This window comes from Trichomycterus rosablanca, chromosome 13 (genome assembly GCF_030014385.1).
Source record: "Trichomycterus rosablanca isolate fTriRos1 chromosome 13, fTriRos1.hap1, whole genome shotgun sequence".
NCBI classification, from domain to species: Eukaryota; Metazoa; Chordata; class Actinopteri; order Siluriformes; family Trichomycteridae; genus Trichomycterus; species Trichomycterus rosablanca.
The window spans coordinates 28771276-28915454 of NC_086000.1; the positions used below are offsets into that span (position 1 = coordinate 28771276).

The window sequence follows — 144179 nt, forward strand, 5'->3', positions numbered from 1 at the left end:
TATACTGGGATTATAAACCCTCAACACACACCAGCATCACACAGTTTATACTGGGATTATAAACACTCAACACACACCAGCATCACACAGTTTATACTGGGATTATAAACGCTCAACCCACACCAGCATCACTCAGTTTATACTGGGATTATAAACACTCAACACACACCAGCATCACACAGTTTATACTGGGATTATAAACGCTCAACCCACACCAGCATCACACAGTTTATACTGGGATTATAAACCCTCAACACAAACCAGCATCACACAGTTTATACTGGGATTATAAACCCTCAACACAAACCAGCATCACACAGTTTATACTGGGATTATAAACACTCAACACACACCAGCATCACACAGTTTATACTGGGATTATAAACACTCAACACACACCAGCATCACACAGTTTATACTGGGATTATAAACACTCAACCCACACCAGCATCACACAGTTTATACTGGGATTATAAACACTCAACACATACCAGCATCACACAGTTTATACTGGGATTATAAACGCTCAACCCACACCAGCATCACACAGTTTATACTGGGATTATAAACACTCAACACAAACCAGCATCACACAGTTTATACTGGGATTATAAACACTCAACACACACCAGCATCACACAGTTTATACTGGGATTATAAACACTCAACACACACCAGCATCACACAGTTTATACTGGGATTATAAACACTCAACCCACACCAGCATCACACACTTTATACTGGGATTATAAACCCTCAACACACACCAGCATCACACAGTTTATACTGGGATTATAAACACTCAACACACACCAGCATCACACAGTTTATACTGGGATTATATACACTCAACACACACACCATCATCTTTACCTCCACATATACACTAGCATAATTCAGTTTTTTTCTGGATTATAAACCCCCAACACACACCAGCATCACACACTTTCTACTGGGATTATAAACACTCAACCCACACCAGCATCACACACTTTATACTGGGATTATAAACACTCAACACACACCAGCATCACACTGTTTATACTGGGATTATAAACGCTCAACCCACACCAGCATCACTCAGTTTATACTGGGATTATATACACTCAACACACACCAGCATCACACAGTTTATACTGGGATTATAAACACTCAACACACACCAGCATCACACAGTTTATACTGGGATTATAAACACTCAACACACACCAGCATCACACAGTTTATACTGGGATTATAAACACTCAACCCACACCAGCATCACACAGTTTATACTGGGATTATAAACACTCAACACATACCAGCATCACTCAGTTTATACTGGAATTATAAACACTCAACACAAACCAGCATCACTCAGTTTATACTGGGATTATAAACACTCAACACACACCAGCATCACACAGTTTATACCGGGATTATAAACACTCAACACACACCAGCATCACACAGTTTATACTGGGATTATAAACACTCAACACATACCAGCATCACACAGTTTATACTGGGATTATAAACGCTCAACCCACACCAGCATCACTCAGTTTATACTGGGATTATAAACACTCAACACACACCAGCATCACACAGTTTATACTGGGATTATAAACACTCAACACACACCAGCATCACACAGTTTATACTGGGATTATAAACACTCAACCCACACCAGCATCACACAGTTTATACTGGGATTATAAACACTCAACACATACCAGCATCACACAGTTTATACTGGGATTATAAACGCTCAACCCACACCAGCATCACACAGTTTATACTGGGATTATAAACACTCAACACAAACCAGCATCACACAGTTTATACTGGGATTATAAACACTCAACACACACCAGCATCACACAGTTTATACTGGGATCATGAACACTCAACACATACCAGCATCACACAGTTTATACTGGGATTATAAACCCTCAACACACACCAGCATCATTTACATTTACATTTACATTTTCAGCATTTAGCAGACGCTTTTATCCAAAGCGACTTACACAATGAGCAATTGAGGGTTAACGGCCTTGCTCATGGACCCAACAGTGGCGACCTGGTGGTGGCGGGGCTTGAACCGGCAACCTTCTGTTTACTAGTCCAGTACCTTAACCACTGAGCATCACACAGTTTATACTGGGATTATAAACCCTTAACACACACTAGCATCACACTGTTTATACTGGGATTATAAACGCTCAACCCACACCAGCATCACACAGTTTATACTGGGATTATAAACACTCAACACACACCAGCATCACACAGTTTATACTGGGATTATAAACCCTCAACCCACACCAGCATCACACAGTTTATACTGGGATTATAAACACTCAACACAAACCAGCATCACACAGTTTATACTGGGATTATAAACACTCAACACACACCAGCATCACACAGTTTATACTGGGATTATAAACACTCAACACACACCAGCATCACACAGTTTATACTAGGATTATAAACACTCAACACACACCAGCATCACACAGTTTATACTGGGATTATATACACTCAACACACACACCATCATCTTTACCTCCACATATACACTAGCATAATTCAGTTTTTTTCTGGATTATAAACCCCCAACACACACCAGCATCACACACTTTCTACTGGGATTATAAACACTCACTCAGCACACACCAGCATCACACAGTTTATACTAGGATTATAAACACTCAACACACACCAGCATCACACAGTTTATACTAGGATTATAAACACTCAACACACACCAGCATTACACAGTTTATACTGGGATTATAAACACTCAACACACACCAGCATCACACAGTTTATACTAGGATTATAAACACTCAACACACACCAGCATCACACAGTTTATACTGGGATTATAAACGCTCAACACACACCAGCATCACACAGTTTATACTAGGATTATAAACACTCAACACACACCAGCATCACACAGTTTATACTAGGATTATAAACACTCAACACACACCAGCATCACACAGTTTATACTGGGATTATAAACACTCAACACACACCAGCATCACACAGTTTATACTGGGATTATATACACTCAACACACACACCATCATCTTTACCTCCACATATACACTAGCATAATTCAGTTTTTTTCTGGATTATAAACCCCCAACACACACCAGCATCACACACTTTCTACTGGGATTATAAACACTCACTCAGCGCACACCAGCATCACACAGTTTATACTAGGATTATAAACACTCAACACACACCAGCATCACACAGTTTATACTGGGATTATAAACACTCAACACACACCAGCATCACACAGTTTATACTAGGATTATAAACACTCAACACACACCAGCATCACACAGTTTATACTGGGATTATAAACGCTCAACTCACACCAGCATCACACAGTTTATACTAGGATAATAAACACTCAACACACACCAGCATCACACAGTTTATACTGGGATTATAAACACTCAGCACACACCAGCATCACACAGTTTATACTGGGATTATAAACCCTCAACACACACTAGCATCACACAGTTTATACTGGGAGTAACTGTAATCTATTCTTTTTAGAACCAACAACCATGTCACATGACTGCCTGTTTACATGAATAAGCAGGTCTACAGGTGTTTTTTAATAAAGCAACTATTTCTGCTGTTTTTTCCTTGTAAATTGACTATAGCAAGTGATTTCTCTGTGCCCAAATAGATAAGACTAGTTAGCAGCACTTGTACCAAATTCCATGTAACAGTAAAACCCAAACTGTCACCTAAAGCTGGGAAGTTATTTGCCTGGATAGTCATAATAAGAACTTGGATCCTTATACCATGTATTATTTCTCTGAACAGTTCTTATTACACTATAAGATTTCATGAACTAAATCAGTGTTAGCTTTGATCACTTTACTAAAGATCAAATGGATTTACGGGCAAGCTGGTTTAATAATAATTATTTGCAGAGAAGCTGGAGATTTATAGATGTTCTTCCTCAGAGATTGACAGTAATCTGCATGCTTTCATGCTGATAGCTTGATTAGCTGTGATTGCAGCCATTCTGACCATTTGAAACGGCTGGAGCATTATGGTCGTTCAGCTGCAGTCTGGAAACACTTCAGGGGGCAACAACACCGACTTCTGCAGGTGGGGGTCACAGAAAATAGAGGGCAGCTGTGAGAAGTGACGTGAGCTTTACCGAAAAACCTCTTCTGGAGTTTAGACCAAAGGCTAAATACATTGCCATATGCAGGTTAAACCAACCTTAAGTTAATCAGACAGATGTTCAGATCAGTAGATAAAGCTAAAAATTCTGTGAGGGGCTAAACTATAAAATATTTTTATTTCTTTTAAATACAACATAAAGTTATATGTACTTAAATTCTTCCAAGAAGAGGCATTTTGACTAATAGTGATTTGGAAATACAACATGTAGCAACAATTAAATGCACAAACCTTCCATCAAAAGATAGCTTTAAATGTCTGTTTTCATAAATATATTTCATATATTTCAACATATATTTAATATATTTCAGCCCTATTTGCTAACAGGTAAATCAAATAAAAAAGTCAGGTCCTCAAGAAGCATGTTGCAGAAACCACTTTACCTCTGTGCTGCCCCCAAAAATATTATTTATATTATTATTAATATTATTAATGTTATTATTATTATTGTTGTTGTTTTATTGTTATTATTATTATTATTTTTGTATTATTATTATTAATATTATTATTATTATTGTATTATTATTATTATTATCATTATTATTATTATTGTTGTGGTGCCAGTGGTGCCAATAACTGTGAAAGAGACTGTTACAAAAAAATACAAAATAAAAAACTAATAATAATAATTAAAACCTCTGCACTATAATTTATAAATCTAGAGCTGCCTCTTCTAAAAGTGCTAACTTTATAGTATTATAGACTTGTTTTTGGTACATACGTACTTCTTATTACCAGTAAATTACCAACTTCAACATAGTATAGTACTAACATAGTAAACTGTTTTAGCTAACTGTAGGATTCAAACTCTACAGAGCAAAAGTTTAACTAGATTTAACTAGATTCAAGGATAAAATTGATTTAAATGCCGACTACAAGCCAGGACTTACCCAACAGCAACCCCACCTTACAAATAAAAGTTGTTGTGGCTAAATAAAATCAAATCCCTGCAGTTGTGTTCTGAAATCCAGTGAAGGTTTTAAAAAATTACTTAAGAATGTGTACAGCAGTAATTTAAACCAGACACAAGATTTGAAGGTTACATTCAAAATGTGTATTTTAATTGACAGTCACTTAAATGAAAGTGGACGTTCAAACAAATGTATACTGAAAGAAAACCTTTTTACTAACACAATGTATCTAAAAGAGCTTTTAAATGATGTCAATATTGTCTTTATAACCACTGATGCAGAATGATGATGGGAAAAAAGCACACACGATACATATTTACAACTTGATGGTTTCATTTTTTTCCTTTCATGAGCCAAAACAATGACATTCAAGGACATGTTCAAAATCAGACAATTACACAAACATGAAAACCAGTGAGACACACAAACAAACACAGACAACAACAAATCCCATCTTTCTTTCATTGCAAAGATCATCACATGTTGGGAGACTGAGTTCTGGGCTATTTCTTTCTTTAGACTTTCGGTCAGATATGAAGGTGACCTGTATTCCCACTTCATAACACATGCATAACCACTGAATGTCATTTTAGAATAATGCATTTGTATAAATGAAAAGCTGATGCTACTATTTTATACTAAGTTAAAAGAACTTTGTGACAATGACATGGTGGTGGTGTGTTTGTGTGTGTTGTGCTGGTATGAGTGGATCAGACACAGCAGCGCTGCTGGAGTTTTTAAAGACCGTGTCTTCTTACTGTCCACTCTATTAGACACTCCTACCTAGTTGGTCCACCTTGTAGATGTAAAGTCAGAGATGATTGCTCATCTATTGCTGCTGTTTGAGTTGGTCATCTTTGAGACCTTCATCAGGGGCGCTGGTGGCTGATATATTTTTGGTTGGTGGACTATTCTCATTCCAGCAAGGACAGTAAGGTGTTTAAAAACTCCATTATCCGCTCATACCAGCGCAACACACACTTACACACCCCCATGTCAGTGTCACAACCCAAATAATACCTACTCTGTAGTGGTCCTGGGAGAGTCCTGACCACTAAAGAACAGCATAAAACGGGGCTAACAAAGCATGCAGAGAAACAGGTGGACTACAGTCAGTAATTGTAGAACTACAAAGTGCTCCTATATGGTAAGTGAAGCAGGTAAAATGGACAATGTGTGTAGAAACAAGGAGGTGGTTTTAATGTTTTGGCTGTGGTAGCTAAGTGGTTAAGGTACTGGACTAGTAATCCAAAAGGTTGCCGGTTTAAGCCCCAGCACTGCCAAACTGCCACTTCTGGGCCTTTGAGCAAGACACTTAAACCTTAATTGCTTAGATTGTATTCAGTCATAGTTGTAAATCGCTTTGGTAAAGCATTGCTAAATGCTGTAAATGTAATGTAAAATGTAATAATACAGTTTCAGAGCTTTACAGTATCTATATCAGATGCATTATTCAGAAATCCTCAGAGCACACTTTATTTCATAATTGTACGTCAATTGATATACGGCTGATTTGAGACATCTGATGTGTTTCACAATGACTGTGCTGTAACAAACCATCTCTTTATTTTACCTTTATTTATTCTTTCTTTGTTTTCAACAATAACTATACAACGTTATCCTATAACAGACGGGTAATGTGCGACTATGAGTAGAATTGTGTAGGAAACCAAGCAGCGGGTGATAATTTCGGCAGACAACATAGAACGTTCAGAGTTAACGTTCTCAGACTCCATAGGCAAACCCAAACCTAGTTCGCTCACTGTATTTGCTAAACATTTCATAGTAGCTTCTGAATATTAAACTTTAGAATGAATAACTGAATAAGCCAGCTGTTGAAGAGGCTAAATAATAAAAAAAATACTGTCAGAACTGTGCGGTGAGTTCGATTTTCTATAACACACATGACATATTGCATGGTTTGAAGCAGGTAGTCAGCCACAAGTACGAGTGCCATTTCCTAAAAACATTTTTCTCATAAATCCTTTACATCGAAACCAAAGACAGAGCAAATGTCTACCGATGGGAGGAGAAAGTGCAAATATTTTGGCTCCATGTAGTCATTTCAATTTTTTTTTTAGGAACCTCTTGTGTTCTTCTGCTCTGATTTTTTTCTTCCAGTACAAGTCGCCAGCCTGTCTTCTCTCTTGGCTCATCTTGTGGAAGCTTCTGTCCTCACGCTAGACGTCCTACTGGAAACACAAAGCATAGGAACAGGGTGTAAACCGAGTGTTTATATTAGCATACAAGCTGACCAACAGTGTACTACATGACAGCCGCATACTGTAGTGCAAAGATGCCAGGAAAACAGTGAGACTGATGTAGTAAGACATAAATGCTGTATATCAGTGGTTCTTTTACTCTGCAGTTCAAGTACCACCCCTGATCAAACCAAAACCACTAAGTAGTGCAAGTTCTTTTACAAATTCATGCAGCCACTGGCCTGGCTGGGTACCCAACAGACACAATTAGCTGTCATTAAGAAAGGAACGGCCAAATGAGGTATGTGCTAAGACTCTTTGTATTTGTGTAAAATATGCCTGAAGGTTTTAAACATCGTCTTTTCTCCTAAGCCGGTGTAGGTGTTGCACAGTCAGTACAGGTCACCAGAGTGCACTTAGGAATCGGGTGTACCCAAAATGGGACTATGCAAAACAATCCTCCAAACCCTTTATCCAAAAACGTTCAGTCTTCACTGTGTTAATTGTAGAAGTAAAGGTCAAGGTAGAAGTAAATCCCAACTTAAGATACAGTGTTACCTCACTCACTCACTCACTTTCTTAACCGCTTATTCAATCAGGGTCGCCGCGGGGGGTGGGGGGTGGGGGGGATGGGGGAATGGGTTGGTTGTGGTTTGCGGGGGTGCTGGAGCCTATCTTAGCTTTTTTCAATGGGCGCAATTTACACAGTAACAACCATGGACGGGGTACCAGTCCATCACAGGGCGGACACACATACAAACACGTACACACCCATTCATTTATAGGGCAATTCAGTGTCTCCAATTAACCTGACTGCATGTTTTTGGACTGTCGGAGGAAACCCACGGAGACACGGGGAGAACATGCAAACTCTGCACAGAAAGGACTCCACCTGAGGTCGAACCCAGGACCTTCTTGCTGCCCGCGATACAGTGATATATCTAATCATATCTTAATGCAGACACCAGACAGGCCGATACCACTGCTGGAGATTTGAACCCTGGATATCAGTGTGGGCTAGTATAATTTACCGCTGCCCTATCTGAGCACAGAGCTCGCTCACTCTTACTCACTGTCTTAACCGCTGATTCAATCAGGGTCGTGGGGGGGTGCTGGAGCCTATCTTAGCTTTTTTCAGTGGGCGCAAGGCGCACAGTAACACCCTAGACAGGGCACCAGTTCATCGCAGGGCAGACACACATACATACACACACACATTCACCTATATGTGTCTCCAATTAACCTGACTGCATGTTTTTGGACTGTGGGAGGAAACCCACGCAGACACGAGGAGAACATGCAAACTCCACACAGAAAAGAACCCAGACCGCCCCACCTGGGAATCGAACCCAGGACCTTCTTGAAATCTGTTCCCGTCAGCCATTTAAAAGACTGTTAGGTTTCTTCCTGCTTATATTACCAGTGCTTTTATAAACATCACATTTGCAACCTTAATGTCATAATGCCATAATGTGTAGGCTGGCAAAGCTGTGTAGGTTTTTGCCTGGCATAGCATAGCTCCTGACTTAAATCCCATTAAGATTTATAAAGGTTTTAAGCCTTGGGGGACTAAAGGCAATATTCCAAGAGCAATGTGTTAAAATCTGTGTATTATTTGCCATAGACTATAAGCTGTATCTAGCACAGTCAAAGTGATGCTATGTTATTAATTTGTGGTTGGGTATTTCTCCTTTACTGTACTAAAGGCAGATCAGGACAGTTCACTATTTTTAATACAACAGCCAATCTGGGTTGCACTACATTGTACAGGTAGTTCAGAGTAAATTTCTGTCTCACATCATGCATACTCTGCACAGACAATGTAAGACAAATTATGGCAGCTTCCAGATGCACTGGATTCAGATGGGATGTACAAGATGCATGAACTTGAACTCTGTTTGACAGGAGATGAGATATTGTTTTCTCTATTTCAGATGTCAAGGGGGAACATATTGTTCCTCTGAGATCAGGGCGTAATTCTTTCTCGTCTTCTACCTTCCTGTAGTAATTCCTATCTCTATGTATCACTCGCTCTTCCTTTGTCATGTCCACATACCCTAGACAGTAGAGTTTCCACTAATATTTTACAAACTGTAAACGTTTATTAACAGTACAGTAAGGTCCAAGGATCTCAACACAGTATCAAATCATTTTTTTATTATTATCAAAGTATAAATTTATTTGGTTAATAATAATAAGTTTGCTCTTTTTTGCTCTTGGAAAGGAGGGGTAAACTAATGCCCCAGTAACCAAAACATCTCTGATCACATGTTCTGTAAATACTTTGCATTGTTGCACAGTATACACGATCAGCCATAACATTAAAACCACCTCCTTGTTTCTACACTCACTGTCCATTTCATCAGCTCCACTTATCAGCACTTTGTAGTTCTACAATTACTGGCTGTAGTCCATCTGGTTTTCTACATACTTTTTAACCTCCTTTTACTCTGTTCTTCAATGATCAGGACCCCAACAGGACCACTACAGAGCAGGTATTATTTGGGTGGTGGATCATTCTCAGCACTGCAGTGACACTGACATGATGGTGGTGTGTTAGTGTGTGTTTTGTTGGTATGAGTGGATAAGACACAGCAGCGCTGCTGGAGTTTTTAAACACCTCACTGTCATTGCTGGACTGAGAATAGTCCACCAACCAAAAACATCCAGCCAATAGCGCCCCATGGGCAGCGTCCTGTGACCACAGGTGAAGATCTAGAAGATGACCAACTGAAACAGCAGCTACAGGGTGGACCAACTAGGTAGGAGTGTCTAATAGAGTGGACAATGAGTGGACACAGTATTTAAAAACTCCAGCAGCGCTGCTGTGTCTTATCCACTCATACCAGCACAACACACACTAACACACCACCACCATGTCATTGTCACTGCAGTGCTGAGAATGATCCACCACCCAACTAATACCTGCTCTGTGGTGGTCCTCTGGGGGTCCTGATATATTTACTTTTACATTTTCAGCATTTAGCAGACGCTTTTATCCAAAGCGACTTACACAGTGAGCTGAACACGATGAGCAATTGAGGGTTAAGGGCCTTGCTCAGGGACCCAACAGTGGCAACTTGGTGGTGGCGGGGCTTGAACCGGCAACCTTCTGTTTACTAGTCCAGCACCTTAACCACTGAGCTATTACTGGCATATATATATATATATATATATATATATATATATATATGCATACATATTGCACAAATTTTATTGATTTTATATCAAGTATATGGAAAAATTATTATAATCTTGTTACAAAAACATGTGTAGCTTTGTACAGGATTTTGACGTGTACATGTGGGATGCAACTGAAATTTTTATTCATCCCAAAGATGTTGAGTGTGGTTAAGGTCAGGGCTCTGTGTAGGCTGCTGGAGTTCCTGAAGACTCCAGAACTCCATGGTTTTCTGGACCTTGCTTTGTGCAAAAGGGCATCACCGTTCTGGAATAGATAAAGGGTCTTCCCTAAGCTTGCCATAAACTTGAAAGTCATTTGGTATTGATAATTTTATACACCTGTTACTAATAATTGTGACCCACACATTTAAACTCTATAAACAGAAGAGGTGTCCACATAGTTTTAGCCATTCTGGGTGTTTGTGTTAACTTCTGTCAAGTGGACTTAAACTTTTGGATTTTCTATATGTTTAATATCCACCGTGAACCTCATGTGTGGTTAGAAGCTCTATTAAACTTGCAATTATCATATTCATATCCATTATCTCTTACAAAATCCAGCATGACAAACTTGATCCAACATTAGCCGGGGGATGTCAGAGTCGACAGCATGGGGCATGGGACTCCTTTTGGGCCCATTAATCACAAAAAAAGCTGTAGAAAGAGTTTGAGGAGAAAGGGGGCTAAACTGGGGTAAAGAGTCCAGATTGCTTACAGATGGCCTATGAAAACGGGAGTGGGAGAGTTCCAGTCAAACACCCCCCCCCCCCCCCCCCCCCCCCCTTTACAGCCCTGGGAGGATAGGGGGGAGGACGCTGGGTAGAGGGGTTCTCGGCCCTGGAGAGCCCATCAGATGGCTGCCAGAGTGTGTGTGTGTAAGTATGTAGAAGAATGAAAGGTTAACAGCAGGTTTTTAAGGGGGAGCAGGGTGGTGCAGGTGTGTTCCAAGTTAAATACCCATACGTTTGGGTTTTATTACACCCTCAAATTTACTGCTTACACTACCTTAGCTGAAATGTAGATGCTTTGTAGGTGTATCAGTACCGACAGCATTATCAAACACATTTATATACCTGAGGGCCCACACGATAAACCTGACATTTATGCCCGTTATTTAGTGAAACGGCCTTTAACATGTTTTCTGGAGAGAATCTGAGATCTCTTATTTGTTCACTGGTACTGAGGTCTTTACGTGAGTGTCTGCGCACTTCGTCTCCTCTTCAGCTCGAGTCCCCGCCGGCAATTAAAAGGCTCCAGTGAAGCTGTCCAATTTGGACTGAACTCATTCAGCGGAGGAAAGTGCTGAAGTGGCTGTGCCATTATGCACACAAAGCTGCTCCCCGGACACGATCGTCTGATACAGCAGTGAAACCGGATCCTTTCGGCATCATAACAGCCTCACCTAAGTGCTGATGTCTGATTAGAGCTGTGTAGAACAACCATAGAGGCAAAAAAGGGGACATACAGCTATACCAAAGAAAAAAATTTGACTTAAGTGTTATACATGCAACACGTCTGTTTGTATACTGCAGGTTTAGATAGATAGTGACAAATTAAAGGAAAAAAACCTCCGTAAATTAATAAAAGGAACAAAACAAGCAGACTGCAGATTCTTCCAGACTTCTTTACCCCACAATACAATAAAGTAATACATCAATAAATACATTATGTTAAGAGTTTAATAATACAGCATGGGCGGCAGAAACTTTAGTGACTAATGCCTAGTTCACACTACATGGTTTTTGCCCTGATCTTCGGTCGGCGACTGGTCGGCACTAGATTTGCCGGCTTGGGAGCAACTCGGCGTTCGCTCGGTGATTGAAACTTGGCTCTCAATCGCTGTGTGTGAACTACTCAACAACTCGATCCGAAGCGAGATTTCTAGCATGTCAAATATCTGAATCTGAGTTGCCCGACTGGCAATGAGTGCTATGTCGAACAGCCAATGAGAACGCAAGATACAGGGTGAGGGAAACGCAGGGGAGGCGTTGTAAAAAGGTGGGGCAGGGGCATAATATAGTTTATATCAGAATACATCGGCACACACAAGTTACAGTATTTCTGACTTTATCGTTCTCTACAAAACATAACACCAACACTGCATTGCAAAAAATATTTATTAACCTCCAACTCACTATAAAACAAACAATCCCTGCTGTTCGCGTAGCACAATCCACTCTGATTTATTTATTTTTTCTCCTTGATTTTACGCTGCACATCAGCGCACAAACTTTGATCGCTTGCTACTTGTTGACGTGCATTTTTGGACTTGGTATCGTTAAACCTTTCATCACTTCTCGCGTTTGTGTTCGTGACAGAACGTAGTTTGGGAGACCAGAGAAGCTCGCCTGCGATTTCAGTTGGTGATAGATCGTGCAGTGTGTGTATGTGTGTGTGTTTTACTATTGCATGTCATGCCTTAAGTACAGCAAGAGAACAGTGCAGACCTAAATGCTTGACCCTTACAGTAAATGGTTCCAGTTGTTCTGTTAGTGTAGAAGGCAAGTGATGTCATGGTTGGGTTTAATTGTATTTATTTATTTGATGTAATTGATTTTTTATTTTCTTTTGCATTATCAATGATTTAACTTGATGGAATTAGTGCCGGACGATTTTAACGATGAATTCGGTTAATTCGAATGAACGTTTCACAAGATGTTAGAAATGTGACAGTTTACATTTACATTTTCAGCATTTAGCAGACGCTTTTATCCAAAGCGACTTACACAATGAGCTGAACACGATGAGCAATTGAGGGTTAAGGGCCTTGCTCAGGGACCCAACAGTGGTAACTTGGTGGTGGCGGGGCTTGAACCGGCAACCTTCTGCTTACTAGTCCAGTACCTTAACCACTGAGCTATCACTGGCTAGTTGAGATTAAAATACCGACAAAAGCTATTATCACAGGCCACCTCTCACAGGTCTGTGCGCTAACCTCAGTCATGCGCGAAAGAAAAAAAAAAACACACAGGGGGTGTGTTCGAAAACCTTAAATTCTAGACTCTTTACATTTACATTTTCAGCATTTAGCAGACGCTCTTATCCAGAGCGACTTACAGAAGTGCTTCTATAGTGAACATTTCATTTCTCAAGTTTAGGTAAACAACAGTCAAAGAACACAAATCTGCTAAAACCCGTTAGAACCAAAGTGGCCTTTTTTTTTTTTTTTTTTTTAAATGGAAAAGATTGGAATAAAGTGTTAGTAAATAAGTACAAGTCATCCTAAGTGTTTAGTAAAAAGGTGGGTTTTTAATCGTTTTTTAAAGACAGCAAGAGACTCAGATGTTCGGACAGACAGAGGAAGTTCGTTCCACCATTTGGGCGCTAGAACAGAGAAGAGCCTTGATGCTTGTCTTCCTTTAGTCCTGGATGGAGGCTCAAGTCGAGCGAGACTAGAGGCTCAGAGGTTGCGTGGTACAGAGCGGGGTTTGATTAGACCCCGAAGGTAGCTTGGGGCTGGTCCTTTTTTGGCTTTGTAGGCGAGCGTCAGTGTTTTAAACTGAATGCGTGCAGCTACAGGAAGCCAGTGAAGAGAACGCAGCAGTGGGGTGATGTGGCAGTGTTTGGGTTGGTTAAAAACCAGACGGGCAGCTGCATTTTGAATGAGCTGTAAGGGTTTAATCGTGGACATGGGAGCTCCAGCCAGAAGGGAGTTGCAGTAGTCCAACCGTGAGATTACAAGTGATTGCACCAGAATCTGAGTAGCTTTCTTGGAGAGAAAGTTTAAAATGTTCACTAGTTAGATACACTATATTGCCAAAAGTATTGGCACCCAATCACTTCCATGGCCACAGGTGTATAAAACCAAGCACCTAGGCATGCAGACTGCTTCTACAAACATTTGGAAAAGCTCTCAGGAGCTCAGTGAATTCCAGTGTGGTACTGTGATAGGATGCCACCTGTGCAACAAGTCCAGTCATGAAATCTCCTCGTTACTAAATATTCCACAGTCAACTGTCAGTGGTATTACAACAAAGTGGAAGCGAATGGGAATGACAGCAACTCAGCCACGAAGTGGTAGGCCACATAAAATGACAGAGCGGGTCAGTGGATGCTGAGGCGCATAGTGCGCACAGGTCACCAACTTTCTGCAGAGTCAATCGCTACAGACCTCCAAACTTCACGTGGCCTTCAGATTAGCTCAAGAACAGTGCATAGAGAGCTTCATGGAATGGGTTTCCTTGGCAGAGCAGCTGCATCCAAGCCTTACATCACCAGCGCTATGCAAAGCGTTGGATGCAGTGGTGTAAAGCACGCCGCCACTGGACTCTGGAGCAGTGGAGAAGTGTTCTCTAGAGTGACAAATCACACTTCTCTGTCTGGCAATCCGATGGACGGGTCTGGGTTTGGTGGTTGCCAGGAGAACGGTACTTGTCTGACTGAATTGTGCCAAGTGTAAAGTTTGGTGGAGGGGGGATTATGGTGTGGGGTTGTTTTCCAGGAGTTGGGCTCGGCCCCTTAGTTCCAGTGAAAGGAACTCTTAATGCTTCAGCATACCAAGACATTTTGGACAACTTCATTCTCCCAACTTTGTGGGAACAGTTTGGGGATGGCCCCTTCCTGTTCCAACATGACTGCGGACCAGTGCACAAAGCAAGGTCCATAAAGACATGGATGAGCGAGTTTGGTGTGGAAGAACTTGACTGGCCTGCACAGAGTCATGACCTCAACTCGATAGAACACCTTTGGGATGAATTAGAGCGGAGACTGTGAGCCAGGCCTTCTCGTCCAACATCAGTGTCTGACCTCACAAATGCGCTTCTGGAAGAATGGTCAAAAATTCCCATAAACACACTCCTACACCTTGTGGAAAGCCTTCCCAGAAGAGTTAAAGCTGTTATAGCTGCAAAGGGTGGGCCGACATCATATTAAACCCTATGGATTAAGAATGGGAGTCACTCAAGTTCATGTGCGTGTGAAGGCAGACGAGCGAATACTTTTGGCAATATAATAATCTTAAATGTAAACAGTATTTTTAGTGAAAAACGAGAGAGCATCCGATGCTTCCTTAGCAATGAAGGCAATCCCAGCATTCAGTGCGGCACAACTTTTCTCACAAAAAATTTAACAAATATGGCGGGCGATGCGGGGCAAAGAACGGAGTTATTTTAAAATGTAAATAAATTGTTACTGAATTTCAATTTGTTTAAACGTGTACAAGTGTTTTTATTTGCATGTTCAGGTTTGTCAGTGACAATTTAACAATTTTCGGTACACAGAGGAAGATGTTAGTTGACATGCTAGCGCGTTGTGCCACCTCATCCTATTGGTTTGAATGGCATGATGCTAAATGTGTTAGGCCAGGCCATAAGGAGACCCATTCATGAACACTCAGTTTTTCTCTTAAAGCATAAATACAACTAAAAGTTATGCAGTGCAGATAATAAAAACTAAACTGTTAATTTCAAGGAACATAGAATATTGATCTAGAGCTCCTAAGTACACCGATCAGGCATAACATTATGACCACTGACAGTTAAAGTGAATAACACTGATTATCTCTTCATCCCGGCACCTGTTAGTGGGTGGGATTTATTACATTTTATCCTCAAAGTTGATGTGTTAGAAGCAGAAAAAATTGACAAGCGTAAGGATTTGAGCGAGTTTGACAAGGGCCAAATTGTGATGGCTAGACGACTGGGTCAGAGCATCTCCAAAACTGCAGCTCTTGTGGGGTGTTCACGGTGTGCAGTGGTCAGTATCTATCAAAAGTGGTCCAAGGAAGGAATAGTGGTAAACCGGCGACAGGGTCATGGGCGGCCAAGGCTCATTGATGCACGTGGGGAGCGAAGGCTGGCCCGTGTGGTCCGATGCAACAGTTCTAATAGAAAGGTGTCAGAATACACAGTGCATCACAGTTTGTTGTGTATGAGGCAGAGAAAGGGGGACCAACACAATACTAGGAAGGTGGTCAAAATGTTATGCCTGATTGGTGTATTCCAGCTTAATGAACTAACCTATCAAGTGATGAATTTCCCCTCTGGCTTTTGGTATCGCTCACTATGATGATGTCAGAGCAGCTGAAAGTAACTAACACCTTTACGTGAGAGCACTGTTTAACAATGTGTCAGGAAATACGACTTATTTTCCATAAACCATTGGCAGGCAAACACTTGTAGAAGAACTAACGGCATGTATATTAAAATGTGCAGGACAGGTGGGTCTATAACAACTCCTAAAATGAACTGTAGGAAGGAATCCACCCTAAATTAACAGCCTTCCTAATTTACACAAAGGACATAAAAATTAAACTGTCCCACTACAGGGTAATAATTAGTGCATTAGGTACTCTGGTGTTCCTTTGCAAATTACAATGTTTTGTTTTATTGACAATCAAATGGAACACTAAGTGTGCTTACAGGCATAGAAAACCATCCTCTGCATATTGGTAATACTACACTGATCAGCCATAACATTAAAACCACCTCCTTGCTTCTACACTCACTGTCCATTTTATCAGCTCCACTTACCATATACAATTACTGATCTGTTACTCTACATGATTTTTAAGCCTGCTTTCACCCTGTTCTTCAATGGTCAGGACCCCCACACGACTACCACAGAGCAGGTATTATTTGGGTGGTGGATCGTTCTCAGCACTGCAGTGTGTGTGTTGTGCTGGTATGAGTGGATCAGACACAGCAGCGCTGCTGGAGTTTTTAAATACCGTGTCCACTCACTGTCCACTCTATTAGAAACTCCTACCTAGTTGGTCCACCTTGTAGATGTAAAGTCAGAGACGATCGCTCATCTATTGCTGCTGTTTAAGTTGGTCATCTTCTAGATCTTCATCAGTGGTCACAGGATGCTGCCCACAGGGCGCTGTTGGCTGGATGTTGTTGGTTGGTGGACTATTCTCAGTCCAGAAGTGACAGTGAGGTGTTTAAAAACTCCAGCAGCATTGCTGTGTCTTATACCACTCACACCAGCACAACACACACTAACACACCACCACCATGTGCTGAGAATGATCTACCACCCAAATAATACCTGCTCTGTAGTGGTCCTGTGGGGGTCCTGACCATTAAAGAAAGCCATGAAAGGGGGCCAACAAAGCATGCAGAGAAACAGATGGACTACAGTCAGTAATTGTAGAACTACAAAGTGCTTCTATATGGTAAGTGGAGCTGATAAAATGGACAATATACACCAATGGCTGATTGGTGTATATTATGAGAAAACTATCATGACATGATCAAACAGACTGTTTACATCTTAAAAAAAGTAGCTAGACAAGGCTGCATTCTTTCACCATTCTTGTTTAACCTTTAAGCTTAATTAAAGAATGAGATAAGCATGACTGGAGGAAGATGACCACTGATTTTAAATAAGTGAAAGAAACAATAAGCTTTGATATGGACCTCTAGCTTTATCATTGATTAAAAGTTTCAGACAGTTTTTGTCTACTTAAATCACTTATTAACACTAAACGATCCAGCAGTCTGGAAATATGACAGTGGGTGTGTTCAAAAACCTAGTGAGCTGCCTCGCTGTCTTACTGCCTACATAGGCAGCTTCCTAAGTAGAGAGGATTCTAATAAGTCATTGACTTATAAGGCAGGTTATTTGAACGCACTACTTAGACAGCGATAACATCGATCTTCACTTACTAAGCTAACACAGTTAGCATCATGCCATTCAAACCAATTGGATGAGGTGGCACAAGACGCTAGCATATCAACTAACATCTTCCACCAAGTATCAAAAACGATTAAATTGTCATTGACAAGCCCGAACTTGCAAAAAAATGACACTTGTACACCTTTATATAAATTAAAAATCAATGGTAATTTATTTACGTTAAAAAATAACTCCGTTTGATGCCCCGCATCGTCCTCCATATTTGTTATTTTTTTGTGAGAAAAGTCAAATTTTTTTTACAAATATTTTTTCCCCTCTTTTTTCCCCAATTTTTATCCCCCAGTCTAGTTGTGTCCAATTACCCTGATTGCATCCTCTATACTGATTCGACCCTTCACCGCTGACTGAGGACGCCTCTCAACTGACACACGCTCCCTCCGGTACGCAGTCAGTACAGATTTTTTACCCGCACAAGTCGAGTTCATATACTTCACAGGCACTGTGCACGGAGGGTCACACCCCCAACAGCATTATTCCTCAGCCCTGTGCAGGCACCATCAGTCAGCCAGCAGGGGCCCCAGTCGCACCAGTTATGAGGACATATGATCCGACTTTTTACACCTAACCCTGAACAACAGCCAATCGTTGTTCATGCAGCCGCCCAGCCTAGTCGGAGAGGCAGAGCTGAGGTTCGATACGATGTATTTGAAACCCCAACTCTGGTGAGCTAGCGTACTTTACCGCTGCGCCACCTGAGCGGCATGTTCCCTCATTCTTGAGTCAAAATACAGTTTAAAATTTAAGATGCCTAACTAGTGAGGATTTTAAGGCACCTAGGATTTCGAACAGCCTACTTTTCAGGAGCGCGCACAGGATGACGTGAAATGCTGTCTATGTAGAGAGCTCACTAGGTTTTCGAACACACCCAGAGACTGGCACTTGGCATAATGAGAATGAAGAAACTGATAAAAGATCTCCAGATGTAAAACTTTCCAAACAAACATCAGAATTGTCAATGCTATGATCATCCCTATTGCTGGACAAAAAGAATATCAATGTCATTGATACAGACGAAGACTTTTGAGAGTACCTTGGACGGCAAAGAACACAAACCAATGGACCCTTGACCAAATCAAACCTTATTTCTCACTCCAAGACCAGATAACCAAACTGAACTCTCTCATTTTGGACACATTGTGAGAAGAACCAGTTTGTTGGAAAGACAGTTATTCTTAAAAGAGTTAAAGTTAAAAGAGGAAGAGAATGGTCAGCAATAATATACTGTAGATTGATACAATTAGATGAATAATGAATGAGCCTTTAAGAAGCCTGAAGATCCAAACAAAAGACTGGATGCTCTAGAGAAACACTATTCATATGGTCGCACTTCATAATGATAATAATATTGTAGCTATTTAAATTGTGCTACGTAATCATGGGATGTGCCTTTAAGTTAGGGTGGCCAGCCATTCGGCTTTAGGTCGGACAGTCCGGTTTTTTAGCTGCCAGTCCTCCGCCCATGCAAGGACGGACACTTAAAAATCCTCCTTTTGGAGTGAACTGGTTACATTTTTGATCAATATTATCTGTCATTGGATCAGGTACATGTCAAAACAAATGCTTTGTATTTCATGAGTTTAACAGCCTCATATGACTGCTTATAGTGCTACCTATCGTGGGCGGACCTTCTGCGATTGGCCAGTGGTGGGCGAGCCATGATTTGCAGAAGGTCCACACTCTAAATGCTAGTCTGTTCTGCATACACCTCTACCTGAGTCAATTAGTCAGCTCTCATGCTCAGGAACACTGTGAAAATGCCAAATATATCAAAACTAGACACAACATGGTGAGTAAAACAGTAATTTGTTATAGAATTCTTGCTTAAATTGGTCAAAAACTCTGTTATATGGGTTATGGTTTCATTCTGTGTGTTGCAGTATCATGTCCCCCTGTTACTGGTATGACGTCCTCCTTTTGGGGGTGTAATGTCCTCCTTTTTGTGACTATGAATGTGGCCACCCTACTGTAAGTACAGAGTAATTCTTTTAAACAATGAATTTATGTGCCTAGGGAAAAAAAAAGAATCAAAAAAGCATTTATATTGGATAGCATTGGATTATGTTCTCTAACATAATATATTCAGATTTATTTTGTTTATTTACTCTTGTAATGTAGGTATTTTGGCAGTGATTCATCCTAAACCCAATAATATAGAATTAAGCATGCTTTAAAAACATGACCTAACTCTGTCTTCTTAACTTCTGGACCAATTTATCAATCCTTGAGGAAAGGGGTGCACATATATTAGCTCTTAACAAAGCCGTGAACTGTGGTTAGAAACCCTGTCAACTCTTGACTCTCCAAACCTGAAGATATTTATCCTGGCAGGTCTAGCCATGTGCCAGCGGACCTGACATTATGCCCATGTGGAGTCACTGTTGTTGAGCACGAATTGGGCAATGCCAGGGTAAACACATGAGCTCAGGCCTCGTCGGGGCCCAATACAGCCTGCGGGCCAGGGTAAACAGACGGGATGTGGCTAATAACAAGAGGATTCCACCATAGCGAGGGGAAGTGAGAGCAATGTGCTGATGACCTGTCATCACCCAGTAAGCGCCAAAATATAATAGATAGCTTCAGGCTGGGAAAAACAGAATTAAACTTGTGAAAGGAACACAGTAGCTCATAACATAATTCATTCCAGGCAGTTTAAAATATGATATGTTTATCTTCAGGGCTTAGAAATAAAAATCTATTTTTTTTAATTACAGATGTCATGAGACAAAGCCACACCGCAACTCTCCCAGTGTGAAGAAATAAACTATAAAATCAACTAAAATCCTGTTCTCTATAAAAGTCAGACAGAAACTTATGAATATTGAGTGTAAACTTGCTACAGTCTAACTTCTGTTCATAACTTCTAACCAAGCATGTCTAAAATTGTTATAATAACAATAATTTACTTTGCAAAAAAAAAAAAAAAAAAATATATATATATATATATATTTATATACATACAGTACATATATATATATATATATATATATATACTGTATATTTATATTATATATATATACAGTGCCTTGCAAAAGTATTTAGCCCCCTTGAACTTTTCAACCTTTTGCCACATTTCAGGCTTCAAACATAACGATATGAAATTTTAATTTTTTGTGAAGAATCAACAACAAGTGGGACACAATCGTGAAGTGGAACGAAATTTATTGGATATTTTAAACTTTTTTTAGAAATAAAAAACTGAAAAGTGGGGCGTGCAATATTATTCAGCCCCCTTGCGTTAATACTTTGTAGCGCCACCTTTTGCTGCGATTACAGCTGCAAGTCGCTTGGGGTATGTCTCTATCAGTTTTGCACATCGAGAGACAGAAATTTTTGCCCATTCTTCCTTGCAAAACAGCTCGAGCTCAGTGAGGTTGGATGGAGAGCGTTTGTGAACAGCAGTTTTCAGCTCTTTCCACAGATTCTCGATGGGATTCAGGTCTGGACTTTGACTTGGCCATTCTAACACCTGGATACGTTTATTTGAGAACCATTCCATTGTAGATTTTGCTTTATGTTTTGGATCATTGTCTTGTTGGAAGATAAATCTCCGTCCCAGTCTCAGGTCTTTTGCAGACTGCAACAGGTTTTCTTCCAGAATGGTCCTGTATTTGGCTCCATCCATCTTCCCATCAATTTTAACCATCTTCCCTGTCCCTGCTGAAGAAAAGCAGGCCCAAACCATGATGCTGCCACCACCATGTTTGACAGTGGGGATGGTGTGTTCAGGGTGATGAGCTGTGTTGCTTTTACGCCAAACATAACGTTTTGCATTGTGGCCAAAAAGTTCGATTTTGGTTTCATCTGACCAGAGCACCTTCTTCCACATGTTTGGTGTGTCTCCCAGGTGACTTTTTATAGATATCTTTGAGAAATGGCTTTCTTCTTGCCACTCTTCCATAAAGGCCAGATTTGTGCAGTGTACGACTGATTGTGTCCTATGGACAGAGTCTCCCACCTCAGCTGTAGATCTCTGCAGTTCATTCAGAGTGATCATGGGCCTCTTGGCTGCATCTCTGATCAGTCTTATCCTTGTTTGAGCTGAAAGTTTAGAGGGACGGCCGGGTCTTGGTAGATTTGCAGTGGTCTGATACTCCTTCCATTTCAATATGATCGCTTGCACAGTGCTCCTTGAGATGTTTAAAGCTTGGGAAATCTTTTTGTATCCAAATCCGGCTTTAAACTTCTCCACAACAGTATCTCGGACCTGCCTGGTGTGTTCCTTGGTCTTCATGATGCTCTCTGCGCTTTAAACAGAACTCTGAGACTGTCACAGAGCAGGTGCATTTATACGGAGACTTGATTACACACAGGTGGATTCTATTTATCACCATCAGTCATTTAGGTCAACATTGGATCATTCAGAGATCCTCACTGAACTTCTGGAGTGAGTTTGCTGCACTGAAAGTAAAGGGGCTGAATAATATTGCACGCCCCACTTTTTAGTTTTTTATTTCTAAAAAAAGTTTAAAATATCCAATAAATTTCGTTCTACTTCACGATTGTGTCCCACTTGTTGTTGATTCTTCACAAAAAATTACAATTTCATATCGTTATGTTTGAAGCCTGAAATGTGGCAAAAGGTTGAAAAGTTCAAGGGGGCTGAATACTTTTGCAAGGCACTGTATATATATATATGTATATATATATACATATTTTGACTGAACCCTGTACATTCTTGCTGTGAGGCGACAGTGCTACACATCGAGCCACCCTGCACACACACACACACACACACACAAACCCATATGTAATATGGGTTATAATGCAATATAAATATATATACAGGGTGAGTCAAAAGTTGCTGGACACTCAGAAACAGAAGGGAAAATGACATATCTGAATACCCCCATTTTGAAAGTCGCCATATTGGATCAAGGGCAAGTTTTTCCAATGGGAAGGTGGTCATGTAGCATATCAAAGAAGACCAGAATTTTCTCGATTTTATCGATTGCCACAATAAGATGGAAAAGTTCATTGAAAAGTTCAAGGGGGCTGAATACTTTTGCAAGGCACTGTATATATATATATGTATATATATACATATTTTGACTCATCCTGTATATATATACAGTATATATATCTATATATATATATATATATATATATATATACATATATATATATATATATATATATATATATATATATATATATATATATATATACAGTATATATACAGGGTGAGTCAAAAGTCGCACTCTTTTATTTCAGAAACAAAAGGGAAAATGACATATCTGAATACCCCAGCAAGTAATGGGTGAGGGGGCCTATCTTTTAGGCTATGTCCGGAACATGGCCGCCATCTTGCATGCCGCCATATTGGATCAAGGGCAAGTTTATCCAATGGGAAGGTGGTCATGTAGCATATCAATGAAGACCAGAATTTTCTCAGAAATCGACTGCCGCAATCAGATTTGCAATATCTCTTGTGGTTCAAAAGTTCAACACAGAAAGTTCAAAACTCTGTTCAGTGACGAGGCCAATTTATATGTCAGTGGTGAGGTCAACCGCCAGAACGTGAGGTACTAGAGTGACGAAAACCCTCACTGGACGGCAGACACCAAAGTCGTAGGTGACGTGAAGGTTATGGTGTGGTGTGGAATATGGGGCACCTGTGTAATCATACCCATTTTCATCAACCAGACCCTAAATGCTCAGTGCTACTTGACAATGCTACAGGAAACAGCGTTCCCATCCATTCTGACCAAAGATGGCAGTTTCCCCTGTTATTTCCAACGATGGGGCTCCACCACACTACGGAGCAGGTGTTCGTCAGTCGCTGGATATTCAATTCCCTGGTCATTGGATTGCCCGTCGTGGTCCTGTGGAATGGCCGCCCAGATCACCCGACCTCACACCACTCGACTTTTATCTCTGGGGTCATCTCAAATAAATTGTGTATGCTGAGAAAATCTGCAACAAACACCACCTTCAGCACCGCATCATGGAGGTTTCTCCAGAGATTCTCATGCGGGTTCATAACGATTGAATCCAGCTCCTTCAGCCTTCAGCTCTGTGTTCAGCACCAGGGACAACACACTGAACACGTCAAATAGCTGTGCATCACAGGGAACGTTCCCGGTTGTTGTTGCAACCTTGTGTTGATAACTTTTTGAACCACAAGAGATATTGCAAATCTTATTGTGGCAATCGATAAAATCGAGAAAATTCTGGTCTTCTTTGATATGCTACATGACCACCTTCCCATTGGAAAAACTTGCCCTTGATCCAATATGGCGACTTTCAAAATGGGGGTATTCAGATATGTCATTTTCCCTTCTGTTTCTGAGTGTCCAGCAACTTTTGACTCACCCTGTATATATATTTATATTGCATTATAACCCATATTACATATGGGTTTGTGTGTGTGTGTGTGCAGGGTGGCTCGATGTGTAGCACTGTCGCCTCACAGCAAGAATGTACAGGGTTCAGTTCCCAGGTGGAGCAGTCTGGGTCCTTTTTTGGGTGTGGTTTGCATGTTCCCCCCGTGGGTTTCCTCTGGGTGATCCAGTTTCCTCCCACAGTCCAATGACAGGAAGTAAAGTAATTATATATATACTGTATATATACACAGCCATAATATTAAAACCACCTCATTGTTTCTACATTGTTTATTTTATCAGCTCCACTTACCATATAGGAGCACTTTGTAGTTCTACAATTACTAACTGTAGTCCATCTGTTTCTCTGCATGCTTTGTCAGCCCCCTTTCATGCTGTTCTTCAATGGTCATCTCCCAGGACCACTACAGAGCAGGTATTATTTGGGTGGTGGATCATTCTCAGAACTGCAGTGACACTGACACTGGTGTGTTAGTGTGTGTTGTGCTGGTATGAGTGGATAAGACACAGCAGTGCTGATGGAGTTTTTAAACACCTCACTGTCACTGCTGGACTGAGAATAGTCCACCAACCAAAAATATCCAGCCAACAGCGCCCCGTGGGCAGCGTCCTGTGACCACTGATGAAGGTCTAGAAGATGACCAACTGAAACAGCAGCAATAGATGAGCGATCGTCTCTGACTTTACATCTACAAGGTGGACCAACTAAATGGTAGTGTCTAATAGAGTGGACAGTGAGTGGACACAGTGTTTAAAAACTCCAGCAGCGCTGCTGTGTCCGATCCACTTATACCAGCACAACACACACTAACACACCACCACCATGTCAGTGTCACTGCAGTGCTGAGAATGACCTACCACCTAAATAATACCTGCTCTGGGGTGGTCCTGTGGGGGTCCTGACCATTGAAGAACAGGGTGAAAGCAGGTTAAAAAAAGTATGTAGAGAAACAGATGGACTACAGTCAGTAATTGCAGAACTACAAAGTCCTTCTATATGGTAAATGGAGCTGATAAAATGGACAGTGAGTGCAGAAACTTATAGCTGATCGGTATATATATATGAGTGTGCGTGTGTGTGAATATGAAGTTCTATGCTGTTATAGGTTTTCGCTTTTGTATTAACATATTAAAAAACTTAAAGGCATTATTTATTTGGCTGTTTTTTGTTTGTTTGTTTATTTGATTTTTCACAATAACTCGAAGTAAATTCTCTACTCTAAATCACAACACGCCAGCTAGCCACACATGCAATCTATTAAATTATATATGCAAATCAACCTTCTTTATTTGCGTTTGTAGTAATTCAGGTCCAGAGTGTGCTAAAGGAGGATGACATGCCGGGAACGATTTCAGAACCAAATGTTCCGGTAATGTTCTGCTATTTCACAACTGCATTAAATTGCTACAATAAATTCTTACTAAGAAATAAAAATGAAACAGACAGCATAAAAAGCAAATGTTATGCTTGTAAAGGCTGGTCACTACTTTAGAAATCACGTTTTGAATATACAATTGTAGAAACATTTTATAGGCAATAAGGTCTAACGGACTGTCAATTCTCATCTATAAGATGGGAGAAAAATGTAAGTGGTTCCAAAAGGAGCAGGTTTCAATCCAATTCAAATAATGACACATTTTTATACCATGGCCAAACGTATTAGAAATGTTGTGGAACATCAAGAAGTGAGATTAAGCCTGATTTGATCTGACAGCAGAGAAGCAGGTGTATCCTCCTCTAACATGCCAACATTGCTAGGTCAACTAAGGGCAGGGTATAATTATTCCCAGACCAACATGATGATCCTGTCTTCTTTAATTCCACTGCCTCAATTCTGAACATGGGGTGGTTGTGGTTAAGTGAACTGTTCATTGTTGTCTGCATACACTTCTGTAAAATGTAAATTATACTATATGATAGTTAAAAGTATGTAGACACCACTTCCAACTAGTGAATTCTACATTTTAACAAATTTAAAGAATGGTAACAGGTTAGAACTGCTGTAGTCAACTTTGGCTACTGCGTAATTGTAAAAAACATCTTTAAGTGTAGTCTAGGACAGTTGTAGCCTAGTGGTTAAGGTACTGGACTAGTAATGGAAAGGTCACTGATTTAAGCCCCACCACTGCCTGGTTGCCACTGTTGGGCCCTTGAGCAAAGCCCTTAACCCTCAATTGCTTAGACAACATACTGTCACAGTACACACTTCCAATCAAAAGTTTACCTTTTTGGACAGCCCATTCTAAAACCGACTTTCCTGCCTTTCCACAAGAATTTGTATGTGGTAGCCGCTCAGGTGGCGCAGCGGTAATGTACGCTAGCTCACCAGAGTTGGGGTTTCGAATACATCGTATCGAATCTCAGCTCTGCCTTTCTGACTAGGCTGGGTGGCTGCATGAACAACGATTGGCTGTTGTTCAGGGTTAGAGGGTAAGAAAGTCAGATCATAGGTCCTCATAACTGCTGGCTGACTGATGGCGCCTGCACAGGGCTGAGGAATAATGCTGATGGAGGTGTGGCCCTCCGTACACAGTGCCCGTCAAGTGTATGAACTCGACTCTTGCAGGTGAAAAATTCACTATCTGTACTGACTGTGCATACCGGAGGGGGCGCATGTCAGTTGAGAGGCGTCCTCAGTCAGCGGTGAAGGGTCGATTCAGTATAGAGGATGCATTCAGGGTAATTGGACACGACTAGATCAGGGGATAAAAATTGGGGGAAAAAAAGAAGGGGAAAATGTAAAAAAAAAAAAAGAATTTGTATGTGGGAATTTGTGCCTGTCAGTCAAAAGAGCATTTGTAAGGACAAGCATTACCACAGGACAAAAAAGGTCTGGCTTGCAATTAAAGCATGAAAAAAGTTACACATTGTTGGCTAAGAAGTGTCAGAAAAAACTGGTAAACCAGCCTAATGCTTGGTAGGTTCCCTACGGGAGTGTAGGACTGCAGAAATATGACAGGGCATAGATTAAATATTCTGTAGGCAATGGACACCATACATCCTTCAGAACAGTCCACAATTCTGTTATATTGAGGTGTAAGATTTCTGTGTTCCACAGCGTCTTGCATGGCATCCCATGTGTGTTTGATAACATTGAGATCTGGTGATTGGGTGGAAGGGACAAAACCCCAAAGGTGTTCATCTAACCATTATTTGGCGCCTCTAGACATGTGTGGCGGCGCATTGTCCGGTCGGAAGAGACCAAACCCATTGGAATAAATGCAGGACATAAATGGATGTAACTCGTCAGAGACGTTTGTAGACGTACCAGGGATCCCATGGAATGCCAGCTGAACAAACCCCATACCATTATCTTGCCACCACCAGCCCCTACAGTCCCCTGTTGTACCAGCTTCAATGTATTCTGACCCATGGAGGAATTGACTCTATGGCTTAGCAGCCACAACCAAGCCTAAAGTCATTATGCAGAATGCCAGACTGGTGTAAAATACACTAAATCACCCTGGATCCTGATGTTATAAAAAGTATATTATCTACATTTTATCATCTGACAGTCTGACGGATAAATCTGGACTGAACCGACAAAAATACTACAGCTGGTTACCATAAAGCAAACTGAAGAATCATGATGAAGTAGTAATGTACTGAGCCTTAACCTCAAAAATCTAAAACCTTAAGTATGAACTGGAATGCCCACTAAGATCCAAACTATTTTTTCCTGGTGGAAAGCCTTTGCAGAAGAGTGTTAGCTGTTAAAGCAGCAGAGGGAGACAGAATAATCCGAGCATGCAACGTCTTCATTATGATACTTTCGAATATGGAAGTAATCGAAACCTTTCTCAGTGCCAGTACCCACACATGCACAACACCAGCCAGACAGAGCTTTTTGGACACGTCATTGATCAGCCACAACACCACATCCTCTACATTTGCAAAAATTCTGTAGCACATTAGTGATGTAGAATGTTAATGCATTATAATCAGAGCCATCTGCAGCCATTCAGTCAAATGTTAGTGAAAGCGATTATTGGAGCCTTACTGAATAAATGAGTTCCTTGCCTTGTCCCCGGACTGCTGCTGGTCACTGTAGAACCTGCAAAAAGTACAGAATGACACATTCATTTACTATTTATGTATCATTTCAAAACACACACAAAACCAGACATATGCAGATACATATGCTTTATTACAATGGTGCTTGAGAATGGATTTTTCTTAGCCATAGCTATTTTCTTATTCATGAGTATATACTCATGGCCAGTGATAGCTCAGTGGTTAAGGTACTAGACTAGTAAACAGAAGGTTGCCGGTTCAAGCCCTGCTACCACCAAGTTGCCACTGTTGGGTCCCTGAGCAAGGCCCTTAACCCTCAATTGCTCATCGTGTTCCGCTCCTTGTGTAAGTCGCTTTGGATAAAAGCGACGGTTCAAGCCGGTAGCAGACCGGTTCAAGCCCTGCTACCACCAAGTTGCCACTGTTGGGTCCCTGAGCAAGGCCCTTAACCCTCAATTGCTCATCGTGTTCCGCTCCTTGTGTAAGTCGCTTTGGATAAAAGCGTCTGCTAAATGCTGAAAATGTAAATGTAAATATACTGTATATTGCCAAAAGTATTCGCTCGTCTGCCTTCATACACATATGAAACTTGAGTGACATCCCATTCTTAATCCATAGGGTTTAATATGATGTCGGCTCACCCTTTGCAGCTATAACAGCTTCAACTCTTCTGTGAAGGCTTTCCACAAGGTTTAGGAGTGTGTTTATGGGAATTGTCCATTATTTGACCATTCTTCCAGAAGTGCATTTGTGAGGTCAGACACTGATGTTGGAAGAGAAGGCCTGGCTTGCAGTCTCCGTTCTAATTTATCCCAAAGGTGTTCTATCGGGTTGAGGTCAGGACTCTGTGCAGGCCAGTCAAGTTCTTCCACACCAAACTCGCTCATCCATGTCTTTATGGACCTTGCTTTGTGCACTGGTGCGCAGTCATGTTGGAACAGGAAGGGACCATCCCCAAACTGTTCCCACAAAGTTAGGAGCATGAAGTTGTCCAAAATCTCTTGGTATGCTGAAGCATTAAGAGTTCCTTTCACTGGAACTAAGGGGCCGAGCCCAACTCCTGGAAAACAACCCCACACCATAATCCCCCCTCCACCAAACTTTACACTTGGCACAATGCAGTCAGACAAGTACCGTTCTCCTGGCAACCGCCAAACCCAGACTCGTCTATCAGATTGCCAGATAGAGAAGCGTGATTCGTCACTCCATAGAACACGTCTCCACTGTTCTAGAGTCCAGTGGCGATGTGCTTTACACCACTGCATCCGATGCTTTGCATTGCGCTTGGTGATGTAAGGTTTGGATGCAGCTACTTGGCCATGGAAACCCATTCCATGAAGCTCTCTATGCACTGTTCTTGAGCTAATCTGAAGGCCACATTTAGTTTGGAGGTCTGTAGCGATTGACTCTGCAGAAAGTTGGCGACCGCTCTGTCATTTTACGTGGTCTACCACTTCGTGGCTGAGTTACTGTCGTTCCCAATCGCTTTCACTTTGTTATAATACCACTGACAGTCGACTGTGGAATATTTAGTAGTGAGGAAATTTCACGACTGGAATAGTTGCACAGGTGGCATCCTATCACAGTACCACGCTGTAATTCACTGAGCTCTTGAGAGCGACCCATTCTTTCACAAATGTTTGTAGAAGCAGTCTGCATGCCTAGGTGCTTGGTTTTATACACCTGTGGCCATGGAAGTGATTGGAACACCTGAATTCAATGATTTGGATGGGTGAGTGAATACTTTTGGCAATATAGTGTATATCAGGGCAAAAGTCATATAGTGTGAACTAGGCATTACAGAAAGTGACTAGAGGCAAGGATTAAACCCAGGCCAAGGATTCAGACCCTGGGTGCCAACACTACCTGCTATGTCACCTCATCACCCAGTAATAAATTAAATTCTGTACAGTTTATGTGCTACAGTCAATGCATTCCTTACATGATCTATCAATTCATCAATCATTACACTCACCTTCTTTATTGACTCCGAGGCATCCTTTCAGCTCCTGCAGAGAGATGGACTTGTCCTTGTTCAGGTCGCAGTAATCAGTGAATTTGCGGGCACATCTCTTGGGTTTAGCTTTCTTTTTTACGTAACGCTTGAATGGCTTTATCTCCTTTTTGCTGATATCAAGGCTGCCGTTGTTGTCAAGCTGAGCAAAATACCAGTGCACCACGCGCTCCTCCAGAGTGTGGTTCGGGTCAGGCTCTAAAAATCTGACCAAAAATGGTGTTGGGTGTTGACAGGTCAAGCAGAACACATGCATTACAAATCACTTACGTCAGTCAGCTGTGCTGCAGAAAATGTATAATACTGCATCTGTGTACAATTTTTAAAAATCTGATCTCATCTTAAAGATCGAATGTATTAAGAATCAAAACTTATACAAACTACATAAGAGTATTGCCTATTTGTCCCTATGAATTATTTCACATTATAAAACAAAACATACACAAAGGTAATACACATAATTTAAGGGACAATATGTTCCTTACATTTACTTTGACTTTTATTTGATTGCAGACAGTTTGAACCCAAGATATTACATGTTTTATCTGCGCAACTTCATTTCATTTATTAATAAACCTTCATTCCTGCAATTTAGGTCTGCAACACATTCCAAAGAAAAGTTGGGACAGGAGCAATTTAGGGCGAGTAATGAGGTGAAAAAAACTAAATAATGATTTTAAACAGGTGATGTCAACAGGTGATTGTAATCAGGGTTTGGTACAAAAGCTGCATCCAGGAAAGGCTGAGTCTTTGATGAGCAAAGATGATCAGTGGATCTCCAGTTTGTCTACAAGTGTGTGAGAAAAATATTAAAATGTTGAAAAACAATGAACCTCAAAGAAAGATTGGAAGGGATTTCCATATTGCTCCCTCTACGGTGCATAATATCATTAAACAATCCGAGGAATTTCAGTGCGTAAAGGCCAAGGGTGAAAGCTTAAGCTGAACGCCTGTGATCCTCCATCCCTCAGACGGCACTGCATCAAGAACCGCCACTCAACAATAGCTGATATAACCACATGGGTGAGGGATTACTTTGGCAAACCTTTGTCAAGTGCTACAATACAGAGTTACATGCACAAATGACACTTAAAACTTTACTGTGCAAAAAAGAAACAATTATGTTAACCATGTCCAGAAGTGGCATCGACTTCTTGGGGCTCTGAGGCATCTAGGATGGACCATCACACAGTGGAAACATGTATTGTGGTCAGATGAATCAGCATTCCAGGTCTTTTTTGGAAAAAATGGATGACGTGTGCTCCAGACCAAAGCAAAAAAGACGATCCAGACTGTTATCAGCAACAAGTCCAAAAGCCAGGCTCTGTCAAGGTATGGGGCTGTGTCAGTGCCCTTAGCAAAGGTCATTTACACATCTGCTATGGTAGCATTAATGCAGAAAAGTACACTGAGATCTTAGAGCAACATATGCTGCCTTCAAGACGTCATTTTTTCCAGAACCGTCCATGCATTTTTCAACAAGACAATGCAAAACCACATGCTGCACACATTACAAAGGCATGGCTGAGGAAGAAGAGGGAACGGGTACTGGACTGGCCTGTTTGCAGTCCTGACCTGTCCCCAATAGAAAATTTTTAAAGGAAAAATATTACAACAACGACCCCGTACTGTTACACGTCTTAAGACGTGTTTGCAGGAAGAATGAGACAAAATAAAAGCTGAAACACTAAATCACTTGGTCTCCTCGGTGCCAAAATGTCTTTTAAGTGTGGTGAAAAGGAATGGCAACACTACAAAGTGGTAAATGCTTTACTGTCCCAGCTTTTTCTGGAATGTGTTGCAGGCCTGAAATGCAGGAATGGATGTTTATTAATAAATGAAATTAAGTTGAGCAGATAAAACATGAAATATCTCAAGTTCATTCTGTCTGCAATCAAATAAAAGTCAAAGTAAATGTAAGAAACTGTGTTTTTTATTATTTGCTTTTTCCATGCTGTCCCAACTTTTTCTGATTTGGGGTTGTATTACTGACACAACTCTATTAATTAACACCACTCTATTTACAGACTTATATGCTTATATAAAGTTGATGACTTACATATGCATTTAAGATGCAAACCCCACAATTTTCAAGATTTTAGATACAAACTAGTAGTGTCAATGCTCTTCTTACCTCCCGCCACTACTAGCCTGTACCATGTCTGTTGTTAGTGCGTCCATTAAGCTGGTTATGAAGTCTAGTTTCTTGCCGTCTGGACAACCTGTAACATTTCATAATAAGAAATTGGTGCTAAGCTAAAATGCAAAATGCTCCAGAATATAAAAAATTTTTCTCCGTTCTGCTACTTTATTATGTAATAAGGTAATGTGTGCTGGAAAACCAGCAAGATAGAAGTTGGAAGAACAGGACTATACACAAGACTAACCTGACACTAATCTAAACAGGCTGTATTCCTGAAATGACCCAAATCAGTGAAACAATTCTGTACCCAAGATTCCTAAGAGATAATTCATCACTGCTGCAAATACACTGATCAGCCATAATATTAAAATCACCTCCTTGTTTCTACACTCACTGTCAATTTTATCAGCTCCACTTACCATATAGAAGCACTTTGTAGTCCTACAATTACTGACTGTAGTCCATCTGTTTCTCTACATATCTTTTTAGCCTGCTTTCACCCTGTTCTTCAATGGTCAGGACCACCACAGAGCAGGTATTATTTAGGTGGTGGATCATTCTCAGCACTGCAGTGACACTGACATGGTGGTGGTGTGTTAGTGTGTGTTGTGCTGGTATGAGTGGATCATCTATTGCTGCTGTTTGAGTTGGTCATCTTCTAGACCTTCATCAGTGGTCACAGGACGCTGCCCACAGTGCGCTGTTGGCTGGATATTTTTGGTTTGTGGACTATTCTCAGTCCAGCAGTGACAGTGAGGTGTTTATCCACTCATACCAGCACAACATACCAGCACAACACACACTAACACACCACCACCATGTCAGTGTCACTACAGTGCTGAGAATGATCCACCACCCAAATAATACCTGCTCTGTAGTGGTCCTGGGAGAGTCTTGACCATTGAAGAACAGCATGAAAAGGGGCTAACAAAGCATGCAGAGAAACAAATGGACTACAGTCAGTAATTGTAGAACTACAAAGTGCTTCTATATGGTAAGTGGAGCCGATAAAATGGACAGTGAGTGTAGAAACAAGGAGGTGGTTTTAATGTTATGGCTGATCGGTGTATGTATTGGCTTTTACTAGCAGATAGATTAGAATTCAAAATATTAAATTACATATAATTTTTGTTTACACTGTCACAGAAAGTCCAGACCATAAGGTACTGGTCACTTTTATACTCTATAAATAAATGAATACAGTTATAATAACTCTGATGTGACGTGACTTGAGTGGTTGTCCAGCATCTAATAAAGTTTTAGGGTATTACCCAGCACCTTGCTTTTTAATTGCCCCAGATGCAGGGCCCAAGTGTCTTAACCTTTAATCGTGTCTCTTAAAGAGCAACTTCAAACAGGGGGATGTAATAAACGAATCTTCTAGGTTTATGTTTTCACTTTCTCGTACACTCACAGTGACCTTCTCACTTTCCGTTCTTTATTCCTCTCTGTTGTTGACCTCTGGCAGGCCGGGGCAGCGCGTGGGAGTTTAGGGTCCAGCGGAGGGCCAGGTGAATCCAATTAGCATGAAGGCAGCAAGGACAAGGTATAACACGCAACGCCTCAGTGCCTTTCAACCCATGAGTTAAATCAAAGCATAGAGAATCTGGAATTCAATTCAAGTCTTATACGAAGTGTACGTACATGAGATGAACACAGCTCATAAATATTTCAGTACAAGAATAGCTGTGTTTAATATAGGTAAAGTGGTTAAGTAGCTGTTGCTATCCCAAAACGTAATCATTTTTAATAATGAAACCAATGCAGCTGTTAAGTTCTACTATTATTATAATTATTATTATTATTATTATTACTAATGTCAAAGCAAAACATCCAGCAAGAGTCCATAAAAATAATTTCACTCAGCCACCCCCCGTTAAGCCCTCTACATTACACCAACCAGCCATAAACCACAGCACACATCTGCTGCACAGTCAGGAGCCATGTTTGACTTTGTAAATCTACCAGATGGGGAAATTAAAGAACAGTTCTAATTAAACTTTAAACCAAAATTAAGGAAAAGAAACAATTAAAAGGCCTCAAGAGCCTTGTAAAAGGCTGAACTTGAAAGAAAGACCACTCTGAGGTGGCAAAACACATGAAATATACACCAATCAGCCATAACATTAAAACCACCTCCTTGTTTCTACACTCACTGTCCATTTTATCAGCTCCACTTACCATATAGAAGCACGTTGTAGACCTACAATTACTGACTGTAGTCCATTTGTTTCTCTGCATGCTGTTGTTCAATGGTCAGGACTCTTTCAGGACCACTACAGAGTAGGTATTATTTCGGTGGTGGATCATTCTCAGCACTGCAGTATGTGTTGTGCTGGTATGAGTGGATCAGACACAGCAAGGCCGATGGAGTTTTTAAACACCTTACTTTCCCTGCTGGACTGAGAATAGTCCACCAACCAAACATATATCCAGCCAACAGCGCCCAGTGGGCAGTGTCCTGTGACCACTGATGATGGTCTAGAAGATGACCAACTCAAACAGCAGCAATAGATGAGCGATCGTCTCTGACTTTACATCTACAAGGTGAACCAAGTACGTAGGAGTGTCTAATAGAGTGGACAGTGAGTGGACACGGTATTTAAAAACTCCAGCAGCGCTGCTGTGTTTGATCCACTCACACCAGCACAAAACACACTAACACACCACCACCATGTCAGTGTCACTGCAGTGCTGGGAATGATCCACCACCTAGATAATACCTGCTCTGTAGTGGTCATATGGGGGTCCTGACCATTGGGGGCTAACAAAGCATGCAGAGAAACAGATATACTACAGTCAGTGGAGCTGATAAAATGGACAGTGCGTGTAGAAACAAGGAGGTGGTTTTAATGTTATGGCTGATCGGTGTATAATCTCATAACTGATTCACAAGTGCTTTTACAGAGCACAATGGCAAGCTAAAAAATCCCAAATGTAGTGCCCAGAATATCATACAGAAATAAACATATCAAATTGATATTCGAATTTGAATTTTTACTTGGATCTAGCTCTGTTTTGACGTTACTGGAACGGGTGCATTACAAAAAGTGGATTAAATACTAGAGAAAGAAAATCACCTCAAAATTCTTGAATCTCGAATGCAACTGGGTGTCGAACCACACATCAATAATGGTTTTGAAATGTCTGAAATTTAAGCTCTTAAAATGGCCTTCCACAAGTCCCAACCTCAATGCTACAGATTAAATGTGGACAGTACTGAAAAAGACAATCTGTGCTCAAAAACCATAATATTTAGTTAAACTTTGTTATAACTTTGGTTAAAAGTGTTCAAAGATCCAAACAGAGAGTGAAAAGAACTTCTGAATGTTATTATTAGGTTTGCTGAGTGTAGAATTCTTTATTTTTTAGTGAATCTTAGTGAGTTGCTCTTTATAACTTTTTAAGGAACCAACCGGGCAGCACGGTGGCTAAGTGGGTATCAGCAAGAAGGCCCTGGGTTCGATCCCCAAGTGGGGCGGTCCGGGTCCTTTCTGTGTGGAGTTTGCATGTTCTCCCCGTGTCTGCATGGGTTTCCTCTGGGTGGTCCGTTTTTTTCCCACAGTCTGAAGACATGCAAGTGAGGTGAATTGGAGATACAAAATTGTCCATGACTGTGTTTGATATAACCTTGTGTGACCTGATGAATCTTGTGTATCGAGTAGCAATCGTTCCTGTCATTAATGTAACCAAAGTGTAAAACATGATGTTAAAATGCTAATAAACAAACAAACAAACAAGGAACCAACCAACAAACCCATCAATCAATCAATCAATCAATCAATCAATCAGTTTTTCCTCACCAGTCAGATCTCTGTCTTTGAAAGGATCTTCTATCTCTAATACTCTAGAATGGGCTCTACCATCACACTCTGGCTTCTTATACCTGAAACATAGAAACATGAAAAGCAAACCAATTGTGACACAACATTCATTACGAAATCTGGGAAAGCAATAAAGGAAAAAGCCACACAAGCCAATACATCAATACAAACCTGTAAAAAATACCCTTCTGTCTTATCAACCAAACTGGCCTTTTCTGGGAAGTTGAATAATATAGCTTTGCTTTGGTTTTGTAATCTTGTTGCTTTAATTTAATAATGTCATTGTTACTGACAAAGGAGTGAAAGAAACAGCTGAGTCATTTCCAAAGACCTCTTTAAAAATGTGATGTGTAAATGAATGTGTTTGCTAGAAACCTCAATGGCAGTCATCCCTGTTGCTGCAGCATGTGTATTTCATTTCACTGATCTTTCCGATGAGATTTCTGGTTTTACTTCCAAAAAATGTGCAGGGCTCCAAAAATGAGTGTTTGTGGCATGAGAGTGCCCTTGGTTTAACAATTGTGGTAACAAGAGCTATAAGATCCAAAAGATCCATCCGGCAGTTCAAACACTAAACAAAGAATCAAGCAAGTGTAGACTTGGTGCATGAACTGGAATGAAAACTCTAGACTGAAACAGCAACCTTTTAAAAAGTTTAACATATATATCTAAGCACTTTGTAGTTCTACAATTACTGACTGTAGTCAATCTGTTCCTCTGCAAGCTTTGATAGCTTCTTTCACCCTGTTCTTCAATGGTCAGAACTCTCCCAGGACCACTACAGAGCAGGTATTATTTGGGTGGTGGGTCATTCTCAGCACTGCATTGACATTAACATGGTGGTGGTGTGTTAGTGTGTGTTGTGCTGGTATGAGTGGATCAGACACAGCAGCGCTGCTGGAGTTTTTAAACTCCTCACTGTCACTGATGGACTGAGAAAAGTCCACCAACCAAAAATATCCAGCCAACAGCGCCCCGTGGGCAGCGTCCTGTGACCACTGATGAAGGTGGTCTCTGACTTTACATCTACAAGGTGGACCAACTAGGTAGGAGTGTCAAATAGAGTGGACAGTGAGTGGACAAGGTATTTTAAAACTCCAGCAGTGGGGCTGTGTCTGATCCACTAATACCAGCACAACACACACTAACACACCACCACCATGTCAGTGTCACTTCAGTGCTGAGATTGACCCACCACATAAATAATACCTGCTCTGTGGTGGTTCTGTGGGGCTCCTGACCATTGAAGAACAGGGTAAAAGCAGGCTAAAAAAGTATGTAGAGAAACAGATGGACTACAGTCAGTAATTGTAGAACTTTAAAGTGCTTCTATTTGGTAAGTGGAGCTGATAAAATTGACAGTGAGTGTAGAAACAAGGTTGTATCCTTCTGACCATTACTTACCTGGTCGAGGTTCCAGGAATAGGCCGCCCTGTGTCAACCAGCACACACCAGCAGTAGCCAGTGGACTGGTGGCACTGGACAGGCTTGTACAGTCCCAGCTGCCCACAGTCAGGGATGAAGATGCCTTCTCGCAAATTCAGTCGAGCCTCATCCAGTGCACTCTCTCTCTCCTGGTCACAAGAGGGAACTTTCTCTACAATCCCAAGAAACACAGTCAATATAGTCTGATCATAGTACCTGTATTAGGAATGCATGCATCCTTCAAGTTCTATAGATACACTTATTCAGTTTACCTTGGCTGCTTTTTATATTCTGCACTGACACTGGTCTATTGTTCAACAGAAAAAAAAAATCGACCACCTTGCACCTGCAACACTTACTTTTCCTGTCTGGTTAAAGCCCTGGCATGAGTGGTGGAAAAATATAGATGGATTAGTGTGTTCCTCTGTGCATATAAAATCACTCTATAAAAATCCACTGCTTCCACCTGTTTTAAACACCTCACTGTCACTGCTGGACTGAGAATAGTCCACCAACCTAAAATATCCAGCCAACAGCGCCCCGTGGGCAGCGTCCTGTGACCACTGATGAAGGTCTAGAAGATGACCAACTCAAACGGCAGCAGAAGATGAGCGATTAACTCTGACTTTACATCTACAAGCTGGACCAACTAGGTAGGAGTGTCTAATAGAGTGGACAGTGAGTGGACACGGTATTTTAAAACTCCAGCAGCGCTGCTGTGTCTGATCTACTCATACCAGCACAACACACACCAACACACCACCACCATGTCATTGTCACTGCAGTGCTGAGAATGATCCACCACCTAAATAATACCTGCTCTGTGGTGGTTCTGTGGGGGTCCTGACCATTGGGTGAAAGCAGGCTAAAAAGGTATGCAGAGAAACAGATGGACTACAGGCAGTAATTGTAGAACTACAAAGTGCTTCTATATGGTAAGTGGAGCTGATAAAATGGACAGTGAGTGTAAAAACAAGGAGGTGGTTTTAATGTTATGGCTGATTGGTGTATATTAATAATGGACAAGTCCAGTGCTCAAAAGGTGCAGCAGTACATTAAGCTACGTAGCTCACTATAGCTGGGACCAGGAGTTTGAATCCTTAGCTTGGCTATCGGCCAGTCTGGTGTCTACATACATGACTTGGTAGATCTGGGGGGTGACCACGACCCCATAATAGATTGGTGTCCTGTCCGAGATGAGTTACTCCATAGCACCCAGTGATTCTGAGGAAATTTTTTTTTTCCTTTTTCTCCCACTTTTGCGCATCCAATTTCTGCCCGTCAATCATCCTCTAACTAATGCTGGTCCCTGCTCCTGATTGGGGAGGACGATGCACACGTGCACAGCAATCGAACATCTTATTACCTACACTTGACGAGTGCAGTGCAGTACAGCGCTGTGTACGGAGAGCCACACCCTCTACCGCACTCCTTTCCCATCTCCGTGCAGGCGCCACCAACCAGCCAGCAGAGGTCGAAATCGCACTAGTCTGAGAGAGAGTCCCCATCCGGCTTAATCCCCCGCCCCTATCTGAACAACCGATCGTTGTTCATGTGACCGCTCAGCCTCAGCCGGCAAGCAGAGCCGAGACTCGATACGATGTATTCGAGATCTCAGCTCTGGTGAACAGCGTGTGTTTTTACTGCTGCGCCACCTGAGCGGCAATTCTGAGGAAATTAAACCCACTATGACCCATGTGGTAAAACATGAAAATGAAATGAAATTCGTTGCCAATGACCCTATTATAAGTCATTTATTCAAGTGTTTGTATTTGTGATGTCACCATTTCTGGCTCATAACACCATCAAAATTCAGTGTACAGTAGATTCAAACAAGTTCAAGTGTCTGTTAAAATCAGGGCAGACAGAAGCTTAGTGATGGAAATACACTTAAGAGACAATGTTGACCTTTCTCCAAAGCCTTACACACAACGCCTCCTACTACTTTTCTGCCGTAAATTACCACCACTGACACTTAGAGAACGTTTGTGTAAATGTTTTAATGCCTCATCTCATAAATCTCTATTTAGATTGAGATCCATTTAGAACAGTGTGCACTGCGCTGTGGCCAAGTACAACAGTGCCACATGCTGAAGCTAATCCAGCTAGCGCAAAGCTGAGAGGGGTTACTGGTAATTCATGTCCTGTTTAATCACTTTCCCTGCAGCACTGTCTGTCTGTGGAGACATAATAAAATTATACACACTTCAAACTGTCAAAAAATGGACCAATAAAACAAACGGGTGCTTCTGTAATATATACTGTACATTGGCTTTAAAAAGTGTTGGTATAGAGGCCAAGCCTCCAAAGTCAAACAACAAATGGATCCTATTTGTCAGAGGTTTTGGACTGGGAACTGGCTGACACTATACATAATATTTACATCATGTACGCTATATGGACAAAAGTGTCTAATTTTTGATTAATGTGTTTCAGCCACAACAATTGCTAACAAGTCATGTATATAAAGGAAATTATGGGTCTCAAAACCTAGTGATCTCTCTACATAAACAGCATTTTTCATCATACTGCACGCCCATCCAAAAAGCAGGCTGTCTAAACACCCCAAATCAGAAAAAGTTGGGACAGCATGAAATTCTATTCCTTTTCACCACACTTAATAGACGTTATGGCGTAGAGGAGACCAAGCGATTTAGTGTTTCAGCTTTTATTTTGTCTCATTCTTCCTGCAAACACGTCTTAAAATGTGCAACAGTACGGGGTCGTCGTTGTCGCTTTTTCCATTTAAAAATTCTCCACACATTCTCTATTGAGGACAGGTCAGGACTGCAGGCAGGCCAGTTCAGTACCTGTACCCTCTTCTTCCGCAGCCATGCCTTTGTAATGTGTGCAGCATGTGGTTTTGCATTCTCTTGTTGAAAAATGCATGAACGTCCCTGGAAAAGATGACGTCTTAATGGTAGCATATGTTGCTCTAAGATCTCAATGTACTTTTCTGCATTAATGCTGCCATCACAGAAGTGTAAATTACCTCTACCAAGGGCACTGACACAGCCCCATACCTGACAGACCCTGGCTTTTGAACTTGTTGCTGATTACATTCTGGATGGTCCTGTTCGTCTTTGGTCCGGAGACCATTTATATACCATTTATTCCAAAAAAGGACCTGGAATGCTGATTCATCTGACCACAATACAAGTTTCCACTGTGTGATGGTCCATCCTACATGTCTCAAAGTCGACGCCGCTTTTGGACATGGTAAACAGGCTTCTTTTTAGGTAGGAGGTATATTAACAAATGAAATAAAGTTGACAAAACATTAAATATCTTAGTTTCATCCTGTCTGCAATCAAATAAAAGTCAAAGTAAATGCAAGGAACACTGCATTTTTATTTTATTTGCATTTCCCATACTGTCCCAACTTTTTCTGATTTGGGGTTGTAGATACTTTAAAATGCTGCCTACTGTGATGCCTTATTCTCATTGCTATTCTGTCAGAATAACAAGTGAGCTCTGTGTGCTTCCTCATCTGAGAAGGGAATCCCAGCATTTAGTGACACAACTTTCCTCACAATAAACGTGTACAAGTGTAATTTATTTGAAATTTTGGGTTTGTCAAGGACAAATGAACAATTTTCAGTATACAGATAGAGATGTTAGCTGGCATTCTAGCAGGTTGTCCTGCCACAGTCCATTGGTTTGACTGGTCTAAGGCTGCAGTGGTGGGGGGGTACAGTCAATCACGTAATCACTGTCTGTACTAGTAGTCTGTAGTAGTGCAACTAAATAGTCTGCCTTCAAATGTTTGATGTCAGAATCTTCTCTACTTAGGCAGCTGCCCAGGAAGGTAGCAAAGCAGCCCACTAGGTTTTTAGACAGGCCCAATATGTTCCTAAGTTTGCAACAATAATTTAGCAAGTCGTTTTCTGTTCCCTTTCTCAGCCCCTGTGCACAAAGCAAGGTCTATAAAGACAAGAAGAAAAGTTTGATTTAAAGAAACTCTAGTGACCTGCACAGAGCCCTGACCTCAGCCCCACTGAAGTTTTGGAATAAACTGGAAAATCAATTGGTCAATGCTTTCTTGACCAACATCAGTGCCCAGCCATTCAAATGCTTAGTATATTAAAAAAAGAGAATTTTAAAACTAATATTTAGTAAACCATGCTAAAATTTCTAGGAAAAATAGAAGCAAAGTATGATAAATGGTAGACCATGGAACAAGCCAGCTAAATTCTGCACATTGCCAAGAGAGTGAAAAGCGTGATTTACAACCCAGCCATCTAAAACTAAATGCTCATGTTCAGTGGCGGCTCCTGCCAAATCTCTCAGGGGGGGCAGTTGTTGCGATGAAGGCCAAAGTGACCCGTTCAATGGGTAAATTAAAGCGTAAATAATTAACATCTTAAGTCATCTGTCAGTTTGCCCTCACAAATAACTTTGAACATGGAGAGAGAGCAGCTTTACCATTAATCATAAAATTAAGTAAAGCCTTCACACTAACAATTGAATTCTTCATCAGATAGCATTTTATTTTAGGTGCAGCAGATCCAGAATAAAGATTGGCATCGGGGCTGATGTGCAATGAATAAAGAAGTACAATTAAACAATTGGGGAGATACAATAAGTGCAATCACAATTCACAATTTAAAAATTAAATTAATTGTAAGTAATATGACCCCCCCCCCCCCCCCCTTTGTAGATACTTGCTTGATGTTTAAATTTGGTCTGGGTGGCCCTAATTCTTTAGTTGCTCATTTATCCTGATTACTATGACGACTGAATGACTGATGGAGCTGCTCTAAACTGAGGTAATGGTAGTCAAAGTGACGAGATCGCGACACCAGGTTACGTGTGACGCAAGCACGTAAGCGCGAGCCCTCCCGGAACCCATTCAGATTGTATTGCAGTGCCTGCAGTTCGAAAAAAAGAGCCTTAACGTGAGAGTCTATGAGAGCAATCCGGAGCGATTTTCAGACTGAAATCACCCCAAAAGGGGCGGTACTGTACGGAACACAACTCGACGCTGTTTCAACTACGATATTCAGAGGCAAGACAGACTGTCCAGAACAGTCACAGCTGTGATAGACAAATTTCTTCTCTTTCGCCCTTTGGTGGTGCGTCGCCCGATCGCCCTAAGGAATGAGCCGCCCCTGCTCATGTTTTTGTTTTTGTGTCCTTTTGCAGTAGTATTGGTACTCACACTGACAGTGTTTGTGTTCTGAAACACGCCCGGAGTGACTACAATGTAAACGGCTTGAAGAACACACCAGGCCAGGTAAGAGACGGACCTGTTCCCAGCAGGAGTCTGCCATCTAATTATTAGTATGACTCAAGTCCTGCTTCATGCTTAAGTGCTGTGAAGCGCTCTGACTCCTGTCCCAGCTTCTCAACACCAAATTATTTGGCTCTGTTTATTATCGTGAGTGTGTACTGGCGCCTGAGAAAATCCGCTTTGGCCTTTGACGGTCATTTAATGTTCTATTCCTATAAATTAAATCATCTGCAAAACACTTGAATATCCTTAGTGTGTTTCTACAAGTCATCTTATCAACTTTAGGACAAACAAAAGAGCTCTGCGATGTTCAAACTAAGCAGTATTCTAACATTGTTGTTCCCTCTTTCTCTGCGATGTACCAAACCAGCCTGAAATGGTTTAATACAAACAATCAAACATTTAATGCTTATTAATGCAGTCAAAAGATTGATTGCCTATGTTTCAATGGCATGTTCAATCAGGCATAATATCAGCTCCACTTGCCATATAGAAGCACTTTGTAGTTCTACAATCACTGACAGCAGTCCAGTTTCTCTACATACTTTTTTAGACTGCGTTCACCCTGTTCTTCAATGGTCAGGACCACCACAGAGTAGGTATTATTTGGGTGTTGGATCATACTCAGCACTGCAGTGACACTGACATGGTGGTGGTGTGTTAGTGTGTGTTGTGCTGGTATGAGTGGATCAGACACAGCAATGCTGATGGAGTTGTTAAACACCTCACTGTCACTGCTGGACTGAGAATAGTCCACAAACCAAAAATGTCCTGTGACCACTGATGAAGATCTAGAAGACGACCAACTCAAACAGCAGCAATAGATGAGTGATCGTCTGACTTTACATCTACAAAGTGGACCATATAGGTAGGAGTGGACACGGTATTTAAAAACTCCAGCAGCGCTGCTGTGTCTGATCCACTCATACCAGCACAACACACACTAACACACCATTACCATGACATTGTCACTGCACTGCTGAGAATCATCCACCACCTAAATAATATCTTCTCTGTGGGGGTCCTGACCATTGAAAAACAGGGTGAAAGCAGGTCTAGAAATAGATGGACTACAGTCAGTAATTGTAGAACTACAAAGTGCTTCTATATGGTAAGTGGAGCTGATAAAATGGACAGAGTGTAGAAACAAGGAGATGGTCATAATGTTACGCCTGATCGGTGTATATCAAGCTAATGATCAGGTGTCCAAATACCTTTGCCCATATAGTGTATGTCTTGGAATTTCAATGATTTCTGTATTTTCTTTCTCTGAGTAAATGATTAAAGCATAATATGTGTCAAGAAATGTGCATACAAAAACATATCTATTACTTAAATTGATTTGCTGGTTTAAGCCAAATGATTAAAAAGTTGGGACAGTATAAAAAATGGAAATAAAAAACAGACATCAATGGTTTGCAAATCAGTTTATGTTGTGTATTTAATAAAATCCAGTACAAAAACAAAATGTTCAGTCTTTTAAATAGTCAACTTTAATTTAGTTTTGGTCTATATAAACTTATTTTAAATTTGATAGCTGCAAAACATTCCAAAAAAGTTGGGACCACTGTGTTACATCACCTGTCCTTTTGCCAGTGTTCTGTATTCATTTAGAAACTAAGGACACTATTCGCTGTTGTAAAAAGAGATTAAGTAGCTGCCAGTCTGTGGTACCTATTGTTGCACACTATACAAACTATACACCGATCAGCCATAACATTAAAACCACCTCCTTGTTTCTACACTCACTGTCTATTTTATCAGCTCCACTTACCACACAGAAGCATTTTGTAGTTCTAAAATTACTGACTGTAGTCCATCTGTTTCTCTACATACTTTTTTAACCTGCTTTCACTCTGTTCTTCAATGGTCAGGACCCCCACAGGACCACCACAGAGCAGGTATTATTTAGGTGGTGGATCATTCTCAGAACTGCAGTGACACTGACATGGTGGTGGTGTGTTAGTGTGTGTTGTGCTGGTATGAGTGGATCAGACACAGCAGTGCTGCTGGAGTTTTTAAATACCGTGTCCACTCACTGTCCACTCTATTAGACACTCCTACCTAGTTGGTCCACCTTGTAGATGTAAAGTCAGAGATGATTGCTCATCTATTGCTGCTGTTTGAGTTGGTCGTCTTCTAGACCTTCATCAGTGGTCACAGGACGCTGCCCATGGGGCGCTGTTGGCTGGATATATTTTTGTTTGGTGGACTATTCTCAGTCCAGTAGTGACAGTGAGGTGTTTAAAAACTCCATCAGCGCTGCTGTGTCTGATCCACTCATACCAGCACAACACACACTAACACACCACCACCATGTCATTGTCACTGCAGTGCTGAGAATCAACCACCACCTAAATAATACCTGCTCTGTGGTGGTCCTAGGGGGGTCCTGACCATTGAAGAACAGCATGAAAGGGGGCTAACAAAGCATGCAGAGAAACAGATGGACTACAGTCAGTATTTGTAGATCTACGAAGTGCTTCTATATGGTCAGTGGAGCTGATAAAATGGACAATGTGTGTAGAAACAATGAGGTGGATACATGCAATATAAATACACTGTCCTCAGTCAATTAAGCTTTACAATGCCACAAGCCTGAAGGCTGCAATACAAGACAGAGAACCATACTTCCTCTTCTTCCATGTAATTAGCAGTAAACTGCGGTTAAGCTTTAGGTGCTTTTAAAAAACATGGAATTCTAGCTTGTATTGCAGACTCAAAGCTGATTGTGATGGAAAGCCTTCTTCTTAACTGGTCAGTGACACTTGTGTTCCAGAAAGATCTACTTCATAGCAGGATTGCATGTCATGGATTACATCACTTGGATTACATCTGACTATCAAAACAAAGTTTCTCTTTGCATATAATGCAGTTAGCCATTTACAAAGTTGATCTATTTTTTTCTAATATATTAAACTTTAATAAGAAAGTAGAATGAAATAAAATGTAGTGATTTTTAATATAATACAGATTTTAAAGTTCTGAATATTGGCTGATGCTGATTTAATACTGACATCCTTACTATAACTGAGCCAACTGCCTTTAGGCTTTTGTTGCCAAGTTATGAGAAATATCAGATGTGATGACAGCTTGCTGTAGGACAATGTGTCCTACGATCAGTGCAAGATCTGGTTTCTGTTAGTCAACACCACACAACACTGATCAGCCATAACATTAAAACCACCTCCAGGTTTTATTGTAGTTCTACAATTACTGACTGTAGTCAATCTATTTATCTACATACTTTTTTAACCTGCTTTCACCCTGTTATTCAATGGTCAGGACCCCCACAGGACCACCACAGAGCAGGTATTATTTAGGTGGTGGATCATTCTCAGCACTGCAGTGACACTGACATGGTGGTGGTGTGTTAGTGTGTGTTGTGCTGGTATGAGTGGATCAGACACAGCAGCGCTGCTGGAGTTTTTAAATACCGTGTCCACTAACTGTCCACTCTATTAGACACTCCTATCTAGTTGGTACATCATGTAGATGTAAAGTCAGAGACGATCACTTATCTAGACTTTCATCAGTGGTCACAGGATGCTGCCCATGGAGCGCTGTTGGCTGGATATTTTTGGTTGGTGGACTATTCTCAGTCCAGCAGTGACAGTGAGGTGTTTAAAAACTCCATCAGCATTGCTGTGTCTGATCCACTCATACCAGTACAACACATGTCAGTGTCACTGCAGTGCTGAGAATGATCCAACACCCAAATAATACCTACTCTGTAGTGGTCCTGTGGGGGTCCTGACCCCTAAAGAACAGGGTGAAAGCAGGCTAAAAAAGTATGTAGAGAAGATGGACTACAGTCAGTAATTGTAGAACTACAAAGTGCTTCTATATGGTAAGTGGAGCTGATAAAATGGACAGTGAGTGTAGAAACAAGGAGGTGGTCATAATGTTATGATCGGTGTAAATTGGTGGATTGAAGGACTAAGAAGACAAAGAAGATGAGGTTGGTTGGGCTTCACACCATGAACTCATCCCCTAATCGCACTGCCCCTCCACTGGCTGCACTTGGCAGGTCGTTATTATTATATTACAATATTTATATGTATATAATATACAGTATATATGAAATTTGTTGAGGGGGCCCAAAAAAATGTTTGCACTGGGGCCCATGAGCTCCTAGTAACGCCATCGTACATGTTCTGACAAGTATAAATAATATTTTTTTTCAACAGTATAGACTAAAGGTGTCTAAAAAAAGGCATTTTATGTATTCAATGAAAATGGACACCAGCAAAGAATTAGACAGCTCTTTCATACAACCCAAAGAATCTTCTATTAGCACACAGTACTTTTAGGCAAACAAAATGCACTCATTTTTGTGGGTGAAATATCAATTCCAAAGTTACTACCTGACAGCAAAAACATCCCTTGTGACCCAGCACATAGCCTTGGGCTTCTGTGTATAAATAAAGCACATCTTTAAACAAGCTCGACAGCCTCTATATCTCCCACAAAACTAACACCACATGCCACCGAGGATTAAGGACCGATGTTCTGCTCATCCTTTTTAGAAAAATCAACTGCTAATCAGAAACAGGAGGTTCAAAAGAAGCCCAAGGAGCTTTCAACACCAGTGTTCTCATGTTGCACTAATCAAGTGTTTGTTGCATCCCAAAATGCCCAAAGAAATTTAAGACAGCAAAGAGAATAAACAATTTTGCTTGTTTTCTTCATTTTAAAGCAACGTAATCTATAAACTCACAATGTTTTACCACCATCACATTCCAAAATGATTCTTCACGGGATACTGAGATTACACATGCAAATGCACTGCAAACATTGACTTTTAGAAAATAAATTACATGCCTTCAACATTGTGGCGTCCCTGTGTTTGGTGTAAAGAACCAAAAATGGGCAGCACAGAGCCATGACCTCCCCACTGAACACCTTCAATATGAATTTCAATATGAATTGCAATCCAGGTGTAACGTTAGTGTCTGCAAATGCTCTCTTAACTGAACAATTATATACTGAAAAAAATCTAACCCAGATTCTCGTAACCCATGCTGTTGTGTGGCGAGTGCTCTACCAGCAAGATGCATACAACACTGCATAATGAAACAAATCTTAAGACTCACCTGGCTTCCTGCTGCTGGAGTTATTCCGGTCGCCTTCCACCTTGATCAGCAGTGGGGGGGCTGTGATCCCTGTAGACCATGAACCATGAAAAAAGACAAATTACCATTAGTACATCTGGACTTGCATGTAATGAGCAGTACAGACTTTGAGCTTGTAAATAATGCATTGTCCAGTGCCTTGCAGAGTTTCAACCTTTGTCAGAAGTGGATTTTGCAAATTAGCTTAGTATTATACCCTCACTAAATTGAATAGAGTGTCAAGAGCAAGAGAAGGTTGAAACTCTGCATGGCAGTGGCAGTGGTCTTCCAGGACTGAAGCTGGAATTTACTCATTCAGAAGCTGGACTTACTTTCACTGTCTCTGATGAGATGGGTCCCCATGGTGGGTGTGGGTTTGGAGCCATCATCTGGGTTTAGTGTGAGAAAGAACCGGAAAGAGACTACCATTATTGAGGTTAATACAATCTACTCTCCAGAAGTGTTGAATGGTTGGGATTTGCACATGGCCCGGCCAAGAGCACACACAACAAGAAAGAGAGAAAGTAGAGAGTTTATAGTCATAGTACAAAGAAAGAATAGAAAGAGTATAGACATGTAGTATACACAATGTAGCCAGAAATATGTAGACATCCCTTGTAATTATTAAATTTTGATATTTAAGCCACACCAATTGCTACCAACTGTTTGCAACAGTTGTTGCTGCATGATTGGTCCATAGAAAACATGGACCAAACACTTTAGTGACCCCCAACTCCAATGAACACCTTTGGGATCCATTGGAGCATTGACCATTGACTGTTAGCCAGGCATCCTTGTCCATACTCTTTTAAATGAATGTGGATTATTTCCCACATATATTTCAAAATCTTGAGAAAAGCCTTCACAAACAAGCTCATGATCAGGTGTCCACATACTTTTGGCCTATACTGTACACAGACAATAATATACATACAGTATATAGTTTATTATCTTAACCTTTCACATCTTCACTCAAACATACATACACACAACTGAGCACACATTAAGTCTTTAGTAAGACCTATTATATGCCAGATCTATTTATACGGTACTGTTTATTCTCACAGTAAGCATTTCATTAAGGCCCAGTTTACATGTTCTTTATACATGTTCTCTGTAGTGTCCTACTGTACTTACCTGAAAAGGTGGTATTGCATTCTACCCTCTCTTCTTTTGGGCCTCGTCAAGAGTTTGGACGACAAGGCTAAAGCTAGAGGCTAGAGGAAGCTGGTTTAGGTGGCTGGGTCACACAAGGGCACTTCACTCAAGGACATCACAATCAAACACTTCACCAAAATATGATATTCTATTATTAGTGTAATAACCGTGGTGATGCATTGTTACATACAGGGAGTGGACAAAGTATCACAATATATCACAATGTATTCTAATTCAGGGTTTAAAGATGTTTAAATCTGGTGATTGGGGACGCCATCAAAGGTCCCCAATATATCAAAAATTGTACATTTTCTTGCATTGGGCGGATGCTTTTAATATAAAATATTAGCATTTATTGGCATTTTAATTAATATACATATTTTCATAAATGAACTGTCACCTCACAGCAAGAAGGTCCTGGTTTCCATCCCCAGGTGGGGCGGTCCGGGTCCTTTCTGTTTGGAGTTTGCATGTTCACCCCGTGTCTGCGTGGGTTTCCTCCGGGAGCTCAGGTTTCCTCCCACAGTCAAAAAACATGCAGTCAAGTTAATTGAAGATACTGAATTGCCCTATAAGTGAATGGGTGTGTGTATGTGTGTGTGTATGTGTGTCTGCCCTGCAATGGACTGGCGTCCCATCCAGGGTGTTACTGTGTGCCTTGCGCCCATTGAAAAGCTGGGATAGGCTCCAGCACCCTACTCTAACCCCCCGCGACCCTAATTGGATAAGCGGATAAGAAAATGAATGAATGAATGAATGAATTTTCATAAATATCCTGGTCAAGGTGATAGTGGGTGTGGTTTTACCAAGAAACACTGGGAACAAGGCAGGAATATCCTGGACAGGCCAGCAATCCATCACAGGGCTTCAGCCATATCCCCCTCAGACATAGACAATCAGGTCTGTGTAGATGCTTGGTCAGCAAATAGCACTGTTAAGCTGTGGTGGGCTAGCATAACAGACCACTGCACCACCTGTGTGCCCTAGGGTAGTTCTTCTAAAACTGAAATTTATAATAACAATATACCCACTTTATCAGAGTAAACTACACAGAGAGGACAGAACAGTGTGTTACAAGATCCAGGGCAAAAGCTTTAACATACCTTAAAGTATACCCCCCTCGTGTCATACTCTATTCTGGCTTTGTGTATTAAACCTCTGGCCACACTCTTACCCCAGGGTCGGGTCCATAAATGACAACCTGGTTTTTTTTCCCAAAGTAAAAGCTGAAAGGCTGTGTCCTGGCTGCTGTTAACATCTGGATGAATGGTTTAAGATTTCACAGTGTGCCGTGGCAGAGAGCAGGGCAGGAAGGTTCAATTTAGGCTTTAATCAGTGTCAACTCTTCACGCTAGCTGTGAAAGCTAACAGGAATATATTTTTATTGTTTATGGTTCCAAGAAGTACCTACTTAAACAAACTCGAGCCTGGCGTCAGGCTCAGCACAGATGAGACTACTAGTACAATAGGGAATGTGTAGCAAGCTGACTACAGTAGGATTAAATACTGAAGTGCTCCTCCATGCTGGAGCAGACACTACTGACAATTTAATGACATTTAAAGTTGATATTCAGATATTGTCCATTTTGACGTCACTGTTAATGTGTCTAGTTACCCACATATCAAATACCAAAATAATAATAATAATAATATTAGGGCTGGCTCGATACCACTTTTGTCCGAAATGTCCGAAACCGATATTGCAAATTGAGTATCTGCCGATACCGATACCAATCCGTTATCGTCAATTCTCCTTTCAAACAACTAAGCAGTAATAATACATGTCTCAATGCACCATGGTCAAACTAGCTATCTAAATAACAATGCTCAGACTGTGAAACAAATATTCTAAAGGAATAAATACAGAACCTACAACATCACACTTCTGCAAAACTGCTGTTTTTATTTGAACTTTTACACACAGAACATTTTGCAGCATTTTTGGCTTGTTAAACAAAAGTGTCTACAATTGGAAGATGTGGATGTCAATCAAATGCAATGGACCAATTAGAAGTGACGCAGAGTCGAGATTTTCCGTTAAAGTTCTGTCACGTTTTTAGATTATTAAAAAACCCTGCTGGTTCTTGAGGAAGACATCTGTGGCTAAACTGGAAACAGTGTGGTTTATTTTATTTCATAACACTAATGGATTATTCGTTGAGGATGTGAGATATCTCCAAGCTGGGTGAGCGATTTATTATTTATAAAGTCATTTTTATTGTGTTTAAACAGTTTTTTTAGATGTGGCAGTAGTAGATGATTTTTATTGTGTTTAAACAGTGTTTTTAGATGTGGCAGTAGTAGATGATTTTTTTAAATGCTAAAATTTAGGTAGATCAGTGTGTTTTAATTTCTGAATGGCTGTTGCAGATGAGTTGTAGATCAGTGGCACATGTTAATGATGTCATCAAGATGCGTCTTGTTACGGCAGTTGCCGAGTGAGTGGCAATAAACGGCACTGTTGGAATGTATCTTCGTGTGTTTTTTGCTTTACACACAAACAATGGCCTTATTTACATTAAGTGTTATTTACATTAAGTGTTATTTACATTAAGTGTTATTTACACTAAGCAACAGTATCGGATCGGATTACACCTTTTTTTTCCTTCCGATATCTGATCCAGTGATTTGGGAGTATCGGATTGGTTTACAGAGTATCGGATCGGTGCCAGCCCTATATAATACACAAAATGCTTTTTGTTTGTATAATATCATTTAGCAAACATAGCAAAAATAAGTCCTATGTACTATGTAACAGTACATTCTGCTTAGTAACAAGTATGAATACCATCTCCAGGGAATTTGGGATATATTGTAAAAACAAAAACAAGAATTTGTAATTTGTTAATGCTTTTAAATCTTATTTAGGTGATGAAAATCCACTACCAACTTAACTGCATGTTGAAAATTACAAAATTACAATAAAAAATAGTTGACCGAGGCATGATTACCTTTGTGTTACATCAACTTTCCACTAAATTACACTTTTATTGTTTGGTAACTGATGTTAATCATTTTTGCAGTTTTTAAGTGTAATTTCTGCCCATTCTTGCTTCATATGAGACTTCAGATGCTTAACAGTCCACAGTGGCTGGTGTCTGATTCTGCTTTTAATGATGCACCATACATTTTCAATAGAAGCCAGATCTGGACTGCTGGCAGATCAGTCTAGCACACATATCTACCTGTAAAGACTTTAAAAGAGACTGTGGATCCTCCTAAACCCAATCATGATTCCCTTACGTGTTAACAATTTACCCGCTTATTGTGGAATGTTTTAAAACACTCTTATTTTGCCCCAACTTTTCTGTGTGTTAAAGACATCAAATCAAATTCAAGATCTGTTCATTTTTTAAGAAATACATGCAATGAGTCATGATGATGGACAAAAGCTGATGAAGGACCCACACAGAGCAGGTATTATTTAGGTGGTGGATCATTCTCAGCACTGCAGTGACAATGACATGGTGGTGGTGTGTTAGTGTGTGTTGTGCTGGTATGAGTGGATCAGACACAGCAGCGCTACTGGAGTTTTTAAATACCGTGTCAACTCACTGTCCACTCTATTAGACACTCCTACCTAGTTGGTCCACCTTGTAGATGTAAAGTCAGAGACGATCGCTCATCTATTGCTGCTGTTTGAGTTGGTCATCATCTAGACCTTCATCAGTGGTCACAGGAAGCTGCCCACGTGGCGCTGTTGGCTGGATATTTTTGGTTGGTGGACTATTCTCAGTCCAGCAGTGACAGTGAGATGTTTAAAAACTCCATCAGCGCCGCTGTGTCTTATCCACTCATACCAGCACAACACACACTAACACACCACCACCGTGTCAGTGTCACTGCAGTGCTGAGAATGACCCACCACCTAAATGATACCTGCTCTGTGGTGGTCCTGTGGGGGTCCTGACCATAGAAGAACACCATGAAAGGGGGCTAACAAAGTATGTAGAGAAAAAGATGGACTACAGTCAGTAATTGTAGAACTACAAAGTGCTTCTATATGGTAAGTGGAGCTGATAAAATGGACAGTGAGTGTAGAAACAAGGAGGTGGTTTTAATGTTATGGCTGATTGGTGTATATGTGAAACACATTTGTGGACATAATTATGTGTTTTAAATACTTTCAACAAAGAACTGTATATGCAAATACATGCGCACTCACACACATTCAAACACAAACAATTTCAAAAGCTTCTGCGGATCTCAACTCACCTTTTTTGCCAGAGCCCATGGGTCCTGGTGGTTTATCAGTCACCGAACCTATAAAAAACGACAGCAAATGTTTGTAAAATCTCTACCTGGATTATAAGTAAGTAAAAGAGACATGCATGATTATTGAACTTTTCTGAAGAATACACACTATATATGGCCAAAAGTATGTAAACACCGAGCTATAAGCTTGTTAAAGATGGGCATTGATATACTTTCGCACTTATAAAGTCTCCAGTTCAGTTGGAATTCATGCCCATTTGGTGAAAACCACAGTTGTGAAGTTAAGCACTAATGTTATGATAATAGGAAGACTGTGGCTTGGGATCAACTTTCCAATGAATTACAAAGAAGATCAAAAGGAATCTTTATCTTTATAGTTTATGGCTCTGTGCAGGCCACCAGAGTTCTTTTGCACCAAACATGTCAAGCCATGCCCTTAAGCACCTGCAACACAAAATGGCCTTTTTACATTTACCTTTTTGGCATTTAGCAGACGCCTTTATCCAAAGCGACTTACATTACAGTTACATACAGTCTGAGCAATTGAGGGTTAAGGGCCTTGCTCAAGGGCCCAACAGCAGCAACCGGCCAGTGGTGGGGCTTGAACCAGCAACCCTCTGATCACTGGTCCAGTACCTTAACCACTAGGCTACAGCTGGCTTTTTAAACGGATGCCACAATGCTTGAATCAAATAATTCATTTTTATAATTGTTTTATGCACCTGTAAGCAATAAATGTGGCTGAAAAATCTAAAGTCATCAGAAGTGTACACACTGCTGGCCATATATATATATATATATATATATACATATACACACCGACCAAGCATAACATTATGACCACTGACAGGTGAAGTAAATAACACTTATTATCTCTTCATCATGGCACCTGTTAGTGGGTGGGATATATAAAGCAGCAAGTGAACAAAGTTGATGTGTTAGATGCAGGAAAAATGGACAAGCGTAAGGATTTGAGCGAGTTTGACAAGGGCCAAATTGTGATGGCTAGATGACTGGGTCAGAGCATCTCAAAAACTGCAGCTCTTGTGGGGTGTTCCCGGTCTGCAGTGGTCAGTATCTATTAAAAGTGGTCCAAGGAAGGAACAGTGGTAAACGGGCGATAGGGTCATGGGAGGCGGTGTATATGTATATATGACAAAAAAACCATTCCATCTGCCTTAGATAATTCTTGATCTTCTGATAAATAATCCAGAGCTCTAACCACCATTTACATTTTCAGCATTTAGCAGATGCTTTTATCCAAAGCGACTTATACTTATTACTGAACATGATTTTAAGCAATTGGGGGGTTAAGGGCCAGGTCTCATTGATGCACGTGGGGAGCGAAGGCTGGCCCTTTAGGTCCGATCCAACAGAGGAGCTACTGTAGCTCAAATTGCTAAAGAAGTTAATGCTGGTTCTGATAGAAAGGTGTCAGGATACACAGTGCAACACAGTTTGTTGTGTATGGGGCTGCATAGCTACAGACCAGTCAGCTAGGAAGGTGGTCATAATGTTATGCCTTATCGGTGTAAAAAGCTTACTATTCATGCAGCAGGACAGAGGTCTAGTAATATAATAAGTAGTGTTTAGTCAACATTGTGTATGGTTTATTGGTGCTTCATTGTGTTTTTATTAATTAACTTCATATTAAATAATATAAATGATGTTAATTAAGAACAATTATGATTGATGATTGTACAGTCATAACTGAGATTAAAAAACTTCTTTCATAAAAAAAAAGATCTAATGATCTGATACAAGACAATTAGAAGAAGAAAAAACATTTAAAGATATTTAATTTGGTTCAGTGGCCAGTGTACAGTAACCCAGGTGCATGCACAAGATTCAAGATCAAGATTCAAGATTCAAGATTCAAGATTTACTTTATTGTCATTTTAATTCAAATTCAAATTCGATTTAGCATGCAAGAATTTACCAAATTAGAGTTACACCTATTTAAAGCAGAAAGGGATTCAAATAAAAGGCTATTTGGAATGGATTTTACTACCTGTAAGTCCACTCGTCCCAGCATGAGTTCCCGTATATTCACGGAAGTTTCCTGCAAATGTGTGTAAGATATTTCACTTTTTGCCATGATTCATTATTGTTACAGGTAGCCATCATTTTAATGTTTAAAGAATGGTTTGCTATGTTAGCTGTATGGGTGATAGCTCTTTGTCAGCACTTATTTCTCCTTAGTTTAAGATTTAGTGCCTATTTAAACACATGAGGTTTTACAAATATATTAAAAAAGCAGTTTGGAAAGATCACAGAGTCAGGTCCGGAAGAACACAAAAGTAGTTAACAGTAAGACAGTGGTAGCCTAGTAGGTAGAGCTGTGGGTTACCAATTAGAAGGTTGTGGGAACGAATCCCGGCTCTGCCATGAAGCCACTGCTGGGCCTGGTACAATGGCACCAAACAAGCTGGAATATGCAAATTCATTCTACTGTACATATGTATAAGTATATACACTGATCAGCCATGACATTAAAACCACCTCCTTGTTTCTACACTCACTGTCTATTTTATCAGCTCCACTTACCATATAGAAGCACTTTGAAGTTCTACAATTACTGACTGTAGTCCATTTATTTCTTAACATACTTTTTTAGCCTACTTTCACCCTGTTCTTCAATGGTCAGGACCCCCACAGGACCACCACAGAGCAGGTATTATTAAGGTGGTGGATCATTCTCAGCACTGCAGTGACACTGACATGGTGGTGGTGTGTTAGTGTGTGTTGTGCTGGTATGAGTGGATCAGACACAGCAGTGCTGCTGGAGTTTTTAAATACCGTGTCCACTCACTGTCCACTCTATTAGACACTCCTACCTTGTTGGTCCACCTTGTAGATGTAAAGTCATTTATGATCGCTCATCTATTGCTGCTGTTTGAGTTGGTCATCTTATAGACCTTCATCAGTGGTCACAGACGCTGCCCACAGAGCGCTGTTGGCTGGATATATTTGGTTGGTGGACGTTTAAAAACTCCATCAGTGCTACTGTGTTTTATCCACTCATACCAGCACAACACACACTAACACACCACCACCATGTCAGTGTCACTGCAGTGCTGAGAATGATCCACCACCCAAATAATACCTGCTCTGTAGTGGTCCTAGGAGAGTCCTGACCATTGAAGAACAGCATTAAAGGGGGCCAACAAAGCATGTACAAAAACAGATGGATTACAGCCAGTAATTGTAGAACTACAAAGTGCTTCTATATGGTAAGTGGAGCTCATAAAATGGACAGTAAGTGTAGAAACGAGGTGGTTTTAATGTTATGGCTGATCAGTGTATGTGCTTAAAGTCGAAATAATAAAGACACTACTTGTAATACAGCCTACAGATTTGACATAATATTTAGTGCAGGAAATGCATTTCAGAACTCACACTGTGGTAGAAAATGTTAAGAATGGACAACGTCTCATCAAGATCTGAACGTACAATGGTTATTTTCCACTGCCTTGTAATGTCATGTCATTTATCCAAGTATTCCCTGTTATTCTAGGTCACTCACAAGACATTTACACAATATTTATGCAATCTATTACAAGGCACAAGCTAATTAGCACGATTTGCTTTTGGATTTTAGTAAATAAGGCTATAATTGGGTAAAATAACCAGCAATGTGAAATAGCCTGGTGAATTCATAAAGCTAAGGTCAGTATGAAACAGCATTTAGCTGCACAGTGCAGAACAACAAGAAAAAAGGAACTAGACCCGAAAACAGGTGTTCCAGTGATAGTGTAATCTGATTCTGGCATAAATCCAAGGAATTATCTTCAGTAGGAAAATTACAGCCATTACAGTAAAGTATTTCCATTCACTTTTACAAAGAATAGCAACTTTCATTCCAAGCATCTTCCCTGGAAAGCAATTGAAAATGTGTAAGTGCTGTGTGTTTGTATTCGTGCTGAGGGTATAGTGGGAGCAGATCTGAAGAAAGAAGCACTGAGATGAAGGGCATGAAAGAAAAGAAAGTATGAGAAACTCCTGCGAGGCCTCCATCAGTCTAAGATTCAGTGCACAAACAGAGGACATATAAAATAAACACAGTGGTAAGTAAAGTTCAACATCAGAGAAGCTTAAATAAAGAGCAGAGCACGGCTCAAACACAATCCAGCAGCTCTCAGGGTTATAATGTACAGATGCAGAAACAAAGTCTCCAAAATATTGGAACTCTACATGAGCAAAGACCAAACATGTCCTTTTCGGTAGGTATTCTTGATGAAATTGTCACGTGTCCTGAATACCTGGATTTGATTAATGCCCTTAGTCACTGTCTGTAAGCAGTTTTACATGTTTTCTTTGTGGCTGTGAGGGTTTTTACTGTGTAGTCCAGCTTCCTCCTACCTCTTACAACATGCAGATGTTGGCTCTACTTTCCCCTATGTTCACAAAGCTGAGTAAGTTCTTCTGAACACTCCTTCTGACTGAGAAGGTGACTTGGATAAGTAGCGAAATGTATCTCCACACCAAACTTTGTTAAGATGTCTTTAATGTTGTTAGCCAGTAAGTAAATGTATGAATTGCTCTTTGCTTCACTGTCCAAGCCATGACGTTAAAACCACCCCCTTGTTTCTACAATCACTGTCCTTTTCATCAGCTCCACTTACCATGTTGGAGAACTTTGTAGTTCTACAATTACTGACTGCAGTCCATCTGTTTCTTTACATACTTTTTTAGCCCCCTTTCACCCTGTTCTTTAATGGTCAGGACTCTCCCATGACCACTACAGAGCAGATATTATTTGGGTGGTGGGTCATTCTCAGCACTGCAGTGACTCACATGGCGGTGGTGTGTTAGTGTTTGCTGTGCTGGTATGAGTGGATAAGACACAACAATGCTGATGGAGTCCACCAACCAAAAATATATCCAGCCAACAGCGCCCCTTGGGCAGCGTTCTATGATCACTGATGAAGGTCTAGAAGATGACCAACTCAAACAACAGCAATAGATGAGCGATCGGCTCTGACTTTACATCTACAAGGTGGACCAACTAGGTCGGAGTGTCTAATAGAGTGGACAGTGAGTGGACACGGTATTTAAAAACTCCAGCAGCGCTGCTGTGTCTGATCCACTCATACCAGCACAACACACACTAACACACCACCACCATGTCAGTGTCACTGCAGTGCTGAGAATCATCCACCACCTAAATAGGGTGAAATCAGGTTTAAAAAAGTATGTAGAGAAATAGATGAACTACAGTAGGTAATTGTAGAACTACAAAGTGCTTCTACATGGTAAGTGGAGCTGATAAAATGGACAGTGAGTGTAGAAACAAGGAGGTGGTTTTAATGTTATGGCTGATCAGTGTATATAAAACATTGCTAACTGTTCAGTAAACATATGGAGGGCATTACATACAATATAAGTAGGTTCTAAATATAATACGGTTTATATGTGCTCCAGAGGTAAAGTATTATAGAGTATTTATAAATTAGCCTTCCTTTCTCTTTAATTAATAAAATTAATAGGCCAATTTCAAATACTTAGAATGGGGTAGTCAGTGAAATTTCCAGGTAAATTCAGCTATCTTTTGAGAACATCTGAACATCACTTTGAATAGATTTGGTGGCTGGCTTATACTTGTGTAAAAGGAAGCATATGCAAGCCCATGTGCTTCAAGATAGAAACTGAAAACAATAAAATTAGAAGAAAAATGAAAAAAAAAAAAAAATTAAGTAACACAAATAAATAAATTGCATAATATATAATTGGAATAAACATGAAACGAATGAATGAAATAAATGAAAAACAATGAATAAAATATAATATGTTAGAAATTTTTTTTAATGTGTTTTGCCAGACAGGACAGTTAAATAATAATAATAATAATAATAATAATAATAATAATAATAATAAAATGAATAAATAAATAAAATATATTATTATTTTTAATATTATTGTTGTTGTTATTATTATTATTATTATTATTAACAGAAGCATTTTGGAAATAAATTAATTAATTAATGAAACAAATAAAACAAATAAATGAAATTAATGAAAATTAAATAAAAATATGTTTGAAATGCAAAAATAGAAAAAAATATTTAAGAAAAATGTGTTTTGCCAGACCGGAGAGTTATAATAATAATGTATTATATGATATTACTAATAATATATAATATTATATATAATATTAGTTAAATACTAATAATAAACAAATAAAATACTGTATATTATAATTATTATTATTATTATTGTTATTATTATTTTTTACAGGAGCATTTTAGAATGCCTCACAAATTACATTCTGTGTTTATTCTTTGCTTGTTTAATAGACAGCTGTTAGAACATCCTGCTGTTCTGAAGAACACTTACATTTTTAGTATTGCTGTTCTTTGTCCACCACTGGTCAGATGGCATTACTACATATCACAGTTATCAATAATTACAGTTATAAATTTTGTAAGTAATGAAATGTGAATACATATGATTAAATATGAAGACCCATCACACACAAACAGTGAATACCTGAGCACAACGGGGTCTTGTTGTGCACTGATGAGCCACTGATGGGTTTTCCGTCTGTAGTAACACACCAGCAGTACCCTGTAAGAGTGTGACACTGGACCTAAAACAAAACCACCAACAGACTTATAAGAATAGAGAAAAAATCTACATTCCTGACTGAAATGTTTTCAAACCCTAGTGAAGATGTTAAGTTAGACATTCTGGTTGAAGAATAAACAATAAATCTTATTCATGGGGAGCTACTTTGAATCTGGCATGCATTCTGATAATTTAATATGTGGCTGTGACTGGGGCAGATCTCTGCAGTGATTTTATCAAATTTTTTAAAAAGTGTTTCCAATGTTCATCTACAAATGGAAACACAGAAAAGCATCCTCTTTCTTGGCCTCTGCTCAAGGTGGTAGGTGAATCTCAGATGTCTCATTATTCATGTTCAGTATTGTTAAAAATAATGGATAGGACATAGTGAACCAAAGAACTGACTCACCTGGGCAAACGTCCCATCTTCATTGCACTCCGGGATGAAGATGGACTCCAGTGGACGTTTGGCCTGCTCCAGAGCCTGGCTCCTTTCCATCAAGCATTTCGACTGGCCAGAGCCTGAAACACGCACACAGCTGGACTTTATCAAGGTGTACATATCCTAAAAATGGTTTATACTATTATAGTGCACAGTTGTACAGTTGCAAGAAAAGTGTTAAATTATCTGGATGTGCACATTAATTACTCTTAAAATGCACTTTTATTAATCTAATTGTAAACTAAAAGCTCTGCATTTACAGTCCAGGCTGTAAGAGTTTACAAGTCTATAGTAGGGATGTTCACGATACTGGGTTCACGATACGATTTCCCGATTTTTTTTAAACAAAATGAAATTGAAGACAAATTATGACGAAGTTTCCTTTTATTATTTCTCTTTAAAATGATTTCTGAGGTTGGTACAAACTATGCAAAACACGGCTGCACATTTCCCTTTTTGTGTAAAAAAATGAAATAAAATTTTAAAACAAATCCCACATTAAATAAATAAATGAATAACAAAAATAAAGAAAGTATCCTCACATAAATAAATCTGGCTGAAAAAATTCCGAACCTGGCAATCCTGTAGTGACATCAACCAGGCAAGGTGAATAGTGCACTCTGCTGTTTAAAGTGAATATGGAATCATTACACATGTGAAAGATTTTTAACTGTCTTGTGGTGCATCGTTACATCCCTAGTCTCTAGTCTAAGGTGTTTCGGTTAATGGACTACAGTTATAGGTGCAGGTTTTAGAGGTGTAAAAATCTTTTTTATTTATTTATTTATTTGTTACTAATCCATAATGAGAACAGTTTCCCGATAAAACATTAAAAAAAAAATCTAAAGGCTTTAAAAGCATTTTATGTACCTAAATGTATTAATCTACAATAAAATAAACTGTCAAGCCTGGAAAAATGCAGTATTGCTGCCTTTACCAAAGGAATAAGCATCCTGCAAAAATTACACCAAGAGCTAAAAGGTTTTAAAAGGGTAACAGCAAAGTACCTGCACAAATCTGTAGAATTGGCTAAAATTTCCTATGTGCCACTGCAAGAAAAATCTGTGGAACTGGGTACCCTTATATTATGATAACTGTATTTTCTGTAGGGCGGAATGGTGGCTAAGTGGGTAGCACTGTCGCCTCACAGCAAGAAAGTCGTGGGTTCGATCCCCAGGTCCGGGTCCTTTCTGTGCGGAGTTTGCGTGTTCTCCTCGTGTCCGTGTGTTTTTCCTCCGGGAGCTCCGGTTTCCTCCCACAGTCCAAAAACATGCAGTCAGGTTAATTGGAGACACTGAATTGCCCTATAGGTGAATGGGTGTGTGTATGTGTGTCTGCCCTGCGATGGTGGCGCAGCGGTAAAAACACACTGGTCTGGACTGAGTGGCCACATGAACAATGATTGGCCTGTTGTTCATACAGGGGTGGGGCATCAAGCCGGATAGGGACTCCGTTCACAGAGCTGATTCACAGCTGATCTCGTCTAGTGTAGGTGACAAAATGCATACGGCTGTTGCCCACGTGTCGGAGGGGGAGTGGGTAAGCTTTGTTCTCCTCAAATCAGAGCAGGGGTCAGCAATAGTGCAGAGGAAACATGACACAATCGGGCAATTGGATGCAATTGGACGCAATCGGGCAATTGGAAGAAAGTGAGTGAGTGAGTAACTATTTTCTGTAGCTACTTCAGATTTCTCCTAACTTTCTAGCTGGACTCCAACTCCTACTGGAATTAGCAACAGTACTAGTCCCTCCATTTGTAGACAATCTGTCATTGTGGACTATTGGACATCTAAGTTGTGTGCTAATAATAATAATAATAATTTGTGAATTGTTTGCTATTTAAATATACTTTTTGCAACTCCAAAACCAGTTGGTAAAATGATACTGTATATTGTCTGTATATATTATATATTGTATTTTTAATTACTAGGTTAAGCAGAAGTACTTTCTTTCACTTTGGAAAAGGCCACTATGAACATATTTCAATGTGCAACCATTTAGCATTAATAAATGTTGAGTGTTGGGTCATAAAAAACTAATAAACAACAAATAAACCTTGGACCCCATTGCTGGAACGATCCCAAAGAAAGAGAGTGTAAGTACCCTAATGGTAGATAATTTCTTCACTGTTAAACACACAAGTCTCTGTTCACCTCTGTACATGCTCACAAATTATTAGACATATGTAAACATTTAAAGGCTTATGTATTATAAAAGCATGACAACTTCTAATGAACTACATAACTTTGAGGCACTTCAAAAATGTGCTTTTGTGTATATACATAGAAACAAAGAAATCCTTTGGCAGTAAGCAATGAAACTACACAAACAAAGTTTGAAACCCAACCACTGCTAGTCTGTGACCAGCACAAAATAACAAAACAGCTTCAAAATGAAACAAAGAACCAACATAACCAGATTCAAAATGAATACTTGATAAAAAGCTACACTATATTGCCAAAAGTATTCGCTCGTCTGCCTTCACACTCATATGAACTTGAGTGACGTCCCATTATTAATCTATACGGTTTAATATGATGTCGGCCAACCCTTTGCAGCTATAACAGCTTCAACTCTTTTAGAAAGGCTTTCCACAAAGTTTAGGAGTGTGTTTATGGGAATTTTTGACCATTCTTGCAGAAGTGCATTCGTGAGGTCAGACACCGATGTTGGACGAGAAGGCCTGGCTCACAGTCTCCACTCTAATTCATCCCAAAGTTGTTCTATCTGGTTGAGGTCAGGACTCAACAGGTGCAGGCCAGTCAAGTTCTTCCACACCAAACTCGCTCAGCCATGTCTTTATGGACCTTGCTTTGTGCACTGGTGCGCAGTCATGTTGGAACAGGAAGGGGCCATCCCCAAACTTTTCCCACAAAGTTGGGAGCATGGAATTGTCCAAAATCTCTTGGTATGCTGAAGCATTAAGAGTTCCTTTCACTGGAACTAAGGGGCCGAGCCCAACTCCTGAAAAGCAACCCCACAACTAAATCCCCCCCTCCACTAAACTTTACACTTAGCACAATGCAGTCAGACAAGTACCGTTCTCCTGGCAACCGCCAAACCCAGACCCGTCCATCGGATTGCCAGATGGAGAAGCGTGATTCGTCACTCCAAAGCGTCGGATCCAGTGGTGTAAATCACGTCACCACTGGACTCTAGAGCAGTGGCGACGTGTTTTACACCACTGCATCCGACGCTTTGCATTGCGCTTGGTAATGTAAGGCTTGGATGCAGCTGCTCGGCCATGGAAACCCATTCTATTAAGGTCTCTACACACTGTTCTTGAGCTAATCTGAAGGCCACGTGAAGTTGGAGGTCTGTAGTGATTGACTCTGCAGAAAGTTGGTGACCCCTGCGCACTATACGCCTCAGCATCCGCTGACCAGCTCTGTCATTTTACGTGGCATACCACTTTGTGGCTGAGTTGCTGTCGTTCCCAATCGCTTTCACTTTGTTATAATACCACTGACAGTTGACTGTGGAATATTTAGTAGCGAGGAAATTTCACCACTGGACTTGTTGCACAGGTGGCATCTCATCACGGTACCACGAGTGACCGATTCTTTCACAAATGTTTGTAGAAGCAGTCTGCATGCCTAGGTGCTGGGTTTTATACACATGTGGCCATGGAAGTGATTGGAACACCTCAAATCAATGATTTGGATGGGTGATGAATGCTTTTGGCAATATAGTGTACATCCTCAATAGGTTATCTAAATGCACATTTTCCAGGGTCCTGGACCATCTCTTGACTTTTCTCTTCAGCGTACCTCACGTTTTTAATGTGGTTTATGTTTTTTTTTCTTGCTGTGTAATAATAATATTTAAAATGCTGTAATTATCAGGTTTGTGTAAATAAAGAGAAATAGTCTTCAGAAAAAATATATAAATTGTTACATTTACTCACTTGTTGAACAATTAATTGTCAATTAAAAAACAATTAAACAATAAATGAATTATAACCATAACCTAATTCCTAACAATGGCTTGGTTAATTATTTGCCAATAAAAAGTGTGTGGCATTTATTAACAGTACACATTTTAATCAGCTACCTTGATTAAATAATTTGCTCACTCAACATGGTTAAATATAAACGTGATAGATATCTAATATTTCAAAGAGTTAAAAAAAAATTTGTATGCTATAAAACAATATTAAGGCGAAGTTTTTACCTTCTAACAATCTGTTGTCCTGTCTTTTCTTCCTTTTCTGGCTTAAAAAACAAGCATCCAGTACTCTAACACTGTCTGTAAACACTTACATGCATTCCACTGTATGTCTGGAGACTGCATTTCCTCTGAACTAATGATTACAGCTGGACACGTCTTTTAAATTCTCATTAGCTGGTTATCTTTATAAGGATCTAATCTTTTCTACCTATCACCATTTTTTATAAATAAACCATATCCAAACAGCTCCACGGATTGTTGGTTATTTCTGATTTGCACTGTTTCACTTGTTAAGAATCGCTGAGTCGGTAGAATCAAGATTGCAGTACCTTTTAATTCAAACTCTTTACTTTCTGAAGCCATTGTGGGTGGGGTAATTATGGGTGCCTGATCAATCCGTACCCAGTTTTTACCTGCAATTAAGAACAAACAATGGGCTTACTATAATCATTAGATAAAACCAAACCAGTCTAGTATACTAAAATAAAGATTAATAACATTTTAAATATAGAATTCTACAAAATAAAATAAAAATACTGACTCTAAAATAAATAAAACACCAAATTAATTATAAGTATAATAATATAAATTCTTACAATAATATTAGTTCTTATTTTTAATTTTATTTATTTATTTTTGTAAATACACTTTGTTGATATATAAAATGTGCACTATATGGCCAGGGTCAGGGTCGCGCACTGGGTCCGGTTTCCCAAAATCACTGGGCACAATGCCCAGACAAGACACCATTCTATTGTGAAGCCTTGGCCATCCCCCTAATCTCCCCATTCCCACCCCTACCTGTCCCAACGCCCTGCAACTTACCCCCACTGAACAGCTTTGGAATGAACTGGAACATCAATTGAGGTTTTCTTGACAAACATCAGTGCCCAGCCATACAAATGCTCTTTTGACTAACTGATTACAAATTCCCACAGACATACTTTGAAGTATTATGGGATGCCTTCTGATAAGTGTGTTGTTATGGCTGACAAAATCACATAGAGGTCACTCTATTTCAGTATTATTTGTTTTTGAAATGGGATGTCCAGCAAGCTGTTTAGGTGTCCAAATACTTTTGGCCATATAGTGTAGCAATGCTGGGGATTCAAACCCTGGATCCCAAGGAAGTGGACTAGCGTACCTTCCCACTGTGCCACCCAAACACTTTATTATTATTATTATTATTAACATAAAGATATTGTTAAGTGAAGGTATAAGTTAGTTCTGAGCTGAGCATTAACTGACCTTTGCACCGGCCCCTGTAAGCTAGTGTGAGTGTGTGGTCCTTGCATTTTGCCCTCTGCAGCTCACAGTTTGTTTCATAACTGCGTCCATCTGATCCACACACTGGTTTTCCAGCATTCTTGGTGCATGTAATCCCACAGTGACTGTCTCGATCTCCAATCAGCCACTGCACACAAAAAAATCAGAGTATTGTGACACAGCCAAAAGCTTACAAAATTCAATAGTAATTTAAGCCTTTCAAGTATTATACTGTATATTGGTTGTTAAATTACTTCCAACAGGGTAAAAACTAAGAATTCATAACAGTAGACAGTTTGGTTCTCAGTTTGGATCTCATTCTGTGGTTCTGTGATTCCAAAAGTATTTAGACCCCATGACTTTTTACATGAATAATATTGCCAATTTACACTTATTCACACATAATGTCAAAGTGAAAATGTTTGTGAAGTTTTTCAAACAACAATAATCATTATAATTATATAATAATATATATTTGTTATTTAATACTATGAAGCAGCCCTTTCGCCAGCAATTACAGCAGCAAGTCTTCTTGCATATGTCTGTACAAGCTTTACATGCCTGGATTTGGGTTGTTTATTCCATTCCTCATGACAGATCCTATCAAGCTACAACAAAGCACCCTCAGGTCTCTTACAGATGTTTGATGAGGCTTAAGTGTGGGCTTTTGCTGTGCCAATTAAGGCAAGGCAAGTTTATTTGTACAGTACCTTTCATACACAATGGCAATTCAAAGTGATTTACATAAGGAAAAATTTAAAGCATTTAAACAATAACCTCAGTTAGAATTAAAAAAAAAAATAAAAACATGAAAAACTAATACAAAATATGTAATAAGTAAATCAGTAAATTAGCTTATAAAAAGTAAAGGCAGTATCAAGGCTAAAGTGCAGTAATACTAGAGTGCAAAATGTATAGCTCAATCATAGGCACAGGAAAAGAGAAGTTTTTAACCTGGATTTAAACATTTCTACATTTGAGGCAAATCTAATATCTTCTGGCAGTCTGTTCCAGTTATATGCAGCGTAACAGCTAAATGCTGCTTCACCATGTTTAGTCTGGACAAACTAGCTGACCTGAGTTCATGGATCTAATAGATCTACTGGGCCGAAACCGTTCAGTGATTTATAGACTAGTAGCAGCACTTTAAACTATATTCTGTAACTAACCTGAAGCCAGTGTAGAGATTTTAGAACTGGAGTGATGTGTTCGGAGTAACAAGGACATGGATCGATAGATAGATAGATAGATAGATAGATAGATAGATAGATAGATAGATAGATAGATAGATAGATAGATAGATAGATAGATAGATAGATAGATAGATAGATAGATAGACAGACAGACAGACAGACAGACAGACAGACAGACAGACAGACAGACAGACATTATCAGTAATAGCAAGACTGGTTCCATCTGTGCTGGCTGGTTTGAATGAATCATGTGTTTAGATGGCGCCATATAATTGTGATGTATTGAACGTTCAAAACAAACCAGAACGATTACTAATCTGACTACACATCTATTAATCCTGTAGACTAACACAGATGTAGAATCATATGTTAAACAAGCAGTCTAAACATTTCCAGCTGCAAATTACCCAGCAACATAAAGACTATAAATCATTCAAAAGACAATAATGGCACATCACTCCTCTCCTAACCAAACACAACTAAGATGTCCTGAGTAACCACATTACTTCTTACATGATTTTTAAAGTTCAACTTTGATTACATATACAAATATTAATTTGCCAGAGTTTGGAACTGTGCCATAAATGTGGAACTTCTGGACAGTACTCCTAGTGGTGTCTCTAGGAATGTTCTAGGTCTTGGAAATCTCATTACACTTTTGATACAATGAAATGATCTCTCAGCTTTTGTAGCAGCTTCTTAGATCTTACCATGGTTGCAACACACCTTGAAAACTTGAGCATGTTGTAACTGAACTTTAGGTCATACTGACTAGCAGTAATATTCTATTAGGATTGAATAATTCTGACATGGCATTGTTAGCAAAATATCTTGCTACTCCTAAATACTATTACCAGGCAGCACAGTGGCTCAGTGGGTAGCACTGTCGCCTCACTGCAAGAAAGTCCTGGGTTTAATTCCCAGGTGGATCGGTCCAGATCCTTTCTGTATGGAGTTTGCATGTTCTCTCCTTGCCTGTGTGGGTTTCCTCCCACAGTCCAAAGACATGCAGCCAGGTTAATTGGAGATACAAAACTGTCCATGACTGTGTTTGATATTGAAGTTGTGAACTGATTAATCCTGTGTTATAGATAACTACCTGTCCTGTCATGAATGTAACTAAAGTGTGTAAAACATGACATTAAATAAATAATAAATAAATACTATAACTATTAAGTGCCGGTCAAGTTGATTCTTGTTTTCTGTTTGAGTCTAAAATACTTCATTATTTTCATTTCATTTGCTGTAACATTTAACTGATAAATACCTCATTTAAAGCACAATCTAGTTCTGCAGTTCAGTTATGAATTCCTATTTTCTATAAAGTTAAATATTTCTGATTGCTAATAAAAAAAACATGTAGTCACCCCAAACATTTAAACCTATCATACTTCAGCATACCTTTTTACCACATTTTCAAGCCTTTGTCCAAGACTGGACTGAAAACACAGCACTCATGAGGGCTCATGCAGTGAACAGCAGACTAATTTGTTTTGGATTGCTATCCAGCTGCTAGTTGATCAGCAGGAGCCAAATACAGCAGTGAACTCACAACCTCAGCACACAGGTTACACTAATACACATAATTAACACTACTCCCCATGTGTCACAATATACCGCGGTGTGCCTAGGCCTTGATTTTACACATTAAAACTATTCCGTAAGTCAGCTAAATTCTAATCTCTTGGTAAAGTATGTTTAATTCCAAAAATACTTCACATTTTTATGGATTTGCAATTGTTGCATAACTCTTTGGAAGCTGGCTGACACAAAACACCACATTCAAAGGCCCAAAAGCAACTAAAAGCATGTATCAGCCATTCAAATTATTTGACGATTAGCCCATTGATATGTGGGAATTTAAGAGAACATAAAAATTATGTTTCTATATGGCTAGAACAGGGGTGTCAAACTCATTGTCACTGAGGGCCACATCTGCATCATGGTGGCCCTTAAAGGGCCGATTGTAATGTATACTGCTGTGATTGCAGTCTGCCTTTTATGTCTTGGACAATTTGTTGTTTTTCTTGGAGGCTAAATTCTGTGTTTATACTGTATATTGTACTCCTTTACCACAGACACAGGCTCATAACTCAGGAGACATACCGGTACCAGAACTTTTATTCACTTTACCATCTTTCATTAAATTACCTCCTTCTGCTTCAATTTTCTCTTCTTGTACATTTTGGAATTATTTGTAAATATTTCTCAACATCATCTAGTGGCGGGATGCAATCACTTTGCAGGTCACAAAATCATCATGCATTGTGGGAGATGCAGTTTATGTAGGATTTTACAGTGTATTTTAAGACAATTGTTCTGCCCTTGCTAAGAGTTTTTTCCCCTTCTCAGCTAGACAGGCAGACAGACTCCCTCCAAAATACAGTTACGTCGGTTTTATTTGCTTCCCAACTGTACACTGTGTGCATTAGAATGAAGTAAAACTACAAAATACAAACAATAAAAACTTATACAGTACATGCACATAGCTGTAGTAAATGTAACTTGCGCTAACAAGTTAGCATTTTGTGTAAAAATACTAATTGCTATAGTAACGGTAACAACCGTATTTAATTACGGAATTACGGTAAAGTCGTAACTGAAGCGCTGTAACATACTCGCTAAACATTTTCAAACCACTGAGAATATAAATGTCTACTACTAATAGACGATGTTTCTGTATCGGATGTTTATACGCTACTGATTTTACCCCGTGTTCTTTTGCCGCTAAAACGTAAAAGTGACATGACTTCTTAGCAAAGGTCAAAGTTAGTTGCCATGACTATGATGTCAACAGTTGCCGCTTAAAGTCGCAGGTGTCTCATTAAATTATAATTGCGTCTCTGTAACTACTCTTACCATCACAACAATCATACGACTTTTAAGCTCTCGCGGGCCACATGAAATGACATGGCGGGCCGGATTTGGTCCGCGGGCCTTGAGTTTGACACATGTGGGCTAGAGAGTTGAAAACAAAGATAACTAAAATGATACAAGAAAACTTTTTAACCAGCTGAGCTGTGTTTTTTTCTGGAAATAAACAAAAGTACTACAATAGCAGTGATAAGTTAAATCAAGAAGGGCTATACTGCTTTAGAAAATCAGCAAAATATTAAATATGTATTTTATTATTTTTATTTAAATTAAACAGTTTTGCCGTGACACTTATGACAGAAAAAATAATGGCATGTATTGGCATGCTGTACCATGATAACTTTTGAATTTTAGAATGTTAAAACATTGTCTGTCGCTGGTTCAATACTACAATTTCCAATAAGATTTTAAATGTCATCACTTGTTAAACAAATGCAGCAAGACAAGAAACTAAAAAATCCACAACTTTAAAATAGATTCACCTGTTCTCTGTTCAGAATCTAATAAAATGGAAAACAATTAAAGTAGGGCTGTCGTTAATTAACATTTTTAATCAAACTATTTTTATTGGGCTGTTTTTGCCACGTAAATATGTGTCTCTGTGGTAATCTGCGCTGCTTTAACACAGCAACATGGTGTTTATACTGTAGCGATAACACGGGGCTTTCTCCAGTGTGCGTCGTGAGTTACAAATGACTCGAGCTGCTGCTGCTACATATTGTGAAATATCGGGTGTTTTAAATCATCACTAGACAAAATTAGTTATTAATTGACGCTTTAATATCATCTTTGGTCAAAACACGGATTTGTCTCGTCAGGCGTCTGTGCTCACTACCCCATATATATATATGTATATTAAGTAAAATTAAAATTACTAAAACTGTGCATTAAAAATACCAGAAGCAGGAATTTGGACTTGAAATCTAACTTCTGAGTGAGTACTTTTAATTCAGTCTGATCAGCTATCAGCATATGCAATTTGTTGAAGGGGCCCCAAAATTTTTTTTTGCACTGGGGACCATGAGCTCCTAGTTACGCCATTGGTGTTGCATCTAGAAATGGTTCATATTATGAGCGACTGTTTTCAGTGGCAGGGTTATGAACAGGAAAAGATCCTCACTTTTGTCAGATAATGTGAACAGACTTGTCATTTTAAATAACTGGCTGAAAGATGGGTAGCTGTAAACAACTCTATATAGGCACTGACTGGCTTTCTAAAAATAATTTAGATTTAATAATTTTATCATTATTTTATATTGATAAAATGATTTAAAATGATTAATTGCGATTAATTACGATTAATTTGGTTCTTTAATTGCGATTATTTTTGGTTCTTTAATCGCGATTAATCTCGATTAAAAATTCTAATCACGCGACAGCCCTAAATTATATTTTACAAATATTTTTAAAAATTTACAGGATAGAATAACTAACTGTTCTTTTCCTGGTGACAGGCAAGAAAAAAAGAAAAAAAAAAAGAGAAAGAATTTCATCCTTATTTGGATTTTTAACTGAAACAAATAGCAGTGTAATGTGAATGCAGCACTGAATAATAAAGTAATGTCTTGGCAAAGTGGGACCACAGTGCTGACATGACGATATAAAACAGAATTACATTTTCAGCAACACTGGATGGATGAGCTAGAAACGCTGCCAGTGATTTTTAGTCTTAATTTGCATATCTTACTGACCTAGGTCAAGGACAGATTTATTAAAAATGTAATGCTTAAGTGACCTGATTGCCTCGTAAGTAAACCAAATAACTTTGTTGAAACTGTTTCCAGTGTAAATACTGGGCTATAAAGCAGAATATAATGCAATCTGTTTTAAAAGCCAGTAGTAACTGTTATCCAGAGTCCAATAAATAACTGTGCTGGTGTATTAAAACAAAATGTATAAAAGCATTGTCTTAATATTGGAAAGGATTACTACAGCTAACAGAGTTTTAATGATCATGAAGGGGGAAACTACACTGATCAGTCATAACATTAAAACCACCTCCTTGTTTCTACACTCACTGTCCATTTAATCAGCTCCACTTACCATATAGAAGCTTTGTAGTTCTACAATTACTGACTGTAGTCCATCTATTTTTCTATATACTTTTTAACCTGCTTTCACCATGTTCTTCAATGCTCAGAAGCCCCAAGGGACCACTACAGAGTAGTTATTATTTGGGTGGTAGATCATTCTCAGCACTGCAGTGACACTGACATGGCACCTCTCTGTCACTGCTGGACTGAGAAAAGTCCACCAACCAAAAATATACAGCCAAAAGCGCCCCATGGGCAGCGTCCTGTGACCACTGATGAAGGTCTATATGATGACCAACTCAAACAGCAGCAATAGATGAGCGATCCTCTCTGACTTTACATCTACAAGGTAGACCAACTAGGTAGGAGTGTCTAACAAAGTGGACGGTGAGTGGACACAGTATTTAAAAACTCCAGCAGCGCTGCTGTGTCTGATCCACTCATACCAGCACAAGACACACTAACACACCACCACCATGTCAGTGTCACTGCAGTGCTGAGAATGATTCACCACCTAAATAATACCTGCTCTGTGGTGGTCCTGACCATTGAAGAACAGCATGAAAGGGGGCTAACAAAGCATGCAGTGAAACAGATGGACTACAGTCAGTAATTGTAGAACTACAAAGTGCTTCTATATGGTAAGTGGAGATACAAAAATGGACAGTGAGTGTAGAAACAAGGAGGTGGTTTTAATGTTATGGCTGATCGGTGTATACTGTCACAGCGTCTGCTAAATGCCAAAAATGAAAATGTATACCTTTACCAACTGAAAACTGGTAAGGAAGGAACAAAGACCAGTCTGGCTAATACGCCTGCATCAGTGGTGCACTTGGATGTGAGAACTCCACCAATTATGACTTTACAAGTTTAAAAAAGAACAATTGAACAGTTGTGTGAAAGCAGAATAATCACAGCAAGATGCGAATGAAAACCCTATTAAACAGACTGGCATTGACTTTTAATAAAACTTGAGAAGTTTTATAAGAGCAAATTAAATTGGGGCAAAAACGCATTCTAAAAAAGTTTAAAAAAGCTAGCTGAGGCTATTTATAAAATAATTACACTTATTTTATATGTATGTGATCAAACAATATACAATAATGGTGAACTTGGCACATACAGTGGTAGCTCAGCAGCTACTGGACTGGTAATCAGTAGGTTGTCGGTTTAATCCCTACTACTGCCAAGCTGCCACTGTTGTGCCCTGAGCATGATTGTTAACCCTCAATTGACTTTATGGTATTTGGTCATAACTGTAAGTCACTTTGAATCAAAGTGTCTGCTAAATGCCATGACATTAAAACCACCTCCTTGTTTCTACACCCACTGTCCATTTTATCAGCTCCACTTACCATGTAGAAGCACTTTGTAGTTCTACAATTACTGACTGTAGTTCATCTGTTTCTCTACATACTTTTTTAGCCTGCTCTTACTCTGTTCTTCAATGGTCAGGACCACTACAGCGCAGGTATTATTTAGGTGGTAGATGATTCTCAGCACTGCAGTGACACTGACATGGTGGTTGTGTGTTAGTGTGTGTTGTGCTGGTATGAGTGGATCAGACACAGCAGCGCTGCTGGAGTTTTTAAACACTGTATCCACTCACTGTCCACTCTATTAGACACTCCTACCTAGTTGGTCCACCCTGTAGATGTAAAGTCAGAGACGATCGCTCATCTGTTGCTGCTGTTTGAGTTGGTCATCTTCAAGACCTTCATCAGTGGTCACAGGACGCGGCCCATAGGGCACTTTTGTCTCGATATACATGTATTTTTGGTTGGTGGACTATTCACAGTCCAGCAGTGACCATGAGGTGTTTTTTTCACTCGTATCCACTCATACCAGCACAACACACACTAACACACCACCAACAACCATGTCAGTGTCACTGCAGTGCTGAGAATGATCCACCACCCAAATAATATCTACTTTGTAGTGGTCCTGGGAGAGTCCTGACCATTGAAGAACAGCATAAAAGGGGGCTAACAAAGCATGCAGAGAAACAGATGGACTACAGTCAGTAATTGTAGAACTACAAAGTGCTTCTATATGGTAAGTGGAGCTGATAAAATGGACAGTGAGTGTAGAAACAAGGAGGTGGCTTTAATGTCATGGCTGATAGGTGTACAGTGGTATTAATTAATTTAAGCAATCATTAAACGGTACCATTTCATATAACAAAGTCTCAGTGTATCATGAATTAGTTCAACGTCATCCTCTGCTGTCCTCCTATTGGTGGGTTTAAGATAACCCATGTAGGAGTGGACACACTGTAAGATCCTAAATTTCTGACACTGCTAGTCTGCCCACATACCCTACATAACAGCACTGAAATTCAACACTTTCATAAAACAGTCATGGAAGCAGAGGCTAAATTATCTTCAGTTATTAATTCGGACTTTAACCGTCTTTTAGAATTGAATTCCAAAACAAGCTATTTCCAGAGGCATAAAATGTGTTCCTTCTACCGAAATCCAAACCCACTTCATAAGCTCTTGTGGTGCCGCTTGTGTTGTACGACCATAAAATAAACTCCACCATGGATTTTATCCCTGCTGGATAAGATTACCACTTGGACTGCACTACAACACAACATAAAACCTTTCAATGAGAGTGAAAATATTTATAGCATTTTTACCTACAGAATAACCGTGCATTTATATGGGAGGTAGAAAAGCACTTCTCTGAAACATTAAAAACACATGTTAGTATATTAAACCCCAACAATCAAAAAAAGAACAAACAGGCTTTTAATAGAACTTGCCAGTTTTTAAACTGCATCATAATGATGATCCTGCTAAACGACAATGTGGGCTTTATTTAAAGCAAAATCGGCTGTGGACTAGACATTCTGTAACTGTGCAGAATGACTAAATATTAGTTTTAAAATGAACCGCTAGTAAAGGTCAGATGTTCGTGAGTATTCAGACTGAGATATGAGGTGAGAGAATATATGCTGCCATCATTTGATGGTGTGTATACGTTTGCATGTGTATCTCCATGTGTGTGTATGCTGGACCGGGCCAGAGCCCATTTAGCTGTAACGTGTGAAGAGCTCATTTATTAGCATTTGATGGAAAAACAACAAAAATAACAGCTGCTGTAAAATCCATCTGAAGGGCTTGCAAATTTTAGCGGTCTGTGGCCCTCGATAATGTCTGAAGTAAAACAAAATCATCAGTGGAAGCAGAAAGATGTCAAATAGAGATAGTTAAGCATTTAAAGTTTTTTAACTGGTAAACCAATCATTTACCATTTGGTGATATATGCACATATTATATACACCGATCAGCCATAACATTAAAACCACCTCCTTGTTTCTACACTCACTGTCCATTTTATCAGCTTCACTTACCAAATAGAAGCACTTTGTAGTTCTACAATTACTGACTGTAGTCCATCTGTTTGTCTACATGCTTTTTTAGCCTGCTTTTACCCTGTTATTCAATGGTCAGGACTCTCCCAAGACCACTACAGAGTAGGCATTATTTGGGTGGTGGGTCATTCTCAGCACTGCAGTGACACTGACATGGCGGTGGTGTGTTAGTGTGTGTTGTGCTGGTATGAGTGGATAAGACACAGCAGCGCTCACTAGCACTGCTGGACTGAGAATAGTCCACCAACCAAAAACATCCAGCCAACAGCGCCCCGTGGGCAGCATCCTGTAACCACTGATGAAGGTCTAGAAAATTACCAACTCAAACAGCAGCAATAGATGAGTGATCGTTTCTGACTTTACATCTACAAGGTGGACCAACTAGGTAGGAGTGTCTAATAGAGTGGACAGTGAGTGGACACGGTATTTAAAAACTCCACAGCGCTGCTGTGTCTGATCCACTCATACCAGCACAACACACACTAACCCACCACCTAAATAATACCTATTCTGTGCTGGTCCTGACCATTTAAGAACAGGGTGAAAGCAGGCTAAAAAAGTATGTAGAGAAACAGATCAATCAGTAATTGTAGAACTACAAAGTGCTTCCATATGGTAAGTGGAGCTGATAAAATGGACAGTGTGTGTAGAAACCAGGAGGTGGTTTTAATGTTATGGCTGATCGGTGTATACAGACAGCATATTTTCATGATTCCTGCAAGTGAATCCTCTATGAAAAGATCTGGGGTACATTTATGTAAAATGAACAATCCTTGTGAATAACAACCAGCCTAACAAAGGACATGTGTTACATATTTGCCTGTTTTGTAAGTGTTTCCTGAAATGCTTGTTACAAATTGAGAAACAAACAACCTTTATGTTCTTCTTTGTTAAATCCATCCAAACCCAGTCTGGCTAAATGCACCACAAGTCAATAGTCAAACAATAGACTGGAGTAATTTCTATAAACAGATTACTAAAAGAGGTACTGTTTTCTATAACTACACTTTTTAATTTTTTATTTTATGTATTTTATGTATTTATTTTAATATAGTAAGAGAAATAATAAGAACAATGTTTGTGAATAACTACTAGATGGGATTACTATTTAAGTAGCAGGCTTTTTGCAGTAATTAAATACAATCTGGGCGGCACGGTGGCTAAGTGGGTAGCACTCTTGCCTCACAGCAAGAAGGTCCTGGGTTCGATCCCCAGGTGGGGTGGTCCATGCCCTTTCTAGGCAGAGTTTGCATGTTCTCCCCGTGTCTGTGTGGGTTTCCTCTGGGAGCTCCGGCTTCCTCCCACAGTCCAAAAACATGCAGTCAGGTTAACTGGAGACACTGAATTGCCCTGTAGTTAAATGGGTGTGTATATTTGTGAATGTCTGGATGTGTGTCTGCCCTGCGATGGACTGGCACCCCGTCCAGATTGTGACTGTGTGCCTTATGCCCATTGAAAAGCTGGGATAGGCTCCAGCGCACCTGCGACCCTGACTGGATAAGCGGTTAAGAAAGTGAGCAAGTGAGTGAGAAAATACAATAATTCAAAAATGTATACAAGTATGAAAAGTATTTGGATTTAGTCAATGATAGAGGATGCAGCATTTATAATAGTTACAATATACTATTTTACAACACCCTACAGCTTTAATAAAACTAAATTAACACATTTATAATAATTGTATAATAATTAAAAAATGTATTAATAAGCACCTATTAAGACACCCAAAGGCAAAAAAATAAAAAACCGATAAGAATAAAGATCTACAGACATGGAAACACAGTACACAGTAATTGTTAACTAACTCACTCACTTTCTTAACCGCTTATCCAATCAGGGTTGCTGGAGGGGTAGTGCTGGAGCCTATAACAATGGAGCTTGCTGGAGCTTGTCAATGGGCACAAGGCACACAGTAACACCCTTGACAGGGCGCCAGTCCATCTCAGGGCAAACACTCATACACATGCACACATTCACCTATAGGGCAATTCAGTGTCTCCAATTAACCTGACTGCATGTTTTTTGGACTGTGGGAGGAAACTGGAGCTCCGGAGGAAACCCACATAGACACAGGGAATACATGCAAACTCCGCACAGAAAGGACCCAGGCCGCCCCACCTGGGGATCAAACACAGGACCTTCTTGCTGTGTGGCGACAGTGCTACCCACCGAGCCACCGTGCCGCCCAGTTATTGTTTAATTAAACCCATTCATACTTTGCCCATTGTGTTTACATACATGTTTACATACATTGTGTTCATACATGTTTATAATTATTTTTCTCCATTGTTATCCAATATGATGCACCCTGATGGATTGGCTCATGCTGTGTTCCCACACCCATTGCTAACAGGTGTTTATAATTAATTGCGTATGCCTATTAAAGCAGCAAAAGGGGAAAGCAATCAGTTTTTTTATAAGAGTGTCCAATAAGCTAATGATCAGTAGTAGTGGGGTTTATCTGTCATAGCTTTAACACATTAGAAGTTGGTAGAAAAGCAATCACTGTGACTCTAGAATTCATACAAACTGAGTTGCTGGAGTCAACCATTAGTTGATGTGTTCTCTGGAGTGACGAATCACGCTTCTCCATCTGGCAATCCGATGGACGGGTCTGGGTTTGGCGGTTGCCAGGAGAACGGTACTTGTCTGACTGCATTGTGCTAAGTGTAAAGTTTGGTGGAGGGGGGATTATGGTGTGGGGTTGTTTTTCAGGAGTTGGGCTCGGCCCTTAGTTCCAGTGAAAGGAACTCTTAATGCTTCAGCATACCAAGAGATTTTGGACAATTCCATGCTCCCAACTTTGTGGGAACAGTTTGGGGATGCTCCCTTCCTGTTCCAACATGACTGCACACCAGTGCACAAAGCAAGGTCCATAAAGACATGGATGAGCGAGTTTGGTGTGGAAGAACTTGACTGGCCTGCACTGAGTCCTGACCTCAACCTGATAGAACAACTTTGGGATAAATTAGAGTGGAGACTGCGAGCCAGGCCTTCTCGTCCAACATCAGTGTCTGACTTCATAAACACGCTTCTGGAAAAATGGTCAAAAATTTCCATAAACACACTCCTAAACCTTGTGGAAAGCCTTCACAGAAGAGTTGAAGCTGTTATAGCTGCAAAGGGTGGGCCGACATCATATTAAACCCTATGGATTAAGAATGTGATGTCACTCAAGTTCATGTGAGTGTGAAGGCAGACTAGCGAATACTTTTTGACAATATAGTGTATATTCAATAAAGTCATACTGTCATGTTTCATTAAGCATAAAGTCTTGACAACTTATAAGCATTAACAATGATACAACTATCCATGACAGTAAAGGAAATAACCAGTCTTTATCCTGCTGTAACTGAAGGCTCTGGGAGGCTGGCAAACTCACTGGTGTTTCCCACAGTGTGCCATATCATTATGCTGATACCCACCTCTATCTCTTCACAGCAGAATACCTTAGCGCTGACCCAGAACACATTCCCTGTGTCAGAAAGCCTCCCTTATCCAAATCCCAGCTGTGTTTTATTGTGTGCAGAGACACAGCCGTGTCTGTGGTCCACAGGAGTAGCTCTGCTTTCTATACCCTCCTGTGTCTCTTTCACTTTCAGTCTATTGCATTATACAACTGTGCCAGCTGCTTTCTGTAGTCAAAGAATGGTACAAATTAACAGTAACCAATGATGGCTCTCTTTTACATCTTCATGCTTATAGGGATAAGCCCATAGGCCACTGGGAAAACCATTCAAAATGATTATCATTAAAAAAGAATAATAATAAAATACATTTGTTTTATCTTGAAAGTTTCAGTTTGCTTAATCTAGTAAATAATTTTAGATTTTATTATTTTTATATTATATTACAATTTAAAATAGTGGATCTGATGTTTGACTGTTGGAGGACTGTGTGTGCGGAGACAACACATTATTAATTTACACAGATCAGCCACACACACTGTCCAATTTATCAGCTCCACTTACCATACAGAAGCACTTTGTAGCTCTACAATTATTGACTGTACTCCATCTGTTTCTCTACATGCTTTTTTAGCCTGCTTTCATGCTGTTCTTCAATGGTCAGGACCCCCACAGGACCACTACAGAGCAAGTATTATTTAGGTGGTGGATCATTCTCAGCACTGCAGTAACACTGACATGGTGGTGGTGTGTTAGTGTGTGTTGCGCTGGTATGAGTGGATCAGACACAGCAGCGCTGCTGGAGCTTTTAAATACCATGTCCACTCACTGTCCACTCCTACCTAGTTGGTCCACCTTGTAAATGTAAAGTCAGAGACGATCGCTCATCTATTGCTGCTGTTTGAGTTGGTCATCTTCTAGACCTTCATCAGTGGTCACAGAACGCTGCCCACAGGGCGCTGTTGGCTGGATATTTTTGGTTGGTGGACTATTCTCAGTCCAGCAGTGACAGTGAGGTGTTTAAAAACACCACCACCATGTCAGTGTCACTGCAGTGCTGAGAATCATCCACCATTCAAATAATACCTACTCTGTAGTGGTCCTGGGAGAGTCCTGACCATTGAAGAACAGCATGAAAGGGGGCTAACAAAGCATGCAGAGAAACAGATGGACTACAGTCAGTAATTGTAGAACTACTAAGTGCTTCCATATGGTAAGTGAAGCTGATAAAATGGACAGTGAGTGTAGAAACAAGGAGGTGGTGGTGTAACTGCTGTATTCAAGTCAGGAAATACTGGGCATGAGTAGGGAATACACCCCGGCCAGGGCACCTGCCTTAAAACTTAAATGCTTAATCAATTAAAACATCGACCTATCTGTAATCCAATTCATTTAGAATGTTATGCTGTATGTACATTCAGCTAATTTCTCTCACATATTAATTATCTGCAGGGAAGAAGTGCAGGAACCAGGCTTTGCTCTGTAATTCTGGGAGAACGTACTCTTGGCATAGACTTGCACTGATGTGTTTGTTTTATATGCAGCTTTACAAGGCTTTAGTGATGCATTCACACAGGTATGCTTTCTACCCAACATCTAAGCTCATCACAATTTTACACATTCATTTTATTACACCAGCATGAGCTTTGACTAATGGGATACTCTGTCCGGCTTTAATGTGTGTTTCTTTTTAATTAACAGATAAATACCTAAATAAATGTGTGACTCAACATAGACCTGGTCATGAAACTGGTGCACCTTGAATGGTTATCCGCATGATCGTAATGCAAGGAGCCAGATTATTGCTCTAGGTGGAGAACATCTGAGCAAATGTGACTTTGATGACTTTGATAAGTTTCCAATTTTCTTTCACCTGTTTTTTTTACAATTAAGTGAATGAGTGAAGTGTAGGATGGGTTGCAATTGATGGGTACCCTGTCCAGGGTGCATCTGAATAAAACAAGTATTACAAATGAATTTGTTAATACACCGATAAGGCATAACATTATGACCACCTTCCTAATATTGTGTTGGTCCCCCTTTAGCTGCCAAAACAGCCCTGTCCCGTCGAGGCATGGAGTCTGACGCCTTTCTAGCAGAACCAGCATTAACTTCTTCAGAAATTTGAGCTACAGTAGCTCGTCTGTTGGATCAAACCACACGGGCCAGCCTTCGCTCCCCATGTGCATCAATGAGCATTGGCCGCCCATGACCCTGTCGCCGGTTTACCACTGTTCCTTCCTTGGACCACTTTTGATAGATACTGACCACTGCAGTTTTGGAGATGCTCTGACCCAGTTGTCTAGCCATCACAATTTGGCCCTTGTAAAACTTGCTCAAATCCTTACGCTTGCCCATTTTTCCTGCTTCTAACACATCAACTTTGAGGATAAAATGTTCACTCGCTGCCTAATATATCCCACCTACTAACAGGTGCCGTGATGAAGAGATAATCAGTGTTATTCACTTCACCTGTCAGTAGTCATAATGTTATGCCTGGTAAGGTTCTTTTCTAATTAAGTGGCCAATTTAATTTACATGTCAAGGTTAGATAAAAGCACCAGTCATGATAAATTGATCTATCTATCCATCCATCCATCCATCCATCCATCCATTTATCTATCTTTCCAATAAATATGGGGGTACGGCACGGTGGCTATGTGGGTAGCACTGTCACCTCACAGCAAGAAGGTCCTGGGTTCGATCCCCAGGTGGGGTAGTCCAAGTCCTTTCTGTGTGGAGTTTGCATTTTCTCCCCATGTCCGTGTGGGTTTCCTCCGGGTGCTCCGGTTTCCTCCCACAGTCCAAAGACATGCGAGTGAGGTGGATTGGAAACACTAAATTGTCCATAATTATGTTTGATACAACCTTGTGTGAACTGATGAACCTTGTGTAATGAGTAACTACCGTTCCTGTCTTGAATGTAACCAAAAGTGTAAAACATGACGTTAAAATCCTAATAAACAAACAAACCAATAAATATAAGACACCAACTAATCTTGGCTGTCTGTGAATTTATGTGTATAGAAAAAGCCTAATTGCAACAATATAATGACTAACGAGTATTACAATATTATACATTTTATAATTGGAATTCATTATAATAGAATTTTAATTCAGGGGTAAAACTAGATTTTCTATCTGTATATAATGGATTGAAGGCCTGTGGAATGATTGATTTTCTAATGCACACATCTAGTCCAACTAAAACACATTATCATTTCACAGTGATTAAGCAAAAGTCACTCCGGTAAGTAAGAAATATGTTTTTGCTGAGGAGTGATATTGAGATAATCGTGCACAATATGATGAACTACCAAGTTAAACAGATCAGTTTTATATCATATTAGACTGAGATATTCAGGACAGTGTATTGTTTTGTCCTGCGTTCTCTCTAGGTCTGTTTAAACCAAATGGTATTCTGACGCCATAGAGAATCAAGGGTCATGTTTGTCCAATTCTGGAAGTAAGTAAACAGCAGAAAAATTCCAAGTAGAATGAATACACTACCATTGTGTGTGCATTTTATACACATGTTCAATGGTCATTTTAATTAATGTGCTGTTACCAGATATTAGAAAAAAATCTTAGTATTACACTTTCCCCCAGTATGTAGTCTACATATTTAGGTTATGTTTATACATTTAAAAAAATACTTTGTTACATGCTATTTGTAGTTATTCAATCATGATACACCAATACTGCACAAAATTTGTGTTTACCTGAATTGTTGGCTTTTAGTTTATACAAATACAATAATAATAATAATTATTATTAGTATTATTAATATCGTTATTATTATTACCATTATGATGATGATGATTATTATTACCATTATGATGATGATGATTTATGATTTTTTTTTATTATTACTATTATTATTGTTATTATTATTATTATTATTATTATTAATATTAATATTATTACCATTATGATGATGGTGGTTATTTTTATTATTATTACCATTATGATGATGATAATGATGATGATGATGATGATTATTATTATTATTATTATTATTATTAATGATAATAATATTATTATTATTATTATTACCATTATGATGATGATTATTATTTTTATTATTATAATTATTAATAATATTATTATTACCATTATGATGATGATGGTTATTATTATTATTCCCATTATGATAATGATTATTATTATTATTAATAATAATATTATTATTACCATTATGATGATGATGGTTATTATTATTATTATTATTATTACTATGATGATGATGATGATGATTATTATTATTACTATTATTATTATTATACAAAAGTTTTCATTTCATCAAAACTTCCTCCTATTTAGGCCGGTCTGGTTCCACCGGGAAACACTGGGCACAAGGCAGGAATGCCTGGACATGCTAGCAAACATTTTATATTTAATTTTGTTATTTTTTTCTATAATATAGTTTATTTAAACTGTGGGATGGAACTGCAGGGCAAATAAGCTAATAAGTTAAGCTATAAAATAATAAGTTAAGCTATAAATAATAAGTTAAGCTATAAATAATAAGTTGAACAATTTAAAAAAAATGTATATGCTAAAATATTATATTTTTATTTTATTTATTTATCCACACCTTAAAATGGCAAATTATGCCTATGCATTGTTATCTATGATTGTACCTAGTGAAATATGAATTTATTTGTTATTATACGACTTACTGCCAGTGTAACAGTTCTGACTGTTTATGTAAATATATCCATTGTGTTTTGTGTGCATATTTTTTTGCACTTTTAGGGGAAGTTCTTGTCAGAGAGTTGCAAATTTTAGGATGGCCTTACCCAAAAGATTAAAAAAAAAGTGTTAACACAGGGCCAGATAAATATATTATACTGGCATATCATACAGTAAATTAAGTAACTACTTCATTATTAAGTGGTGATCTCAAAGGAACATTGGGTAAAAAAGCAATCTGGACAGCAGGTCCTGAGCCCTGATAAAATGTAGAAATGGAAAGTTACAATTCCTCCGATGCTAGGAAAGCTCTGGCTCTGTAAGGATGCAGGACACTGTGTCAGATTGTATTATTGGCCCAAATGCACTTTTTACCACAGAACTCATAACTCCCCGTAAAGTGTTCTCCCAGAGTACACAGAGATAAGTTTGTCTAATAAGCCACAAAGGGGAGGACAATTTATAAAGTGTTTAACTTCAGGTTTTTAATATCATAACCCCTGTGACCTCCGGTAATGATTACTTCAGGGTGTTTGAGAAACCTCTGATGCACAAGAGGGAGGATGTGTTTAGCATTGCCGACATAGTTTTCACTTTTTTTTTTTCTGTAATGGAGTGCAGCAACTTATAACTTACACACAGACACACACATGCAGACACACACTCAGACACGCCACCTGGTAAAAGAGTCATTCTGTCTCTGGCAGTTCAGCAGCCGCCAAAAGTGAACAAGGAGATTTTTCAAACAATACAAAAAATTGATCAGTTTTAAAAGGCATCAGTGTTATATAAAATAGCCAATTCTTATTTAAAATAACCAAAGTAAGTTATCTAGGTAACGTATTGCAGGTACTCTATGTTTCTACCTTTCCAACTACCTTTTTTAGAGGATATACTGTATATACACTGATCAACCATAACATTAAAACCACCTCCTTGTTTCTATACACACTGTCCATTTTATCAGCTCCACTTACCATATAGAAGCACTTTGTAGTTCTACAATTACTGACTACAGTCCATCTATTTCTCTACATACTTTTTAGCCTGCTTTCACCCTGTTCTTCAGTGGTCAGGACCCCAACAGGACCACCACAGAGCAGGTATTATTTGGGTGGTGGGTCATTCAGAGCACTGCAGTAACACTGACATGGTGGTGGTGTGTTAGTGTGTGTTGTGCTGGTATGAGTGGATAAGATGCTGGATGGATCAGTGGATGCTGATGGAGTTTTTAAACACATCACTGTCACTGCTGGACTGAGAATAGTCCACCAACCAAAAATATCCAGCCAACAGCGCCCTGTAGGCAGCGTCCTATGACCACTGATGAAAATCTCAAACTGTGCAACAACAGATGAGCGATCGTCTCTGACTTTACATCTACAAGAGGGACCCGGTATTTATAAACTCCAGCAGCGCTTCTGTGTCTGATCCAGTCATACCAGCACAACACACACTAACACACCACCACCATGTCATTGTCACTGCAGTGCTGAGAATGATCCACCACCTAAATAATACCTACTCTTTAGTGGTCCTGTGGGGGTCCTGATAATTGAAGAACAGCATACAAGGGGGCTAACAAAGCATGCAGAGAAACAGATATACTACAGTCAGTTATTGTAGAACTACAAAGTGCTTCTATATGGTAAGTGGAGCTGATAAATTGGACAGTGATTGTAGAAACAAAGAAGTGGTTTTAATGTTATGGCTGATCAGTGTACATCAGATATCATTTTAATCATAATCAGATTTATCCATATGTTAACACAATCTGAGACCACAAATATGACCATTAACATTGTTCTACTGGTTTTCTCTTTCACCCCTGATCTGTGGTTTCTGTGTCTTATTAAATAAACATTATTAAAAAAAAAAAAAAAAAAAAAGACAGTCATGCCAAATCATTCCTGGATCTCAACTGGATGGCCCATCAGGTACTTAAAGTTTCACTCTCTTGCTCAGATGGAAAAAATGTGTAACCGGGGCACAGTGTAGGGATTCATCTGGCCAGTGTCATATCACTGATTTGAAAGAAGAGAGTATAAAAGAGGAGAAGACAAAAAAAGGGAGAGAGAGCCGGGATTGAACGAGGACAGAAAAGTGAGTGAGGAGAAAATAAAGCTCATCACCGTGACTCAGACTTTCTCACTTGTGAAAATGACAGCCCTGACGAATAGATGGAAACAAAGGCAGGCAGATGGAAAAGTATTGCTCTTAAACACTACCATATAGCGCTACTATTCAAATGTGCCTGCCCCCGCAAACTGATTCACAGCTGTGAAAAAAAAAAAGAAATCCACAATGTTGGCTTTGTTAAAATTGTATAAAATACAGAGCCGGGACAGCAAGCGCTTACTCCTTTCTTACAGCCCAGAGGGGTGCAAGGGGAGCAAAAGACGTATACGACAAAAGGGCAATGGGTTCACTCAAGTATCACTAGCAGACCCATAAGACAATGTGACTCCGTCCACACACAGCTGGACTATTCAACTTTAATATGTTGGAAGTTTTAGAACTTCTGGAAGTGGTTACACTTCTAATTCCCTTTTTTATTTAACTAGCACTTTTAAGAATGAAATTTGTTGCAATGCAGCTTTACAGAGATCCGGGTCAAGACCCCAATGAACAATCCTGGGGCAATAGTGGCAGGGAAAAAAGGCACTGAAATGTATGAGGAGGAAACCTTAAGAGAAACCAGGTCTCCTTCTCTGAGCAATGCAGCCGGTGATATCAGACCAGGATAATGTAATAGTAAGGTCAGTTATTTTTATAAATAAAAGTAAAGATATTTACATCTCTGTAATCCATTATAATAAACATATGTCAAAATACAGTTTTAGATTTCAGTATATATGAACAGGCAGGTAAAATACTTGTATATATACTCTGTATATACTCTTAATTCACACCTATATTTGTTAGATTGGTTTATGTATCCTACGCAGCAAAAAAGCTTGGTGTAAAACATCTGCACAGTTAATATGAAGTGCAGACATACATTTAAATTGAGATTGAAATGTTTTAAGTAACCCAAAATGCACTCTATACTTCTACATTTGTAATCTATTGTAATATTGTAGGTTCATCATTGTTCAAAGTGGCTGACTCAAAGCACTGACTTGAATCATGTTTTGAATACATCTTTATCTTCTGTAAATGTAATAATCATTTAAAAGCTGCATTTTTGTTTAATCTTTACTGTTTACTTGTTTTAATTGTGTTGTCGTATATTGACATTAGTTTGAAGGTCTGAAACATTTAAATATACATTTGCGTTTAAATTTTATGTTAACAAAACTAGAAGAAATTGGGCCAAATACTACTCCTGGTCTGCTTAATATGTTATATTATTCAACACAATATATAACACTGTAGTTTTATTATACATCACCAGCTTAATATCACTATTTGTTCCACTATATGATGTATATAACTCAGGCAAATGTGTCTCTGTTTCACATCTGGTACCTGCATCCCTCTAATATGATTTGTGAATTAGTCTCTTTAAAAGTGTCAAAAAACTGTATTCTGGCTGTATATGCTATACACTGAGCACACTTCAGTTCTTGTATAGCTATTACATTGTACTCTATTACAAGCTTCCCATAAAAATCACTATAAAGTGTCACCCTAAGAAGCACGGGTTCACCATCTGGTAAACAACAATTACATTGAGTTTTATTCATTTAATACTGGGTGTCTTCTGTATATTAACACCCAAATCAATGCATAATTTATAGTCTGTATTATTTAATAATGTCCAAATAAATTATTTATTCATCATGACATTATTTCTAAATTCAGCTTTACTTAATCACAAACCATAACTTACGTTTGGAGAAAGATGCTTACATGAAGTCTTTGAGCGACTGTAGTTAGCACCAAATATTATTAAATTATCAACAGAGTCTACATTGCAATCTTCTATTAAAAACCTAATAATAATACTTACTATACTGTCACTGGGAAGATGGGTTTCTATTTTTAAGGCTTTTATTAGGTTGTATGTCATCTTTAGAAGTTTTACCTTGCTAGAATTACCTTTGATTTCTTATTTGATTTCTTATTTGAATTATTTTTGTGAGAATTATTAATTCTATAGGTGCTCTATTAATATTATTATTATTATTGTTGTTGTTAATTCTATTTGCATAATTAATTATAAATGTAGGTGCATTTGTGCTCTTTATAACATTTCATGACTTTATAACTTAATTTAACTTTACTGATGTTTCAAATCCATTCCATTCCATACCATGTTTTGTGGTTTTTGCTTTTTCTTTTTTTTTTATACCATGTTGCATAAAATGTAAACATTTACGGTCTGAGGTTCACAGTGACACAAGCAAGGTTGCCAGATCTAATGATGTACCCAAGCGCCTTCCGTTAATAAGAGTAGGTCTACTTGTGACGACACAAATCTGTTCATACGTGTGATTAAATGACTATAAAAGTGCAAACACAAAAACAGATCACGGTGCCCTGACAGCGTGTGTATGTGTTTCACTCACCCGACGACCGCTGGATTTTTGCGCCGGGATCCGCGGCACCAACTGCGCAAAGAGCGTCAATGAAGTTAAAAACGCGCACAGCACAGACTGATGCGCAAACATGTCGCTTATCGTCCCGCAGACACTGAGCAATATACAGTAGATAGTTTACACGCAGAAGTCCTAAAGTTACTAGTCAGAAGGTTCCAAGTTGTTCTCCTCTTGTCCAGATTTGTTGTGTATTCTATTTGTGTATGAAGCTGGAGGTGTTTCACATGGTGCCACACTGTCAGTAAAAGCGCACTGTCCTCAGCATGCGGCACACCGGCATCTCTCTGCGCCTACAGATTGAATAGTTCACTTTCTATTGGTGCCCATTTAAAAGCCCGGAAGGTGGGCTAACACAACACGACTGACAGTAGAATTGTCCAATAAAAACCCTTGAGAATGTAGCGTCAATAATTAGATACCAGGTAGTACTTGATGTAATAAAAAAAAAAAAAAAAAAAAAAAAAAATACAAGCTAGTAGTATTACTTTTGTTTTATCCTAATTAAAATAATAATAATAATAACAATTCACATGTATGGAAGAGTTTTTTTTTATATAATAATATATATATATATAATATTATTATTATATATTATTATATTCAAATAATTATATTTATTATAAACAAATAAACAGATTTGTGTCCAATAAAAGCCAAAATAATGTAGCTTCAATAATTAGACCCCCCCCCCCCCCCCCAGGTAATACTTGATGTAATAAAAAAAAAAATGAATTAAAACAAAATAAATAAATAAAATATTTGTTTATTTTTATTTATAAAATATATATATATATATTTCAAACATTATTAAAATAGTGTTTTTAGTTTTATTTGCTTTATTTGTTTTAAATTGATTGACCTTTTAAAACTTTATTGTCTTATTAATTAGCTGTATTTTATTTTTAATTCATCTTCCTGCTGTTTTTTTCCAAAATTACTGATTTAATGCTTTAATGGTGATAAAAAATATATTTTTTTAAAAAGTTTGATAAAATGTAATACAAAGTCATTTTTGTTCTATATCAATAACTACACATACTTTTTAGACATACTCACATGGCATAAATAAAACAATACCTAAAGATTTATTCAGCACACTATTAGACAACATACATACACACATAATAAAGAACCCATTATTTATTAACTGCTAAATTAAAATATTTTAAAGAATAAACAAAGCCTACAATGAACAAGCAGAATGAAGATTAAGAGATTTGCCCTAGTGAGTAAAACTAGGGATTTAGAGACTTGATGACTGTCATGCTTTTCTCTACCAATAATTTTGCATGTAAAATACTAATAATAATTACAACACAATAACTATACAGTTCTTAAAATAAAAGAATTGTAATAATGTTGACATTTTATCAGGCAATGTGCAAATCTAATATACTGTTCAAACAAGTTTTAATTCAGTATATTTGTCATAATACCGGAGAGATTTAAGTGATTTTTGATAATTACAGAGTTCAAATTAAATATTTTACTTTCTTTACCCAGTACAAAATGAACATATCGATCTAGTAATCCACAGCAAAAAGTTAGCACTGTCAGGATAAAATTTGTAGGGCAGCAGAGTAATGTAGCAGTTAGTGTTGGTGCTACACAGCTCTAAGCTTCAGTAGATCTGGATTTTAACATTACCTATCATTACGGGGTATAAGACGTTTGGCGTGTTCTCTTTGTGTTTTTTTTATCCTGCCAGCTAAAAACATGATTGGCTACTTTAAGTCGCTCCTTGGTCTGTCTAAGTAAATAAGTAAGCTTGTAAAGCCAAGCGATTCAATGGAAAAAAAAAGATTATTGATGTTTAATTGAATTTAATTAATTAAAGGGTGTTTTAGTAAAAACACATATATTAATCTAGATTACTAATTCAGTGGCATAGAAAGACATTGAACTTGTAACTCTGCCTCCTAAATCCTTGTTATTATGATTAATTACAGCTGGTGACTTCTCTGTGCCAATATACAGTGTATCACAAAAGTAAGTACACCCCTCACATTTCTGCAGATATTTAAGTATATCTTTTCATGGGACAACACTGACAAAATGACACTTTGACACAATGAAAAGTAGTCTGTGTGCAGCTTATATAACAGTGTAAATTTATTCTTCCCTCAAAATAACTCAATATACAGCCATTAATGTCTAAACCACCGGCAACAAAAGTGAGTACACCCCTAAGAGACTACACCCCTAAATGTCCAAATTGAGCACTGCTTGTCATTTTCCCTCCAAAATGTCATGTGATTTGTTAGTGTTACTAGGTCTCAGGTGTGCATAGGGAGCAGGTGTGTTCAATTTAGTAGTACAGCTCTCACACTCTCTCATACTGGTCACTGAAAGTTCCAACATGGCACCTCATGGCAAAGAACTCTCTGAGGATCTTAAAAGATGAATTGTTGCGCTACATGAAGATGGCCAAGGCTACAAGAAGATTGCCAACACCCTGAAACTGAGCTGCAGCACAGTGGCCAAGATCATCCAGCGTTTTAAAAGAGCAGGGTCCACTCAGAACAGACCTCGCGTTGGTCGTCCAAAGAAGCTGAGTGCACGTGCTCAGCGTCACATCCAACTGCTGTCTTTGAAAGATAGGCGCAGGAGTGCTGTCAGCATTGCTGCAGAGATTGAAAAGGTGGGGGGTCAGCCTGTCAGTGCTCAGACCATACGCCGCACACTACATCAAATTGGTCTGCATGGCTGTCACCCCAGAAGGAAGCCTCTTCTGAAGTCTCTACACAAGAAAGCCCGCAAACAGTTTGCTGAAGACATGTCAACAAAGGACATGGATTACTGGAACCATGTCCTATGGTCTGATGAGACCAAGATTAATTTGTTTGGTTCAGATGGTCTCAAGCATGTGTGGCGGCAATCAGGTGAGGAGTACAAAGATAAGTGTGTCATGCCTACAGTCAAGCATGGTGGTGGGAATGCCATGGTCTGGGGCTGCATGAGTGCAGCAGGTGTTGGGGAGTTACATTTCATTGAGGGACACATGAACTCCAATATGTACTGTGAAATACTGAAGCAGAGCATGATCCCCTTCCTCCGGAAACTGGGTCGCAGGGCAGTGTTCCAGCATGATAATGACCCCAAACACACCTCTAAGACGACCACTGCTTTATTGAAGAGGCTGAGGGTAAAGGTGATGGACTGGCCAAGCATGTCTCCAGATCTAAACCCAATAGAACATCTTTGGGGCATCCTCAAGCGGAAGGTGAAGGAGCGCAAAGTCTCGAATATCCGCCAGCTCCGTGATGTCGTCATGGAGGAGTGGAAAAGCATTCCAGTGGCAACCTGTGAAGCTCTGGTAAACTCCATGCCCAGGAGAGTTAAGGCAGTTCTGGGAAATAATGGTGGCCACACAAAATATTGACACTTCAGGAACTTTCACTAAGGGGTGTACTCACTTTTGTTGCCGGTGGTTTAGACATTAATGGCTGTATATTGAGTTATTTTGAGGGAAGAATAAATTTACACTGTTATATAAGCTGCACACAGACTACTTTTCATTGTGTCAAAGTGTCATTTTGTCAGTGTTGTCCCATGAAAAGATATACTTAAATATCTGCAGAAATGTGAGGGGTGTACTCACTTTTGTGATACACTGTACATAGGGCTAGTTTGACTTCACATATTACAAAGTACATGTAACAGCAGCCACTTTGTCAAGATCAGAGTGGAGAGAGAGTTTGTTTAAATGGTCAGATATAATCGAAGATCCACTAAAAACAAGTCTGCCATAAACGCTGCCAACTGATCTTGACATCACTGTGACCCAGCAACCCCGCTCAGGTGGCGCAGCGGTTAAAACACACGCTAGCACACCGGAGCTAGGATCTCAAATACATCGCATCGAATCTCAGCTCTGCTATCCGGCTTGGCTGAGTGGCCACATGAACAACGATTGGCCTGTTGTTCTTATAGGGGTGGGGTATTAGTAAGCCGGATAGGGTCTCCTCGTAACTGATGCAACTATGACCTCTGCTGGCTGATTGATGGCGCCTGCACAAGGGTGGGGAAGGAGTGTGTTTATCAGGGTGTGTCTCTCCGTACACAGAGCTGATCCACATTAGCACTAACCTAGTGCAGGCAAAAGATGCATACGGCTGCACCCGGCATTAGTGGAGAGGAAGCGTGATGCAATCGGGCAATTGGACGCACTAAAAAAGTCAGGAGAAAAAGGGGAGAAAATGTTTTATCCTGATCAGGGTTGCAATTGAGCCAGACTGGATACAAGCTGGGAATACACCATCAATGTGAAGTCCATCACTGGGCACCACACACTTGCCTTCTCATTGAAACCTAGGGGTAACTAATGCCTCTTTTTTATTGCATGGTAAACTACAGTACAATAAGGTACACATTTAAATCCAGAGCTATCCATACCATACCCAAACCTGTGAAAACAGAAGATGTTTGCTGAAGGTGAGGATTTTAAAGCATTCTCTATGAGACACTAAGAACATATAATGTAAACTAGCAATAGCAACAAAAGGATACATTTGGGTTTGGGTTTGCCCTGCTTATGTGTGGTCTTTAATTTTCTGTAAAACCCCTTAGCAGGCGGAGAACATGACATCACTCAGCATTGCATGCTACAGTGGGAGGAAAGTTGTGATGGAGAATATAAATATCTGTCTTAGTTTCCCTAAGTGCAGCACTACTAAGAACTGTTTGCTGTGTGTGACTGACGTAAAGTGCATTATATGTTTGTTCCACACTGTCAGGTTATATTGACTGTGAGATATCACATACAGTATATAGTGGAGATTAGTAAGGCATCATATCCAACCATTTGTATACATACGCAGGGAGAGCGTGCGGCTCAGGTTACATTTGTCATCATTTAAATACTACTGTAGGAGTCTTAGCACAGTTTTAGCCTGTGTTTGTATGTACAATCTTTCTTTGTTATATTGGTGAGTTTAATTCATCCTATAGATCAGTGGTCCCCAACCTAGTAGTCTGCGGGCTATTTATTACCGGGCCGCACAGAAAGAATGAATAATTAGAGATCAGTTTTCACTAGGGATGTCTAGGGCCGATCAAGGCATTTTTTAACTGATCGGTATCGGCTTTACTAAGGCCGATCCAAGCCGATCCTATGTTTTACGTCAGCATGTCCGCTGTGTGGAAATACTTTAAATTGGAAAGTGAAACAAGTCCAACAGTGAAGTGTAATGTCTGCAATGTGAGCGTTTCACGAGGCGGTAGGAGCAGAGCTGCGTTCATTACTGTAGAATTGTATTATTTAAATGGTGTGTGAGTCAAGGATCACTCCAGTTTACAAAACAATAACTTTTAATCCGAGTATGAAAACTTTAGGACCATAACATACAGCTTTTACGAGTTTACGTGTTACAAGACTGAACGACATCTCAGTATCAAGCACTCTGATTGGCTTAGTTATGTAACCGAGCGTCGTAGTGATGCACTTGCTTAATAAAGAAATAAATACACGGTATATTCACAAATTGTCGGGAGCATAACACTTTATTAACTTCTTCTGTTACGCTACCGAATAGCGGACAGCTAGAGTCATCGCGTTAGCCAAGCACGCTATTCCATGCACTATGGAAGCCCCAAAGGGTCAAAACACACTCACTTACCGTAGAAACGTCCATCAAACCATTGTCACAATACAACCACAGAAAAGTTTGTTACAGTTACAACACGCATACAGGTACGGTGGCTTTTCCTACAGCACTGCAGAGCTATTCAGTTGTTAAACATATACATTGGATTAATTTGAATAACTGTAATGTACTTGAAGTGTGCACTGTGTGAACAGTATTATCTAGTTCTTATCTAGACAATATCTAGAAAATACAAGTATCGGTTTGAGACTCGGTATCGGATCGGGATCAAAATTAATGATCGGGATCGGGAACAAAAAAACTTGATCAGGACATCCCTAGTTTTCACTGCTTCTATTTCGGGTGTTATTGTATTATTGTCACCCCCAGGAGCAGCATCTCGTTGCAGTGAAAAAAGCTCATTTTACATCGTTTGTGGGCATTATTATTAAATCCTCCCTTCCCTGCCGGCCCGTGAAATTATATCTTATATGAAACCATCTGTGGTGCAAAAAAAATTGGGCAACACTGCTATAGATCACTGTTTCTCAACCACTAGGCGGCCCAGAGGGTGGTCCAGATGCATTTTTGTGTGTAAAAGTATATAAATAATAACACTATTAGCATACAGCAGAGCTCTTGTGGTGTATTATAAAAGTATTTTAACTACTAGAAAGCTCAGATGGTGCAGGGGTAAAATACACTAGCCCACCAGTGCTGAGATCTAATTCTCAGCTTTGCTATCAGCTGGCCGAATGCTGTCTGTAAGGCGCAGGACAGTGGCTGAACAGGGTTCCTTTATAACTGCTGCAACTGCGTCCTCTGCTGGCTGATCGATTGCACCCGCACAATGACATTCGGGATAATGGAGACCCTTTGCTACTTTTCTATTTAGCAGAAGGGGCTAAAAAACGTTTGAAAACAATGACCTGTTGTCATCCTTGTGAAAGTGTAAGACTAGTATGATAGTGTCTATGGGGGTTCAAAAACCCAGTTGTAGCCCAGGGGGCAGTTGTAGCCCAGGGGGCAGTTGTAGCCTAGCGGTCAAGGTACTGGACTATTAATCAAAAGGTCGCTAGTTCAAACCCCATCACTGTCAGGTCCTTGCTGTTGGACCCTTGAGCAAGGCCCATAACCCTCAATTGCTCAGACTGTATACTGTCACACTACTGTAAGTTGCTTAAAGGCATCTGCTAAATGCCAAAAATGTAAATGTAAAAACCTGTCTAGAAGGAAAACATGTTGAGAACTGCAGGTGTAGAGTTTTTTGTATAGTGTTTTTGTCAGGCTTGCCTTTGTTAACCTTGTTTGTACGTCATATATTGAGCGTTATTTATTAATAGACCTTGGTAATTTGTATTAACAAGCATTTAAACAGGATCCTTTTCATGTTGGACTACAACATTCCATTAGTTCACCTACTCAACCAGTGTTCTCGAGGATTATTTAGAACCACATCAGTAAGATGTATTGTTGTTTGGTTTTAAATATCGTCACTGTCTGATGAAAAACAGGTATCTCCAAAAACCCAAATTTTCAGGAAAACTTTTTGCCCCTGACAATAACGGTGCAAACAAACCACAAAAAGCACAATTTAGACAATTCAGCACAGAAATAAAAATAAATCTTTATCAGGTCGTCAGTCCATCGGTTTCATATGTAAAATGGATTTACGTGTATTGTGGACAGCAAACAGAGACATACGCTGATTTCTTTTGGTGAATTCCAAAGATCAAGTCCAACTTACTGCACAGCCTGTTGAGTGTTCTTTTAAATACTGCCGATGTGAATGCATGTTTTAGCACGAGCAGAGTCTAATATTACTATACTAGACTATATCTGGTCAAAATCAGCACATTTAATCCTTGTTGTGAATTATTATAACGGACACTTATTCACATACCCCTAAGGAAGCAACATTAGTTAACTACGAAAATAATGTCTCTGTTCTGTTAAGAAAACCTTTTAAAACGGTGTTGTGCAGAAACAAGACTGGGAAATACTGTTCTAAAATAAATTCTAAATGAATTATTTTAAATTAAATTTTTGCCTCTTTCTCAGACAGTACCGGAGGGGAAGGAGGAGGATATATGCGGTTTTGATGGACAGGTCTAGCAGCCAATGAAGATACTCGTTTAAGAGATTGTGTGATTTTTCATCTTTTCATTGGTCATTTTGATATTAGCAGCTATGGACAGACAGAGATTTACACCCACAATCAACACATGTAAAAAAAAGTGAAAACCGCTAAAAGTGGAGATACGTGTTTTTCATTGGACAGTGACGATATGATACTTGTATTGTTGTACTTCAATGGCATTTCTGTGACAATTGCGTCTCACCAATTAATGGTCGGAAGTGTTTCTTGTTACAGCTATATGGCTTTGGTACACTTGCTCCTTGGCCAAAATGGGTAACCAAATTTTTAGGTACAGTGTTGGTCACTTGGCAGAGAATACAACCACAGCTTGTTGAATAATGAATGTAAAATGGTACCATACCATATCACACAGCGCAATAGAAAAGAGCCATAACTATAGCCAATCCACCAACCTGCTTTTTTAGACAAGTGAGACATATAACAGTCACTGGAGCTCAGGATGAAACCCTCTTTGCCCTTGTCTTGTTTCAGCTACACTAATTGCTAAGCGTTGTGAAATCAAATAGATAAAATCCATCATATGTTCATCATAATGATGAATTTTATGCAAAGATCTCCAATGTCCAGTACAACTTAAACCTTTGAAACACTTTTGGGATTAGATGGAATGTCAACTGTAAGCCATGCCTTCTCGTCCAACATCAGGGCCTAACCACACACAGGAATTCCCACAGAAACTTGTAAAAAGCTTATCCACAGAAGTGAAAACATTTTAAACTTCAATGGAAGTGACTCTGAGGCTTTGGCATGGGATGTTCGATCAGGTGTCCACATACTTTGGGTATTGTGTACCAAGGCATCATGGAGTCACACAGTATGACACGGAGTAGATAACATCTCGGGGCTTTGTTCTGATCCACCACTCGTGTTTCTACAGGAGGACTGGCTGGGCTGCCTGTGCCAGCTGGTCCACTCCTGTGTGAAGCTATTCTGAGGGAGGTAAGGGGGTGAAGGGAGGGGGATCAAGAGTGTCTAATGGAATGTTAACGAGATCACTTAATGTTCTGTATCCAGTTTACCTCTGCCCTCTTCGCTTTAACTACACCAGACAAAGGCGTGAGGGCTTTACTGGGTGTGAAATACTGTTGCTGCAGGACGGTTACCCGACAGACTTGAAACAGCTTCTTCACAAGGCAATGATGAAAAAAATGAGCAAATTGAAAAGACTCGCGCTGCCCAATTATCACGCCAGGCCTTTTGATAGATGCTCCTTTCATTATCCACTGTCTGTTTACAGCAGCAGAGCTGCAGAAAATTAGCAGGTGTCTTTAGACAAGAACAGCTATAGGCACCCCGCCGATTCGGGTTCAGTTGTCTCGGGGCTGTGCACACTGCATGTCTTTAATCAACACAAATCTAAAGATCAGAGAAAGTCCATCCAGTACATGGATTATTTTGATGTCAATGGCAAGTATGACAGAACCACTTCATGTTAAGTGACCTGGGTATTTTAAATTGAGTTTCTCACCACTGTTGTAGACAGTTGCAGCTTGGGTAATTGGGTAATTTGACATCTGGACTGAACTTTATTGCGGTTTTGTCAGATCAAGGGGGATTTGGGGTCCATTTTTACACTGACTGGGAGATTCCTAGTGTTTCCTTTTTATTGTAAATAGTTTTTAACAACAATAATCCCAATCTGAGGTACACATTCCCTCACCAGCTTTCTAATTACATTTCTACTCTGCAAGAGGCGTCTATGTACACTGATCAGCCATACCATTAAAACCACCTCCATGTTTCTACACTCACTGTCTATTTTATTAGCTCCACTTACCATATAGAAGCACTTTGTAGTTCTACAATTACTGACTGTAGTCCATCTGTTTCTCTACATACTTTTTTATTCCCCTTTCATGCTGTTCTTCAATGGTCAGGACTCTCCCAGGACCACCACAGAGCAGGTATTATTTGGGTGGTGGGTCATTCTCAGCACTGCAGTCACAATGACATGGTGGTTACATGGTGGTTTACATCTACAAGGTGGACCAACTAGGTAGGAGTGTCTAATACAGTGGACAGTGAGTGGACACGGTATTTAAAAACTCCAGCAGCGCTGCTGTGTCTTATCCACTCATACCAGGACAACACACACTAACACACCACCACCATGTCAGTGTCACTGCAGTGCTGACAATGATTCACCATCCAAACCATCTGTGGTGGTCATGTGGTGGTTCGGACCATTAAAGAACAGGGTGAAAGCAGGATAAAAAAGTACGTAGAAAAACAGATGGACTACTGTACAGTCAGTAATTGTAGAACTTCAAAGTGCTTCTATATGGTAAGTGGAGCTGATAGTGTAGTGGACAGTGAGTGTAGAAACAAGGAGGTGGTTTTAATGTGATGCCTGATCGGTGTATGTGAACATTTGATCAAGGGCTTGTTGGGCATCCCATTCCAAAACCATGCCCCACTCATCTTTTTTTGCAGCTATAACAGCTTTGTCTCTTTTGGACATGCCAGATATTTGTATATGTGCCTATTTTGAAAAGAGCATTTGTGGGTGCTTGATGTTACACCAAACTTCTGATCTAGTACAGGGAAACAGTCATGCTGGAACAAAAAGGGCCTTCTTTTATTCTGCAAAAAAATGCTATAGACACAACCCAAAATGCCCCTTTTTTAACCACAATCTTGATTGCCCAATGGCAAATTCCATTACTAAATGGCTAGCATTTTATAATACTACGTTTAATAATCGATCTGCTGCTGAGATTTTTCTTGTTCTCACGAAACTCTACCTGATGTACCATTAAGCATTTAAGGGTTTTTATTTATTTAAGGGTTTTTTTCTTTATCCCATGGTGCCATCAAAAATGCATTTTACTATAAATACTTCAATAGCATTTGCATCTTAGGTTCAATATTTCCAAAAAGTAAGGCCATCATCATCACACTGCCTGGGTGATTCCTAGTGTTTCCTTTTTATCGTTAATAGTTTTTTAACAACAATAATCCTGAACTGAGGTACACATTCTCTCACCAGCTTTGTAATTACATTTCTACTCTGCAGGAGACTTCTAAGTTTGTGAACACCGGATCATGGGCTTGTTGGACATCCCATCCCATTTATTTCTTTATCCCATGGTGCCATCAAAAATGCATTTTAATATACACCAATCAACCATAAGATTAAAACCACTTCCTGGTTTCTACACACACTGTCCATTTTATCAGCTCCACTTACCATATAGAAGCACTTTGTGGTTCTACAATTACTAACTGTAGTCCATCTGTTTCTCTACATACATTTTTAGCCTGCTTTTACCCTGTTCTTTAATAGCCAGGACCACCAGAGAGCAGATATCATTTAGGTGGTGGATCATGCTCAGCACTGCAGTGACAATGACATGGTGGTGGTGTGTTAATTTGTGTTGTGCTGGTATGAGTGGATCAGACACAGCAGCGCTGTGGAGTTTTTAAATACCGTGTCCACTCACTGTCCACTCTATTAGACACTCCTACCTAGATGGTCCACCTTGTAGATGTAAAGTCAGAGACGATCGCTAATCTGTTGTTGCTGTTTGAGTTGGTCATCTTCTAGACCTTTATCAGTGGTCACAGGATGCTGCCCATGGGGCGCTGTTGGCTTCATATTTCTGGTTGGTGGACAATTCTCAGTCTAGCAGTGACAGTAAGGTGTTTAAAAACTCCATCAGCATTGCTGTGTCTGATCCACTCATACCAGCACAACACACACTAACACACCACCACCATGTCAGTGTCACTGCAGTGCTGAGAATGATCCACCATCCAAATAATACCTGCTCTGTGGTGGTACTGACCATTGAAGAACAGGGTGAAAGCAGGCTTAAAAAGTATGTAGAGAAATAGATGGACTACAGTCAGTAATTATAGAACTACAAAGTGTTCATATATGGTAAGTGGAGCTGATAAAATGGACAGGGTCTGGTCGGTGTAATTACTTCAATAGCATTTGCATCTTAGATTCAATATTTCCAGAAAGTAAGGACATCATCATCACACTGCCATCGTTAATATCGGTAATTTATCATGAGCCAATAGTGGCAACATCAAGGTCTTCCCTGTGCCAGTAAGCAACCTACATAAAAAATACAGTATGTGCTTATGTTAACCACTAGCTCCAGTTTTTAAGCTCCAGTTACTAATGCATATGTTACAAAACAAAGTACCATGATTAGGAAGATATTACATTAGCCTAAGACGATTGTGTTGGTTTGTGTACATGCAAACATGCAGCTCTGTAAGACATCAAAAATAATAAAATCATGTTTTTTTTTTAATCATTTTTATAAGCGGACTTTCCATTAAAAAAGTGTTCATTTTATTTCTGGATTTTTCACACCGGTTTGTGAACAGAACAAAACAAAACTGGCATAAAGTTAGATGGAAAGACAACATCCTTAAATTAATACCCTTCAAAGAACTCTCACATGTGAGCCACTCCAAACATCTAAAAAGCATAAAAACTCCCCAGCACAGGTGTAGCCATCCTCATAGTCATTGCACCTTGCCTAATATTAGAAAAGGAATAAGTGAGTGAGTACAGATCTGGGTGTGAAAAGAACCATTGAGACAGAGCTTGGGTGTCCAGCACCTGTGCCACCTATTCACCCAACTGTTTACACAGTCATCCACAATTAATGGTTCTCAGATGTTGGGCGGCTTGCCCTCCAGTGGGCCCCCATACTATTCCTGGGTCCTTATGGGTGCCTAATTGAGCATACCACACTGCTGATTGAATTAACACATTGCTCCCTGAAAGCCAGTCTCTGAAACTCCCTCTTGGGGATAACAGAAGCAATCAGAGTTGTCAAAACTGTCATAAATACATGGCTTTTGTTGTTGGTGAACCCAATCTAAAAGTGCTCCAAGCCCAATAAAACATTTCTGCTTTATATGTACACCGATCAACCATAACATTAAAACCACCTCCTTGTTTCTACACTCACTGTCCATTGTATCAGCTCCACTTACCATATGGAAGCACTTTGTAGTTCTACAATTACTGACTGTAGTCCATCTGTTTCTCTACATACTTATTAGCCTGCTTTCAGCCTGTTCTTCAATGGTCAGGACCCCCACAGGACCACCACAGAGTAGGTATTATTTAGGTGGTGGGTCATTCTCAGCACTGCAGTGACACTGACATGGTGGTGGTGTGTTAGTGTGTGTTGTGCTGGTATGAGTGGATCAGACACAGCAGCGCTGCTGGAGTTTTTAAATACTGTGTCCACTCACTGTCCATTTTATTAGACACTCCTACCTAGTTGGTCCACCTTGTAGATGTAAAGTCAGAGACGATCGCTCATCTATTGCTGCTGTTTGAGTTGGTAATCTTTGAGATCTTCATCAGTGGTCACAAGACGCTGCCCATGGGGCACTGTTGGCTGGATATTTTTGGTTGGTGGACTATTCTCAGTCTAGCAGTGACAGTGAGGTGTTTAAAAACTGCATAAGCGCTGCTGTGTCTGATCCACTCATACCAGCACAACACACACTAACACACCACCACCATGTCAGAGTCACTGCAGTGCTGAGAATGATCCACCACCCAAATAATACCTACTTCGTAGTGGCCCTGGGAGAGTCCTGACCATTGAAGAACAGCATGAAAGGGGGCTAACAATGCATGCAGAGAAACAGATGGACTACGGTCAGTAATTGTAGAGCTACAACGTGCTTCTGTATGGTAAGTGGAGCTGATAAAATGGACAGTGAGTGTAGAAACAAGGAGGTGGTTTTAATGTTATGGCTGATCAGTGTATATATTATTCATTGTCTGTTTTACCCTATTCAGGGTCACAGTGGATGTGAATCACTGAGAGAAAGGCAGGTAACACCCTAGACAGATCACTGTTTTCACTGAAAATATAAGTGTGGAAACTTAAAGATCCCTTGTACAAGTTATACTGAGTAGTTATATTGATGTGTTTATTATTTTAACATATTATTTTCTTTAAATTTGCATAATCTAAATGCCTGTATTATTACATGTTCTTACATTTCATGTTAAAATGAACACTAGCCTGTGTAAAAGCTACATAACTTCATGTATCTCACCTCTCTATGACCTCACACACACACACAGCTCTAGTGAATGTTGCACTGGCTGCACCCGTCACAGTCCCAAGGCCTCATCCCATGCCCCCAATTTACACTGGGCCAGCACGTTCCCTATTGTCAGTTCTTACTCGCTGCTGCTGGGATATGGTGATAGGTGGGGGTCAATTAAATCCGCACTATTCCTCTAACAAGTCAAGAGTTTAGTGGGTCACCATCACCCATTCCACCAGTTATATAATCCAGTTCAGCAAAGAGGTACACTGCTCGTAGCCTCCTAATGGTGTAGTGAAGACAAATGTATAAACAAATAATAGCAAAGGTTGCAATGCTGGCTTCACAATGTGCACATAAGCATCAGAACTGTGGCCTGGTCTGATAAATTTTCTTTCACATGTTGTGGATGGCCTAGGGAAGAGATGGCACTATGATGCACTATGGGAAGAATGCAAGATGGTGGAGACACTGTAATGCTCTGTGCAGTGTGTTACTAGGAAACCTTGGGTCCTGGCATTCACATGGATGCTAATTTGACACATATTACCTACATAAACAGACCAAATACATGGCAACTACATTGGCATCCTGTCCGGGGTTACTGCATCGCGCCCAGTGATTCTGGTGAAGCCAGACTCTCATCAGCCATGACAAGGATAAAGAGGTGGTAATACATAAAATAAAATAAAATTAAAATGTATAAATAGTAGAGGTACTTCTGTATATATCAGTGCTCATTTATACATTAAATAATGAATCACTTTAATTATTATCAAATAACTTGTTTCATTTTTTTATTATTTCATTTTCCTCAACCATTCCCGATCAGGTTTGCGATGGATCAGGTACCACCATTAAACACTGGACAGGGATACCTGGACAGGGGTTTTACCTGCTGCTTTATCCTGGTCAGGGTCGCAATTTATTGGGCAAAAGGCTGAAAACACCCCAGACAGGCTGCCAGTCCATTATATGGCACACACACTCACACCTAATTTTTAGTAACTCTAACTGGCCTGACTGCATATCTTTGGACTTGTGACTTGTGGGAAGAAACTTAGGTGGCCACAGGGAGAACATGCAAACTTCACACAGAAAAGATCCTGGCAGCTGGGGAATCAAACCCCCACACCTTTTTATGAGGTGACAGCACTACCAACTGTGCAAGTGTAATAATAATAATAATTATTATTATTATTTTATATATATATATATATATATATATACATATATTATATATGTATATTACACACCACCACCATGCCAGTGTCACTGCAGTGCTGAGAATGATCCACCACCCAAATAATACCTGCTCTGTGGTGGTCCTGTGGGGGTGCTGACCACTGAAGAACAGCATGAAAGGGGGCTAACAAAGTTTATAGAGAAACAAATGGACTACAGTCAGTAATTGTAGAAGTATGAAGTGCTTCTGTATGGTATATATTATTGTTGTTATTATTGTTATAATTATTATATGTTAAAATCATTTTAAAAGTAGGATTATTTGATTTATTGTATTTTTTTAGTCACATTATAGTTATTGCATTCACATTCTTTGACCACCACTGTTTACCTTGTATAAACACTAAAGTAAAATAACTTCTAGCCGTTCTCAATGAGAAATAAATCAAAGATGTATAAAACTCAGTGAGGTTCAGTAATGGGATGGAGAGAAACCATAAAACATAACAGTTTACAATGTGCTCCCATAGGCCGCTCTCTAGAGGCATCCTCTCGTGACCATATAAACTGTTTTCCTGAGCTGTGGTGAAAACGATTTAGATGTGCACAGGTCATTGTTAGCCTTCTGCATGTTGACAAAACAAATGATCAATTGGGTTTAATTTCTCAGCATTCGAAGCTTTCATCAGAAAACATGAGTTTATTCATGCGGCCAAGTGAAATATTTGTATTGTATGTAATCAAATGAATACATTTTCCATAAGCTGATATTAAATATTTAATAAACACAGACACACATTTCGTTTATACAAGTAAATCGTGTGGTATAAAAACTGAGGTGAAGTGGTCGGGTTTAAGCATGCAGTGTTTTTTAATTCTGCTCCTGTACTTTTCCACTGAGGTTTCCCCTGAAGTCCATGCTAACATACCTCAGCTTGTAAGAATCACAGTGTTTGATAACAACATCCCACATTTAACACATATTATACTTAACCCTTGTGTGGTGTTTATAGTTTTGTTACTCAGCCAATGTTTGCGGGTCTGGTGGACCCAACGCATTATTGTGTTTTTAAATCAATGCGACCGTAACTTATTTAACATACAAAATATCAGATGTTTACTTTAAAATGTTTACAAGCAATAAAGACAGCATATTTGGTTAACATTTACTATATACCTATGTTGAATCATATTTATACAGTGCCATCCGTTTGCTGTGATAAAATATAAAAAGGAAAAATCACTATGAAAATATGGCTGGAAAAACATGTTTACTTTAAACAAATCAAAATGAAACAACCTTAGGAAATGTAAAACATTTATCAGTGTAAGAAACAGCAGCCTGAACAGATACAGTATCTACTGTATATCAGTCTACACATCAGTCTATTCATGCTATAGTCTATACAACACATGAGGGTCAGCTTTACTGTGTGTGTGTTACATACATTCATTTGATGCATGTATGCTGTGTCTGTCTGCCTTCCTGTCTGTTTTTTTTCCTGTCTGTTTCTTTCGGTCTGTCTGTCTTTCTCTCTCTGTGTGTCTCTGGCTGTGTCTGTTTGTTTGCCTCTCTCTCTGTCTGGCACTCTGTCTGTCTCTCTCTCTCTCTCACACACACAGACACACACACTCACAGCAGGACATGTTGTAGTAGGACAGAGTAAAGGGACACACTTTTATACCTGTGGGTCCAGTGGACCCGAACACCAGATGTGTAATATAAATGTGTAGGGGGGTGTACAGTGTGAACTCATTAAAAACATGTTATTTTATATGTTTTTCACACAGAATGAGCCAAAGGCAAAAAGTCTGAGGTTAAAATAATAATAAATAGTATCATTTTTCTTTTGGTAAACATTGAAAACGAGTCCCACCGACACAAACACCACACAAGGGTTAAACCTTATTATTTAAAGAGAGCATGGTGGCACAGCTTATAGAGTGGATCTATCCTTGCCTTTGGTTTGTCTGTGTGGTGTTTTCTACACATGCATATTTTAAAGATTGGAAAAAACATATACATTAAAAGAATGTGCTAAAGGTGAGTGTCAAGCCACATGAGCTTGCTTGGTACATTAGAATTACATTATAGGTGACAGAGGGGACGGGTGCTAGTCTGTGGCTCCCTTAGAGTCTCTTAGATGTTCATATTAAACAAAAAGAAAGACAATATATTTTTAAAAAATGTCTTCCATTCTCCTTTAAGCATACGTGTTCATTTCATGCACTAATACCGAGTGGTACTGACTCCCTAACTCAGTACTGTTCGTGTGCCGCCCCCGTGTGTACAGTTTTGGTTACTGCAGCGCTAATGTGCAAACAAAGCAGACCCACCGCGACTCTGACCAAAATAAAGCTGTGGTAAAATAGACAATAAATAAATGAATACTTGTTTTAAGTGTATTGTGGCGCCGGCGAGCAGGGAGAATAGCGTCAGGGCCGCGAGTGAGCTGCCTTTGGCAGTTCATTCAGTGGTTTAGGGACAGACACCCATTCATACACACATACATTCATACAACAGACAAACATATATAAGCTACTTACCCAACCCTCACCGCAGCCAGCCCACTCCCAACAACGGGATACACGGCCACGGTGAGCTTAGACACCACTGCCGCAAGGCTTTCTGGGTAAAGCCTGTGCCGACGCTACAGTATTGTGAGCTAAACATATTCTGTAATACTACTCTTCTGCGAAAAATTTATAGAAAACAAGACAAAAGTATTTAATAATACAAAAAATATAAATCACAATTACAAACTTGTTTATTTGCTCATCCTTATTTGCTATTTCTTTTTTTTTTCTTCTATATTTACATATTCTCATTTTTATTGTTTTTTTTAATACAACCCCAAATCAAAAAAATTTGGGACAGCATGGTAAATAATAAAAAACACAGAGTTTCTTACATTTACTCTGACTTTTATTTCATTGCAGACAGGATGAACCTGATATATTTCATGTTTTATCTGCTCAACTTCATTTCATTTATGAATAAACATCCATTCCTGCATTTCAGGCCTGCAACACCTGGAATGCTGATTCATCTGACCACAATACACGTTTCTACTGTGTGATGGTCCATCCTAGATGCCTCTGAGCACAGAGAAGTCAACGCCGCTTCTGGACATAGTTAACAGGCTTCTTTTTTGCACAGTAAAGTTTTAAGTTGCATTTGTGCATGTAACTCTGTATTGTAGTGCTTGAAAAAAGTTTACTAAAGTAATCCCTCACCCATGTGGTTATATCAGCTATTGTTGAGTGTCAGTTCTTGATGCAGTGCCGTCTGTGGGATTGAAGATCACAGGCGTTCAGCTTAAGCTTGCACCCTTGGCCTTTTACGCATTGAAATTCCTCCAGATTCCTTAAATGGTTTAATTATATTATTTACTGTAGAGGGAGAAATATGCAAATCCCTTCCAATCTTTCTTTGAGGTTCATTGTTTTAAAACATTTCAATCATTTTCTCACACATTTGTTGACAAACTGGAGATCCTCTGATCATCTTTGCTCATCAAAGACTCAGACTTTCCTGAATGCTTTTCTACCAAACCATGATTACAATCACCTGTTGACATCACTTTGGAATCACATCATTATTTAGTTTTTTCACCTCATTACTAGCCCTAAACTGCTCCTGTCCCAACTTTTTTTCGGAATGTGTTGCAGGTCTCAATTGCTGGAATGGAGGTATATTAATAAATGAAATGAAGTTGAGCAGAAATAACATGAAATATCTCGGGTTCAAACTGTCTGCAATCAAATAAAAGTAAATGTAAGGAGCACTACATTTTTTTTTTTATTTGCATTTTCCATACTGTCCTTTTTCTGATTTGGGATTGTATTTTTATTTCATTTTATTTTATACCTATTATACCGAACTATATATAGATTATAGATTATAATATAGATTTCTCTGACCAACGTAATTGTATTTTGTAAATATAATGTAACATTTGATTTGTCATTAGAAAACTGATTATAATTCTTGCAGTTCTGCTATTGGATTTTTGTCTATTCTTTGTGTGATACAAGACTTCAACTGCTCTACAGTTTGTGGTTGCAGCTGTTTCATTCTTCTCTTTATAGTACGCCATACATTTTCAATAGGTGACATCTGGACTGCAGGAAGGCAGATACATACAATCTGTTTATAGAGTCACACTGTTGTAGTGCCTGGCATTGCATTACTAAAATAAGCATAGATTTCTCAAGAAAAGACATCACCTGATTTTTAGGCAAATGTTTGCCTTAAATCCCAATAAATGCCTCCACACATTTGCAAGTCACCCATTCTGTGGACACTGACGCACCCCCATGCCAAGGCAGATGTTGGCTGTTGAACCCCTTACTGATAACAGTTTGAAAGGTCCTATTTGTCTTTGGCACAAAAATCTCATTGTCTTTTTCCATGAAAACAAGCAAAAGCATTGACTCCTCTGAGCACAGCATGCAGTTCCACTGTCTTCAAGTCGCCCAGCTGCGATGAGCTCAGAGAACTCTGAGGCATTTTTGTATAGAATTCCTGATTCGTTGTGGCTATATTTTATCACAGTCTCATGAGGGTTTTTATGCAGTGGCATCTAAAGGCTTAAATGTCATGCAGATTCAACAGTGGTTTGCAGCCATGCCCTAGTATGCAGACTGAGTTTTCTTCAGATTCCCTGAATCTTTTCACAATATTCTGTATGTTAGATGGTGAAAGACCTAAATTTGAAGTCTTGCATTAGAAAACGTGTTTTTTTTTTCTTCTTTTTTTTGAAATAGTAATTCCGTCACAAGGTTTGGTACAAAGTGGTGAGCCATCTCTGCTTTAAAGTACCAAAATTGCCTGTCTTAGTTGTTCTGAGTTCATTAAAGAAATCAAATTTGTTTACATTTACAAAATACAGTCAAGTTGGTCAGACAAAACATTAAAAGTTATATCTTTTGTTTGTAGCTGACTAATTTTGTCCTTTAAATAAAGCTTCAAGAGAAGTAACAAATCACAGAATTTTGTTTTGTTGCACTTTTTCATTTTCATTTAATTTTTCTTAACCGCTTTCATTTTCACATTTTTATTAACTGGTCCGGTTTTACTGTAAACACAGAAATTGAAAATAAACATAAAAAATTGTTTAATTATTATTTATTTATCAATGTGCTAGGGTGAACGGCCTATTACGCTAGCCCCCCACCACCGTGATGGTGTCCCACCTTGTTCCTGACCACAAGAAAGTGGTTGTGATGAAAATTAAATGATTAACAAAATTTACAAAAATTTATTTTATTAAATAATGTAAAATTTTATAATATAAGTGGGGATCGGTGGGTTGCACTGTCACATCACAGCAAGGGTTCGATTCCCAGGCGGGGCGGTCCGGGTCCTTTCTGTGCGGAGTTTGCATGTTCTCCCTGTGTCTGCGTGGGTTTCCTCCAGGAGCTCCGGTTTCCGACCCACAGTCCAAAAACATGCAGTCAGAATATTTGGAGACACTGAATTGCCCTATAAGTGAATGGGTGTGTGTGTGTTTATGTGTGTCTGCCCTGCAATGGACGGCGTCCCGTCCAGGGTGTTACTGTGTGCCTTGCGCCCATTGAAAAGCTGGGATAGGCTCCAGCACCCCTCCGTGACCCTAATTGGATAAGCGGATAAGGACTAATAATGAATGAATTAATAATATACAGTGTATCACAAAAGTGAGTACACCCCTCACATTTCTGCAGATATTTAAGTATATCTTTTCATGGGACAACACTGACAAAATGACACTTTGACACAATGAAAAGTAGTCTGTGTGCAGCTTATATAACAGTGTAAATTTATTCTTCCCTCAAAATAACTCAATATACAGCCATTAATGTCTAAACCACCGGCAACAAAAGTGAGTACACCCCTTAGTGAAAGTTCCTGAAGTGTCAATATTTTGTGTGGCCACCATTATTTCCCAGAACTGCCTTAACTCTCCTGGGCATGGAGTTTACCAGAGCTTCACAGGTTGCCACTGGAATGCTTTTCCACTCCTCCATGACGACATCACGGAGCTGGCGGATATTCGAGACTTTGCGCTCCTCCACCTTCCGCTTGAGGATGCCCCAAAGATGTTCTATTGGGTTTAGGTCTGGAGACATGCTTGGCCAGTCCATCACCTTTACCCTCAGCCTCTTCAATAAAGCAGTGGTCGTCTTAGAGGTGTGTTTGGGGTCATTATCATGCTGGAACACTGCCCTGCGACCCAGTTTCCGGAGGGAGGGGATCATGCTCTGCTTCAGTATTTCACAGTACATATTGGAGTTCATGTGTCCCTCAATGAAATGTAACTCCCCAACACCTGCTGCACTCATGCAGCCCCAGACCATGGTATTCCCACCACCATGCTTGACTGTAGGCATGACACACTTATCTTTGTACTCCTCACCTGATTGCCGCCACACATGCTTGAGACCATCTGAACCAAACAAATTAATCTTGGTCTCATCAGACCATAGTACATGGTTCCAGTAATCCATGTCCTTTGTTGACATGTCTTCAGCAAACTGTTTGCGGGCTTTCTTGTGTAGAGACTTCAGAAGAGGCTTCCTTCTGTGGTGACAGCCATGCAGACCAATTTGATGTAGTGTGCGGCGTATGGTCTGAGCACTGACAGGCTGACCCCCCACCTTTTCAATCTCTGCAGCAATGCTGACAGCACTCCTGCGCCTATCTTTCAAAGACAGCAGTTGGATGTGACGCTGAGCACGTGCACTCAGCTTCTTTGGACGACCAATGCGAGGTCTGTTCTGAGTGGACCCTGCTCTTTTAAAACGCTGGATGATCTTGGCCACTGTGCTGCAGCTCAGTTTCAGGGTGTTGGCAATCTTCTTGTAGCCTTGGCCATCTTCATGTAGCGCAACAATTCGTCTTTTAAGATCCTCAGAGAGTTCTTTGCCATGAGGTGCCATGTTGGAACTTTCAGTGACCAGTATGAGAGAGTGTGAGAGCTGTACTACTAAATTGAACACACCTGCTCCCTATGCACACCTGAGACCTAGTAACACTAACAAATCACATGACATTTTGGAGGGAAAATGACAAGCAGTGCTCAATTTGGACATTTAGGGGTGTAGTCTCTTAGGGGTGTACTCACTTTTGTTGCCGGTGGTTTAGACATTAATGGCTGTATATTGAGTTATTTTGAGGGAAGAATAAATTTACACTGTTATATAAGCTGCACACAGACTACTTTTCATTGTGTCAAAGTGTCATTTTGTCAGTGTTGTCCCATGAAAAGATATACTTAAATATCTGCAGAAATGTGAGGGGTGTACTCACTTTTGTGATACACTGTAAGTGGCTCGGTGGGTAGCACTGTCGCCTCACAGCAAGAAGGTCTTGGGTTTGATTCCCTGGTATAAAATATATTTATAAAGTATTTAAAAAAAAAATATTGGGACAGGTCTCAACATTTATTTAATATTGAAAAATATTGGGCCATGTTCTAAAACGTCCCATTTGTTTAAAATGTATATATTTATATATGTCCTAAAATGTTTAATTTGTTTAATATTAAAAATATATGTTGGGACATGTTCTAAATGCTTTACCTATTTAATTAGGAAATAATAAACCTTTAAATAAATGTAAATAAAAATATTATTATTTTGGCTAAGAAATAAGACACTAAAAAATAAAAACACATTGGGCATGTATGTTCAATTTTTACTTTTAAATAATAGTCCAAATATTAATGAATTATTTCATTACATCAGATGGTAATTGTACTCACGTCGCTCAGCTTTGCGTTTCTTCACATGAGCACAAATGAAGTGATGAACTCTGCAGCACCGCGACCTGGAATCACGGTTCGTCACAGTAGATAAAAACAATAGTAACAATAGTCACTGTGCCTCTGCGATGGGGGGTAATTCCAAAACAATGGCAGCGGTTTTGGAATAGGATTAACAAACAAGCTCATGGTCAGTTGAACATACTGTATGTTTTTGTTCATATAGTGCATATGGTGCGTATTTTCGGGCAGCTGACAGGGGGCGAAGTGGAGCTTCAGCTGGAGAAGCGGTGATGCTGGGGAGACTGGATGAGAAGAAAAGCGACACACGGCAGGTGGAGACTGATGATGCGGGACTGAAAAAGGGAGAGGAGGAGGAGGAGAGGAGGAGGAGGACTGGAGACGAGCTAAACACTGATTCCTTTCTGTGCGTAGAGAATCCGAAACCCAGAGATCGCGATCGGGATTGCGGACGGATTTTGGTACTCGGATTGCACTGTGATTTGTTCAGCAGGAGGAAATAGGCGCAGTGTGTGTCAATGGAGAAAATGCGGGTCTTTTAGCGGATCTGATTATGCGGGCTGTAGGAGGGACTGAAGACGTTCTGCTGGAGAACATCATCGGTTCTGCAAAATACCACCGAGCTGAGAGGTCAGTCAGTACAGATGTAATTCTAATGTCACACATTGCTTATCATTAACAGTGTTGTAGATTTAGCACTGATGGGTTTAATTCTAGTAGGCAGTATGTGATCCTGTTCTAGGCCTCCTGGCAGGCAGCGGGTTTCTTGACATTGGTGCTTAATCTGATGACTAATATGTGGGCCTGTTCTAGACATCCTGACAGGCAGCGGGTTTTCTTGACATTGGAGCTTAATCTGATGACTAATATGTGGGCCTGTTCTAGACATCCTGACAGGCAGCGGGTTTTCTTGACATTGGTGCTTAATCTGATGCCTAATATGTGGGCCTGTTCTAGGCCTCCTGGCAGGCAGCAGGTTTCTTGACATTGGAGCTTAATCTGATGACTAATATGTGGGCCTGTTCTAGACATCCTGACAGGCAGCGGGTTTTCTTGACATTGGTGCTTAATCTGATGCCTAATATGTGGGCCTGTTCTAGGCATCCTGACAGGCAGTGGGTTTTCTTGACATTGGAGCTTAATCTGATGCCTAATACGTGGGCCTGTTCTAGGCCTCCTGGCAGGCAGCGGGTTTCTTGACATTGGAGCTTAATCTGATGACTAATACGTGGGCCTGTTCTAGACATCCTGACAGGCAGCGGGTTTTCTTGACATTGGTGCTTAATCTGATGCCTAATATGTGGGCCTGTTCTAGGCATCCTGACAGGCAGCGGGTTTTCTTGACATTGGAGCTTAATCTGATGCCTAATATGTGGGCCTGTTCTAGGCCTCCTGGCAGGCAGCGGGTTTCTTGACATTGGGGCTTAATCTGATGCCTAATATGTGGGCCTGTTCTAGGATTCCTGGCAGGCAGCGGGCTTCTTGACATTGGTGCTTAATCTGATGCCTAATACGTGGGCCTGTTCTAGGCATCCTGGCAGGCAGCAGGTTTCTTGACATTGGTGCTTAATCTGATGCCTAATATGTAGGCCTGTTCTAGGCATCCTGTTCTAGGCAACATTGGTGCTTAATCTGATGCCTAATACGTGGGCCTGTTCTAGGCCTCCTGGCAGGCAGCGGGTTTCTTGACATTGGAGCTTAATCTGATGACTAATATGTGGGCCTGTTCTAGACATTCTGACAGGCAGCGGGTTTTCTTGACATTGGTGCTTAATCTGATGCCTAATATGTGGGCCTGTTCTAGGCCTCCTGGCAGGCAGCGGGTTTCTTGACATTGGTGCTTAATCTGATGCCTAATATGTGGGCCTGTTCTAGGATTCCTGGCAGGCAGCAGGTTTCTTGACATTGGTGCTTAATCTGATGCCTAATATGTAGCCCTGTTCTAGGCATCCTGTTCTAGGCAACATTGGTGCTTAATCTGATGCCTAATATGTGGGCCTGTTCTAGGCCTCCTGGCAGGCAGCGGGTTTCTTGACATTGGTGCTTAATCTGATGCCTAATATGTGGGCCTGTTCTAGGCATCCTGACAGGCAGCGGGTTTTCTTGACATTGGTGCTTAATCTGATGCCTAATATGTGGGCCTGTTCTAGGCATCCTGGCAGGCAGCAGGTTTCTTGACATTGGTGCTTAATCTGATGCCTAATATGTGGGCCTGTTCTAGGCATCCTGGCAGGCAGCAGGTTTCTTGACATTGGTGCTTAATCTGATGCCTAATATGTGGGCCTGTTCTAGGCATCCTGACAGGCAGCAGGTTTCTTGACATTGGTGCCCTAATATGTGGGCCTGTTCTAGGCATCCTGACAGGCAGCAGGTTTCTTGATATTGGTACCCTAATATGTGGGACTGTTCTAGGCATCCTGACAGGCAGCGGGTTTTCTTGACATTGGTGCTTAATCTGATGCCTAATATGAGCTTCATGGTATGAGGTGCTTCCTAATCTGTCATTGCTGATTAAATTCAGATTTATATCAGCACGGTGGGTAATTGTTTTTATTGGGATTAAGCAGAAGATCCAGATGGTAGGCGTGTTTATAACAGCTTAATACAAAAGTTTGGACACCCTCTTATTCAATTTAATAAACCTATATTTTGTAAGACGACACATTATGTTCCATAAATAAAGCTGTTTATTGTTAGTAGTGTCCTATAATGTTTGTATTATTTATATTTGCTAAATTGTACATATTGGTAAAAATAAAACATAAATTATAATATGTGCTATAATATTTGCACATGCCACAATTCATGTTTAGTTTTTTTCCAATATGTTAAATTCATCAAATAAACAGTAAGTGTGTTTGTTTCCTTGTATGCAGCTGCTCAGCCATGGAAACCAATGCCATGAAGCTCCCGGCGGACAGTTTTTGTGCTAATGTCAATGGCAAACAAGGTTTGAAACTCTGCAGTTATTGAGTCAGCAGTGTGTTGGAGACTTTCATGCTCTATATGCCTCAGCACTCAGCAGCCCACGCTGTAACTTTACATGGTTGCTGTTGTTCCTAAACACGTTCACTTTCAATAACACCACTCACAGTTGACCATGGAATATGACAGTGGTAGCGTAGCAGGTATAGCTTTGGGCTATCGATCGGAAGATCGTCGGTTTAAATCCAGCCACTGTTGGGCCCTTGAGCAAAGCCCTTAACCCTGTCTGCTCTAGGGGTGCCACACAAAGGCTGACCCTGCGCTCTGATCCCAAGCTTCCAAACAAGCTGGGATATGCAGAAAAAGAATCATTGTAGTGTACACATGTATACGTATATATGACAAATAAAGGCATGCAACATCAAGAAGGGAAGACATTTTTCAAACTGACTTGCTCTTTAGACTGACCATTGCTCTTTAGACTGACCATTCTTTCACAAATGTTTGTAAAGACAGACTGCATGGTGACAATGAGACTGAATGGCACACCAGAGTTCAATGATTGAGAGGTGTGTCCCAATACTTATTCATATAGTGTACACCGATCAGCCATAACATTAAAACCACCTCCTTGTTTCTACACTCACTGTCCACTTTTATCAGCTCCACTTACCATATAGGAGCACTTTGTAGTCCTACAATTACTGACTGTAGTCCATCTGTTTCTCTGCATGCTTTGTTAGCCCCCTTTCATGCTGTTCTTCAATAGTCAGGACCCCCACAGGACCACTACAGAGCAGGTATTATTTGGGTGGTGGGTCATTCTCAGCACTGCAGTGACACTGACATGGTGGTGGTGTGTTAGTGTGTGTTGTGCTGGTATGAGTGGATAACACACAGCAGCGCTGCTGGAGTTTTTAAACTCCTCACTGTCCCTGCTGGACTAAGAATAGTCCACCAACCAAAAATATCCAGCCAACAGCGCCCTGTGGGCAGCATCCTGTGACCACTGATGAAGGTCTAGAAGGTGACCAACTCAAACAGCAGCAATAGATGAGCGATCGTGTCTGACTTTACATCTACAGGGTGGACCAACTAGGTAGGAGTGTCTAATAGAGTGGACAGTGAGTGGACACAGTATTTAAAAACTCTAGCAGCGCTGCTGTGTCTGATCCACTCCATGTCATTGTAACTGCAGGACTGAGAATCATCCACCACCTAAATAATACCTGCTCTGTGGTGGTCCTGACCAGTGAAGAACAGGGTAAAAGCAGGGTAAGTAGGGATATGTAGAGAAATAGATGGACTACAGTCAGTAATTGTAGAACTACAAAGTACTTCTATATGGTAAGTGGAGCTAATGAAATGGACAATGTGTGTAGAAACAAAGAGGTGGTTTTAATGTTATGGCTGATCGGTGTACGTGTTCCTAAGAAAAATAGGGAATATTGACTATAGATAAAAAAATTACAAAAATGGCACTTCTGGAGCACTACAGAAGCATTTGAAAGAAGAAAAAAACTCCCAACATCAGCAAAAAGTGGTGGTTGATCAATAATGCTTTAAGGCTGCTCTGTGGTCTGGGTCTGGGGGTGCAGTGCAGATTATTGGAATGATAAATGTCTAAGTGGAAGGATATTGTAACTCATAACCTGGTGATATAATGGAGTTTGAATTACATAGAGTAGAGGTTTACGATTCTTTAAAGTGTTCTCAAACCTTGTTAGATGTTACAGGAAAAGACGCATTGCTGGTAATATCTTCAGTTACATCTTTAACATAATCGTAAAGATGATGATCTGTTTAAAGGTTTATTTAAAGGTGATCAAATAATGAATAACTAATAACTAGTTCTGTTTGAAATAATTGTTAAAATAAAAATTTCCAGAGGTTACATAAGGCACATGGACAATGAAAAAGCTCTTCTGCGGGGGAGGTTTGTGGTCAGAACAACTTACTACTTACTGTCAACCACAGTGCCAGGCTCTAGGGCTGCCAGTGACACGAGTGGATTGCATAAGGTTCAGAATGATATAGAAGAACATTTTCTTAAATCTCCAGCACAAACTTGCTTGAAAAATACTTAATCAGCTTTAATTTGAGCTCATTGGCTCACTGGGTAGCACTGTCACCTAACAGCAAGAAGGTCCTAGGTTTAATTCCCAGGTAGAGAGGTCTTGGGTCCTTTCTGTGTCTCATGTCTGAATGGGTTTCCTCCCGGAGCTCCAGTTTCCTCCCACAGTCCAAAGACATGTAGTCAGGTTAATTGGAGATACTAAAAATTGCCCTTAGATGCGTCCGTGTGTCTTCCCAGTGGTGACCTGTCCAGGGTTTTTGAGTGCCTAGTGCCCATTGAGAGCTGGGATAGGCTCCAGCACCTCCCCGCGAACCTGATTAGGATAAACTGTTAAGAAAGTGAGTGAGCGAGTATTAGCACTTTTCCACCAAAAGAACCATGGTTCTTGAACCGGTTCTGTTCGGGTTTCTTCGAACCTTGGTGTTTTGTAGAGAACCGAACTGCGTTTCCACACGTTTTTGGGAACCAAGCATGCGTCATCAACGGTGGGTGTTACGTATAGAAAGTAAAAGAGCAGTAACATGATGGTGGAGCATGTAGATTAGCTGCGAGCATTTGTGCTGTTGTTACAGATGTTCGTTTTTATGCAAAAAGCATCGATTAACTATTGGTGATAAGAAGACGTAAACGTGTTTGTCGCCATTGTTGCTTTCTTTATTGCATCACATGTGAAGCATTTTGCGCTTCGCTCTCACCGCGACCATCGGCGCAAATAGCCGATTTGCTCAGCGCTCGGCTTGAGCGATAAAACATCTCTAAAGTGTTTCACGTCAAGAACATCCATTTGTGTGAAATAACCATCAAATCCACTCTAAAATACAATACAAGTATCTGTTTAGCCGTATTAACTTCACGTGTGGTGTTTATGCAGCTCGAGGTTCTGAATTTGCTCTTATGAGGTGCCTTTAAAATATCAGCGGATCAAACTGGATCAAAATCAAACTGGATCAAAATTGAATGAGGTGAACTTTAAACTTGGAAGTGCAGCATTAAGCTCAACGGTTTTAAAAGCGCCCAAACCTCAGGCCGCTCAGGTGGCGCAGCCGTAAAAACACACGCTGCAACCAGACCTGGGATCTCGAATACATCATATCGAATCTCAGCTCTGCCTTGCCGGCTGAGGGGCCACATGAACGACGACTGGCCTGTTGTTCAGGTGGGCAGGACTAAGCCGGATAGGGGTCTCTCTCTGTCAGACCGGTGCAATTACGACCTCTGCTGGCTGATTAGAAGTGCCTACGCAGAGATGAGAAAAGAGCGCTCTTAGGGTGTGTCTCTCCATACACAACGCTAGGTGCCACAACACTCGTCAATGTGTGGGTGATAAGATGCATACGGCTTGCTGCCCACGTGTCGGAGTGGGTTAGATTCGATCTCCTCGGTCAGAGCAGGGATCGGCATAGGCGGAGAGGAAGCATGATGCAATTGGGCAATTGGACGCGCTAAGAAGAGAGAAAAAAAAGGAGAAAATGCATTAAAAAAAAAAAAAAAAAAAAAAAAAAAAAAAAAAAAGCACCCAAACCTCTACACACTTTGTCACGCCCGCCGATTATGTCACGGTTCGCGCTGAAAAACCAAGTATTCTGTGGTGCCAGGTTGGAACGCTAGTTTGCTGTCTGGAACCTCTTTTTTTCGGTGGAAACATGCCGAACTGGTTCAAAATCAAGTTCGCGAACTGGAACCGGCTCCGCGTCGGTGGAAAAGGGGTATGAGTAGCCTTTCCAAAGCCCTGACTCCAAAGTCCAGTCTATACCAAAAATCAACAAATTTGATTACACCAGATTTGTCAAGTTTGATAGTTCTCCCAGAATGCTGTTGGGTATTAAGTGTCTCAATAAGGTAAAAAGAGCTAGGGGACACATAATCAAATATTAGGTGTGCTGTCTATACATGTTGTTTTGACCCACAGTACATGAACAATTTATGTTCCAATAATTCAAATACAGAAAATACAGAAATTTTTTTAAATCCCAAGTCTGCCATCAACAAATGTATGTAGGTTTTTTTTTAGCACTGCAAGAAGGTCCTGGGTTGGATTTCCTGGTGGAATAATCTGGTTTGCACGCTCTGTGTCAGCATGTTTTTTTTTTCTCTGGGAGCTCTGGTTTCCTCTCACAGTCCAAAGACATGCAATCAGGTTAATTGGAGCTGCTAAAATTGACCTAGCTGTGAAGTGTGTGTGTGTGTGTGTGTGTGGTGTGTGTTTTTGCCCTGTGATGGACTGGTGACCTCTCCGGGGTGTTTTCTATCTTTCTATCTTTCGCCTAGTGAATTGTATCCACCATAACCCTGAGAAGGATAAAGTGCTTATGAAACAGACAATGAACTAATAGCAATATACACCGATCAGCCATAACATTAAAACCACCTGCTTGTTTCTACACTCACTGTCCATTTTATCAGCTCCACTTACCATATAGAAGCACTTTGTAGTTCTACAATTACTGACTGTAGTCCATCAGTTTTCTGCATGCTTTTTTAACCTGCTTTCACCCTGTTCTTCAATGGTCAGGACCCCTACAGGACCACCACAGAGCAGGTATTATTTAGGTGGTGGATCATTCTCAGCACTGCAGTGACACTGACATGGTGGCGGTGTGTTAGTGTGTGTTGTGTTGGTATGAGTGGATCCACTCACTGTCCACTCTATTAGACACTCCTAACTAAGTTGGTTCACCTTGTAGATGTAAAGTCAGAGATGATCACTCATCTATTGCTGCTGTTTGAGTTGGTCATTTGTGAGATCTTCATCAGTGGTCACAGGATGCTGCCCACGGGGTGCTGTTGGCTGGATGTTTTTGGTTGGTGGACTGTTCTCAATCCAGCAGTGACAGTGAGGTGTTTAAAAACTCCATCAGCATTGCTGTGTATTATCCACTCATACCAGCACAACACACACTAACACACCACCACCATGTCAGTGTCACTGCAGTTCTGAGAATGACCCACCACCCAAATAATACCTGCTCTGTAGTGGTCTTGGGAGAGTCCTGACCATTAAAGAACAGCATGAAAGGAGGCTAACAAAGCATGCAGAGAAACAGATGGACTACAGTCAGTAATTGTAGAACTACAAAGTGCTCCTATATGGTAAGTGGAGCTGATAAAATGGACAGTGAGTGTAGAAACAAGGAAGTGGTTTTAATGTTATGGCTGATCAGTGTACTGTATGTTGAGAATCAAAGTTAGTTTTAGTTAAAACAGACCATTACTTTGGCTGACTGTGATCTCTTAAACAACAACTAAACTAGTTTTTCTTTTCTTCTGTCCTGCATAATTTACAGGCCACCATGGTGGACCCACTGGAGGCTGAAGACCAGAGTAAAATCAAAGGCCTGTATTCCACTACCCCTGCTGCTGCCTCAGAAGCCCAGTGTCTACCTGAGCAGGAAATGGAGAAGAAAGACGAAGAAAAAGAGTCCAGTGTGCCTGGCAGTCCAGAAAAAGAACAACAGTCAGAGCCTGAACAAAGCCCTCAATCAAGCGAAGGCCACAAGCTACCCAGCAATAAACCAGAAGGTCCAAAGCTGCATCTGGACTTGTTTAACTTCGACTCTCCGGTTGCAGAAGGCAGTCGCTACGTGCTGACCAGCCCTCGGTCACTCGAGGCATGTGCTCGATGTGGAGTAAAACCGGTCGAACTTCTGCCTCGACCACTGTCCGATTTTGCACGCGAGGCACCTGGCCATAGCATGCGTGTAGCCACTGGGATGTTTGAAGTGTATGAGAGGGACAGGCATGCCAAACTCAGACAGTGCAGAGAGGAACAGGAAAGGATAGTTCAAGAGGAGAAAAAGAAGATCCTTCAGGCAGCAGTCAACAACGGGAGCAAATTAGCAGATTCTAAGAATAAGGATAAAGAAACAATCAAGACGGGGGTAACTCAGCAAACCAGTCATAGTTCTGTAAACAAAATGCCACCTGCAGGCCAGGGTCCATTAAAAACACATGCCACAAGTTCACGGTCCACCTCTAAAAACAAACAGTCCTCAGAACAGTTGGCAAAAGTTACCCCCCAATGTGCAAGCTCGTCTGCGAAATCTAGTTCAGGTCAGACTTCCATAGTTCAGACTGGTCACACTGGTAAAGGGACGTCTGCAAAGCAGCAGAAGGCGTCTGCTACTGATGCTCCATCTGCAAAATCAGCAGAAGCACCAGTATCCAAAAAGCCAAATAAATCTGCAAATACCTTCCCTAGATCAGCACCAAAGCAGTCATCGTTTCCAAGGATGCCAGCATCACTTGCACCAATAGTTTCAAAATCAGCAGCACAAAGTCCAGCCAATGGTATGACTGGTCTTTTTGGTCAGCCCAATGGCCACATCATGGCCACGTCAAAACTGAGAGCGAGGAGCCATTCTTTAGAGTCTTTACAAAGGAGACGGGAAGCGGTTGGTTCTTCTACGACTTCCACAACCACCACAGCAACAACCACATGTGCCTCTTCAGAGTCTGCATCCTCCTCCTACAGCTGGGACGGTGCACGGGATCACTGGGGTAAAACCTCCAGCCCACGTGCTCGCACCTTAGCTACCTTCAACTCCCTAATGGGTCGAAGCTTAAGCTTGGGAGATTTGAGCCACTCCCCACAGACCACTCAGAAGGTAGAACGAATCATAAAAGAGGTCAAGCGTAGAGGCCTCAAAGCCGTGCCAGAACGTGACCGTAAAATTGCAGCATTGATGCTGGCCAGGTACCAGGAAGAAGATATCATGAGTCAGACACGCTACGTTGCTCATCTGCAGTGGGACAGCGAACGCCGGGTGGAGGAGATTCGACGTGAGCGTGAAGACAGAGAGAAACAACGGGCAGTACTTCAGTGGCAGCGAGCATGGCAGTCGCAAGTCTGCACCAGGCAGCGCAAACTCAGCCTGCAAGAACGGGAGGCGGCAGCGACTAAGCTTAGGAAAGTGGCCGAGAGTGAGGAGCGTTGGCGGGAGTTAGCTGAGCAACAAGAGCGAAGCAGGTTGCAGAAACTTCAACAGGTTGCTCGTGAGGAGAAGCTGAAGAAGGCCATGCAGGAGCAGAACCTTAAAACACTCGAGGAAGAGCGAGCGGCAATGGTGGAACATGAAAAGCTGCTTCTCAGGGACAAACTAACCATAGCAGAGCTGAAGAGGCAGGAGCGGGAGCACCAGATGCTGGAAGAGCTTCGTGGGCTCAACCGTGCCGAAAAGCGGCGCCATACAGCCCTCATCCAGGAGATTGAGCGTCGCGAAGCGGATGAGCGCGAAGAAGCTTGTAGGACGGCTAAACTAAAGCTGAATCGCACGCTTGAGAATTATGAACAGATTCAAGAGCGACGGGGGCAAGAACTACGGGAGAAAGCTAAGCGTGAGGAACAGCAGATCCAGAAGGCAAGAAAGATTGCTGAGCAGCGTGAGAGGCAGCTAAAAGAGCAAATGGAGGCCAAAGCAAAGGATGCAGAGAAGCGGGCGCTGCAAGCCACCCTGGTCGCAGAGGAGAGGGCTCGGGAAAAAGCCCAGCGTGCTGTCCAGAGCAGGACGGAGAAGGAGCGCCTACAGAGGCTGAATCGTCAAAGGGTAGAAGAAGAAGAGAAGAAAAGACGTCTAGAGTTGCTACAATCGATTGAGCGCAAGCTGGAGAAGAGTGAACAGATATTCCGCGAGAAACGTGCCGTGTTAGAAAGCGCCCGTTCGGTTGCACGAGCTTCCTTCCACGTCCGGGACAAGGTCAGAGAAGAGACCAACATGCGAACCTTTGACAAAATGGTCTTGGAGGCACAGTTGAAGGCTAGTTTGGATGAGAAGTGAGACCCCCCTTGGAAGCCTGTTTGTATTCTAGGTCCACATACTGCTGGAAATGAGCAGCTTGATCCACCGTGGCAGCTTCATTGCTGAGATAGACCCACAGCCTTGCTGGAAATCTTCATCATATCAGTTTGCAGATTCATTTTCCCATGAATGAAACATATTCACTTTATCATCTCGTCTCAGTGCTTAACGGTTTGGTTTGGATGAGTTGCTTGCTGTGACATGCTTGTTTTTGTATCGTAGCGGTCTTAGCCCTAAGTTTTGCTAGTTGTTACATCTTTGATGGCTTGTTTTGTTGAATAACAAATGATCGTGCTGACTGCATTAAAGACAGAACTGAATATAAGCAGTCGAAAAGACTTTCGTTTCAAGAACCTGATCCTGCTGATGGTAAACCATGACTTGCCTACGTGTGTTAAAACACTACAGAGCTGATGAAGCAACATGACAAAGACTGATCTCAGCACAGCTGAGCCGCTGATAAAGCACTAAAGTCTTGGTTCAGCATCAGGATCCCTGGACCTGCACTGGCGTTCTGCATTCGTTCAGAACATTCTTAAACAGGTACGTTTATTTATTTTTTTGTAATTAAAAACTGTATTCTTTAGGTCAGGGGTGTCAGTCATTTTCACAGAGGGCCACATCTGTATTATAGTGGCCCTCAAAGGGCCGATTGTAACGGATCCTGCTGTGATTGCAGTCTGCCTTTTAAGTCTTGGACAATTTGTTGTTTTCCTTGGAGGCTAAATTCTGTGTTTGGTGTCAACATGCCAAATTTATACTGTATATCTACATTTATATAGTACAGTAGACCCTTGATTTATGAATTTCATTGGTTTCAAAGGGCTGTTCTTAAGTCAAAATGTTCGTTAGTTAAACCTATTTTTCCCATAAGAAATAATGTAAACAGAATTAATCCATGCCAGACCTCCCAAACCCCCCCCCCCCCCCCCCCCCTAACCTTTCTAATGTCTTAAATGGTCTTTTTGTTATAAATACAACTATATTTTCCCTTAAATCTTAAATTATAGAATAGACATTCATGTAAAAAACAATAATAAACAACAATACACAGTAGTTCTGTACTGTACATAAAAACACACATCACATTTCAGTACAGTACGTGTGCTGTACCATACACCATAATACATTTCCTTCCTTTTTATTAAAATGTATCTACCAGAAACAACAATAACACTCATATTTCTCTATTATTTCCTAATTTATTTCAATAGTGTTGTACAGTATTTTGTAGGTGTAATTGCACGAAAGAAAGAATACTTTACTCAGCCGACTTCCTTATTCTCTCTCACTAACTGTCCCCGCTGTCTGATACACAGTGACAGCTACTGGCAGGAGTAATTATACAACACACCAAATATTATTAGATTTATTCATGCGGTCACGTTGCAGGTCACAAAATCAACATGCATTGTGGGAGATGCAGTTTATGTACGATTTTACAGTGTATTTTAAGACAACCATATGTCTTTTAAGCTCCCGAGGCTCTAAGCACTAATTTCCACCTCATCCTGGCATATTTAGAGGACAGGAGGTTGGACTGAACATTTTTGAACGTGGCTACTGGTGAAATCCAATCAGCATGACCCAGCATAATACCAGCATTACTTACCATCTGTCATCAGCCCCTAAAATGACCCTGTAATCCAGATTATCCAGTGAATATACAATTCTGTAATAAGTAAGGCTGTAAGGCTGAATGATCAGATATATTACATTTTATCTTCAGTCATCTAAATAGAACCATAATGTACACAAATGTCATTTCATTTAAGCCAGTCTGCAAAAAAACTTTCTTCAGTCTACATAACAAAAAAATTGGGGCAAAACTGGAATGCAGAAAGAGACTCACATTTATTCTGTAGTTGCCATAGCAATGTGAAATGGAGATGGTCACCCTGGCCTTTCATGATATAACCAGGGAGCATAGGAATGTGTGGGAAGGGACTGGAATCAAAGGAGTATCTCATTGCTCTCAGCACTAATTGCCACCTCATCCTGGCATATTTAGAGGACAGGAGGTTGGACTGAACATTTTTGAACGTGGGTACTGGTGAAATCCAATCAGCATGACCCAGCATAATACCAGCATCACTTACCATCTGTCATCAGCCCCTAAAATGACCCTGTAATCCAGATTATCCTGTGAACATACAGTTCTGTTAGGCTGGTAAGTAAGGCTGTGGTTACGTAGACATTCTTGGCATCCATCAATAAAAGTGTATCTGTGAGTTTGTAGATGAAGACTATTGTCGCACAACATTGGCAAACCATCTCAGCAGATACTGTAGTTATGACACAAATGATGTATTTGTTTTGTATGTATTAGTTACAGTACTGTATATTGTGGATTGGAACACAGCCATGGATGCATTTAGGCTACCAGCTGTAATGTATAGTATACTATATACAGTGTATCACAAAAGTGAGTACACCCCTCACATTTCTGCAGATATTTAAGTATATCTTTTCATGGGACAACACTGACAAAATGACACTTTGACACAATGAAAAGTAGTCTGTGTGCAGCTTATATAACAGTGTAAATTTATTCTTACCTCAAAATAACTCAATATACAGCCATTAATGTCTAAACAGCCGGCAACAAAAGTGAGTACACCCCTAAGAGACTACACCCCTAAATGTCCAAATTGAGCACTGCTTGTCATTTTCCCTCCAAAATGTCATGTGATTTGTTAGTGTTACTAGGTCTCAGGTGTGCATAGGGAGCAGGTGTGTTCAATTTAGTAGTACAGCTCTCAAACTCTCTCATACTGGTCACTGAAAGTTCCAACATGGCACCTCATGGCAAAAAACTCTCTGAGGATCTTAAAAGACGAATTGTTGTGCTACATGAAGATGGCCAAGGCTACAAGAAGATTGCCAACACCCTGAAACTGAGCTGCAGCACAGTGGCCAAGATCATCCAGCGTTTTAAAAGAGCAGGGTCCACTCAAAACAGACCTCGCGTTGGTTGTCCAAAGAAGCTGAGTGCACGTGCTCAGCGTCACATCCAACTGCTGTCTTTGAAAGATAGGCGCAAGAGTGCTGTCAGCATTGCTGCAGAGATTGAAAAGGTGGGGGGTCAGCCTGTCAGTGCTCAGACCATACGCCGCACACTACATCAAATTGGTCTGCATGGCTATCACCCCAGAAGGAAGCCTCTTCTGAAGTCTCTACACAAAAAAGCCCGCAAACAGTTTGCTGAAGACATGTCAACAAAGGACATGGATTACTGGAACCATGTCCTATGGTCTGATGAGACCAAGATTAATTTATTTGGTTCAGATGGTCTCAAGCATGTGTGGCGGCAATCAGGTGAGGAGTACAAAGATAAGTGTGTCATGCCTACAGTCAAGCATGGTGGTGGGAATGCCATGGTCTGGGGCTGCATGAGTGCAGCAGGTGTTGGGGAGTTACATTTCATTGAGGGACACATGAACTCCGATATGTACTGTGAAATACTGAAGCAGAGCATGATCCCCTCCCTCCGGAAACTGGGTCGCAGGGCAGTGTTCCAGCATGATAATGACCCCAAACACACCTCTAAGACGACCACTGCTTTATTGAAGAGGCTGAGGGTAAAGGTGATGGACTGGCCAAGCATGTCTCCAGACCTAAACCCAATAGAACATCTTTGGGGCATCCTCAAGCGGAAGGTGGAGGAGCGCAAAGTCTCGAATATCCGCCAGCTCCGTGATGTCGTCATGGAGGAGTGGAAAAGCATTCCAGTGGCAACCTGTGAAGCTCTGGTAAACTCCATGCCCAGGAGAGTTAAGGCAGTTCTGGGAAATAATGGTGGCCACACAAAATATTGACACTTCAGGAACTTTCACTAAGGGGTGTACTCACTTTTGTTGCCGGTGGTTTAGACATTAATGGCTGTATATTGAGTTATTTTGAGGGAAGAATAAATTTACACTGTTATATAAGCTGCACACAGACTACTTTTCATTGTGTCAAAGTGTCATTTTGTCAGTGTTGTCCCATGAAAAGATATACTTAAATATCTGCAGAAATGTGAGGGGTGTACTCACTTTTGTGATACACTGTATATATATATATAGTATATATGTATAGATTATCTTATCTTATCTTATCTTATATTGAAAATGAGAACTGAGAACGTGCTGTTAAGGTCAATAATACACCCACTGAGCACTTTATTAGGAACAGCTATCTGCCACAAACATTCATTCATTATTTTATAAGCTAAGGCAACTGTACAGATGAACTATGTGCGTATACAATTACTGACTGAAGCTTTCTGCATCTGTTCTCAATTTATCAATTAAACTAGCATGTTAATGACATGATGGTGTGTGTTGTTCTTGTATATTTGTATCAGGTGCAGGAATGTTGTTGGGATTGTTAAATACTGTTTAAACTAGGGTTGGGCGGTATTGCCGATTTTCATACCGTCATACCGTCTTCAGGAAATACCGCGGTATGCGGTATACGGTATTACCGCGGGGGGGGGCTGTCGCGGACAAACTTTACAGTGTACACACTTGAGTGTAATTACAATATTTCAATGTTTTATTATAAAAAGATTTAACAATCTGAACGTCAAACATTGCTTATCTTGTCTGATCTATAATAAATACGCATAAGTATAAATGCATGTGTATCAATTACACTTTAACACAAACATTAACACAACATTTTGGCATTGTAATCTCTCTCTGCCCACACAAAACAGAATAATAGCAGGCTAAACACTTCAATATATTTCAAAAGTTAACTGCTTAGTTTATAGTTACAGCTATTTCTTAAAAGTGTATGAACATGTACGATTAGTTATGCCTGTAATCCAGAATTAAGTTCTATACCGTAACAAAAAATATGAATGTAAATGATCATGTTGCAATGACAGTGATGTAAAATAATGTTAAAGTAATTCAAAGTCCCAACATTTGAGTGGTTAACGAGAACGCTACTTTACATGTCACACAAGCTCAGTGCAAAACACGAACACGGAAACGGTACAAATCCGATCTCTTCCCTACACACTCGCTCCCTACGCCCTATAGTGCGCTTAACATTCTTAAAGGGCCAGACTGTATATTTTATAATTCAAATTACACGACAGGTGAGACGTTCTTTTTTCTTAATATAGCGCTTTTATTTAGGAAAAAATAGTTCTTACATAGGCAGGAAAATCTATGGCAGACAAGAGTCAGAACAGCGGATTGGGCGTAACGTTATTATTACTGTTTGCTCCTTTTTCTCAACACTTGTGCTCGATTTACACTGAAGATATATTTAGTAAATAAGTACATGTCCGCGCATGCACGCTTGTGTTCATTTCCGGTTGAACTGATAAAAAATTTAGATTTTGAAAAATTAAAAGACGAGCCGTTTTTCAGTTTCTGCTTGTTAGCTCACAGCTAACGCTAGCCAGTGTGGCTCTTCACTCGTCTCTCTGTGTTATCAGCAGTGAGCACGCCACAGCCAATCAGCGAGCTCCAACCGCCTACCACTCCCACCCCTCCCTCACTGTGGATGCGCGCATGTCCTAAAGTCTCAGTTTTCAAGGTAAACCTGAAGCAGAAATTTGGCGCTTCACATTTAAAAAATACCGTCACCATTTTTGAATACCGTCACCATTTTTAAATACCGCGGTATACGGTAATATCGTCATACCGCCCAACCCTAGTTTAAACACACTTTTTATTAGGAACACAGACCCTATTAGAGACGTTAGTAGTCACTAGTAGACGTTTTTATGAAGGACGCTGTTGGCTTTATATTTTTAAATGCTCTATTCTTCTATTCTTCTCCCAGCATTCACAGTGAGCTGTTTAACAATCCCAACAACACTGCTGCACCTGATTCACTCATACCAGAACACACACTATCAACATGTCATTATTTATTGTGTTAGTGTTGGAATAGTGCTGAGAATGGTCCACCACTCAAACACCATTTGATAAGTTGAGGTCCTAAGGGGGTCTCCGTCAAATGATAACCAAGGTAGAGAGGGGTGACAAAGTGTAAAGAGAAACAGATAGTCTGCAGTCAGTGATTGTATACCCAGAATTCCATCTCTATGGCAGGTGTAGCTTTTAAAATGGTCTACTACTGTATGTACCAGATAGGTGTTCCTAATAAAGTGCTCTGAGTGTATGTGCATGAATGCAGCTAAAAATAAAAATATAGGTTAATACTCTAACCTGTTACATTTTTTTTGTCCTGGATTGATGTGCTGATTTAGGGAAGTAAAAATCAGAGCCAGTAACGTTCTCCCAGAAGAACCTAGTGAACTTTATTAATGGATTATGGGCCGCCATGAACATACAATAGTGCGTATCATCGGTCCAAGCATCTTTCTTATTAAATCACATGTACAAACTGAGGTACCACTATTTTTACAGTTACTAGCACTGGAAGTTTTATTGTTTTGTGTTCAAAATACAGCAGATTGTGGTGAGTAACCAACAAAAACAAGCAATGATCGCTACATCAAAATACAGATTAGAATTAAAGAAATAAACTGGACCAAACAACAAATTAGGGATGCAAATTTTGCCAGTTGCCAAACAAACAAACTCTCCAAATGAACAAACTTAGTGTCTAGTTGCTCATTTCCTTTCACATCCATTTATTTCAGTTAAGGTCTGACCCTGCTTTACTTTTACATTAGTTAAAATTTAATTATTATTTTATCAGCTAACACTGCATATAACTCATACTCATTAAAATTTTACTTTATTTTGCTAGCTCGAATAACTTCAAAGTAGGCTACTGGGCTTTAAATTATGATACTAACAGCATGTACAGTTCATTCTGCTCAAACTTTGGGTTTCAAACTTTATATAAACATGGATACTTACATGGGCTTCATTTCACCTTTCTGGTTTGGGAAAAGGTCCTAAGTGAGTTTTAGGTTTCCTTAAATAATGCCTGGGAACTGCCTAAGTTTAGACATGCTCAGTAGACCCTTATTGGATCAATCCACTTGAAGAGGGGGTTGATGTCATTTTAAATGTATTTTTATTTAATGTAATCTTGCCCATAATGTGTGTTTTCAGCTTGTTTTGCTTTAGTTAGCTGTCTTGAACAAGTTGGTTTGAAATCTGTATCAGTTTAATCAGTTAATCTTATATGGTTTTAAGTGTCTCCCCCTGCAGAAGAGAAGAACTGGTATGATCTGGGTTGAGTAGACCAGTTGTGGTCTATTTAAGGGCTCATATACCAACTATAAAGTGGGTGGGGAGTTATGCAAGTATGTATTTTTTATTATTATTATTATTATTATTATTATTTTAATATTATTTTATTTATTATTATTATTATTATTTTAGGTTTTCTGAATTTTTTTAGGTTTTTTATTTTAGTTTCTTTTTTGAGTTTTTTTTTAAAGTTTTTAATTAGGAGTTTTATTTTGATTATTCGTGCTTAGTTATTTTTTTAGTTGTTTTTTGAGGTTTTTTTTTAGTTTCTTTAGGTTGATTTTTAGGTTTTTCTTAGTTTTTTTAGGTTGTTTTTTAGGTTTTTTATTAGGAGTTTTATTTTGATTTTTCGTGTTTAGTTGAGTTTTGAGGTTTTTGAGGTGTGTGACATTTCATGGACATGTTCTATAAATATTTGTTCTTCTTAAAGTCTTGCCATATCTATTTTTTATCCATTTTACTATGAATCCAACACTATGTAGATAGAGCAGACTCTCTAAAAGTGCACACAAGCTGCCTTCCTGACTAGATAAAAGACCGTTATGCAACATCAAATCCTTGTGGACTTTCTCATTAACACACACACCAGAAAGTTGCTGTTCTCATCACTTAGTGAGAAGGGTGTAGTCAGACTGGGACTTGGTAATTTAGCTTAGTAGTGGTGCAGGTAGTACCACAGTTAAGTAACTGTGACTCAGCATATTAGCTTTTCCTTACTTACCGTTTTCAGTTCTATTAATTCAAATAAAACTTTGTGTTCTATTGTACCATAGTTTGATACATTGGCATTCTTTTGAAGAGCTCTGGTTTTTGTGGGCCACAGGGGCACTGACGTGCAAAAATATTTTATTTTATACTCCTTTTAGCAGTGGATGTTTGCAAAATCACCTGAACTTAACTGAGATGGGTGTCTTTTGTCAGTCCATCTGTTGCTCTGTACACTTTGTCCCCACCTGTACACTATTAATCAATCAAAAGAGACTCCCATAGGACCCCCACTGTCCAGATGATGTTTGTATGGTGGAACATTCTCAACACTAAAATGACACTAACATGGTAATTACATTACAGTGAGTGTTCTGGTATGTTTTGTTGGGATTTCTAAATACTGTAAAACTTACTGGCATCTTTATTAGGAACACATGCGTGTTAGCTTTTATTATAGGTGTGCAGTCATGCACAATGGGTGTTAGTCTTTTTGGTTTTGGCTGGGGCAGTTTTGTTTCCAGCATTATCACAAAGGTTCAGCTCACAATCAATTCATAAATGGGGTGCAGGGAGGCGACAAAGTAACAGATTACATTTATTATATTTATTATATCTATTATATATATTACATTCAGTAATTGTATAGCCACAAAGTAAATGTGTATGGAAGGTGCGGTACCAGGTAGGTGTATCTATTAAAGTGTTTAGTGAGTGTGTTTATTTAGTGGGAGGGAAATAATTTAAACAATTTTGTTTTTGTTATTTAATAGTTGCAAGGTGGCGCCCAGGTGGCGCAGCAAGATATTCCGCTAGCACACCAGCAACAAGATTCTAAACTTCTCGGTTCAAAACTTGGCGTTGCCACCGGTCAGCTGGACGTCATCTTGCTGGCATAATTGGCAGTGCCTGCAGCAGACACGTTTCTGCTGGGGCGAGATGACCAGACTGTGTGGGTGGGGTCTTCAAACACTGTGTAAGGACCCTGGTTAGCAAATAGAGAGGCGCCTGTGCAACGTGCATGGGTGAAAAAGGGTTCCGCTAATGGCTGTGCGTAGGTCAGAGGAGGCATGAGCGGCAATATACCCACCTCGACTGCAATCAGGGATCCCCCAGGAGCGGAAGACAAATTGACTACTATTTTTTTTTTTTATTCATTATTTTTTCTTTGTAAAGCTTGTTTACTGTTAGTAGTTTGTCTGTTCGTTACATTAATATTAGTCTTGTATATCATTTTTGTCTTTTATTTTATTTTTTTAAATAATGCTTTTATTAATTACTACTAACTATAATAACCCTGTTTGGCAAAAGTGAAATCTACAAATTGTATAGGTCAGTTGCTTTTCGGGATCAGAGTTAAGAAAATAAATAATAATAATAATTATTATTATTATAATTATTATTATATTGTCATTATTATTGTTATTATTATTATTATCATTATTATTGATAATGTTATTATTGTTATTATTATTATTATCATTATATTATTATTATTGTTATTATTATCAATGTTATTATTATTATTATTATTATTATTATCATAATTATTATTATCATTATATTATTATTATCATTATTATATTACTATTATTGACAATAACCTTTATTTTCTTTGTTTTCTAGGTTATTAATTACATAAGAGTGAAGATGATGAAGATGGTACCAGTTCTAACCACGATGATCACATTTCCTAATCTGGACTCTGGAGAATCTTATCTGATGTACAAATACAGTCAGGCATTGAGCAGAATGAAATTTTAACTCAGCAGTTTTCTTTACATTCTATCCTGACACCATTACAAACATTCTGTTTCTGAGTTTCTGTTACAGTTTTAAGGTTGTCCACCTGAAATCAAAAAAGTGCTGGGTGTAGGGAAGTATAATCTCTATATCGTTCATCATGCTTTAACTGTTGCAACAAAGGCTATTTCCCAAACGTAGAGTTAAGAATGTGAATATAAGATACTGTATAAGACATTAAGATAAAAATACAAATTGGGACACATTTCTAAACAACTTACATTGGCATGGTGTTAGTTACACACTAGCAGCACAGACAGAATATGCCAGGTGATTATTAGTTGGGTGTTTTACTGTTTAATCTACCGCCACAATGACATGCTTTTTTTTCTGCACAGACTTAAACTAATTTAAATTCTCAAGAAACGATTAGGAAAATATTTAGTTTATATCCAACACAGAAAGATCATGGGACTGCACAAGCAAAAACTCACGATAATCTTATTTATTACAACACAGTACTGGTTTTGTGAACTTGACTCTCTGTATAAATGATAAAAGAAAATAAAGTCTAAACTTTTTCATGAACATTACAGTGTCTATTCTTGTTCTTATTCTTTTTTTTATCATACCGTATTCATATTTATTTCCTGACATGGTCACACTGTATTGTTACTCCAGTGTTTTTCAAAGTTTGTAGCTGGAGACAGCAGCGTAACTAAGAGCTCATGGGCCCCAGTGCAAAAAAAATAAAAATTTGGGCCCCAGGTTACACAGTTTCCCAAAATCCCTTGCTGTGCACTCACTGTATATTTTGATTACATATATCCTGATATTTCTGATAGTGTCTTTTAGTTATTTTAATATTTAACTTAACGAAAATATGTTTTAACTTTCGTTATCGCCTCACTTTACCGCTAGCATTAACCACTTGCTACTAGAGGGTCGGCTCACCTAGCCGCTGAGAGTGCTGCTCGTCGGGCGGGGATGTTACGGGTCTTTTGCTGCGTGCGGTGGTGGAGATGTGGGAATGACGGCACATGAGAAGGTAAAGTTCACTTTAACTGTTTAGTCAGGACTTCAGTAAGCGATACAACACTTTAGACTGCCTAGCTCCAGCAAGCGAACTACCTATTGGGTTCAATGCTGGGGCCATACGGCAAGTCTCATATACAAAACTAACTGCAAAACGTCCAAACACACATGTATAAACCAGGTGCTGCATTTTGATTGGCTGAGCTGAATGTCACTGTATCGCTGCTACAATATTGTAATATAATAATAACGACCTGGTGAGTGCATCCAATGGGGGGGCAGTGCGGTGGGGGTTGAGTTCATGCCATGGAGGGCCCCCCACGCCATGGGCCCAAGTGCACTTGCCCCCCCCCGGTAGTTACGCCCCTGGCTGGAGAGGACTCTTTAAAAGTCTTCCTGACTGAAAGACTGAAGTTATGCAACAACAAATCCTTGTGGACTTTTTAATAACACACACAAGAAAGTTGCCGTTAGTGAAGAGAGCATAGACAAGCTGGCACTTTTAGCTTGAAGTAGTACGCCATTGTTGTGCACTTAGCACCACATGTATGTAGCTGTGACTTAGCACTTTAGCTTTTGCTACCTTTCAGTTTATGAATTTACTCTACGAGTTGATACACTGCTTCACACTTTTATGAGAAAATGTGTGCTACCTTCAGCTGTCCTTGCAATCAGACGATGTCTAGGCATTAGGGAATTGGGTATGTCCCCAAATGCCCAGTTTAAATGCTACAATTTATTTATTTATTTATTAGGATTTTAACGTCATGTTTTACACTTTGGTTACATTCATGACAGAAAGGGTAGTTACTCAATACACAATATTCATCAGTTCACAAGGTTATATCGAACACAGTCCTGGCCAATTTTGTATCTCCAGTTTACCTGACTGCATGTCTTTATACTGTCACTGTGGGAGGAAAACGGAGCTCCCGGTGGAAACCCACGCAGACACATGCCTGGGGATCGAACCCAGGACTTTCTTGCTGTGAGGCGACAGTGTCACCCACTGAGCCACCGGGTAAATGCCACTAAAACTGTAAACAGTACATGACATCGATATTTGCATAAAAAGAGAATGTTGTTATGTTTATATGTTGTTGATAGATAGAATATAAAGGTGTTCATAAACTTTTGGTCACTTATTATTACTTTGACCGCTGTGTACCGCAACAGAGGTACACATTCCAACCATAGTTAACCACAGTACCTGTGGAAACAGGTTTTATGTCCCCACCTACCCCAGTACCTTAACCATTTGGCTCTAGGCTATCCTCATTAATAGTGTTCTTTATGGCCTACCATTTGAGTTTAACCAAGTTTAGAAATAGGCTTACATTTCTCACGTACTACACCAACTATAAATGCTAGCCCGGTTCATAGAATAAACAGGAAGACTTACTATGACTGTCTTGTGTTTAGGTCTCTCCCAGTGTACACTTAAGATTTTCAAAACTACTTTTCTCATATTCAGTAAATGACACTGGAGTAGAAGATCTGAGCAGCAAGATTTTCTTCAAAAGAACTTGATGTTCTAACAGTTGTAATACTTAGTTGGGTCTTAGTTAAGCTTTATCAACATGCTTTATGAGCTAGTTGATAAAAATAGGGCAGGTCAGTAATAGGACTGTCAAATACCATAAAAATTGCATTTTAATTTTATTTGCAAACCACATTTCCAGGAAAGCTTGGACATTTTGTAAAATGCAATAAAAACAAGAGTCTAATTTGGTAATTGTCTTGAACCTTAATACACCCCACTTCAGTGTTGCCAGATTGGGCGGTTTTCCGCCAAATTGGGTGGATTTTTTTGGAAATTGGCGGGGAAAAACACGCTTTGGCGGGTGGACAAAATTTGGGCTGGTTTGTAATCATTTTGGCGGCTTAAAACTATTGTTTTCCAAAGCGGCTGGAATATAAATAGGCCTAGCTTCTCCCACCACATCCAACCCATTGTCAAAAGTGTGACTGACAGGTTATTCTTTCCAGTCCAAAAGACACCGTTGCCACGCCCATCAATAGACAAATGTTAGACGGCCACGACGGCTAGGCTTGTTTTTGGACTTGTTTCTAGGCTAACGTGTTTTACATTTTATAATATATTTTCATAATAACTGTACATAGTTCTCCTGTTGGAAATTGGAATAACAAGTGATGCTGAGTTGAAGATGAAGGTAAGCAAGTTTTATATGTACGAGAGGTTAAACTTCTTTCATTGCTGGCAAGTTTATTTTTATTTACTTGCAAAGGGTTGTGTCCTATCATAAATAATGCTTTTTAAAAACTTGGTTGGCTACTTTAAAGACATACAAGCAAAAATATTTTGTTCGTTATCATTTATCATTACTGATTTGTACATTTTAAGATATTAATTTGTGGCCGCTCAGGTGGCGCAGCGGTAAAAACACACGCTGGAACCAGAGCTGGGATCTCGAATACATCGTGTCGAATCTCAGCTCTGCCTTGCCGGCTGAGGCTGAGCGGCCACATGAACAACGATTGGCCTGTTGTTCATATGGGCGGGACTGAGGAGAACCACAGACTATCACTTGCACCCTCTGACATATGTGAAGTCCACTGTTTTTTTCCTAGTCATATCCAGTTACTTTTCTTTGTGAGGAATCTTGGAATTTTACTACATCATACAGAGGCAATGCTTAGTGTCTTAAAAAAGGATTCAGCTCTAATTCATACACTTGTTTTCTTGGCGCTCAACTGACACTATTGGTCGTGGGAAGGCAGGGCAGATGGGTAGTTACCTTCTTGCTACTGCAAAAGAGACCTTTACACTCTGGTTAAGCATGAGCATCAGATCAATATAGTCAGAATAGCAAGATCCTCTAAACATAATAAAACTATATTTAAAATATTTACTCTTGGCCGGTATAAAAATGCGACCGTCGCCTTCAGATGGTATTTCCAACAGTCAAAACAATACTGTAAACATTTAAAGGTGGATATTGGCCTTTCCATGCATTAATATTATACAAATTTTAACACTGAAAAAGTGACATTTATTTTGACAGCCCTTGTCAGCACTGGACAGCAATCATTTGTCATTTGGGTATAACAAATATGAAAAAATGTTGATCCATCCCACTTCAGTCCTCTGACTTCACCTTGTCTTGGCAGCTGATTGCATGGTGAGCCTTGCTGCGCTGTCTAGAGGAACTGTCAGTGGTCAGACATCGAGTGGGTTTTTTCAGATTCTCCACACTTGGAGCATCACCATGTGCTCCAGCAAATGACTGGGAGTGTTTGACTAATAACAAAGAAATGAGAGAATGGTCAGCATTTTGTGTACAAGATTAATGATTTAGTGGATTCCAATGCTTTAATAAACTATAAATGTTTATTACAAAGAATTACAGTAGTACCTTGTAACTCGACGTCCCCTAAACTTAAAGTCGAGAAATGTGTACCTTTAAACTCAACGTGCTCAGCGCTCGGCTTGAGCTGTACGGTAAAACGCCATGTGCGAATATGAGACGAATCTGCATTTGTGTGAAATAACCGTCAAATCCTCTCTGAAAGCTTTCCTAGAGAGTCTAAAATGCTCATCGTTAAAAAAAAAGCCTTACGTGACTCAGTGTATTAAAAGAACAACATACACCCATCAGGCATAACATTATGACCACCTTCTTAATAATGTGTTGGTCCCCCTTTTGCTGCCAAAACAGCCCTGCAACTGTGATGCACTGTGATGTATTTCTGACACCTTTCTATCAGAACCAGCATTAACTTCTTCAGCAATTTGAGCTACAGTAGCTCGTCTGTTGGATCAGACCACACGGGCCAGCCTTCGCTCACCACGTGCACCAATGAGCCTGGGCCACCCATGACCCTGTTGCCAGTTTATCACTGTTCCTTCCTTGGACCACTTTTGATAGATTACTGACCACTGCAGACCGGGAACACCCCACAAGAGCTGCAGGTTTGAAGATGCTCTGACCCAGTCGTCTAGCCATCACAATTTGGCCCTTGTCAAACTCGCTTTATTCCCTACACTTGTCTATTTTTCCTGCTTCTAACATCAACTTTGAGGATGAAATGTTCACTTGCTGCCTAATATTTCTCACCCACCAACAGGTGCCGTGATGAAGAGATAATCAGTGCTATTCACTTCACCTGTCAGTGGTCATAATGTTATGCCTGGTCTGTGTAGAAACACTAAACCTCCCTTAATTATTACTGCTCATAAGTTCTCTCCAGTAATGACATTCCTTACTAGTTGTTTTAGTACAGTAAGTCACGTTTAGCTTTGTGCATGTCACACTCCATAGGAAATAACGAGACCATGGAACACATTAACAGGTTTTCCATACATCCTTATGGGAAAAAATATCTTGAAACTCAATGCCCAACCCAGAACCAAGTGACGTTGAGTTTCAAGGTACTACTGTACAGAAAAACAAACAGCTTTTCTACTGTATGTAACTGAGTATAAAATTGGCTGGTGTACCTGATATACGTATGTAAAAAGGAAAAGCACTTACGCCAGTGTTGCCTGGAAGCACGTCTCTGGATTCGACAGCTGTTAATTCGGCGAGTTGCGGCTTTATGGAGATAAACAGCGTTCTTCATGATGGCAGGAAGCTTAGCTTCAATCTCTGCAGCAGAGATACACTCCTCAAAGAACTCTGGAAGACAATACACAAGAGTTCAGAGAGTAAATGTAGTTTAAAATACCAAATACTAAATTACCACATTTTTAAACCGAATAAGTTACACTTCCTGACTTTTCCAGCATTACTTCTGTGGTGTGTTTTAGATTGTGATACTTTTAAAAAGGGAATTTACCAGTACTCAATTTCCAACAAGCAATGTGGAAGCATAAAACAGAAGGAGCATGATTTATCAGTAAAAAGACCTTACGGGAAATGTTTTCAGACAAAAATATACAACCCCAAATCAGAAAAAGTTGGGACAGTATGGAAAATGCAAATAAAAAAGCAGTGTTCCTTACATTTACTTTTATTTAATTTCAGACAATTTGAACCGGAGATATTTCATAGTTTGTCTGCTCAACTTTATTTAATTTATTAATAAACCTCCATTCCTGGCAATTTAGGGCTAGTAATGAGGTGAAAAAACTAAATAATGATGTGATTCCAAACAGGGGATGTCAACAGGTGATTGTAATCATGGTTTGGTACAAAAGCAGCCTAGTTCCTAGTTGCAGTGACAAACTTTGTTTTTAGAATGTGGTTCTATTCATGTGGCTGTATCCATTGCAGAACCACACCGGTTTTTAATTGCCACATGAGGTTTCAAAGATCATAGACCAGAATTATGATAATGTTATGAAATGTAGATGGTGACATTCCAAAATACTTGCAACTGTGCATCAGGAAATGTTGTTCTTAAACTGTTGGGACTTTTTGCTCCTGCATTTTTCATTCAGATCACTCAAGTTTTTACAAAGTATTAACAAACAACATGACCCATATTATTTAAAATAGTTCTAATACAATTTTTACATGTTGTTCATAGTCGGTCCTTATTGTCACTTAGTTTAAATAAGTGCTGATTTAACAAGGAAATAAAATCAGTGGACGAATTCTGTAGGAAAGCTAAAAACTATGAATATTTCTGTGTAATCATTAGTGAACTCACTGCGGAGATGGCTGACATCTCCTTTCATCTTCTCCTCTCGCTCTCGGCTGCGCTCGATGCAGTTCAGACCCAGTTCCAGATCTTTCAGAGCCTCCTCCGCCAGTTTCAGCCTGCACTCCAACTCTGCACGAGACTCCATCTCAGCCTGACAAATACATGTACGCAGATACAGGGAGTGGACAAAATAATGGAAGCACCTCATAAGAAAAAGAGCCAGAGTTTACCTTCAGAACTGCAGTCTACAGTCCATTATGGGACAAGGGAATCTATCTTGTAAATGTTTGAATATGATGATTGTAAGTTGTAATGGGATTCTTATAAAGCCAATTCTCAATAGTTTGTCTACTGTCCACTCTATTAGAGACTCCTACCTAGTTGGTCCACCTTGTAGATGTAAAGTCAGAGACGATCTGCATAAAGTCCATCTGTTTCTCTGCATGCTTTGTTAGCCCCTTTCATGCTGTTCTTCAATGGTCAGGACCCCCACAGGACCACTACAGAGCAGGTATTATTTGGGTGGTGGATCATTCTCAGCACTGCAGTGACTCTGACATGGTGGTGGTGTGTTAGTGTGTGTTGTGCTGGTATGAGTGAATCAGACACAGCAGCACTGATGGAGTTTTTAAACACCTCACTGTCACTGCTGGACTGAGAATTGTCCACCAACCAAAAAAACATCCAGCGCCCCGTAGGCAGCATCCTGTGACCACTGATGAAGGTCTAGAAGATGTGCATCTTAAACAGCAGCAATAGATGAGCGATCTTCTGCGACTTTACATCTACAAGGTGGACAAACTAGGTAGGAGTGTCTAATAGAGTGGACAGTGAGTGGACATGGAATGTAAAAACTCCAGCAGCACTGCTGTGTCTGATCCACTAATACCAGCACAATACACACTAACACACCACCACCATGTCAGTGTCACTGCAGTGCCGAGAATGATCCACCACCTAAATAATACCTGCTCTGTAGCAGGCTAAAAAGGTATGTAGAGAAATAGATGGACTACAGTCAGTAATTGTAGAACTACAAAGTGCTTCTATATGGTAAGTGGAGCTGATAAAATGGACAGTGAGTGTAGAAACAAGGAGGTGGAGTCAAATTTGTAGTCAATCGCCTCTTTGATGGTGTTTGTAATTTTGTCCACCCCCCTACATATTAACTGTTATATAACTTATGTTATATACTAGCACCAGAAAAATCCATGTATAGACATTACAGAAGATTTCAGAAGATGAGAGATGTTTCAATAGATCTCAGTGTAATGGAAAATGCATTTTATTGATTTTGTATCACTAAGAACTAACACAGCGGTGATAGCCGGATGTGAGTGCAGAGTAATACTGGGTGTGAAGCAACTTCATGAAATCTAATCTGCGTAAGGTAGAAAATGATTGTACAATACCAGCATTTACATTTGCACAAAACCAAGATCCACAACCAGAGGCACTGACAGAGATTTTGGACCCCATGAAAAGATCACAATTGGGTCACATCACCATATCAGCCTATGTCACACAAACACTTTGCAGACATGCATACAACATATCACATACAGTGGAATTCCACCTTCCTAATATTGTATTGGTCCCACTTTTGCTGCCAAAACAGCCCTGACCCATTGAGGCATGGACTCCACTAGACCCCTGAAAATGTGCTGTGGAATCTGGAACCAAGATGTTAGCAGCAGATCCTTTAACTCCTGTAAGTTGAGAGGTGTGGCCTCCATGGATCGGACTTGATTGTCCAGCACATCCCACAGATGCTCGACTGGATTGAGATCTGGGAAATTTGGAGTCCAAGTCAACACCTCAAACCATTCCTGAAGCATTTTTGCTTTGTGGCAGGGCGCATTATCCTGCTGAAGAAGGCCACAACCATCGAGAATACTGTTTCCATGAAAGGGTGTACATGATCTGCAACAATGCTTAGGTAGGTGGTACGTGTCAAAGTAACATCCACATGGATGGCAGGACCCAAGGTTTCCGAGCAGAACATTGCCCAAAGCATCACACTGCCTCTACCGGCTTGCCTTCCTCCCATAGTGCATTCTGGTGCCATGTGTTTTCCAGGTAAGTGACAGCAGCTCATCTGTTGAATCGGACCACAGCGGCCAGCCTTTGTTCCCCACGTTCATCAATGAGCCTTGGCTGCCCATGACCCTGTCGCCGGTTTACCACTGTTCCTGTCTTTGACCACTTTTGATAGATACTGACCACTGCAGACTGGGAACACCCCACAAGAGCTACAGTTTTGGAGCTACTATGACCCAGTCGTCTAGCCATCACTAACAACCCCCAACCCACTACCACCATACTTTAGTTTTTACCCTTTTTTGGGGGATCCAAGTATTAATTAGAAGAATCAAGCCCTGCGTTATTTGAACCATGATGCTGTGTGTCTTTATTAATGATCCTCTGTCTCACCTTGAGCTCAGATTCAGCCTGTTGTTTGTCAGCTGTGAGCTGAGTAAGAGACTGCTGAAGAACACAAGCCTGAGTCGAGTAGAACTCCCTCTCCTCCTGCAGCATCCGAGCTCGCTGCTCATTCTCCCTCAGCCTGCAGGGGGAGACACAGAACACAGTTTACTAATTTATAATACTGACCAGTATACACACACACACACACACACACACCAAGACAAAAAAGACACACCCTTTCCATTTGCAGCATTTACCAGACAAAACCGACAATTATTACCAAGTTAAAGGCCTTGCTCAGGGGCCCAACAGTGCCAACCTGGTGTGGGGGCTTGACCAGTCAACCCTCTGACTACTAGTCAACTACCTTAACCACTGAATTACCACTGCCCACAACACAATTCACAACCACAATCATTTTTTATCAGCCTGCAAAAGGCTCACGTTAAACAGCAAAGTTTGTTTCAGTCAGTCAGTCAGTTACTCGCCCACAAGGACCAACTCTATACACACACTGATCATGCTTCCACAACTTGTAGAGGGACACCAAGCCGCAGTGGTCTATTTATCATCTCAATACACATACTGCTCACTCTCCCTCTGCAGCATTATTTCAGGTGAGGTAAAGCCCACAGAATTCAGCAGCAGGTTTCAAGTGCATGTCATGATATCCATCAAAAACCATGACGGTTATAAATGCACTGAGGTGTAACAGATCGAAGGTCATCAGTATTTAATATACACTGATCAGCCATAACATTGAAACCACCTCCTTGTTTCTACACTCACTGTCCAGCTCCACTTACCATATAGGATCACTTTGTAGTTCTGACTGTAGTCCATCTGTTTCTCTATGTACTTTTTTAACCTCCTTTTACTCTGTTCTTCAATGGTCATGACCACCACAGAGCAGGTATTATTTAGGTGGTGGATTATTCTCAGCACTGCAGTGACAATGACATGGTGGTGGTGTGTTAGTGTGTGTCTGCTAGAGTTTTTAAATACCGTGTCCACTCACTGTCCACTCTATTAAACACTCCTAGCTAGTTGGTTCACCTTGTAGATGTAAAGTCAGAGACGATCGCTCATCTATTGCTGCTGTTTAAGTTGGTCATCTCCTAGACCTTCATCAGTGGTCACAGGACACTGCTCACGGGGTGCTGTTGGCTGGATATATTTTTTGGTTGGTGGACTATTCTCAGTCCAGCAGTGACAGTGAGGTGTTTAAAAACTCCAGCAGCGCTGTTGTGTCTTATCCACTCATACCAGCACAACACACACTAACACACCACCACCATGTCAGTGTCACTACAAGTGCCACTGTAGCAGCAGGTTTTTATTTCCAACTCTTGCAGGGGCTACAGATTCCACTTATTTAAATAGCTGTTTAAGCCTGTTGAAGATTCGGGCTAGTTGATTAAGCAGGTTAAATTTGTCCTTTTTTTAATATTTTATTGTGCCTAGTCTAATATTTTAATTTTTAAAGATAATTTAAAGAAATTAAGGGTAGAAGAACAGCATAAAAGAGCCTTCAATAAATTCAAGGTTAGTCTTTACTTAAATACTTAATTTTGAAGGGAGACATAAGTCATTATTTAAAGACAGCAGCATATTTAGTTTATATTAAGTTTATTCCACCACCTGGTTTCTAGTAAAAAAAAAACTTTGATGCATGAGAAACGGCTACCACATCCAAGTAAGGCAGCAGGCGCGCAAATGACCCATTCCCAACACGGGGAGATAGTGACGAAAAATAACGATACAGGTCTCTTTCAAGGTTCTGTAATCGGAATGAGCCTATCCTAAACCCATTGGTGAGGACCCATTGGGGGGCAAGTCTGGTGCCAGCAGCATGGTAATTCCAGCTCCAATAGCGAGCCACCACCTGTCCCAGACCCTGCCTCCCCCGGATGCCCTTGACTGGGTGTCCGGTTCGGGGTCCGGAGCGTTTACTTTGAAAAAATTCGAGTGTTCAAAGTAGGCCGCTTCTCGTCTGAATACCTGAGCTAGGAATAATGGAACAGGACTCCGGTTCTATTTTGTGGGTTTCCGGAACCAGGGCCATGATTAAGAGGGACGGCCGGGGGCATTCGTATTGCGCCGCTGGAAGTGAAATTCTTGGACCGGAGCAAACTCCAAAGGGAAAAATTAAGATGAGCCAGACTTGTGTCTTAAAGAGATCTGATGATCAAAATAGGCATAGGAAGTTGCAGTAGTCCAACTGTAGCCTTGTAGACTAGAATCTGAGTGGCCTACATAGAGAGGAACAGCCAGATCGCTCTGATCTAATATGGTAGAGAAAGAACCGATAATCAGGTCAGGTTAGCAACATGAGCTGAGAAGGATATCTAGCTATCCAGAATGAAACCAAGTTTTTGAACATTCTCAGATGATGTGATCTGAGTGCTACTGCATGAGATGTTAGGACCTTGGTATGGGAACATACCCCCAAGAATAAATATCAGCTCAGATTTACTAGGGTTCAGCTTAAGACTTTGAGTTGCCTTCCACAATGAGATCTGCCAGATGTAGAGCAGTGTGAGTTGAAACTTGGGTGTCTGAAGGACAAAATGACAAGAGGAATTAAGTATTATCAACATACGACTGGTAGGAGAGGACATAGAAGGATATTTACCAAGGGAGATGGTGTATAAGACAACAGAAGAGGACCAACTACAGACCCCTGTCAGACTCCAGTAAAAAAATTGCCCTGGGTAGCTGTAGATCCACTCCATGAATTATTTGTAACTTCTGCTTTACTTAAATATAATTCTTGTTTATTTGTTTATTATTATTTATTATTTTAATGTCATGTTTTACACTTTGGTTCCTTTCATGAAAGGACAGGTAGTTACAGGTTACCCATGATTTATCAGTTCAGGTTCAAACACCATCATGGGCAATGACTCCAATTAACCTGACTGCATGTCTTTGGACTGTGTGAGGAAACCCAAACAGAAATGACCCAGACTGCTCCACCAGTGAATATAACCCAAGACCTTCTTGCTGTGAGGTGACAGTGCTACCCACTGAGCCACCACGCTGTCTGTGAAGTACTTTTACATTAACATGCATGAGCGTACTTAAAAAGCAGTCTAAAAAACAAGGATCATCTGACACAGGTCATGTGTTTAAAGTCGTTCCTAGCCTCTGGTCAATGTTTTCTGTTCTGCTTGTTGGTGTCTAATCAATATAATGCTGCTTTGCAAGTCGATAAACATTTCCACTTTTTAGCCTCCAGCATCCATTAACACTGAGGCAGGCTGGGCGAGGCAGTCAATGTGGCAGTAGGTGTGCAGGCATGTCCATTTATTTAGATGCACTTAAACAAGGTATAATCTAAAAGGCAGAGTGTTTTGTAGTGTGGACTCGTGTACTGTTGGAGAGCTGCTCATCCCAATGAAGAAATTTGACATGGATTTTTGTATTGGCAATACATCCTTTATGCGAAGACATTTATATTTGACAGATTAACAGTATTTAACCTTTCTGTTATTTACTATACTTCCAGTGCACACACCGACCAGCCATAACATTAAAACCACCTCCTGATTTGTACAATCACTGTCCATTTTATCAGCTCCACTTACCATATAGAGTATGGTAGTTGTAGCCTTAACTCTTCATGTTGGTCAGTATGTACACCACAGAGCAGGTATTATTTAGGTGGTGGATCATTCTCAGCACTGCAGTGACACTGACATGGTGGTGGTGTGTTAGTGTGTGTTGTGCTGGTATA

The 144179-nt window shown here is 40.0% G+C and overlaps 3 protein-coding genes across 8 annotated transcripts in view; 1 reads left to right on the top strand and 2 right to left on the bottom strand.

Annotated features, from left to right (window-relative positions):
- Positions 1-5257: 5257 nt before the first annotated feature.
- smoc1 (SPARC related modular calcium binding 1) lies at positions 5258-88652 on the bottom strand. 6 transcript variants are annotated; one of them, XM_063007085.1, is made up of 15 exons: positions 88177-88652; positions 66064-66229; positions 65145-65228; positions 60613-60725; positions 60126-60225; positions 55648-55698; positions 53637-53684; positions 48596-48652; positions 48246-48314; positions 37896-38088; positions 36471-36553; positions 32659-32746; positions 30486-30730; positions 28517-28550; positions 5258-7321 (listed from the first exon to the last, which is right to left on the bottom strand). In XM_063007085.1, the coding sequence occupies exons 1-15, from the start codon at positions 88276-88278 to the stop codon at positions 7282-7284; spliced, it is 1473 nt and encodes a 490-aa protein (XP_062863155.1). In that variant the 5' UTR covers positions 88279-88652; the 3' UTR covers positions 5258-7281. The 6 variants fall into 6 exon arrangements, with proteins under 6 accessions (XP_062863155.1, XP_062863154.1, XP_062863152.1 ...); XM_063007084.1 differs by having other exon boundaries at positions 5258-7318; positions 48596-48685; XM_063007082.1 differs by having other exon boundaries at positions 48596-48685.
- Positions 88653-111323: 22671 nt separating this feature from the next.
- ccdc177 (coiled-coil domain containing 177) lies at positions 111324-131956 on the top strand. Its single transcript, XM_063007231.1, has 3 exons — positions 111324-111578; positions 119235-122288; positions 131252-131956. The coding sequence occupies exon 2, from the start codon at positions 119241-119243 to the stop codon at positions 121722-121724; it is 2484 nt and encodes an 827-aa protein (XP_062863301.1). The 5' UTR covers positions 111324-111578; positions 119235-119240; the 3' UTR covers positions 121725-122288; positions 131252-131956.
- Positions 131957-135403: 3447 nt separating this feature from the next.
- The window catches only part of plekhd1 (pleckstrin homology domain containing, family D (with coiled-coil domains) member 1), a 23800-nt gene continuing 15024 nt past the window's right edge, over positions 135404-144179 (bottom strand). Inside the window, exons 11-14 of the mRNA XM_063007396.1 lie at positions 140447-140579; positions 138020-138164; positions 136900-137043; positions 135404-135665 (exon numbers count right to left, since the gene is read on the bottom strand). Coding sequence (XP_062863466.1) covers positions 135505-135665; positions 136900-137043; positions 138020-138164; positions 140447-140579 — 583 coding nt within the window. The 3' untranslated portion in view covers positions 135404-135504. The remainder of the gene's footprint in view (positions 135666-136899; positions 137044-138019; positions 138165-140446; positions 140580-144179) is intronic.

Excerpts from the sequence above, each read along its gene's own strand:
- ccdc177 (XM_063007231.1), top strand. The coding sequence starts at position 119,241 with ATGGTGGACCCACTGGAGGCTGAAGACCAGAGTAAAATCAAAGGCCTG.
- smoc1 (XM_063007082.1), bottom strand. The coding sequence starts at position 88,278 with ATGTTTGCGCATCAGTCTGTGCTGTGCGCGTTTTTAACTTCATTGACG. Across the intron at positions 66,230-88,176 it reads AAAAATCCAGCGGTCGTCGG|TGGCTGATTGGAGATCGAGA; the intron begins GTGAGTGAAACA and ends TTTTGTGTGCAG. Across the intron at positions 28,551-30,485 it reads CCTCGGAGTCAATAAAGAAG|GTTCTACAGTGACCAGCAGC; the intron begins GTGAGTGTAATG and ends TACTTTTTGCAG.